A 144,179-nucleotide genomic window follows, 5' to 3' on the forward strand; every position below is an offset into this window, starting at 1 on the left:
TCACTTAGCGACTTCCAACTCATTTTACACCTAATTTCAAACTCTTATGAAACTCTTTCTCGTTGACACTCTCCCAAAACGATGAAAGGAAAAACATTTATCGCTTACTACATATTCGTTATTGATGCAATTTTGTCATATGATGACATGTTGGAGACCGTGGCTGTTTTTGAAGACAAATGTTGATGGTGTTAGGACAGCAACCAGCCACAAATTTACTTTGAGTTCCTTTATTCAAAGGAAACCGTTACCGGTTTCGAATCGTTGCGATTCATCATCAGACGGTTTACACGCTTTCTTTTTACATTTGGTGTGTTTTTATAGATTAATTGTCCTAAAATATAAATAAAACATAATTACAAACACGCCACACACAGATGGTTGCGTTGCAGATTTTCGTTGCATGTGACTTACGTGAAACGTCGGTTTCGAGTGTTTGTTTCCATAACGTTCATCCAATCGATGTAAATGCATTCACACTGCATCCTCGTCGTTGCACACGTAATAGTTCTCACTGTACACTTTAGATTTGTCGCTGAGATCATTCTAACCACGCACCACATGTTTTGGTACATACAAAGAGCTTACAAACATATGGGTGTCACAGATGCTATGCTATATCGTAACATTTGACGATGATGTCCTATGTTTGGAAAGAATCATATATTCTTTTACAAAACTGTAATGTCTTTTACATTAGTACAGAGATTTTTTTTAAAATCTGTTATTGCTAATTTAATTATAAAGTTATATATATATATATATATATATATATATATATATATATATATATATATATATAGAACTGTATAGGTAAAATAGTACATTATTTTATTATATTTGGCAGCATGAGAATTATAGTAACATATAAATTTTCCACTTGATCTGCAGATAGGTGTATTAATATTATTTGCTATGGAGGCTGGAAAGTAATTTTTGGAAATTTTTCAGGAAAGGGGTGTTAGCCAACTCTGTTTGTTCGTTAAGGATATAGTCTGGGGTGCTGTTTTTGTGTGTGTGTATTTCTAATTCTTCTAATATATTCACAGTGGCCCCTTTTTTTGTTAGATGTAAAATCTTTAAGTTGTCCTCAATGTTTCCCACTGAATGGTTTTCTTCAGCAATATGGGCTGCAAATGCTGATTTGTTCAAGTTACCAAGTCTTAGAGCGTCATTATGTTCTTTATATCTAATTTCAAAACTTCTGCCTGTCTGTCCAATGTTGAATTTTGGGCATGTATCACATTTGAGTTTGTATATTCCTGATTTACGGTAGGGACTCTTGGAGGTGTTTACATCATGGATCACTTTTTGTTGTAATTTATTATTTGTGGAAAAGCTTATTCTGATATTTTTCTTCTTTTTAAATAAGTTTGCTATTTGGTATGAAAGTGGGCCTATGTATGGGAGAGTAGCATATTTAGGTTTGGCTTCAGTGGCACACTGATTTGGCTTGAAGTGACTGCTGTGAGGTGGATCTGTGGGTTTTGTCTGCATTTTCTTGTGGAGTTTTTCTATTATTGTGGGTTTATATTCATTATTATGAGCAACTGTTTTAATTATCTTGATTTCATTTTGTTGGTCTGTGTCACTCATTGGTACTTTTTTAATTCGGTGTAGCATCGTTCTGAAATATGCCATTTTTTGTTGGCGGGGGTGGCAAGATGAGTTGCTAATACTTACATCTGTGGTGGTAGGTTTTCTGTAAATACTGAATTGATGTTTATTGTTACTATTGCAAATTTTCAGGTCAAGAAAGTTAATGCTTTTATTAGTTTCATGTTCAACTGTGAATTTAATATTTTTGTGCATTTTGCTAAGATCTCCTGCTAATGTATCTATTTCATTGCTTGTACCATCAAAAAGCAGTATTGTATCATCAACATATCTTCTGTAGTATATTATTTTGTTTGAGATGTGCTGGTTGGCAGAAAAGAATTTTTGTTCTATATGGTTGATGTAAATGTCAGCCAATATCCCAGCTAAGCTACTTCCCATTGCCAAACCCTCATGCTGTTGGTACAGTTTGTTGTTGAAGTTAAAGTAATTATGCTCTAGAATAAGTGAAAGTATTTCTATGAGTTCACAGATCTCTGCAACACTAATTTTCTTATATTTAAGCAGATTGTTTCTTATAATGTTAATAGTCTCTTTTACAGGGACGTTCGTGTACAGGTTGACTATGTCTAGTGATGCTAATTTAGCTGTTGGTGGGATGTGGATGTCTTTAATTAAGCTTATGAGTTCATGTGTGTTATGTATTGTGTAGTTATTTTCAAATGTATAGTATTTGGTAATGAGGTCTTTTAATTTAAGGCTTATGAAGTATGCAGGGCTGTTTCTGGAGTTAACAATCAGGTGAATGGGACAATTTTCTTTATGAACCTTTGGCTGTGCACGCAGTTTTGGTGCCGAGGGATTCATTGTTATGCAGTTACGTATTTCATATTTGTTCAGTAAAAAGTTACAGTTTTGTAGTAGCTTTCGGAGTTTAGTTTGGAATTTCACTGTAGTAATATTGTTGCTATGGAAAAATTGCAAGGTTTTCTCTACATATTCTCTTTCATGCATTATGATTAAAGAATTTCCTTTGTCAGCTTTTACTATGAGTGCTTTACTTTCAGACAGCTTGCTGTTAATATTTTTCAAATCTTGACATATTTTGGGAGTATTTTAAGTGACATCATATGACAAAATTGCATTAAGCTTACCTCGCCAGGTAATGAGAAATATACATGCTTTCAAGAAACATAAAATTAACCTAATGAAAACGTCTCTTAACATTAAATTCAACAAAGAGTGTATGTCACTTAAAATAGTCCCAAAATATGTCAAAGTCAAAATTAACTGCAAAACTAAAGCTGCCAGATTTGCTAAGCAAAAATGTGAAAATATATAGCTAAAAACAGAGATTAAAATGCAATACAAGAAAAAAGAACACTTAAACAATGTCATGTACAACTTGCATCTGCAGCTAGGACACAGCCTCTCACCTTTACAATTCTCGCACATCCTACAGCACGTAGACGATAAAGTAGACAAAGAACAAAAGATTATCCTATCCAAACACAAAAAGAAAATTGAAGCCTTAAAATCTATGAACAATCCAGAGTTTGATAATAACAAACAGCTAAGCCAACACAAATTTTTTGATAGAGTCATTAATACAACTGACATCCAATTTAGCAGCAGTGAACTCACTTTGTTAAATAAAGGTCTGAAACATAATATTGGAACAAATCTCAATAATCACAGTGTTAAAAACCTCATAGCCTGCACAAAACTTGCTTGTGACACAGCAAAACTAGACACATGTGAGAAAAATGCAGTTGCATACCAGACAAATAAACTGATAATGAAACAACTTCAAACAAATAATACCCGCAAAAACACTGAACTTAAAGATTTGAAAAATATTAACAGCAAGCTGTCTGAAAGTAAAGCAGTCATAGTAAAAGCTGACAAAGGAAATTCTTTAATCATAATGCATGAAAGAGAATATGTAGAGAAAACCTTGCAATTTTTCCATAGCAACAATATTACTGAAATAAAGACAGATCCTACAGTGAAATTCCAAACTAAACTCCGAAAGCTACTACAAAACTGTAACTTTTTACTGAACAAATATGAAACACGTAACTGCATAACAATGAATCCCTCAGCACCAAAACTGCGTGCACAGCCAAAGGTTCATAAAGAAAATTGTCCCATTTGCCCGATTGTTAACTCCAGAAACAGCCCTGCATACTTCATAAGCCGTAAATTAAAAGACCTCATTACCAAATACTATACATTTGAAAATAACTACACCATACATAACACACATGAACTCATAAGCTTAATTAAAGACATCCACATCCCACCAACAGCTAAATTAGCATCACTAGACATAGTCAACCTGTACACGAACATCCCTGTAAAAGAGACTATTAACATTATAAGAAACAATCTGCTTAAATATAAGAAAATTAGTGTTGCAGAGATCTGTGAACTCATAGAAATACTTTCACTTATTCTAGAGCATAATTACTTTAACTTCAACAACAAACTGTACCAACAACATGATGGTTTGGCAATGGGAAGTAGTTTAGCTGGGATATTGGCTGACATTTACATCAACCATATAGAACAAAAATTCTTTTCTGCCAACCAGCACATCTCAAACAAAATAATATACTGCAGAAGATATGTTGATGATACAATACTGCTTTTTGATGGTACAAGCAATGAAATAGATACATTAGCAGGAGATCTTAGCAAAATGCACAAAAATATTAAATTCACAGTTGAACATGAAACTAATAAAAGCATTAACTTTCTTGACCTGAAAATTTGCAATAGTAACAATAAACATCAATTCAGTACTTACAGAAAACCTACCACCACAGATGTAAGTAATAGCAACTCATCTTGCCACCCCCGCCAACAAAAAATGGCATATTTCAGAACGATGCTACACTGAATTAAAAAAGTACCAATGAGTGACACAGACCAACAAAATGAAATCAAGATAATTAAAACAGTTGCTCATAATAATGAATATAAACCCACAATAATAGAAAAACTCCACAAGAAAACGCAGACAAAACCCACAGATCCACCTCACAGCAGTCACTTCAAGCCAAATCAGTGTGCCACTGAAGCCAAACCTAAATATGCTACTCTCCCATACATAGGCCCACTTTCATACCAAATAGCAAACTTATTTAAAAAGAAGAAAAATATCAGAATCAGCTTTTCCACAAATAATAAATTACAACAAAAAGTGATCCATGATGTAAACACCTCCAAGAGTCCCTACCGTAAATCAGGAATATACAAACTCAAATGTGATACATGCCCAAAATTCAACATTGGACAGACAGGCAGAAGTTTTGAAATTAGATATAAAGAACATAATGACGCTCTAAGACTTGGTAACTTGAACAAATCAGCATTTGCAGCCCATATTGCTGAAGAAAACCATTCAGTGGGAAACATTGAGGACAACTTAAAGATTTTACATCTAACAGAAAAAGGGGCCACTATGAATATATTAGAAGAATTAGAAATACACACACACAAAAACAGCACCCCAGACTATATCCTTAACGAACAAACAGAGTTGGCTAACACCCCTTTCCTGAAAAATTTCCAAAAATTACTTTCCAGCCTCTATAGCAAATAATATTAATACACCTATCTGCAGATCAAGTGGAAAATTTATATGTTACTATAATTCTCATGCTGCCAAATATAATAAAATAATGTACTATTTTACCTATACAGTTCTATATATATATATATATATATATATATATATATATATATATATATATATATATAACTTTATAATTAAATTAGCAATAACAGATTTTAAAAAAAATCTCTGTACTAATGTAAAAGACATTACAGTTTTGTAAAAGAATATATGATTCTTTCCAAACATAGGACATCATCGTCAAATGTTACGATATAGCATAGCATCTGTGACACCCATATGTTTGTAAGCTGTTTGTATGTACCAAAACATGTGGTGCGTGGTTGGAATGATCTCAGCGACAAATCTAAAGTGTACAGTGAGAACTATTACGTGTGCAACGACGAGGATGCAGTGTGAATGCATTTACATCGATTGGATGAACGTTATGGAAACAAACACTCGAAACCGACGTTTCACGTAAGTCACATGCAACGAAAATCGGCAACGCAACCATCTGTGTGTGGCGTGTTTGTAATTATGTTTTATTTATATTTAGAACAAATAATCTATAAAAACACACCAAATGTAGAAAGAAAGCGTGTAAACCGTCTGATGATGAATCGCAACGATTCGAAACCGGTACGGTTTCCTTTGAATAAAGGAACTCAAAGTAAATTTGTGGCTGGTTGCTGTCCTAACACCATCAACATTCGTTATTGAGGCCTTAAAACTTCAGAATCAGAGATGACATCTTAATTTATTACTTCTTTATTACTGACTCTACTGCCACCACAGTTTGCAGACTGTATATATATATATATATATATATATATATATATATATATATATATATATCACTGAATGTACCTGCAAAATTGTATCATTTCATGAGACATAGTTCAGCAGATAATTGCGAGTCCCCTCCCGTCGGAGGTTCAAGTCCTCTCTCGGGCATGGGTGTGTGTGTTGTTCTTAGCATAAGTTAGTTTAAATAACAGCTCTGGAAACAACACATACGCCGGGAAAGCCTGCGATCACATATCACATCGTTTAAATTAGTTCAAGTAGTGTGTAAGTCTAGGGACCGATGACCGCAGCGTGTTTGGTCCCTTAGGAGTTCACACACACTTGAACGTTTTCAGCAAATATAACTTCATAAACATTGAAATGTGTGAAGAACTTGCTCTTGCTCAAAATGGAATGCAAATTACGCAGACTAAATTCATTCAGCGTTCCATAATCAGCGAGATTAGCAACATCCAACAAAGTGCAAGCATAATTTCAAACCTTTTCCAAAGTGTTTCTCGCGTATTTATTTAATATCAAATATTTAACTCATTATCTCATTTGTAATGTTATCAGACTTTTGAAGCTGTTTTAGACATCGGAATTCGATCTTTTAATGCAATGATCGTCAAATTTTTTCCCTCAAGCGCCAATACTGTCATTGTAGGGTTTAGGGAGGGGGTTGGGGGTGGTAAAGCGTCCTCTCAAAGAGAAATTCTATTTTCACCAAACCCAAATCATGGTTATTAAGAGAAGCTTATCACTTCCACATTTTTAATCTACATAAAGTCAGATATGACACCAAATAATTTTAAGTGAAGAAGAAAATAATTTATTGCAATTACATGAACTTTTTCTGAAGGCATTGTAATCGATCGTATATGGTAATAATCTCTGCCTCAGGTGCGGCGAATTATTAATGCCGGGAGCAGTATAAACTTCCTGCAAGAACTGGACGTTTCGTGCTACGGACGCATCTCTCTGGAGTAAGTAACCAAAGATGTATATTTGAGGACTTTGTGTGTGAAGCGATTACAGAGATTGGACGTGTTTTATGTTGGAGAGATTTTACTATTGTTGTGCTACGCTATTAACCTCCATTGTGGATGTTTAGTTAGTCGATGTTTAAACAAATTCAAGAAAAAAAGATGCATTCAAGGTGTGTATTTATCGATTTATAAAAGATTTGACAAACATTCTTCAGATATCACGTGACGTAGATCGATCGGAGATGCACTGTGGAATGATAATGCGGGTCTGCATCTTTTCACGGTCAATATTATTCGAGAAAATATCTAAGAACCAACAAAACTTTTCGTTGATAAAAAAGTTAGACAAATCAATCCATACGCATCATACAACATAGCACCTAATCGCGCAGAACGATCTTCGTAGCGAAATAAACATTTTAGAGATTTCAGGTGGAGCAGTTACGACGAGGAGTATCAGCGAGATCGACGTTCCAGGACATGTATCTAGCTCTCCTGTGGTATTTAAAACCAAAGACTTATATTCTTTAGCTTTTAAGAGACTGAAGCTAAAACCCAAATAAAACCACTGGAAATCATAACTAAAAATACAAAAAACAAATAAGAAGCAGAGAATTTTACTAAACAAAATTTCTTAAATAAATACACTAAAATATAATAAAATGGCGACCATGACAGGACGGCCAACAATTAAAATTGTTTTGATGTATTTCATAAATTTGTGCATGTACTTTGGTTCAAATGGTTCAAATGGCTCTGAGCACTATGGGACTTAACATCTGAGGTCATGAGTCCCCTAGAACTTAGAACTACTTAAACCTAACTAACCTAAGGACATCACACACATCCATGCCCGAGGCAGGATTCGAACCTGCGACCGTAGCGGTCGCGCGGTTCCAGACTGTAACGCCTAGAACCGCTCGCCCACTCTCGCCGGCTGTGCATGTACTAATGCATGTATTGTATGTCTGTTTCATGTAAAATATACATGGTGGAGTTCGGTCGTGTGAACTGAGCAGTCCCGATCCCCACCGCAGAACTTCACATCGCTGCAAGTTGGATAAGGCAAGCACACACAGCTATCATCAATCTCACCCCAATCTGGTCTTTTAAGCTGAATAGTCTCAATCTTTATAGAGTAATATACTTGTATATTTTCACTTCATTTCCGTATTTTGTTCAGAAGTAGTCATAGACACTTATTTGGTGCATTCTTTCCAGGAGGAATTTTTGTATGAGATAGTGTAATTAAGTGTGTGCAAACACATAAGTATTACGTGTTTTCTAATTTCGTTATGGTCAAAACTAGATCACAATTTAAAATGGATAAAGAGAAAGTGTTAGATATGCAGGAAATAGGTGAAAATACGAGCGTAGAGGAGATAGCAGCTTCGTATCAACAGGAGACAAATCCTATGGCTCAAATCTTATGACAACTAAGGCTTTTGTCAGTATCGGGACGACTATGTCAGGTGTGGTATAAGGAGTAACACAAAAGCAGGAAGACATGTCACAGAAGCAGAAATTAATTAAAATATAATAAAGCATACACACTGGCCACTTCTTCACACCTAAGCGGGTACTGTGGCTACTGCCATCGTGGCAAGGTTCCTGTGTTTGTTTTTCTAGGCATCTTCACGTCCTAAAATCTGAAGGAATACCAAAACGCTGCCACAGACTGTTTTGTGTGAGGTCAAATATAACTGAACAGAGACGGTTTTAAATAATGAAACACAGTTAATTCAAAAAAGTCAGAAAGACATAGATTGACAGATGATCGTTTTATGTATAAAAGGATTTAGAAGTCAGTTTCATCAGTTCTACTATGCGTGTTTTTTTGGAAGTAACTAACTCCTATTGAGGTGAACGCCTTGGCCACTTTTCCCGGCGAGTGGAGTGGTCACTTTTCCTGATTGGACACCGTGTCACCATTAGTGAACCACAGAAGAAATTATCAAACAGAAATAAATAAAAAAGAACATAGATTTGTAGTTCAAAAACGTTGTTTGAACATGATAGTGTAAAAAATTATTACTCTCCATTCAAGTGACTGACTTATCTTAAATCAGCCGACTCAAAAAGAAAAAAAGGTTTTCACTAAAAATTAACGGAGAAAGCTTCTTCTGTCAACGTCACTGAGCAATGACCATTAATTGGTAAACTACATACATTAGTATGTTACGTTAATTAATAACAGTACCTGCAATATGAGACACGATCACAAATGTTTGCTAAATGTTTTGAACGTCATTTTTCTTTTTCTCATTGCATTGTGTTATAAAAGCCTTAATTTGATTTCATACAACTTGCTATAAACAAGAATCTCGTTTGAAGACGACCGTCTCTGTTATGTGCACTCACGAATCCATGTTACTTCCTTTTGATATTTATACCATAATAGCTGATCGGCGGTAGTTGCGCCCGTTCGTAATTCGTTAGCAATAAAACATTCCTCCTCTCACTTCTATTAACTCTGCAGTAGCTCAAAATGGGTCTGTTCTCTATGTGACTTAACATCTGAGGTCATCATTCCCCTAGAACTTAGAACTACTTAAACCTAACTAACCTAACTAAGCACATCACTCACATCCATGCCCGAGGCAGGATTCGAATCTGCGACCGTAGCAGTCGCGCGGTTCCAGACTGAAGCGCCTAGAACCGCTCGGCCGGCTCTGCAGTAGCCGCGCTAGATACCCTCTGCCCCCGACGTAGCGGGAAATTCTTTTAGCTCGCGTCCGAATTCACCTACTTCAGTTAAAATTCAGCACATCTTAAAATATCACTATATCTCTATTTTTGTTTGTTAGTGAACAACAAGCACACGTTCTAAAGAATCTCTTAACGTTAGTTGACTTTTTTTAGGTTCAAATGGCTCTGAGCACTATGGGACTTAACATCTGTGGTCATCAGTCCCCTAGAACTTAGAACTACTTAAACCTAACTAACCTAAGGACATCACACACATCCATGCCCGAGGCAGGATTCGAACCTGCGACCGTAGCGGTCACGCGGTTCCAGACTGAAGCGCCTAGAACCGCACGGCCACACCGGCCGGCCTTTTTTTTTTTGGTTTTGCTGTAAGTTGCTAGAAGCGTGTTATGTATTATAATACACGGGTGAGAAACGCCGGCCGCACTTGATTCTGCTTTAAATAATCTAGGGTTTGCTGGTTATAAGCTAACAGCAGTGCTGAGTCGCTAACAACAAAAAGTAGTGCGCACTGTTAGAGTAGACGGAACCGTCTAAAATACAAACAGCTAGTTACAGGTCTGTTCTACACGCGTTAGCTGTGCTCACGCGGAAATGCAGCCCACTGCGCTACGCCAGAAACACAGAAGCATTATCTCAAGCAAGTGCTGTTGTGAAGGCATCAGCGGGTATTTCATTAGCAGAGAGGTTCCGAGGTCAATGACTGAAGGCGCAGCGACCGAGAAAAGAGAACAGCTAAACATCAGGGGCGGTGTGGTGTGAAGGCAAACAAGAGCGCGGGAACCGGTCTGAAGTGTGCCAGCATACAAAAACAGCAATGGAAGACTGGACGAGACGGAGAGAGCGACGTGCAAGTGAGACAGAGGTATGTAAACGGAATGCTCAAACAGAACAGAGCGCGAAAGGAGCAGAATGATGAAGAGGAAAACGAAGCGCTGTTTTATGTGTATGAACTACGTAGAAACGAAAATAAGGCCGCTGTAGAAAAGCTGAAGAAATATAACACTGAAGCATCAGGAAGTTCTTCTTCGGGAGAACTAGCCTTCGGGCTTCTGAGTGGCGAACCCAGGAACTGCTGCACTGAAGTAAGAAATTCGCGCAGCGTGTAGGAATAGATGGCTCTGAATTATCGATTATACGAGTACAACGTGTAGTTGACTATCTGAAAAAAGACAGTGAGGTGCTGGAGATTTAGAAAAATGGTGAGTCCTCGTGGGCCGCGGAGGAAAAGTGAAAAACCAAAACTCATTATGGAAAGCATAAGATAGACGGTGAATGTAATGCTGTAGAGAAAGTAAAGGAATAGCATCTTTGATCTTTAGTTTCTTGTAGGTGATATTCCTCTGTAATAACCAAATTCGGTGGGTAGTTTTACACTGTTTTAGAATTTCTACGTCAGTGCTGAGTTTCGATGACTTGTGTTTTGTTTTAATAGTATCCCCCTTGTCAACACGTGTTAGTGATCGTTAAATTTATTGTTATATTTATCCAGTATGCACTATACAATAATGTTGAAACTCAGCTACGCATTTTAACAGTCATGCTTTCATCTGTACGTATGTGTTTAAATCATCAGTGGAATATACTAGAACAAGGAAAGTAACAGTCATCAAATAAAGTCATTTGGACATAAAATCCTCGTTTTACTTTCAAATTTCCAGCCTGTATCCCTCTTTTCTGTTCAATCACACAGTCGCTCGTTCACCTGACGTCCTTCTTCAACATTGTCTCCGACCGCTCCGCTTTATGTCATACTCACTGACTTTTAATACAATTCTTTATTCAGTGAACATTTAATTGCTTATTAACCTTGTATGATCTCTGCTTCAATCCTTGCATTTATACCCAGCAAAACCCGATTTCAACAGTGACATTAGAACTGCTAAATAGTAGATTTTGATGTATTGTTTGTATGGGATCGTCTGATGTCAATTTCTTTACCGCTAAGCCGTCAGTTCTGTTGCTATCTTGCTCACATACGGTGAAATTTCTACGGCAGCATCCGTCGGTAAGCTCTCAAGCAGGCATTACGTTGGGAAAGCCTCTAACAGTAAGTATATTTCTTATGTGATTGTGTTCGTTGCTAATTATCGGTCTAGTAATCTTTTAATTCAGAATTCGGAAATACAGAAATACCAGACACTTAGGAATGAAATAAATAGGAAGCGCAGGGAAGCGAAGGTGGAATGAAGAAATCGAAAAAGAAATGAAGAGGTGACTGTCGAAAGACTGACTCAGCACATAGAAAAGTCAAAACAACCTTCGGTGACCAGAATGAAACTTTCTCTCTGCAGCGAAGTGTGCGCTGATACAGAACTTCCTGGCTGATTAAAACTGTGTGCCGGACCGAGACTCGAGCTCGGGACCTATGCCATTCAGGGGAAAGTTCTCTCGAGTTCGAGTCTCTCAGTTTTAATCTGCCAGGAAATTTCAACCCTCGGTGAAATTGGATGCAAGGGTGGTAACACAGAGAGTGAAATAGGAATTCCACTGTTAAATGCAGAGGAGAGCGCGGATAGGCGGAAAGAATACACTGAAGGCCTTTATGAGGAGGGAAGACTTGTCTAACGTGAAGAAAATCAAGAAGAATCAGGAGTATAGCAGAGATAAGGGGACCAGTGTTTGAATTTAAAAATGCTTTGAAATACTTAAGATCAAATAATAGAGAAGTGATAGATAACATTCCATCAGAATTTCTAAAATCACTGGGGAAAGTGGCACAAAACCACCATTCACGTTCGTGTGTAGAATGTATGACTCTGGCGATATACCATCTGATTTTTGGAAAAATGTCATCCACACAATTCATACGACTGCAAGAGCTGACAAGTGCGAGAATCCTCGAAGAATCAGTTTCACAGCTCATGTATCCAAGTTGCTGACAAGAACAATATAGAGAAGAATGGAAACGAAAACGAAGATTTGTTAGGTGACGATCAGTTTAGCTTCAGAAAAGGTAAAGGCACCAGAAAGGCAATTATGAGGTTGCGGTTGATAAACAAAACTAAAGAAAAATCAAGACATGTTCATAGGATTTGTCGATCTGGTTTAGAAATTCTGAGGAAAATAGGGGTAAGCTGTAGGGATAGACGGGTAATATACAACATGTACGGGAACTAAGAGGAAATAATAAGAATGGAAGACAAAGAACGAAGTACTCGGATTAAAAAGGGTGTAAGAGAGAGATGTAGCTTTTCGCCCTACTGTTCAATCTATACATCTAAGAAGCAATGACGGAAGTAAAAGAAAGGTTGAAGAGTTGAATTAAAATTCAAGGAGAAAGGATGTCAGTGGCTAAATTCACTGATGACATTGCTGTTCTCAATGAAAGTGAAGAAGAATTACAGGATCTGTTGAATGGAATGAACGGTCGAATGAGTAAAGAAGATAGATTGAGAGTAAATCGAAGAAAGACGAAAGTAATTAGAAATAACAGAAATGGGAAATGCAAGACAATTAACATCAGGATTGATGGGCATAATTCAGTGAAGTTAAGGAATTCTGCTTCCTAGGCAGCAAAGCAACCCATGGCAGACGGAGCAAGGGGAACATCTAAAGCAGGCTAGCGCTGACAATACGGGCATTCCTGGTCAAGGGCAAGGACATCAAAAGCAAGCTAGAATTGGAAAAAAGGGCGTTTCTGGTTAAGACCAGCCTCGTAGTATCAAAAATTCCCATTAACTTGAGGAAGAAATTTTTGAAAATGTACGTTTGCAGCACAGAATTCAATGGCAGTAAAACATGCACCATGGGAAAAACATAGCAGAAGAGAATCGAAGCATTTGAGATGTGGTGCTACAAACGAATGTTGAAAATTAGGTGGACTGATGAAATAAGGAATGAAGAGGTATTGCGCAGAATTGAAGAGGAAAGGAATATAATCGTATGGAAAGCACCACTTGTTAGCACTAGAGGGAGCTGTAGAGAGTGAAAACTGTAGAGGAAGACAGAGATTGGACTGCATCTAGCAAATAACTGAGGACGTAGGTTGCAAATGCTGCTCTGAGATGAAGAGGTTGGTACAGGAGAGGAATTTATGGCGGCCGTATCAAACCAGTTAGAAGACTAATGGTTTGATTCTATGTAGGTCTCCATTGTTATTATTTCCAATCACATAACATGGAGCGGAAAGTAATTGGCGGTATTAGATGGTTGCTCACTTCCCGAGTGTTCGTATTGCTGTATACCTAGTCAATAGAAATCTTATGTTGGTTCTTTTCTCAGAGTATGATGATGGTAAAACTTTAAGTAGTGAGACTAAAACACCAAATTTTCTTTTACTGACTTAATATCTAATGATACGATTAGTACTACTGGCCTAGGACAAAGTGAGCTATAGTAGTTCCCAGCATAACGATTAGACCTCAGAATCCTTATAGTACCATCTACAGCTTGCCTTTAGATACTCGTACACTGTGCCATGTAATCAAAATCTTTAATTGGCAGAGACCGTTAGTTACGCAAATTAGTTGCCAGTTATTTAGCAAACACTTCACATGAAACTACAGTGCGTCCCATGGAACACTGCCTCGTTTTTTAAATAGCAATACAAAAGTTATTGTTCCCATCACAGAAATTTCAGAGTTGTCTGTGAAAGAATAGTCGCTTAACAGCTTGCAGTATATTTGGTGAACTGAAGTAATATAGATTTTCCGGCGAGAAAATTGTCTACAAGGCATGTAATTAATATCTAACACTGGTTAAAACTAGAACGCTAAAACCGTTGTAAAATAAACAAAAAATCTGTTGTCTAGGATAAATAGAATGTGAAACATTAGACACGTTTAGGCAGGGTTGCCATAAGAGTGAAACTACTCTTATAGAGCAAAAAAAGCCACTAGGGGCTTGCCTTCTATGTTTTCTATTTTAAAATTTAGTGGCTAAAGCTTTATCGCTTGGTATTTATTTTATACGTGGCATGCCAATTAAATGTTTAATTTCTGATGATGGTATTCTTAGTAGTGACCAAACCTAGGTGAAAAAGACTTCATTTTTGCGACCGAGGGCTGTTATTGTTTTAATTTTATTTTGAAATATGTAATGTTTATATTTTGACTCTGTACCGTACAGTAGCTATAGTACGACCCTCCTTCCGATAGGTATAGAATGGACTCTATGCCAGGAGCTATCCAAAACACTTGACCCCTTATCTCTGTGATCAATAGAACCCGATATACGATTCCCTGGAAAATAGTACTTTCGCGCGCGGTTTTTTGGAACAGGGAAATCACAAAATTCTCACTGACCGCATAGTTTATTTTCTTTGTAGTGTTCTATTACCTTTAAATCTATGATGTTATGTACACTATGTGATCAAACGTATCCAGACAGCCCCAAAAAATACGTTTTACATATTAGGTGCATTGTGCTGTCAACTACTGCCAGGTACTCCATATCAGCGACCTCAGTAGTCATTAACCATAGTGAGAGAGCAGAATGGGACGCTCCGCGGAGCTCACAGACTTCGAACGTGGTCACGTGATTTGGTGTCACTTGTGTCATACGTCTGTAAGAGAGATTTCCATACCCCTAAACATCCTTAGGTCCACCGTTTCCGATGTGATAGTGAAGTGGAAACGTGAAGCGACACGTACAGCACAAAAGCGTACAAGCCGACCTCGCCTGTTGTCTGACAGAGACCGCCGACAGTTGAAGAGGGTCGTAATGTGTAATAGGCAGACATCTATCCAGACCATCCGACAGGAATTCCAAACGACATCAGGATCCACTGCAATTACTATGACAGTTAGGTGGGAGGTGAGATAACATGGATTTCATGGTCGAGCGGCTGATCATAAGCCATACATCACGCCGGTAAATGCCTCGCTTGGTGTAAGGAGCGTAAACATTGGACGACTGAACAGTGAAAAAAGGTTGTGTGGAGTGACAAATAACGGTACACAATGTGACCATCAGATGGGCGGGTGTGGGTATGGCAAATGCCCAGTGAGATACATCTGCCAGCCTGCGTAGTGCCAACAGTAAAATATGGAGGCGGTGGTGTTTGGTGTGGTCGAGTTTTTAATGGAAGGGGCTTGCACCCCTCGTTGTTTTGCGTGGCACTATCACAGCACAGGCCTACATTGATGTTTTAAGCACCTTCTTGCTTCCCACTATTGGTGAGCAATTCGGGTATGGCGATTGAAAATTACAACACGATCGAGCACCTGGGTCGGAGTGGTTACAGGACAATAACGCCCCCTGTAATGGACTGGCCTGCACAGAGTCCTGACCTGAATCCCATAGAACACCTTTGGGATGTTTTGGGACCCCGACTTCGTGCAAGGCCTCACCGACCGACATCGATACCTCTCCTCAGTGCAGCACTCTGTGAAGAATGGGCTGCCATTCCTCAAGAAACCTTCCAGCACCTGATTAGACGTATGCCTGATAGAGTGGAAGCTGTCATCAAGGCTAAGGGTGTGCCAACACCATACTGAATTCCAACATTACCGATGGAGGGCGCCACGAACTTGTAGGTCATTTTCAGTCAGCTGTCCGGACACTTTTCATCACATAGTGCACACACATATCACGTTCCAGTACATGTTTTTAGCGGAGCTTTGTATACAGTGTGGTCCATTGAACGTGATCGGGCCAAATATCTCACGAAATAAGGGTCAAACGAAAAAAACTACAAACAACGAAACTTGTCTAACTTGAAAAGGGAAACCAGTTGGTCCGCTAGACGGCGCTGCCATAGGTCAAACGGATATCAACTGCGTTTTTAAAAATAGGAACGCCCATTTTTATTACATATTCGTGTAGTACGTAAAGAAATATGAATGTTTTAGTTGCACCACTTTTTTCGCTTTGTGATAGGTGGCGCTGTAATAGTCACAAACATATGGCTCACAATTTTAGATGAACAGTTGGTAACAGGTAAGTTTTTTAAATTAAAATACAGAACGTAGGTACGTTTGAACATTTTATTTCGGTTGTTCCCATGTGATACACGTAGCTTTGTGAACATATCTTTTCTGAGAACGCCTGCTGTTACAGCGTTATTACCTGTAAATACTACATTAATGCAATAAAAGCTCAAAATGATGTCCGTCAACCTCAGTGCATTTGGAAATACTTGTAACGACATTCCTCTTAACAGCGAGAAGTTCGCCTTCCCTAATGTTCGCACAAGCATTAACAATGCGCTGACGCATGGTCAAAATGGTTCAAATGGCTCTGAGCACTATGGGACTCAACTGCTGTGGTCATCAGTCCCCTAGAACTTAGAACTACTTAAACCTAACTAACCTAAAGACATCACACACATCCATGCCCGAGACAGGATTCGAAACTGCGACCGCAGCAGTCGCACGGTTCCGGACTGCACGGCTGACGCATGTTGTCAGGCGGTGTCGGTGGATCACGATAGCAAATATCCTTCAACTTTCCCCACAGAAATAAATCCGGGGACGTCAGATCCGGTGAACGTGCAGGCCATGGTATGGTGCTTCGACGACCGCTCCAGCTGTTATTAAATATGGTTGCCAATACCGCTTCAACCGCACGCGAGCTATGTGCCGGACATCCATCATATTGGAAGTACATCGCCATTGTGTCATGCAGTGAAACATCTTGTAGTAACATCGGTAGAACATTATGTAGGGAATAAGCATAGATTGTAATCGATAAAATGGGGGCCAATTATCCTTCCTCCCATAATGCCGCAGCATACATTAACCTGCCAAGGTCGCTGATGTTCCACTTGTCGCAGCCATCGTGGATTTTCCGTTGCCCAGTAGCGCATATTATGCTGGTTTACGTTACCGCTGTTAGTGAATGACGCTTCGTCGCTAAATAGAACGCGTGCAAAAAATCTGTCATCGTCCCGTAATTTCTCTTGTACCCAGTGGCAGAACGTTTTTGAGATTCCCGATTATCGCGCAATTTGTCTGCTACTGATGTGCGGATTAGCCGCGACAGCAGCTAAAACACCTACTTGGGCATCATCATTTGTTGCAGGTCGTGGTTGACGTTTCACATGTGGCTGAACACTTCCTGTTTCCTTAAATAACGTAACTATCCGGCCAACGGTCCGGACACTTGGATGAGGTCGCCAAGGACACAGAGCAGCATACATAGCACACGCCCGTTGGGCATTTCGATCACAATAGCCGTACATCAACACGATATCGATTTTTTCCGCAATTGGTAAACGGTCCATTTTAACACGGGTAATGTATCACGAAGCAAATACCGTCCGCATTGGCAGAATGTTACGTGATACGACGTACTTATACGTTTGTGACTATTACAACGCCATCTATCACAAAGCGACAAAAGTGGTCCAACTATAACATTCATATTTCTTTACGTACTAGACGAATATGTAAAAAAAATGGGGCTTCCTATTTTAAAAAACGCAGTTGATATCCGTTTGACCTATGGCAGCGCCATCTAGCGGGCCAACCATAGCACCATCTGGTTTCCCCCTTAAAGATAGACGAGTTTCGTTCTTTGAGTTTTTTCGTTTGATGCTTATTTCGTGAGATATTTGGGCTGGTCACTATCAGTGGACCACCCTGTATAAATTAGTTCTTTCCTGACGCAGGTTTCAGGTTCACATCAAAAGAATGGAACTGAAAATTGTTTTGGACCGATTCAGGCTTTACTGTCGATGCGTCAGTATATGTGTCTGTGAAAGAAATTATTTCAAGTCATTCCATGAACAAAATGTGTACTCTTGTTCACAGCAATACGGTTTAAAGCTAGTACTGTGACCTCAATCGTTACGTGATTTAAACCGATGTAAAATCAGAACAGCAATAGATAAAAAATAAGACGAATTGAAATGACGGGGAGTGGTAAACTGTTATTATTGAATGTGTGTCCCGAGCATTTCATGACATTTGTATAACAAAAAATAATAGGTAACCGACGACTTTGTGGTTTACAGTTTGACTACTATGTACAGATCGACCGTAAAAACAATTTTTGACGAATAAAATGGAGCATGTATCAGTCGAAGCACCAGAGAAGTGATCGAAAAACCGTGTCACCTACCAAAATACTGAACAGTGTGAAATGTGGCTGGTGGCATAACCGGCAACACATTCAGTGTGCTGGGGATCCTTGTGTGTATAATATTAATAACTATGGCACCTAAGACAGTGTAAAGATGGTACGGGAGAAAGGAATATTACCAGAACCTCTTAACATTATGTAGACTATAAAAATTACACTGCAAGACCTCTTGGTGAACAATTCACGTAGCCTACATAGTTCCTGGTATTCTGTTTTGCAAGGTTCTAGCGTTGAGAAGTCCACTACCAGTATCTTGGACCCTCATTGCAGGCAATGACAGGATATATGTGCATGGAAAGAAAAGGAAAGAAAAAGTGTCTGTCATACTGAAAACACTAGTCCTTAACGAGAGTACTGTTTCGATAATATGTAAAAGCACAATTTCAAAGCTGTATAATTACTAACATTTTGTGATTCTCAGCCCTGATGGGTTTTCTCCGTTTTGGAACGTGTGAAACATGGTTTTAAGGAAGATATATCAATTACTGTTTAAAATCTCGTCGTTTTGGAGGTCTTTAAAATGAACTAATCGGGTGCTCGATATCGTAGCAAGAAAGAGGCCGTGGCGTGCTCGGAAACGAACCTGGCATTCGGATGGAATGTCTAATGATAAGTCAAGATGGAGATTTTAACCGTTGTCTTCTGGAAATCGAGCCCAAACCATAAATGGATCACTTCTGCTCTATGTCATGTAGCTTTGTGCGCTCAACTATGTAACAACATAACATATACAGAATACATTCCATCGTTAAGTAGTGGTCGTGTTGCTCCCATGTTGAGTTACTGTAATCATCCGTATACTGACAAGTGCTTATGCTGTAAACTACTGTCAGTTCCACTTTGATTATGGCATCAGCTGCCAGGGTACACCACGCCGCTTCTTTGCGGTAATATACAGTGCACTAGCCAACAGAATTTTGGTAATGCTGAAAAGACGATTCATCCCAATAATCCAGACAACGCCCTGAGAAGATGTTACAAAATTTAAAAACCTGCCCTCATTATTTTTTACTGTAGAATGTTGTTGTTGTTGTTGTGGTCTTCAGTCCTGAGACTGGTTTGATGCAGCTCTCCATGCTTCCCTATCCTGTGCAAACTTCTTCTTCTAACAGTAACTACTGCAACCTACATCCTTCTGAATCTGCTTAGTGTATTCATCTCTTGGTCTCCCTCTACGATTTTTACCCTCCACGCTGTCCTCCAATACTAAATTGATGATCCCTTGATGCCTCAGAACGTGTCCTACCAACCGATCTCTTCTTCTAGTCAAGTTCTGCCACAAATGTCTCTTCTTCCCAATCCTATTCAATACCTCCTCATTAGTTATGTGATCTACCCATCTAATCTTCAGCATTCTTCTGTAGCACCACATTTCAAAAGCTTCTATTCTCTTCTTGTCCAAACTATTTATCGTCCATGTTTCACTTCCATACATGGCTACAAATACTTTCAGAAAAGACTTCCTGACACTTAAATCTATACTCTATGTTAACAAATTTCTCTTCTTCAGAAACGCTTTCCTTACCATTGCCAGTCTACATTTTATGTCCTCTCTACTTCGATCATCATCAGTTATTTTCCTCCCCAAATAGCAAAACTCCTTTACTACTTTAAGTGTCTCATTTCCTAATCTAATTCCCTCAGCATGACCCGATTTAATTTTACTACATTCCATTATCCTCGTTTTGCTTTTGTTGATGTTCATCTTATATCCCCGTTTCAAGACACTGACCATTCCGTTCAACTGCTCTTCCACGTCCTTTGCTGTCTCTGACAGAATTACAATGTCATCGGCGAACCTCAAAGTTTTTATTTCTTCTCCATGGATTTTAATACCTATCCCGAATTTTGTTTTTGGTTTCCTTTACTGCTTGCTCGATATGCAGATTGAATAACATCGGGGAGAGGCTACAACCCTGTCTCACTCCCTTCCCAACCACTGCTTCTCTTTCTTACCCCTCGACTCTTATAACTGCCATCTGGTTCTGTACAAATTGTAAATAGCCTTTCGCTCCCTGTATTTTACCCCTGCCACATTCAGAAATTGAAAGAGAGTATTCCAGTCCACATTGTTAAAAGCTTTCTCTACAAATGCTAGAAATGTAGGTTTGCCTTTCCTTAATCTAGCTTCTAGGATAAGTCGTAGGGTCAGTATTGCCTCACATGTTCCAATATTTCTACGAAATCCAAACTGATCTTCCCCGAGGTCGGCTTCTACTAGTTTTTCCATTCGTCTGTAAAGAATTCGCATTAGTATTTTGTAGCTGTGACTTATTAAACTGATAGTTCGGTAATTTTCGCATCTGTCAACACCTGCTTTCTTTGGCATTGGAAATATTATATTCTTCTTGAAGTTTGAGGGAATTTCGCCTGTCTCATACATCTTGCTCACCAGACGGTAGAGTTTTGTCAGGACTGGCTCTCCCAAGGCTGTCAGTAGTTCTAATGGAATGTTGTCTACTCCTAGGGGACTTGTTTCGACTCAGGTCTTTCAGTGCTCTGTCAAACTCTTCACGCAGTATCATATCTCCCATTTCATCTTCATCTACATCCTCTTCCATTTCCGTAATATTGTCCTCAAGTACATCGCCCTTGTCTAGACCCTCTATATACTCCTTCCACCTTTCTGCTTTCCCTTCTTTGCTTAGAACTGGGTATCCATCTGAGCTCTTGATATTCATACAAGTGGTTCTCTTTTCTCCAAAGGTCTCTTTAATTTTCCTGTAGGCAGTATCTATCTTACCCCTGGTGAGACAAGCCTCTATATCCTTACATTTGTCCTCTAGCCATCCCTGCTTAGCCATTTTGCACTTCCTGTCGATCTCATTTTTGAAACATTTGTATTCCCTTTTGCCTGCTTCATTTACTGCATTTTTATATTTTCTCCTTTCATCAGTTAAGTTCAACATTTCTTCTGTTACCCAAGGATTTCTATTAGCCCTCGTCTTTTTACCTACTTGATCGTCTGCTGCCTTCACTACTTCATCCCTCAGAGCTACCCATTCTTCTTCTACTGTATTTCATTCCCCCATTCCTGTCAGTTGTTCCCTTATGCTCTCCCTGAAACTCTCTATCACCACTGGTTTAGTCAGTTTATCCAGGTCCCATCTCTTTAAATTAGCACCTTTTTGTAGTTTCTTCAGTTTTAATCTACAGTTCATAACCAATAGATTGTGGTCAGCGTCCACATCTGCCCCTGGAAATGTCTTACAATTTAAAACCTGGTTCCTAAATCTCTGTCTTACCATTATATAATCTATCTGAAACCTTCTAGTATCTCCAGGGTTGTTCCATGTATACAACCTTCTTTTATGATTCTTGAACCAAGTGTTAGCTATGATTAAGTTGTGCTCTGTGCAAAATTCTACCAGACGGCTTCCTCTTTCATTTCTTCCCCCCAAATCCATATTCACCTTCTATGTTTCCTTCTCTCCCTTTTCCTACATTCGAATTCCAGTCACCCATGACTATTAAATTTTCGTCTCCCTTCACTATCTGAATAATTTCTTTTATTTCATCATACATTTCTTATATTTCTTCATCATCTGCAGAGCTAGTTGGTATATAAACTTGTATTACTGTGGTAGGCGTGGGCTTCGTGTCTATTGTGGCCACAATAATGCGTTCACTCTGCTGTTTGTAGTAGCTTACCCGCACTCCTATTTTTTTTTATTCATTATTAAATCTACTCCTGCATTACCCCTATTTGATTTTGTATTTATAACCCTGTATTCGCCTGACCAAAAGTCTTGTTCCTCCTGCCACGGAACTTCACTAATTCCCACTATATCTAACTTTAACCTATCCATTTCCCTTTTTAAATTTTCTAACCTACCTGCCCGATTAAGGGATCTGACATTCCACGCTCCGATCCGTAGAACGCCAGTTTTCTTTCTCCTGATAACGACGTCTTCCTGAGTAGTCCCCGCCAGGAGATCCGAATGGGGGACTATTTTACCTTCGGAATATTTTACCTAAGAGGACGCCATCATCATTTAACCATACAGTAAAGCTGCATGCCCTCGGGAAAAAGTACGGCCGTAGTTTCCCCTTGCTTTCAGCAGTTCGCAGTAGCAGCACAGAAAGGCCGTTTTGGTTAGTGTTACAAGGCCAGATCAGTCAATCATCCAGACTGTTGCCCCTGCAACTACTGAAAAGGCTGCTGCCCCTCTTCAGGAACCACACGTTTGTCTGGCCTCTGAACAGATACCCCTCCGTTGTGGTTGCACCTACGGTACGGCTATCTGTATCGCTGAGGCACGCAAGCCTCTCCACCAACGGCAAGGTACATGGTTCATCGGGGGGGGGGGGGGGGGCTGTAGAATGTATCCAGATTAAACTACTTACTTATAACTAACATATGTTTCTAATTTGCTTGTCGCCAAATATATTCATCTCACTGTTTTAGGCATCTTCAGTGGCATAAAACAGATATTGTATTATTGCTGTCATCTTCTGCTCCTCACTTTACGCAGATAAACACGGTCTTCACATAAAAGAACCGTAAATATGTATTTCGAATGATGTTATTATTATAATATGCACTTGGAGTTAATGGAGTTAATCAAATCAATTCCATGATACAGAAGAATGCTACTAATTATGACTATGTACACCCCACCAGGGTAGCCGAGAGCATTAATGCGCTGCTTCCTGGACTCGGAAGTCCCATAGTGTTCAGAGTCATTTGAACCTGGAATCGGGTAGGCGCGCTGCCCCAGATCAAATGCGCTAGGCGGATTAGCGACGAGGGTCGGTATGCTGGCCAGCCTGGATGTGGTTTTTAGGCAGTTTTCCACATCCTGATAGGTGAATACCGGGCTGCTCCCCATGGTCCGCCTCAGTCACACAACTCACGGATATGTGCAAACATTCTCAGTATTTCATAGCTTACACTGCACGCATACAGCTATACACTGCTTATGTCCGATGGGGTTCAGGGTGGCGGCAGGAATGGCACCCTGCCACCCTCTGCCAGTAACACTGCCAAATCCGTCCTAACACGGTTGACCCCGCATTGAAGCGGGACAGGGGCCGAAAGAAAGAAAAAATACATGAAGGATCTGAATTCTGCTAGTGTTGTGGCAATTTTTATATGTACACCACTGAAGACGGCTGAAATCGTAGTTGAAGCAGCTGTAACTAAAAAAATCTTTATCATATACATGTAGAACAATTAAATTTACAAGAAAAACAGTTATGTGGGGAATCTCTCTCTTTCTCCCCCCTCTCTCTTTCTCTGTATCCCCGTCTCTTTTATTTTGTTTTCAGTGGAAAGTGAGGAAGGACGCAATATTCAGGGAAAGAATAGTAAACAATAACTACACCACCAAGACAACATACAGATACTATTTTATAAGAAGATATAAAAATTGAAATTGGTCATTTATATCTACCTGGCTTGTACACTGCCAACATACAGTGAAAAGTGAACATTATGTAGCCATGTGCAGTACATCATTGTCTGAAAACGTTGTTTTATACTAGCGAAAACTTTATAATTGTTTTTATTATGTGTGTTCACAATAATACTCAGCACAGTCACCCCATAATCACAAGGATCAGAGAAAGACAACAAGTGTCTCTGTCAGTCTTAATTCGCAGTGTCCCTGCTGTACTGAGGCACAGGTCTTTCCTGCTTTAATGGCACTGAAGAGGGAAACCTTTAGTAGGTGCATGTGCCAGACGTCAGTGAGCTCCTTGGCCTGACAGGAAGTTCCTGATGAGCCTGTTGACTTCCTCTGGGTTTTCCTGCTGCACGAAGTGTCCAGCCTCCTTGACGATGGCGGTGGGGACTCCTATCTGGTCCCTGGCGTGAGACAGGAACTCGAAGGAGAGCGCGAACTCCTTCTCGCCGAACAGGAAGAGTCCGGGGGGCAGCGGCTTGCCTCTCGGCGGTGACGGCTGGTGCCACGGCGCCTCCATAAAGGCCCGGTAGTAGTTGATGGGCGGCGTCAGCGCTCCTGAAAGTCACAGACAGTAACAGCACAGTACTGCACACAGCGTCACCGATAGGCGACGCTACGAGGATGACAAGTGTGTTCGAAGATAACTGGCCGAATCAAAAGCGATCCATACGTTCAGTGAATCCGTTAAGTAGTGGAAAATCTCATTAAAGTTGTGAATTTTAAAATTTTCCCGGCGAATTGACTGTTCAAACAAATTTCGGGCTTGCAGCCGGTCGTCGTTCAATACTTCGCACGATATTTCAACTGGGCACCTGTCAGTCATCTTCAGGTGAGCCGTCGCAGACTGGCGAAAACGTCCTCCGTTCCGCAATATACCTATAGCGTATTGTAACTATTCTGCGCATGCGTCGAAAACTTGATAGTTGAACCACACTGCCCGCCGGCAGCGCCCTCGCTGGTGGAATAGCGGAACTCAGTCGCCCTCTGCGTTGCTGTTTGCCACGGCCGTCGACGCACTCTGTCGCCTTCGATTTGAGCAAATCGTGGAGATGATGGGATTCTGTGCACTGTCCAGCTGGTAGCCGCTGTCACGGTTTAACAAATCTCCCGCCAGTCGTATTTCTACGGATTATTTAATAATGGAGTCCCAGAAAGACGTTGCTGTGGACAAAATCATTGTTTTCTCATACTCCCCAGTAGAAATACTATGTTCAGCAACAGCGGACTTGCTTGGCTGTAAAAGGCGGGTGTAACGTTGATGTTCAGTGCAGCGTTCTTTCACGGTGCCTGTGGTTTGAGCTATGTAAGCCATACCACATTGGCACGGTATCTTGTAAATTCCGGCCTTTCGTGGTAACAGATTGTCCTTAACTGATCCCAAAAGGTCCGCAATCTTCGATGGTGGGCGGAAAACCACTTTTACCTGAAATTTTCGGAGGATTCTTGCTATTTTAAACGAAGTGTTGCCAACGAAAGGAAGAAAAGCTTCTTAAATGGCTCAAATAGCTCTGAGCACTATGGGACTCAACTTCTGAGGTCATTAGTCCCCTAGAACTTAGAACTAGTTAAACCTAACTAACCTAAGGACATCACAAACATCCATGCCCGAGGCAGGATTCGAACCTGCGACCGTAGCGGTCTTGCGGTTCCAGACTGCAGCGCCTTTAACCGCACGGCCACTTCGGCCGGCAAAAGCTTCTTACTTTTAACTGTTAGTGCCCTGTTAATCTGCCGGATGGAATACCCATTTTCGCTGAATACTGTCTTTAGATGGGCGAGTTCTTCAGGTAAGCTATCTAGATCTGAGACAGTATTTCTACTGGACATTCAATGGAGTATGAGAAAACAATGATTTTGTCCACAGCAACGTCTTTCTGGGACTCAATTATTAAAGAATCCGTAGAAATACGACTGGCGGAAAATATGTTAAACCGTGACAGCGGCTACCAGCTGGACAATGCACGGAATCCCATCATCTCCACGATTTGCTCAAATCGAAGACGACAGAGTGCGTCGACGACCGTGGCAAACAGCAACGCAGAGGGCGACTGAGTTCCGCTATTCCACCAGCGAGGGCGCTGCCGGAGGGCAGTGTGCTTCAACTATCAAGTTTTCGACGCATGCGCAGAATAGTTGCAGTACGCTATATATTGCGGAACGGAGGACGTTATCGCCAGTGTGCGACGGCTCACCTGAAGAAGACTGGCAGGTGCCCAGTTGAAATATCGTGCGAAGTATTGAACGACGACCGGCTGCAAGCCCGAAATTTGTTTGAACACTTATTAAAGTTCCTGATTCAACGGTCGTACTAATGCAAAAATGACTGATATCCATGTGCTGGGGAACGGAGAAGGGAGAGGAACTTAAGAAACAAAGAAAGACACTCAGTACTGACCAAGCGACTAATCTTAGGAGACAGACTGTAGAAAGGCAAATCTACTTTGTACGAGGTTCGCCCAGGAAGTAATGCACCACATTTTTTTTCTTCAACAGTTCGTTATTGAACATAGTGAGAATTACACACACGAAAGAATGCTGTTTATCTACACACACTATTTTTAAATGTAATCTCCATGTCGATCGTTGTGGCCGAGCGGTTCTAGGCGCTTCAGTCCGGAACTGCGCTGCTGCTACGATCGCAGGTTCGAATCCTGCCTCGGGTATGGATGTGTGTGATGTCCTTAGGTTAGTTAGGTTTGTGTAGTTCTAAATCTAGGGGACTGATGACCTCAGATGTTAAGTCCCATAGTGCTTAGAGCCATTTGAACCATTTTTGTAATCTCCATCCCGTTCTACGGCCTTCATCCAGCTCAAAACAAGGGCGTGTATGCCCTGTCGGTGCCAATCTTCGTCCTGGTGGCGGAGCCAGTGCTTCGCCGTGTAAATCACCTCCTCATTGTCCTCAAAATGTCTTCCAGGAATGGAAAACTTTGAACATAGCTGCTAAGGTTCAGTGACCGTGTCAGAATTATATTAGAACAAATTAGCCCTCAGTGACAAATATTAAGTCAAAATTGACCAGGTTTCGACGCTGCTATGGGCTTCGTCTTCAGAATTAAACTAACTGCTCTAAAACATATTAGGTGTATAATACATTAATAAAATTAAAGTTTGTACTGACTGGAAAGAGATGCAGTACTTACAAGTCACATTTTAAAAAATCTAAGCCGGAAAGACGACGTCATGAATAGTTGTAAATAAGATGGCGAGCCGCTAAGGGCTGATCGTACTTGAGTGAACAAGGATTGCAACATGACTCTTGTAAATCATATAGACACCAGGTTCCTTTTACAGGGTTGAGTTCACAGTGGCACCGTAAAGGCACGCCATGAACAGAGGTTGTCCGATAACAAGGCCGACAGCTTGGTCACAATGTGCCCGATCTCCTCCGTCAGTTTTTGGCGGGATCAAGTTAGGATAGAATGTGTTCTATGTATGAAGTAGGTTAGGTTTTTACCGCCAAGGGTGGGAGGGGTACCAGGACGTCTCTGCGCTTAGACTCTTGTTGTAACCCTTGTTCACTCAAGTACGATCAGCCCTTAGCGACTCGACATCTTATTTACAACTATTCATGACGTCGCCTTTGCGGCTTAGATTTTTTTTAAATGTGACTTGTAAGTACTGCATCTCTTTGCAGTCAGTACAAACTTTAATTTTATTAATGTATTATATACCTGATAATGTTTCAGAACAGTTAGTTTAATTCTGAAGACGACGCTCATAGATGCGTCGAAACCTGGTCAATTTTGACTTAATATTTGTGACCGAGGGCTTATTTGTTCTAATATAATTCCAGGAATGGTATCCTTCAATGGCGTAAGCAGTGGTAGCCCGAAGGGGCTAGGTGAGGGCTGTAGGGTGGACGAGGTAACGGTGTCCAACCCTGTTTTGCGATGTGTTCAGCAGTCCTCAGGCTTGTGTGGGGACGAGCGTTATCGTGTTGCAGCAAAACATCTCCTGGGTTACTGTGGCGCCGAAGTCGCCAGAATCGCGTAATGAGTTTTGTTAATGTGTTGACATATGCTTCTGAATTAATGGTGCCGCATTTTGCCATCACATCAATGAGAATCACACCTTCACAGCCCCAGAACAACGTGATCATGGCCTTACCGGTGGAAGCAATTCCTTTGAATTGTTTCTTCTGTAGGGTCGACTGTCGTTTTGTTTCGGGCTCAAAATGGTAAACCCACGTTTATCACCCGTCACAATCTGGGACAAGAAGGCCTTCCTCTCAGCTTCAAAACTTTGCAACAAATCAAGACAAATGTTTTTTTTCTGTGCGATATGTGATTCACCGTTAGACACCGCGGGACCCATCTTGCACACACTTTTGAATATCCAAGAGTGCGGATAATTGTATCCACATTTCCTTTGCTGACTGAGAGATGCAGCGTCAACTGCCGAGTCTTAATGCGTCTGTCCCCGCGAATGACATCAGCTCGCTGCAATATGTCAGCTGTGGTCTCCCCGAACGCTGCAAATCGTGGTACGCCGAACCGCCTTCTGATGAAGCACCCACTGTAGGACCATGGTCATAATGCACTCAAAACTACAAAGAACACCGTTATGACCACGTCGGAGACTTGCAACGTATCGAGAGCATTTCGCAGGTGCCCAGCGAGTGACTGTACTTCTGTCGACAGCAGATGGTCCATAGACTTTGTAAAAGCGTTTGTGAATATTTCCCAAAGTTTCTTTCTCTGCAGTGAGAAATTCAATGACGGCACGTTGCTTGTAACACACATCACCTACAGACGCCATTTTGAAACTGTCCTGAAGCTACACTATCTGTCGGAATCGACAGAAACTTGGCGCGCTTACTCAGGGGACTTCAGATAATACATAAGTAACGTTTCGCATTCGTAGCATTGTTTACGGCTGGGGAAAAAAAGGCTGTGCGTTACTTTAAGGGCAACCTTCGTAGTACATGTTGATAGCTTTTGACAACGTTGACTGGAATACACTCTTTGAAATTATGAAGGTAGCATAGATAAAATACAAAGAGCGAAAAGTTATCTACAACTTTTACAGACATTTATTTATTTCTCAAGTCAAGACCTGCTGCCTGTTATTATAGAACAGGTCGTAAATTATACAGACACCAGGTTCCTATTACATGGTTGATTTCACAGTGGCACCGTAAAGTTCGTCAGACGCCATGAGCAGAGGTTGTCCGATAACTTCGGCCGACAGTTTGGTCACAGTGTGCCCGATCTCCTTCGTCAGTTTTTGGCGGGATCAAGTAGGTTAAGTTAGGATAGAATCTGTTCTATGTGTGGAGGAGGTTAGGTTTTAACTGCCAAGGGTGGGTGGGAGGGGTACCGGGACGCTTCTGCGCTTTGGGAAGAATACTGCAATGCTGTTTGCCATTAAAAAGACGCTGTATGCATTTGAATGAGCTATATCTGTCTCGAAAAGAACATGGCGAGTGCTTCACACAGTCCTCGGTTACTGGAATTAGCAGACAATATTTACGAATATACGAGAGGAAGGGAGAAAAGTTGTATTACACGCTCCATGTGATTCATGGTGACCTTGAAAAACAAGATTACAAACACTTCATGTAACAGAATCACTGCCTTACTGGCATACAAGCCCAGTAAGTAGTAATAATAATTTGTAAACAATACCCACATACCATAACTCAAAAAGATTCACTACAGTATCTTTAAACATAAGATACTCTAGCATTCTCATTTTAGCAAATTATTTTTTGAGGCTATAATTTACGCCTAAAATTTCCGGTAAAGGTTTTGCTTACTTGTGGCTTCCAATAAACCTACAATTTCAGTCCATAGATTCCGAACTGTATCTCCGTTATGATATTTTTGATTCTTTGGATGCCACAAACTCTTCTGTAACTAAGACTGTCAGTTTCTCACAGAGCATATTTCGTATCGTGTCGGCCGATATGACCTAAGGAAACAAACTGATGTGAATTTCAGCGATTGTCGTCCGAAGTCTGCACGTTCGGGCTATGAGGTCGCCTAAATTGTGACCGCACATGTACTGATTTGATATCGTCAGCCGTCTTCGCACTTTATCGGTCGTCAGCAGAATCCATCGATATCGGTGCCACTGTGAGCATTGCTTAAGAGGCGAAGTACAAAAAACGGAACAGTAATCGAGATGGGAGGAAGATAAGGTCGTAGCTACTCCCCAATTAAGCAAGCAGTAAAGGAAACCGAGGAGAAATTTGGAAAGGGAATTAAAGATTACGGAGACGAACTACAAACTTTGAAATTTGTCGATGGCACTGTAATTCTTTCAGAGACGGCAGGGGCTTGGAAGAGTAGCTGGAAGGAATCGATAGCGTCTTGAAAACATGAACATCAACAACGGCAACTCTAGGATAACGGATTGTAGTTGAAGTGATGATGAGGGAATTAGATTAGGAAATTAAACATTAAAAATAGTTGGTGAGTTCTGCTATTTAGGCAGCAAAATAAATGACTGCGCCAAAAATATAAAGCGTGTAAAACGCAGACTGGCAATCGCAAGAAAAGCATTTCTCAAAAACATAGCTACAGTCGCAGGTTCGAATCTTGCCTCGGGCATGGATGTGTGTGATGTCCTTAGGTTACTTAGGTTTAGTAGTTCTAAGTTCTAATAATTCTAAGTTCTAATAATTCCAATCCCGAAGAAAGCAGGTGTTGACAGATGTGAAAATTACCGAACTATCAGTTTAATAAGTCACAGCTGCAAAATACTAACGCGAATTCTTTACAGACGAATGGAAAAACTGGTAGATCACTTTGGACTCCGTAGAAATACTGGAACACGTGAGGCAATACTAACCCTACAACTTATCTTAGAAGAAAGATTAAGGAAAGGCAAACCTACGTTTCTAGCATTTTTAGACTTAGAGAAAGCTTTTGACGATGTTGATTGGAATACTCCCTTTCATATTCTGAAGGTGGCAGGGTTAAAATACAGGGAGCGAAAGGATATTTACAATTTGTACAGAAACCAGATGGCAGTTATAAGAGTCGAGGGGCACGAAAGGGAAGCAGTGGTTGGGAATGGAGTGAGACAGGATTGTAGCCTCTCCCCAATGTTATTCAATCTGTATACTGAGCAAGCAGTGAAGGAAGCAAAAGAAAAATTCTGAGTAGGAATAAAAACCCATGGAGAAGAAATAAAAACTTTGAGGTTCGCCGATGGCATTGTAATTCTGTCAGAGACAGCAAAGGACTTGGAAGAGCAGCTGAACGGAATGGACAGTGTCTTGAAAGGAGGATACAAGATGAACATCAACAAAAGCAAAACGAGGATAATGGAATGTAGTCGAATTAAGTCGGGTGATGCTGAGGGAATTAGATTAGGAAATGATACGCTTAAAGTAGTAATGGAGTTTTGCTATTTGCAGATTAGATGGGTAGATCACATAACTAATGAGGAGGTATTGAATAGAATTGGGGAGAAGAGGAGTTTGTGGCACAACTTGACTAGAAGAAGGGATCGCTTGGTAGGACATGTTCTGAGGCATCAGGGGATGACCAGTTTAGTATTCGAGGGCAGCGTGGAGGGTAAAAATCGTAGAGGGAGACCAAGAGATGAATACACTAAGCAGATTCAGAAGGATGTGGGTTGCAGTAGGTACTGGGAGATGAATAAGCTTGCACAGGATAGAGTAGCATGGAGAGCTGCATCAAACCAGTCTCAGGACTGAAGACCACAACAACACCAAGTTCTAGCGGACTGATGACCTCAGATGTTAAATGCCATAGTGCTCAGAGCCGTTTGAACCATTTTTTCAAAAAGATAAATTTGTTGACACTGAATATAAATTTAAATACAAGAATGTCTTTTCTGTAGGTGCTTGTATGGAGTCTAGCCTCGTACAGAAGTGAAACTAGGACGATAAACAGTGCAGAAGAGAAGAGAGTAGAAATTTACCAAATGTGGTGCTACAGGAGAGTGCTGACGGTTAGATAGGTAGATCGAAAATGACTGACAAGGGGGTACTGACTCAGAATGAATAAAAAAAGAAATTTATGGCACTAACAACTCCGTCCGAACAAACTCGGATGGCCCAACGGTACCGACTGAAGTGCCATTCTCAGCCGGTAGGCTCCGCTGGATGTAGATATGGAGTGGCACATGGTCAGCACATGGCTCATCCGCCCATTGTCAGTCAAGTAGATCCTCAATTGGCCTCGCAAGGGCTGAGTGCATCCCGCTAGCCAACAGCGGTAGGCAGATCCAGACGGTCACCAGTCCAAGTTCTAGCCTAGCCCGACATCGCTTAGCTTCTGTAATCTGACAGGAACGGGCGTTACTACTGCGTCAAGGCTGTTGAAAATTTATGGCGCTCATTGAATGAAAGCAGAGATTGGTTGGTAGGATACGTCTTGAGGTACCAAGGAATAATCAATTTGGTAATGACAGAAACGCGAGAGATAAAAACTGTAGACAGACATAAAGGCCTGAGTACAGAAAGGAGGCCCACATGGATGTAGGTTGTGACGGTTATGCAAAGAAGAAGACCCTCGTACAGAATAGACTCAAGGGGAGAGCTGCATCAATCCACTCTTCGAACTGAATAAAACAACATAATGATGCACAATAGAAAAGAAACGAGACCTGTAGTGATATCCATATCGAATATGTGGAAGACATAGGGCCCTTTTCTAGTCAACAGTTTGTCGTAGGTCACAATGGAACATACATCTACATTTTCGTCTGCATCTACACTCTGCAAACCACTGTGAAGTGCATGGCAGAGGGTACTTCCTATTGCATAGGTTTGATATTCGTCCAGTTCATGTATGGAGCGCACGAAGGATGACTGCTTAAAGACCAGTGTGCGCTGTGTATTTAGTACAGCGTGACCTTCGCAGTCCCTACGTAGAAGAGTGTAGTACATTATGAGATTCCTCACTGAACACTGGTTCTTGAAGGTTTCTAAGTAGGCTTAATCGGCATATCTGGGACCTACCGATTTACTTTTTCAAGCTTTTCCGCCATGTTCTTCCGTAACTCAAACAAACTTGTGATCATTTTTGATGCCCTTCTGTATGTACGTTCAATATCCCCTGTTAGCTGTATCTGACACAGGTTCCATAAAATTGATCAATATTCAAAGACGGGTATCACAGATGAGTTGTATGCAACCTTTTTCGCAGATTATTTTTCCGGTTTTCTACTACTGAAATGAAGTCTCCAACCTGCTTTACTTACGTCTGGTTCTTTGGCATTATTCCATTTAATAGTCCTACAACTCGTTATATCTGGTTGTTTCTACTGGTTTATTAATTCAAACTGTGACTCTCTGATGTTATATTAAAAGGATACTATGTTTTTGCATTTTGTGAGGTGCAAAATAATACATTTATTGAACATTTAAATCCAGTTGCCAGTCTTTGCACCAGTTTGAAGTATTATCAAGATCTGACTATGTGTGTAATTTTTCAGGCTGTACTTCATTATCGATAACTACATAAGCATCAAACCGTATGAGGTTACTACTTTAATTAACATACAATTTAAACAGCATTCATTTCATCACACTTCGATAGTGCACGCCTGAAGTCCTTTCTCCATCTGTTGATGAGTCTCCATCTCTTGATGAGTCTCCATAACATGCTGGCCCCTCTCTACCAACAAATCTTCAAATAAGAAACAGGGCGTTCCAATCTTTAAGTGGGGCATTAAGGCGAAACTGCATCCCTATCTCACTGCTTAGCAAACCTCGTGTTCCGTGATATACTCGGTTAATTCGAACATACGCCATTTCAGTATCGAATAAATCCAATAAATGATGCGCCAAACGAATATATATTTTAAATTAGAAAGCATCGTTAATGATATTTCGTGTTATTCTTGCCTCAGGGAATGACGTTGCTAGCAAATATCTTTTATAATTCCTTAGTTATGATGTCCCGAATTTTGACGTTAAGGACAGGTGTGGCGCAAAGAGATTTAATGATGTTGAATTGCGAGACTAACTGTCATACCTCTGATTTTCCATATATTTATCTGGTTTACCGTATCAATTACGTCCAGTTGAAAACAAAAATGAATCATCCAATGCAGTTATATGGGAAATGGGACCTGAAAAAATTCTTTTCTAAAGATTATGTATATTTTGTTGCACTGAATACAATTTTTGCTTTCAACGATTGCACGTATCACTTAAAAGGAAGAGATGTATGTGGTAGAAGCTTTTTGTGGTGCATTGAAATACGACAAACCTTGATGTTATGCGAATAAGAAATTGTGAATAAAAGTGTATTGAGGTTCTCAGAAAAAATAAAAGGGCGGAGAAAGCCGGGAAAGAAATCAGACTGGCAAGAAAAATAATTTGGGCCAAATAATTATGGATAGGGCATGTTTTATAGCGTGTATTTCAATATAATGTTATTTCATAAATTTTTCTTTAAATGCTTTTGTGCGCGAGTTAATTTTTACTTATTTAACGTGCCTTTTCTCATATTTTACTTATCAGAATTATATAAAATTTCAGATTAGTTCATGTTGCTGCCATATGTCATGCGGCGAAAGAGTTTTGTGAGATTTGACACCGCTAAGAGAAAAAGAAAAAAATTGAAGGTGAGCAGTATCTATTAAAAACGTGATTCTAAAATCATAAAATCAGAATTACTTGAAGAATATTGGTAACAATTTTGTTTAATTGCGTTATGTCTAGGAATTTTTCTGACTAAATCATAAGGGCCACCCTTCTCTTGTTAATTCCTTTTCACAGAAGGTACATACAGCAATTCAACGTTCAGAAGCTTAATATTTTGAACTGAATTGTTATTGTTAATTAAGTTCTTATCTTTGTAATATTTGAATGAAGTTCTACAAAAAGTTGTAAGAAAATTTGTGAGATAATTAATCGTAAATGTACTGGAACAGTCATGTTTAGAACTAGATAAATGCCCCCTTAAGTGGTACATTCATCACAGTGTATATTTGGCTTGTATTTCTACACACTCTTGCTAAATATATTTTGTTCCAAACAACCTATATATTTCATACCGCTTTAATTAACGTTTCTAGCGTTTTTTCGATGTTCGTTTTTTTGTAATTTGCAAATGGATGCATGTGACAACATAATGAAGTGCTTGCATTCATATATCAGGTTTTTGTTTTATTTAATCTCCTTCCCAGATTTTACTGATAAGGCGGGGCCACGCCGTTTGTATCACAGATTTACTTAACATTTTGTACACCTTTAGTAGGCAACCAAAACAACATAATGAGCAAGTAGTAAGGTGCAGTACTCGGGCAATTCTGAGAAAATCGCAAGAGAAGTTTTGCGCGTCTGTTGTGTAATGGATGTATCTGTGCCTGGGTGCCCGATGTCAGAGTTCATTGTGGGCAAGTGGTTAGCGTTCGAGCAACGTTAGGACGACAGTGTATGAGGGGACGGTTCGATCCCTGCTATACATTTTTTCATCACTGGTCTTATTATTTAGTTTATATGACATTTGAGAGGTGTTATATAATAAAAGAAACCACGTGTATTTCCATGAAGTTTTAGTGAATTTCATGTTATTTGACTACTATTTTTAATTATTAGAACAAACATACACTACTGGCATTAAAATTGCTACACCACGAAGATGACGTGCTACAGACGCGAAATTTAACCGACAGGAAGAAGATGTGATATGCAAATGATTAGCTTTTCAGAGCATTCACACAAGGTTGGCGCCCGTGGCGACACCTAAAACGTGCTGATATGAGGAAAGTTTCCAACCGATTTCTCATACACAAACAGCAGTTGCCGGTCGGAGTGTCCGAGCGGTTAAAGGCGCTACAGTCTGGAACCGCACGACCGCTACGGTCGCAGGTTCGAATCCTGCCTCGGGCATGGATGTGTGTGATGTCCTTAGGTTAGTTAGGTTTAAGTAGTTCTAAGTTCTAGGGGACTTATGACCACAGCAGTTGAGTCCCATAGTGCTCAGAGCCATTTGAACCATTTGAACAGCAGTTGACCAGCGTTGCCTGATGAAACGTTGTTGTGGTGCCTCGTGTAAGGAGGAGAAATGCGTACCATCACGTTTCCGACTTTGATAAAGGTCAGATTGTAGCCTATCGCGATTGCTGTTTATCGTATCGCGACATTGCTGCTCATGTTGGTCGAGATCCAATGACTGTTAGCAGAATATGGAATCGGTGGGTTCAGGAGGGTAATACGGAACGTCGTGCTGGAAACCAATGGTCTCGTATCACTAGCAGTCGAGATGACAAGCATTTTATCCGCATGGCTGTAACGGATCGTGCAGCGCCGTCTCCGTCCCTGAGTCAACAGATGGGGACGTTTGCAAGACAACAACCATCTGCACGAACAGTTCGATGACGTTTGCAGCAGCAGGGACTTTCAGCTGGAGAGCATGGCTGCGGTTACCCTTGACGCTGCATCACAGACAGGAACGCCTGCGATGGTGTACTCAACGACGAACCTGGGTGCACGAATGGCAAAACGTCATTTTTTTCGGATGAATCCAGGTTCTGTTTACAGCATCGTGATGGTCGCATCCGTGTTTGGCGACATCGCGGTGAACGCACATTGGAAGCGTTTATTCGTCATAGCCATACTGGCGTATCACCCGGCGTGATGGTATGGGGTGGCATTGGTTACACGTGTCGGTCACCTCTTGTTCGCATTGACGGCACTTTGAACAGTGGACGTTACATTTCAGATGTGTTACGACCCGTGGCTCTACCCTTCATTCGATCCCTGCGAAACCCTACATTTCAGCAGGATAATGCACGACCGCATGTGGCAGGTCCTGTACGAGCCTTCCGGTATACAGAAAATGTTCGACTGCTGCCCTGGCCAGCACATTCTCCAGATATCACCAATTGAAAACGTCCGGTCAGTGGTGGACGAGCAACTGGCTCGTCACAATACGCCAGTCACTACTCTTGATGAACTGTGGTATCGTGTTGAAGCTGCATGGCCAGCTGTACCTGTACCAGCTATCCAAGCTCTGTTTGATTCAATGCCCATGCGTGTCGAGGCCATTATGACGGCCAGAGGTGGTTGTTCTGGGTACTGATTTCTCAGGACCTATGCACCCAAATCGCGTGAAAATGTAATCACATGTCAGTTCTAGTATAACATATTTGTCCCATGAATACCCGTTTATCATCTGCATTTCTTCTTGGTGTAGGAATTTTAATTGCCAGTAGTGTATTTATAACTATCGAGAACTAAATGAAGCAACGCACAGAATTTTCCTGGAAATGTATGCCTGTCGTGATTTGCGAAGTCCCTTATACATGCCACCTGTTCGGATACCCGGAACTACTTTGCACCTCGACTCTGCGAGCTGCTGACAGGGAGGCAGGCCTCATTTGGCAGCCAACCTGCGTAGCGCTGAGATGCTGCTAATTTGGCAAGAACGAATGGCCTAGTTGCAAATTTTTTGATTATCAATGACTTTACACTTGTACTACATAAATGAAGGTTTGAGCGAGAATCGAACCGTCGCCTCATACACGTTCGTCTTAAGAGACTCGAACGCTATCCACCTTCCCTGCATTAATTCTAACGTCTGGCACATACGCCCAGATACATCCGTTACATAACATAAGCGTAAAACTTCTCTTACGATTTTCTTGGAACTGCCAGAGTAGTGCACCTTACTACTTCCACGTTATGTTGTTTTAATGGCCTACTAAAGGTGTACAAAGTTTTAAGTCAGTTGTGATCCAAACGTTGTGGCCTTCCCTTGAGAGACAATTCTGTTGCTGGGCCATTGCTGTACGGACCTTATGGTCATAGTTTGACTTCTTACACACCCCAAGAAACCCGAAAACCCAAATAAGAACGTCATTATAATTTAAAGAAGGGAACAGTGTTATCCTGACAGGTACGACAACTTTGACAATAATAGAACACCTTAAAGTTTTGATGAACACCAATGTCAATAATTACTGAGTATGCCATGATATAAAGGTAGAAAGAAAGAAAGGTTATTTTTAATTAGCTATCAAAAATCTCAGTAATAACTGCAAATCAGTACCACGAAAGTTAAGTCCAAAGTAATATGTCGGTCAAAGATAACATTTATTGTGAAAGAGAGTTGTAAACGCGGCGAAAAGGAAATTCAATGCGTCTACAATGGTCGATCATGGAAATGTTAGTCGCTTGCTATCTTGCTTGCTATCAAGTCGAGAGAGAGCACCGTCTGTTATACTACTACAAACGGAACGGTACGAGATTGTTTCTATTTAAAAAAAGTAATATTGTGTGGTAGAGATGTTCTCAGTTATTCTGACTTGAGAACTTGAACTGATCTTCTGATAGTGTACGATGAGTTAATGAACTTTAATTATTGGAGATATTATTGTTGGACTCCACCTTCATCAAAGTGAACAGCTACAACGAGGAATGGACATAGTATCGAAGACTTCAATACCTGATTAGCCTGGAGTAGGAAACAAATACGAACACACGAAGATAATACAAATACGCCGATTGTAAAAGTTGTCGTAATTGTCACGATCACCGAATTGAAAAAAATTGTAATTAATCTGATCCATCGGCGTGTGTGTGGTGTAATGATTATAAACTAATTGTTATGAAAGAACAATAAAATTGTTCGTCAGTAATGGAAATCTCACGTCTTGGCTCCATCAGTAATTGAACTGTGTGATAGTTGATGATCAAAATTAATTAACTGTGCGCATTTTAATTGAAAGAGTGACTTGGTGAACATTGAGCACTGAAAGGAATGTTTTGCCGAAATAATATCACGACGCACGAAAGCAAGATGGCATTATAGATTGTCTATGGATTTGCGTCGTGTCGCAGTGAATATTTCTGCCTAGCAACGAAACAACTACTGATACTGAACCGCAAATGTATTTTTCCTCGCTTCAGTGGTGTGAAACGACGCCGGTGATGAATGATTAACTCAATACTGCAATAACTAACTAATCGGACATAGCAAATCATCATAAAACCATAACAGACAATTAAAATCAGCAGTTCGCATCGCTAAGAAGACAGTGCGGACTTGCAAACGGACTTTAATACATTACGCGAGGAACAATTTTCTTTAGAGATTTTCAGGTGCTGTTCCACGTTATCCGACGGGGACATCCATCACTGCGCGTCGCGTCTCCATTCCACCGACCGAGCTATAGCAGTAGCGGCTCAACATCAACAGCGAAAACAAAAGGGGAGAGGGGACGTCACAGTTCCTATGAGCATTAAGGGGAAAAATGTAACAAGCATTAAAAATAAAATATTCTGTTACACACGGTGTGGAAACAATTCTAGCGGGCTCTTTTTCGATATGAGAGTTTTCTACGTATAGAGAATTGGCCATAACAGTGACCTTCAGTTAAACTACGAGAAATTAGCCAGTCCAAAACTATGATCTGAATCCAGCCCTGTATCTTTAGGAAGAGCCTCAACGATGTTCCTCAGCAGTATTAGATTACTTCGACCTTCTCGTCTGTGAGTAGCTGTTGCACCCTATGTCCATAATTATTTGCAGGATGTGCTACAGATGTTACTCTCAACAGCTACAAACCGTTTATAGAAAAGCTGCAAATACGGTTGAAGGTAGCTCCAAATACAAGTGTCTGTCCAAACTAAGTGGATAGTCATCAAAGAAAGAACACACTTTGATAGCGCCGGCAGTGAAACAGAAATTGCTAGATCCGTGTAGTGGTTAGTAGATACAAAGGGTGTTTCAGATAAAGTGTTTTTCTCTGTAATCTGCAATGTAGCAAGTGAAAGAAATATTTATTTAAATAGGTAAAAGAAATGTTACTTTTTCTGGAGAGTTATGAACACGGTTATTTAATTACGTTCTAGAGAGATACAGCACGAGTTATAATTTTTTTAAACAGAACATATTTTTTTCAATCACGTAACTGATGTGTTCAAGCCAACTACGTAAAAAAAAAAAAAATGGTTCAAATGGCTCTGAGTACTATGGGACTTAACAGCTGAGGTCATCATTCCCCTAGAACTTAGAACTTCTTAAACCTAACTAACCTAAGGACATCACACACATCCATGCCCGAGGCAGCATTCGAACCTGCGACCGTAGCGGTCACGCGGTTCCTGACTGTAGCGCCTAGAACCGATCGGCCACTCTGGCCGGCCAACTACGTAAAAATCAGTTTTAGTTTGAGACCTAGAAACATTTAAACGTCGCAACAAAGATGTTTTTCGCTTCGTGACAACTTCAGAACTCGTCCGTAGGTTGCTTAGAAGGTGCACTAAATTGTGTATACACGAAAATGGGTTTGAACACCAAACTTAAATGAACAAACCGCCACAACATCCACCTGATCAGCGCCAATTAGAGCGTGTTGCATCTGCCCCTATAACTTTCAACGCTTCTAGCTTAGTAACTGAAAGAGATAAAATTTTGAAATAAATTGATTTGTACATATTTATTTTAAATAAATGGACTATGTTATAGAAAAAATAACATTTTATATAAAAAATTATAGCTCGTTGCTGTAGCTCTTAGGAAAATAACCAAGTAAACTATGTTCTCAACTCCGCAGAAATTTTCTTTCATTTACCTGTCTAAAAATACATTCCTCTCCCCCATTATTCTGTTAGTCAGAGAGCAAAATCCCTTACCAGAAACTCCCTGTATATTGGGTGCCGTTTACGTAAAGCAGACCATCATTCTGTAACAATTCCAATAACCCTTGGAAATTTTAACAAAGAGCTAAGCGTAGAAATAAATAAAAGTTAAATCCAACTTGTTCACTTATTACTACAATCTGATTACTTTTAAAGTGCTTGGTCATGAACCAGTATATTGAAATGACGTTTATAATAACTAAAACTAATAATTACGTAACGTAAAAAACAATTGTCTTCAGCCTACAAAATTCCAAGTAATTTTAGAAGCGAAATGACAAATATGTCAAGTTACCTGGCTTTCCAAAAGTATATTTATATGCTTCAATTTCTTCTTTTTTTATTGGAACCTTCCCGTACATGCGAAAAATCATATCAAACATGCCGAAGTCATCCAGGCGTAGAGCTAATTCAGGAAGAAACGGCAGTTGATAGAAAAACACATACCTGTAACGAAAGGAGTCTTTGCTATAGTAAAATCTCTTGTCATTTAATGATTTTTCTGATGTTTTACATTAAGTTAAACCATTAAGACTGACACCTACCAAGATTTTAAGAACTGATCCTTGTCCGAAAATACCATATTCGACCAAGCATCTGGGAACGGAGCGTCGAGGATGATGTAGTTGTTCAGCATGTGGTAGTATTTAAACACAAAAGCCCAGCCAACCACGCCTCCCCAGTCGTGTGCGACGAGGGTGAACTTTTCTCGCCCTGAAACAAAGCCACAATTACATCAGTACTGGCCGAAGTACCTTTGCCTCCGAACGTGGTACATCCCACTGTGAGCTTCACGCTGCACGCGACTAGCTAGCAGAAAACTAACTGGCATCTTACCTTGCTGACGCACAGTTTGTGCTGAAACCGACCATTGGCATGACGCAGAAACCGCGAGAGGTATCCCAGGCCTTAGCAATCTCAACACGCATGGCAGACGAGTGGGCGTCAACTCACCATCAGGTCTTAAACATTCAGATTTCCCCGAGTCGACTAAGGCCAAAGTCGGAATGTTTCTCTTGATGGTCAGGGCATGACTGATATCCTGTTTTTCTGTCATCAATGTTCTGACTGGTTTTAGTCGGCTCCCCAACAGTTCCTCTTGTGTCACTGGTCAATCCGAAATAGAGCTCGTTTTATACCAACCCAGTCGTCTATGAGACATTGTTACATTATCTTCCTTGTTTCTTGCCTGGAGCCAAGAATCTCTATCTGGATGTGAAACTACGACTATTTCGTAACTTACATAAAGTAGAAACTAAATTTTGAAATATTTTCCATTTATCAATTCAACCTGATCAGATTAGGACCTTCGGAACTTCTCTTACACTGAAGCAGGGTTATTCACATAGAGTACTTACACACCACGGTTACTAAAGAAATGACAGTAATGTTAATGAACAGCAGTAAGATGAAATTAACAGAACAAAAGTGACTGCAGTAGAAGCAGAAAAAACCACATTCGTCACGCCTGTCTTTAGCTCAGAAAGGGGCGAATAGTGCTGCTCCCAATAACGTTCGTTATTTACTCGATAGTATTAAATGACTGACTGATAGCAAAGCTAAATTTAAAAGCAATTCCTTCTAGACAATTCCTATTCCACTGATGAATTTTTATACAGAACTTGTTTCCAGGGCCTTTCTTGACTCTGCAGCAGGGAGTGCGTTGCCTTGAACGCTTGAATTGTGTGCCGGATTGGGACTCGATCCCGGAACCTATGTTTTCGCGGGCAAATTCTCTACTTGCTGAGGTACTATTCACGAAGTTTACAAAGTAGAGGGTCTGGCGGAAGTAAGACTATGGAGGCGGGTTGTGCCTGGATAGCTCATCCCCAGTAACTCCGCACCCTCCCCCCCCCCTCCCCTGAAAAATGTGTTACGGACAGAATTAATACTAAAGAGGTAATAAATTAAAACCTCACGCCTAATACTACACGAACAGCGAAAATCTAAGCGTTAAACCTCGTTTTCCTTTCGTCATTTTGCTGAGGCATATACTTTGTGGTTTACACTAGCACTACGTATACAAAGCGCAAACAGGTTGCTTGTCGTAATATACACTTGATTAGAAAGCTCTGATCGTGAATGACAAAATTCGATCTTGCCGCCAGAATGAAATTGTCTGTACTTGTATTATTTATCAAAGTACATAGGATTTCGAGTACAAAACACGCTTGGGACTACCGTCATATCTTAATGGTTCTGTAGCAATTAAAAGATATTCGCTGATTATGGGTACTACTGATAATCAAAGTACGTATATGATTTTTCTACAACATTACAAAACAAACAAGGTGCTACTGCGGATCCAGCTTACAGTTTAAAGTGCACTTGAGGGATTTGAATAGTTCGTTTCTGTCATTTTCTCCTGATAATGCTCCGTCTACGCTGACTGTATTATTTGCCAAAAAATTTGGCTGATTCTGAGATTAAGGTCATCTGTACATATAACGACCCTCCATGCTAGAGAATAAAATTTATTTTGCAGTACAAAACATATGTTGTCTTCTGCTGATAATGCTATGTCTGGGTCGTTCATATCATTTGTCAACAAACTGGTCTTAGCTTGGCTAAAAAACAGATATTAAAGCCATCCATACATTATAACAGGTGCAGCAAGTCGCTTCATGCATCGCTATGTTACAGGAAAAGTGTCACAAACTACTCAACAATTCACATTCAAGTGCTTGGTATAGGGTTCACAGATGTCTCTCGACCATTCCACTCTTGATCAATTCACAACTCAACAATTCACATTCAAGTGCTTGGTATAGGGTTCACAGATGTCTCTCGAACATTCCACTCTTGAACAGCATGTGGGGAGGAAATGAACAAGTTAATCTCTGTGTGAGATCTGATTTCTCTTATTCTATTAAGGTGGCCATTTCTCCCAGTGTATGAGGGAGTAAAATATTTCTATACACAGCCGTAAGTCTCATGGTAAGCTGTAATCACGTATGCACACTAAGACCAAAGAACACATTATAATAACTGAATCTGATCTTTTTTTATTCCACCATCCCGACACAAATTAGGCAAGTCATTGGCATGAATCACTTAGAACTGAAGTGATATTTTACAGTTAATACTGATTGCACTAGCATTTAAGAGAACGGATCACTTCTATTTTTGCCGGCCGCTGGTGGCCGAGCGGTTCTGGCGCTACAGACTGGAACCGCGTGACCGCTACGGTCGCAGGTTCGAATCCTGCCTCGGGCATGGATGTGTGTGTTGTCCTTAGGTTAGTTAGGTTTAAGTAGTTCCAAGTTCTAGGGGACTTATGACCTCAGCAGTTGAGTCCCATAGTGCTCAGAGCCATTTTTGAACTTCTATTTTTAAACACATTGCGTTATATTTATTTAAGTTCAGGGTCAACTGAAAGTCCTTCACCGTCTGATATAATCTTGCAGTGTTATTTACTGCAGACATTAACAACGCTATAACAACCCTTTGACACAAAATTGGGGCTACGTCTACCGATTTCATCCAGTTTTATTTCGCCATGATGTATAGGGAGCTCAAGCATGAATTAGACATGTACACTTGCAGTTTTAAACAAGACAGAAGTTCGTCTTAATTCGACTAAAACTGACATCATCATTGTAGAACCCCCCCACACTAGGATAAAAAAAGTGTATATCTTGCAGTATAAAACTTTGTCGTCTTCTGCTAACAATGCTACTTCGAATTTGCCTGCATTTTTTTTCAAACGCCCGTTTTAGCTCGCCTAAAAACCGAGAGGTAAGTGTACAAATGTAATTTAGGTGTACTGCACATGAAATATGTCGAAATCCGTAGGTTATTAATAAAATTACACGTGAAAATTGTTAAAACCAATTCATCAAGTCATCCTACTGTATTTCTGTTTTGCTTGCCTTAGGTACGTGCTTATACACAATAAGACAAATTACAACTGTCTACAGCAGAAGAGAAAATGGTAGATAAAGTGACTAGTTTTATCGTATAGTTCAGCCAGAGTAAAAATGAGTGTATTAAAGAGCAAAATCCTTCTCTGCCATCCCTGATTGCTCCTAAAGTAGCTCTGCACTGTGCTGTCACCTTACAGGAAAATGTACTAATTGGTACTGGTCCGTGGATGTGACACTAATTGTAAGCAATGTATAATTATTACTATACAGTCGACAATTGACGTGAGGATGTAGTCTTAATGGGACTAATTAAATCTGTGCTACACATCTAAGCCTAGTGGAACTGTTTTAATTGGCAACTCTGCAGCTCAGTATTACTTACTGACGTCATGTTTTGTAGTACCCGATTCTTTAATATTAGGTGTGCTGAATAAATATGAACTTCACGAGAATTACGCTTGAGTGTAATCAAAGCCATAACCTCCCTGATTACATGCAGTGCGCGACGACGATGCCATCAATAACAAGAACGTTAATTGTTCGTCATTTGTTTATGATACCGCATGTGCTGGCTGTCAGAATGCTGCACAATGAAGCGTCTCCACCATCTAGAGTTAAGCCGGGCGTTGTCAGACGATGTGTAGCTGTAGCGCTTAGCACAGGCGACTGCAGCACAGTGCGAGGGATGATGATGATGATGATGATGTTTCGGATTGTGGGGCGCTCAACTGCGTGGTTATCAGCGCCCGTACAAATTCCCAACATTTACGCAGTCCAATCACGCCACTTTCATGAATGATGATGAAACGATGAGGACAACACGAACACCCAGTCATCTCGAGGCTGGTGAAAATGCCTGACCCGCCGGGAATCGAACCCGGGACCCTGTGCTCGGGAACACAGTGTGAGGGAAGGCGCAGCCATCGCAGCGGCAGGCATGATGCGTGGTGCAGCATTTAACAACCTTCCTACTATTCCTGGCAGTGTAGAACTACAGGGTGATTCAAAAAGAATACCACAACTTTAAAAATGTGTATTTAATGAAAGAAACATAATATAACCTTCTGTTATACATCATTACAAAGAGTATTTAAAAAGGTTTTTTTTTTCACTCAAAAACAAGTTCAGAGATGTTCAATATGGCCCCCTCCAGACACACGAGCAATATCAACCCGATACTCCAACTCGTTCCACACTCTCTGTAGCATATCAGGCGTAACAGTTTGGATAGCTGCTGTTATTTCTCGTTTCAAATCATCAATGGTGGCTGGGAGAGGTGGCCGAAACACCATATCCTTAACATACCCCCATAAGAAAAAATCGCAGGGGGTAAGATCAGGGCTTCTTGGAGGCCAGTGATGAAGTGCTCTGTCACGGGCTGCCTGGCGGCTGATCCATCGCCTCGGGTAGTTGACGTTCAGGTAGTTACGGACAGATAAGTGCCAATGTGGTGGCGCTCCATCCTGCTGAAATATGAATTGTTGTGCTTCTTGTTCGAGCTGAGGGAACAGCCAATTCTCTAACATCTCCAGATACTGTAGTCCAGTTACAGTAGCACCTTCGAAGAAAAAGGGACCAAAAACTTTATTGGCTGAAATGGCACAGAAAACGTTCACCTTAGGCGAGTCACGTTCATACTGAGTTGTTTCCCGCGGATTCTCAGTGCCCCATATACAGACATTGTGACGGTTGACTTTCCCGTTAGTGTGAAAAGTTGATTCATCACTAAACACAATCTTTGAAACGAAAGATTCATCTGTTTCCATTTGAGCAAGGATAAAATCACAGAAATCGATTCTTTTAATCTTATCAGCTGCAGACAGTGCTTGAACCAATTTCAGACGATAAGGTTTCATAACTAACCTTTTTCGTAGGACTCTCCATACAGTTGATTGTGGAATTTGCAGCTCTCTGCTAGCTCTGCGAGTCGATTTTCCTGGGCTGCGAACAAATGCTTGCTGGATGCGTGCTACATTTTCATCACTCGTTCTCGGCCGTCCAGAACTTTTCCCTTTGCACAAACACCCATTCTCTGTAAACTGTTTATACCAACGTTTAATACACCACCTATCAGGAGGTTTAACACCATACTTTGTTCGAAATGCACGCTGAACAACTGTCGTCGATTCACTTCTGCCGTACTCAATAACACAATTAGCTTTCTGTTGAGCGGCCGCCATCTTAGCATCAACTGACGCTGACGCCTAGTCAACAGCGCCTCAAGCGAACAAATGTACAACTAAATGAAACTTTATAGCTCCCTTAATTCGCCGACAGATAGTGCTTAGCTCTGCCTTTTGTCGTTGCAGAGTTTCAAATTCCTAAAGTTGTGGTATTCTTTTTGAATCACCCTGTATATTCCATTCATTCCAGAAGTCACATTATGCACTCTTCAGTTACGTGGGACAGCATTTCCAACGTCTGCTGCTTTTGGTACATAAATGGATGTGACCATTCTTGCACATGGAGAAAAATGTACAGTATTATCCTTCTTGTATGTGGCACTGTTATGATCAACTGGGAGTGTGGAGAGAAGGTCTGAAGTCATTTCTTGTACTCCCTACGCATCTAGGCAGAAGTTTGGCGGGCGTCTCGCTGTAGAGTCAGGTCTGGTAGCATATGGCACACTGTTACTGCAAAAGTCTGGGGAAAACTGTCACAGCAGACATCTTTGCATGGGGTCAGGCTGGCAGACATGTAAGGATATTATCGCGGCAGCTGTCTGAGGGAGAATGTCGTGGATAAGGAGGCTGGCGGCAGACCGCAATTGGGTTCTAACCTCGTAAGACATGGACACAACATCTGCAATCTACAGCAGTCGGTGCGATCTCACAAGATCATTGTAATAACGTAATTGTAAGAACTCTTTCCATGTCTTGTGCGACCTGGAGCATATTTATAACTTGCTGACGATTAAGTGCTGCTACATACATGCCCTTAAAAGTGTTATTTGTTAGATGGCATTAAAATGTTCTTAAATGCTTGAATTACTATACCAAGCAACATGCTACTGTTCAAAACACGTCAAAGAAGCTATCTCACAATTTTAAGCTCGGATTTTTCGAAAAATTTGCATGTATTTTTACACTGGACTATCTCCACTGAAACATTATACAGTCATGTGTTGGTGGATCTATACACAAATCATGAAGATAGCCATCTTGGATTGTGAAGTCATAAAGTTCGCCATCTTGGGTTTCATCTTGCTGATCCTCTGAACTTCTACCATCCATGGATTTATATGTTGGGGCAATCTGGCAACCATGCAGCCAAGCCTCGTATCCACAACCAACAGGGTCTTTTTTTCTTTTTAGTAATCACACTTCTTACTAATCTGATGCGGACCATCACGAATTCTTCTCGTGTAGCAACCGCTATGTCTCAGTGTAGCGCCGTGCGGAGTGGATGTGTGGTTGGAGGCGCCATGTGACGGATTGCGCGGCCCCTCCCGCCGGAGGTTCGAGTCCTCCCTGGGGCATGGGTGTGTGTGTCGTTCTTAGCATAAGTCAGTTTAAGTTAGTTTAAGTAGTGTGTAAGTCTAGGGACTGATGATCTCAGCAGTTTGGTCTCTTAGGAATTCACACATTTGAACATTCAGTGTAGCACTTACAACCTAAGTCCTCAATTATTTGAGGGATGCATTCCAATTTCTGTCTTCCTCTACAGTTTTATGGTTCAAATGGCTCTGAGCACTGGTCATCAGTCCCCTAGAACTTAGAACTACTTAAACCTAACTAACCTAAGGACATCACACACATCCATGCCCGAGGCAGGATTCGAACCTGCAACAGTAACGGTCGCGCGGTTCCAGACTAAAGCGCCTAGAACCGCTCGGCCACACCGGCCGAATTACAGTTTTATGCTCTACAACTCTCTCTAGTACAATGGAAATTATTCTATGTTGTCTTAACAGATGTCTTATCATCTGTCCCTTCTTCTTGTCAGTGTTTTCCAAAACACTACTTTCCTCCCCGGTTCTGTGGAGAACATCCTTATTCCTTCCCCTTTCAGTGTACCTAATTTTCAACATTCGTCTGAAGCACCATATCTCAAATACTTTGATCCTCTAGTGTTCCAGTTTTCCTATAGTCCATGTTTTACTACTATACAATACTGTGTTCCAAACGTACATTCCCAGCAATTTTTTCCTCAAATTAAGATCTTGCCCAGGAATGCCCTTTTGCCCGTGCTAGTCTGCTTTTTACGTCCTCCTTTCTGCGTCCATCATCGGTTATTTTACAGCTTAGGTGGCAGAAGTGCTTAACTTTGTCTTATTCAAGATCCCCAATTCTGATGTCAAATTTTGCACTGTTAAGATCTGAACTATTTCTCATTATTTTCGTCTTTCTTTGATATACTCCCAGTCCATATTCTGTACACTTTAGACTGTTCGCTCCCGTCAACAAGCCCTGTAATCCTTCATTACTTTCACTGAGGATAGCAACGTCATCAGTGAATCTATTCATTGATATCCTTCCATCTTGAACTTTAATCCCACTCTTGAATCTTTCTTCTGTTCCCATATTTCGTACATCGATGTATGAGTGTACAGTGAAAGCGAAAGAATACATCCCTGTCTTACACGCTTTTTAATCCGGGCACTTCGTTTTTGGTCTTCTTCTCTTACTTTCCCCTTTGGTTCTTGTATGTGCTGTATATTATTCGTCGTTTCCTGTATCTTACCCCCACTTTTCTCAGAATTTCGATCATCTTGCATAATTTTACATTTTCGAACGCGTTTTCCAGGTCGACAAGTCTTAAGAACGTGCCTGATTTTTCCTTAGTGTTCTTCGATTATTAACCGCAACATCAGAACTGTCTCTCTGATGTCTTTGCTAAAGGCAAACTAATCATGATCTAACAGATTCTCAGTTTTCTGTTCGATTCTCTTGTATATTATTCTTGTCAGCGACTTGTATGCATGAGATGTTAAGCTGATTGTGGGATAATACTCGCACTTGTCGGCTCTTGTTATCTTCATAATTGTGTGGATGATGTTTTTCCGGAAGTCTCATAGTACATAGCCAGTTTCATACATGTTACACACCAGCGTGAATGGTCATTTTGTTGACACTTCACTCAATGATTTTAGAAACCCCGGTGGAATATTATCTATCCTTTGTACCTAATTTGATATTAAGTCGATCAAAGCTCTTTTAAATACTGACCCTAATACCGTATCCCTTGTCTCTCCCTGTCGGCTCATGTTTCTTCTTCTATCGCTTCTTCAGACAAGCCCTCCCCTACGTAGAGGCCTTCAGTGTGCCCTTTCGAGCTATTCGCCCTCTCCTCTGCATTTAACAGTGGAGTTACCACTGCGCTGTTAATGTTACCACCCCTGGTTATAATTTCACCAAAGGTTTTTTGACATTTCTGTATGCAGGGTCAGTCCTTTCAACAATCATTTGTCTTTCGTTTTCCATTCAGCCATTTCGTCTTAGCTTTCCTGCACTTCTTATTTACTTGATTCCTAAGGGACATGTATATCTGTATTCCTGAATTTTTCTGTAGTTGTACTTCTTTCTTTCGTCAATCACTTCTTCTGTTACCAATGGTTTCATTGCAGATAACTTCCTTGTACATATGTTTTTATTTCCAGCTTTTGTGACTGTCTTTTTGCAGATGTCCATTCCTTTGCAACTGAACAGCCTACTTAGTTTTTCATTATTGGGGTGTGTAGAGTCTCTGAGAAATTCATGTGTATCGCTTCATTCCTTAGTACTTCCGTATCCCACTTCTTTGCGCATTAATTATTCCTGAATGATTTTTTAAACAACAGCCTACTCTTTATCATTACTAAATTGTTATAAGAATCTATATCTGCTACCATGTAATCTTAAAATACAAAATCTGAATTTGGAATCACTGCATGATCATAACGTAATCTAACTGGATGAAACCTAACGGGTACCCCGTCACGTATCTCCCGGCCTTTTCCAAGTATATCTCCTCCTCTTGCGATTCTTGAACAGAGTATTCGCTGTTACTACTTGAAATTTGTCGTAGAACTCAATTAGTCTTTCTTCTCTCTTATTTCTACTGTGAAGCCCACATTCTCCCGTAGCCCTTTGTTGTTCTCCTTCCCCAACAACCGCATTCCAGTTCCCCATGACTATTAGATTTTCATCTCCTTACGTACTGCATTACTCGTTAGTATATCCCTATAGTTTTTCTATCTCTTCTTCTTCTTCTTCTTGCGACTATTGTTGTCGATTCTGATGACAAATGCCTTATAGTATGCTGTGTATCCTGGTTCTGTGCTGGGCGATTAATATGATAAATATTTCTTAGATCCTTCAGAAACTAAATGCCGCTTTATTTACCATTAGAACAGTATCTGAAATAAGTGACATTTCAACACGAAAAGTAGTATACTTCGCATATTTTCATACGCTTATGTCACATGGTATTATTTTTTGGGGTAATTCTTCTGATTCAAAAAGGGTATTTTTGGCTCAAAAACGGGCTGTTCGAGCTATGTATGGTGTAAGTTCGAAAACCTCTTGTCGACCCCTATTCAATAGTCTGGGAATTTTGACATTGCCCTCACAGTATGTATTTTCTTTAATGTCGTTTGTTGTTAGTAATATTAGCTTATTCCCAAGAGTTAGCAGCTTTCACTCAGTTAATACTAGGCAGAAATCAAATCTGCATGTGGAATGCACTTCCTTGACTCTTGTGCAGAAAGGAGTGCAGTATTCTGCTGCATCCATTTTCAATAAGCTACCACAAGAACTCAAAAACCTTAACAGTAGCCCAAACACTTTTAAGTCTAAACTGAAGAGTTTCCTCATGGCTCACTCCTTCTATTCTGTCGAGGAACTCCTAGAAGAGCTAAAAAATTAAGCAAATTCCAGTGTTACATTCTTGATTTTCTTTATTTAAACTAACGACTTGTCGCCTGAATATGTTTCTTATAATTCATTTCATTCTGTTTCTACAATCTTGTTATAATTTCATGTATTGACTCGTTCCATGACCATGGAGACTTCTCCTAAATGTGGTCCCACAGAACAATAAATAAATAAATAAATCAATGTGATAATGAAATACGTTGTTTGAAGCATTATTTAGTGCTATCCTGGTAAGGCAAAGGCTTAAAGTCTGTACTTAGAATTAAAGACACAAGACGACACAAAAGTAAGAGAGACAATTTGTGACGGCACGGCTTTGGAATAAAAAGCACTCCCGACGCTTACCTAGAGCTTGCACGAGGTTCTTTATATCCTCGACAAGCAGGTCGATCTTATAGTTTTGTTTACCCTCTGGCTTGTCGGAGTCTCCAAACCCTCTCATATCCATTGCAACTGTCCTGTTAGAGAAGAATACGGGGAGATTAGTGAAGGAGAAAACAACCAAAATCAAAGTTGTAGAGTAAAATTACAGAACAAAATTGCTTTGACTATTATCTCACAATATTGGTTAAGTATTTCACAATGGGAAGAAAATTATATTTCTTGAGATTGTCGTATTTATATACATTTACAAGTAAATATACACACCCAAGACCACAGTACAGCGCATGGTGGTGGATAAATAGTACTGATATTATCGACTTTCTTTTCTATTGGCATACTGTATGGGTCATCATGTGTTTCATATTATTCTCATGCTTGCTACGCCAGGTACACGACAGTGGCAGCACAATGGTCGCACAGTCTTCTTCAAATACAGGTTCACAAAATTTAGCCAGCAGGTCTTCCGGAGGACTGCATCGTCTTTTTTTGAAGCATTTCCTCTTCGCTAATACTGATTTTGCGTTATCGTCCCATTTTATATAACTTACCAGTATCACGTCTAAACCCTTATATCATGTGAAGTGCTCGAGACGTTCACCACTAATCTTGTAATCAGATACTGTCGGGTTCTTCCTCTTTGTTGTAGGCACTAGCTTAACGGTGTCCAAATTGGATGAGAACTGCCACTGATAACTGTCGAAATTTTATCCGCGGCTGTCTCCAGTTACTTGCAATCGTCCAACGACTGCTTTCCTATATATAACACCTTCGCCAGCGAACATTTAATAGTGTCGTTGATCCTTCCGAAAAATCGTTTGCGTATATTTAAGAATTTAGAGGTCCTATTACGTTTCCTTGAGGCGTACCCAATGTCATTTTAGTTTCTGAGGAACATTTGCTGTCCAGAGTAACGTACTGGGTTTCATTACGTAAATGTTCCTCGAGCAAATGAGACATTTACGAAGATACTCCACATGAGCGTATAGGTGCGATGAAGTGTCGAAGGCCTACCAGAAATCTAAGAAGATGGAATCCATCTGTTCACCTACGTGTCTTCTTCGGAAGGTATTGTTTACCAATACAGGAAACAATGTTTCGCAAGAGTGGTTTTACCTAAACCCTTGCTGATTGCTTGAGGGATGCTGGTTTACCTTCCAGAATTCTGTAACAGACTGAAGTCTGCGATACTGCTCTGTAATTCTGTGCTCCGATTTTTCACCCTTTTTGTAAACAGGGGTGACTTGTCCTCTTTTCCAGTCACTAAGAGCCGCAGGGAATTCTCAGTGAGCTGGAAAGAGAGCTGTTTCCGTGGCATATTCAACGTAAAATTTTACTGAAATCCCGTCGAGGCCTTGTGCTTTGTTCGCTTTAAGTGGTGTGAATGACTTTTTAATACGATTCAAATTCAGTGGAATATCTGATGCAATACGTATTAATGAGGAAATCGATATAACAATTTTTGCATTGCTTCCTGTCTAATTAGTCTAAACTAAGGAATTTCAGGAAGAGTTATTTAGAGGTAACTTTGTGTCACGGTTACAGTGTCTGTCGATAAGTGCAATGGCTGTTCGGGATATTTCTGTTCTGTATCATAGATAAAGACACGTACAGCTGATCTTAAGATAGTCGTGAAGTATCCCCCCAGTATAGTCAGGTAACATATACTACTGACACTGTACCACACAATTTTCTACACTTTTATTGTATCGAGAATAAATAGGGTAATTTTTAACGGAAACTTTTACAGTAACAAGAAAATTCAATTCCAGTTCGTGCCCATACAAACTCCACTGATCTTGAACTGATAAGACTGACAAACGTTTCTGAAATTTAAAAAGTTTTTCATAAACGACTCAGGAACGACTCTGCAGAAAAATCCACCTATGGTGTCATAGTGATATTTTCGCCTTACCAGTAGTCTCTCGAGAATTCCTTAATCTGATGTCTCCATGAGTACCAAAACTCTGGGTAGCCGTGGACGAATAACATCAGTGGGTGCGATTTATCTCCTTTCTCAACGTAATGTATTTTCACGTCCTGCAAAAGAAGATACATATCAGCGTAAGAGAGCATCACGGAACAAAGTAGAATTATTAGGAGTTTTACATGTCTCGATCTGGGACGCAAGACAAAGATATTCATAGCGTATTGTGTATTAAGTATTGGTGGGAAATGTTTATACCAACTTGTAAGGGACAACGCAATAAGAAAGGATAGTATGCTCAATATTTGTAGCATATATGTGACACCGTCGGTCACGAAATATTCATGAAGGGCGTTATAGAATCGTAATTGTCGTTTGGATCCAGGATGATAGATCTATATTGAATCATTTGAAGACAATGGAACCCTATTTCTAAGTACCAACATTCTTGTTACCGTCAACCGGGTATACTTCGATAGAGTTTCAGATTCAACTGTGATTATCATGACTGTTTCTTTTAACTTCTGAGATAGTTATGTTAGTGAACATTGGGGCTAGTGTGAAAGGATTACACAGTAATTGGTGCAATACATTTTCTAAAATTCAGAGCAAGTAATAAAAAAATTATGTGTGGTCAAAGTTAGCATAGATTTGGGGATACATTGACTGGGCTATACTTTCACCACAAGTGTCAACTACTTGTTGTGTACATAGTTCCGCGTAGTCAGCGCATACACAACTTTCCCAATAAAGCTCGCCCCGCTACGCACAACAGCACAGGCGCAGCGCTCATCCGTCTCCGCACTACGAGATGGCGCTGTCTTAGAGACGGACCAAAATTTGCCTCCGCCGATCCAGGTATTAATATGTAACACAGCCAATGGGATTGCTGCTAACGTAGAACCCTTTCTCCTTGCGGATCACACCCGCACAGTGATACCTGAACGCTCGAGGTATTATAACGAGTGTACAGACCTCCGATTAGTCAGTCTGCACCAGTCTGCATTAGTCTGCATTTGTCTGTACCAGGCTATAGTCAAGTTTCAGTCTGCGCCTAATAAGATTATCATATTCCTGTACATAGCCATGAAGAGAAATGTATAGGCTCTTTGTCTAGTATCGGAGATATGTGAGAATAAGATTAACATACCAAGACCAAAGGAACTTCAGATTGTCAATTGTAAATAGCATCCAGAACCAAATTAAGTTATTTTTGTAATTGTTATTATTTTAATAAATGTGTGTGAAAATTAATGAAGTTCTGTTTAAAGTTGGTCACCATCAATCTGCTATTCTAAGCGTGCAAGTGGCATTTCTATCGTCTGACCTAACGGCAGAAGATAAACATGCCACGATAAGACCACGAGACATATTGCTGACACTCGCCTACTTCGTTAGAGCGACAAGTCAAATAATCTGATGGTGTGTGTACCGAAGGTCTTACAGTATGCACACCACACTACTATTCCATTTGTGATTAATACTTCAAAAGCGCAATGAAACTTTGACCACCCAGAAACGAATACAGTGACGTAAAATTTTCTTAAGTGCTCTATTGAGCCTCATAAAAGCTTTCGCCACAATTGTCAACACCATTCCATTTCTGTGAATATTTAAAAAACACAATGAAACTTTGAGCATCCAGAAATACATACATTGATTTAAAAAATTTTTAAGTTCTCCATTAAGCCCCATAAAAGAAAAAAAAAACCTATACAGTACATAACTCAAATAGTATGACCCGTTATCAGAATTATAAGTATAATGAAAGATACTAGTATGGAGTACCACACACATAGCTCCGATTTTAGTTGAACATAATATCTTCAGTTTCATCCATCTTAAACCTAAATCCTCGATTCAAAACATACGGTGCAGTTAGAACTAAGGTTAACCATGCTGTACTTACTGAGTCAACATCTGGTAGTTGTGGACCAAACAAACATCATTCCTTGTTTCTGGAGATATTTGACATTATATGTTATATTTGTAACACAACAGCTTGCAGTTTGAGCAATATATGACTGACATTTGTTCTTCTTAGCTGTAGGCACGTTAACTCTTACCGACGGTTAATGTTTGTATTCCTTAATTCCACACTGTCATTGGCATCAACACTGTTTAATAAGCTGTGTATCTGTAATCCTGGGTAACAATGGCCAGTGGTCAAAGTAACCCCAAAACAGAAAAATCACGCAGATCACCACATAAATCGTAATACAGTGGCAGATATATGCATGCGAGCAAATAACTAATCAGTGGTCTGTTTTCAGAATTAATCTAGTAACATACTTGATATTGAAAACACCGAAGGCTTTGCAGTTAAATGATATCGGTGCATTTTGCACACCCAGGTTTTAATAGACTCTTTTGTGTACAACTTTAAGTCGTAACAGGTTCGCCAACTTTCGCGCCGTCTAGAGTATATTGATGGAACTTTACCACCAAACTTAAACACCCAAATGAGAGCCACAAGAGAGCTGTAAAACCTCTGGTGTATGAGTGGTCAAAGTGTCCACGGTGGACAAAGTACGCCCTGTTTACGGTACTCTACTTTACAAATGAAAATAATTGAAATCTGCTTTCGCAGGACAGAACGGATCAGGTTATAGTTGTGGAAAGGGACCAAAATCAGTTACTGTTTGTTGCACAAAACACACAAACTTTATTTTCCTAAAAACTCTTAATCACACATATCCTTAAAGGGATCCAAAACAAGATGGCTGAAAGCCCGAACACAAGTTATTAAAATTGCTTTAAGGAGACAAGCCGCTGAAGGCCTTTCCTAAAAAAAAAAATACGTAAATACTTGCATAGAGCAAAAATTTCTTAAAAAATTAGTTTAAACAAAGAATCTTTACAATTTTCATTTAAGGCGGCTGAAGGCCTTTTCTTAAAAAAAAATGTTTTCACGTAAACGCTCGGTTGAAGACCATATACTGAACGTTGAACAACTCAAGGCTTAAGGCCTGGATGACAAAGATTTCAAATGGAACCAAATCTCCTTTTTAAAATTAGTTTTAAACAAATCAATCTTGAAAGCTCTGTTTAAGTCGGCTGAAGGCCTTATTTTAAAATTAAACCAACTAAATTAATAGGCAGCTGAAGGCCTCACACAGCACTTGAGACAAAAAAATCACAATCTAAACACTATAGAACAGTGGTACTCAGAAGTGATCCAAGGGTCGGCCTGAGGAGGTGGCTCTAACATAAGTTTAGGTGAGACAGGCAGCCAAGAATAAGATTAAGTAATCAGATGGTAACCCGACCCACGGACGGCCAGAGGACCGAACAACAACCTAATCAATTCCCTTCCGCCGACCAATGGCACGAAAACGGAAAACATCAGCCGAGAACGAAGATACCCGCAGAACTAATGGGCGTCTAAAAACAGCCAAGACACAATAACCACTCAAAAATATGAACAACACTAAAGGCTGTCGAAGTACACGCGGTAAAGGACAGCATCAACACGGCGAGGAAAAACACACTGCGGAAAACTACGCTAATGACCCCGCCGCGGAGACTTCCTCGCTGCTCTGTCCCAACCGACCAACTGCCTACTCCAGTACGCAGACTGTATTAACGTAACTGCTCAGTCGAAATTACACAAGCTAGACACAGTTCCACGAAAACATTTCCACAAGAACTCGAACAATCGTAAAAGCATTCACTGTGGAACAACAAGGGCGAATGACAAGTCGACACACACAGAGAAGCCGAAGCGGTCGGCGACTAAATATAAGTCGTCTGATGAGACGATCGACCGAAAGACCAACCAAGGTCGTCCCCACTCAAGTCATGTGTGTCAGCAACGGTCGGGCGAGTCTTGGCTGTCCGGACCTGACTGCAGATCCAAGCCGACTCAACTCCATGTCCGTTGGGAACTCGGAGACACGGCGACCCGCGCACACTGGCTCGGACCCAACCATGCAGAGATACCGGCTTGCCCATTGTCCACCCGACATCTCTGCACAAGGAAGGAACCGATCCGCGTCCGGCAAGATGACCAACTGACGAGGCCCAGAAACGGTCAGAAGACCAAATACACGTCGCCCGATGAGACGACCGACCGAACGACCAACCAACGATCGTTCCCGCTCCAGTCTCCTTCCGTCGGACAGTACCTGTGTGTCGCCAGCGGTCGGCGAGCACTGGCTGTCCGCACCCCATTGGTGCTCCGTCCCGACTCACCTCCCGACACACGACGAGCCGGAAATACTAGCGGTCCCCTCAAAGATAATACGACAGAGCTCTTATCGATACGTGCTGCTGCTGCCACTCACAGGCAGGCAAGCCAGCAAATTGGTGACGCCAGTAAATCGAATAAGAAACGAGGCGACAGTTCCGTAAAGACAAGCTGTCCAGCAAGAAACGGCATGAACACGAGCCGCGCATGGCCCAATAATTGCATTTACCGTTCTTATTCTAGGAATCCTCACAGGACTTGTGCGACGTGTACTGCAGTCTACCTAGTACAGACATTCTTCACTTGGAAAAGGCATGACAAAGTTTCTTATGATATTTTGAGGTTTATTTCTGCCCTTCTCCATTCTTCCTTTGTCACATATATGAAAAAGAGTATATTTTGAATGATGCTTATTTTATGAATGTGTGGTTCTGGTTTAATAAATTTGCTCCAAACGACGGTATGTGACCTTGGTGGTCCAGTGGGTAGAGCACTAGACTCCAGCCCTGGAGGTCCCCGGTTCAAACTCGGGTCGGGGGCGGGCATTTTACCTCTTTCCACTCCCTGCAGTGCGGCCTCGGGTCCATTCAGCCTGCTATCAAAATGAATTTCGGGGATGTTTTCCTGGGGAAAACAGAGCCGGGAGAGGCACCCGCCACTCGTCCGTCTCCTAGTGCCACGGCGAATAGAAGGGCTGCAGTCTAGCTGATACTCTGCTATCGCACTTGCACCACAGACCTTACCTTTACCTTTCTCAAATATACGTAAAAATGGGAGGGTCGTAACAGGCACCTTTCACATAGCAGCCCACGTCCGCAACCTTTAACATGCGGCGCTAGGCGTCATTTAACAGCGTCGCACGCTGCCGGGAAGATAGGCAAATAAGCTGCCATCCCAGTTGAAAAAAATGGTTCAAATGGCTCTGAGCACTATGGGACTCAACATCTTAGGTCATAAGTCCCCTAGAACTTAGAACTACTTAAATCCAACTAACCTAAGGACATCACATACAACCATGCCCGAGGCAGGATTCGAACCTGCGACCGTAGCAGCCCCGCGGTTCCGGACTGCAGCGCCAGAACCGCATGGCCACCGCTGCCATCCCAGTTGACATGGTATTAAGTCTCAAGGCGACCTTCTTCAATTTCTCTGTGACATCAAGGTAAATAGAGAGGTGGGGTTGACGTTTCCTAATATTTATTTGCAAACAAGAAAACTGCTCGAAATTACGCCTCCCTGCTTCAACGCACGCCATGCTCTCTTTCAAACATCTCTGACAAAGTGGGGATTGCAGCAGAGGCTACCATAAATCGCGCTGTCAGATCTTCATCCGTCTCGATAGGTGTTTCATAAAAAATAGACTTCAGGTGTTCCCAGACGTAAAAAACAAGGGATGCCAAGTGAGGGGAACGTATGCCTCCATATCACCGCGCCCTATCCAGTTCTTACCAAAGATCTAATCCAAATGATTTCGCATCGCATGTATATCTCGCGAAGAGACCATGATGACAAAATCAGAGAGATTAGAGCCCACACAGAAGCATACCGACAATCCTTCTTTCCGCGAACAATACGAGAGTGGAATAGAAGGGAGAACCGATAGAGGTACTCAGGGTACCCTCCGCCACACATCGTCAGGTGGCTTGCGGAGTATGGATGTGGATGTAGATGTAGATGTAGATGCAGCATCATCTTGGTACCATATGCACTGCCACACATTGAGTGGAACATGTTCCAGTAACCAAATGGTCCAAATGGCTCTGAGCACTATGGGACTTAACATCAATGGTCATCAGTCCCCTAGAACTTAGAACTACTTAAACCTAACTAACCTAAGGAAATCACACAACACCCAGCCATCACGAGGCAGAGAAAATCCCTGACCCCGCCGGGAATCGAACCCGGGAAACCGGGCGTCGGAAGCGAGAAAGCTACCGCACGACCACGAGCTGCGGACTGTTTGGGTTCAATCGTCCGGTGAGTATCTACGGACTAGTCAGATTACCGTCTACCAAACCAAACCCTGACGTTGACTGCGAAGCGCTCTTGGCGACCACCAACGAAGGTGGCGTGCGGATTTTTCCATGCTCTCGTTTGTTGACTGTGGCTGTTGAACACACCTACCCTTGTAAAGGATGTGTCATCCGTTAATAGTACAAAGTGTAGGAATTCAAGTGGAATGGCACACTTGTACAAAAACCGCCGGCGAAAGTCAACGTGGAAAATCATCTGAGTTCAGGCTGGAATTTTCTCAAGGTGATAAGCGTGCAAATCGTCTTCATTTGAATGGCTCACAACCTTTGCTACAGAAACACTCCGCGACCTTGTTGAGGGTGCGTTTTGCAGCAGTGCCAACTCGTCCTCGTCAAACTCTGGTGTAGGCACTGCGTACGTGGACGACCATGTCCGCCCGGCTTTCATAATTACATCACGAAAAAGTGCATCGGTTTTCGACGTAGACCTTAAATGCACATATGCCATTACGATACCTTGTCAGTGGCCAACTCACGCCAACTACACCTGTCTCTCTTATGGATCTATGGGTGGCAGTGAACTTGCATCGATCTGGAACTCGACAATTCTGAAACCGCTGAACGTACAACCGTTGAGTAGCGAGAGCATTTCCATCCGCCGCTCCGTAAACACAGTACATATCTGACCTTTCCTCTCAAGAACAGTGTTCCATTTCCCGTGCGCTCAGCACAGTACCAAACAAGTGTGTCTGCGTTTGTTGATACACTGACGCAGGGCGAACCAGACTCTGCAGTGTGCACAGGTGCCGCCCTCTAACCGACATCGTATCGAACAGGTATTTGCGCTGGCGAACATGTTCGAGTCCCAACAAATGCCGTAATAAACTCCGTGGTGTTCTCCTGCCCGCAATACCTGCTACCATTTGCCGGCCGCGGTGGTCTAGCGGTTCTGGTGCTGCAGTCCGGAACCGCGGGACTGCTACGGTCGCAGGTTCGAATCCTGCCTCGGGCATGGGTGTGTGTGATGTCCTTAGGTTAGTTAGGTTTAAGTAGTTCTAAGTTCTAGGGGACTTATGACCTAAGATGTTGAGTCCCATAGTGCTCAGAGCCATTTGAACCAATTTGAACCTGCTACCATTTCAAGTCGGTTGGCAGCACGGCTTACCTTCCCGGTGGGGCCGCGACGCTGTTAAATGACGCCTAGCGCCGAAAGCTAGGGGATGCGAATACCGGTTTTATATTAATTTTAGGAACATTTTCAAGAATTAACACAGCTGCATCTTACGCCATCTGCAAGAAACGATATCAGATTTTGTGATGCTGTAACCAAGATTCAGCGGTACCAGTACTCTTAGCATTGGTATTGTAAGCGTGAAGACCAATGTCTGTACAGTGGTTATAGTAACGCTGCGATTAGTATTTGAGTTAGCTGAAAACTGGTGAGATGAAATAACTCAATCACGTCCGTTTTCGGATCACAGCTTCTCCTTGAGCTGCCCTTCAAAACAGAGCTCCTCTACCGTTCTTGGTGTAGTCTTCTCGTAGTGGTAAATGTCTGCCAAAAAGCTTGTACAGATAAATTACTCACCCCCTTGAAACATATGTATGACAACGTGTATCCTTCGTAAGGCTTCAGTTCAGTGAGTAAGCGAGTTCAAGCGAGTCTACAGGCACGCCATATCCAATTGAAGCCATCATTGATCATTAGATCCAGTAGGTGTTGAAACTGCGGGAACGTTGATTGCTAAACTTCGCCTCATGATGTTCCATGGGTACGGCAGGAAAATTTTGCGAAAACGAAAAAAATGGTTCAAATGGCTTTAAGCACTATGGGACTTAACATCTGAGGTCATCAGTCCCCTAGAACTTAGAACTACTTAAACCTAACTAGCCTATGGACATCACACACATCCCTGCCCGAGGCAGGATTCGAACCTACGACTGTAGCAGCCGCGTGGTTCTGGACTGAAGCGCCTAGAACCGCTCGGTCACAACGGCCGGCTGCGAAAACCATGAAGCGAAAAATAAAGCGAAATTAGCAGTTTTGAACGAAATAAAGAGAAATCGTCGATTTTTGCGATATACGAAGAAATCAGCATTTCTTATGGTATATCGCGGAATTTGTCAATTCCTGTGTAGAAACAGTTACAAATCTGAGGACGCTACTTTACGAATATTCATAAATAATAGTTATTGACGGATGGATAAACACTGAAGTTGGGAAGAAAACAACAACGTCTTTGCCAAAAAGAAACACAAAATTTGTTAAAAAACACCGAATTTTTAAAAAAAGATAATAGCGAATTTGGCAGAAAACAATAACAATATGGAATGAAAAAGCAGCACCGTATTTGAAAAAAAAAGAACATCGAATTTGGAAAAAAAAGCACGGAATTTGGCAACACTGAATCTAGGAAAAGCAACACCAAATTTGTCAAAAACAACACCGAATTTTGCAAAAACAGAGCCGAATTTGTCAAAAAACAGTAACTCAGAATTCGGCCAAAAATTGAAAATCAGTATCTGGCAAAAAAAACCAGTAACTCTGCACTTGGCAAAAATAAAGGAAATCCAAATCTGTCAATAAGAGTAACTGCGGATTTTGGTAAAATAAAACAGTATCTCCGATTTTGGCAAAAACTGTAACTCCGAATCTGGCAAAAAGAGCAACTCAGAAACTGTAGTAAATTCAAATTCGGCAAAAAGAGTAACTCCGAATTCGGCAAAAACAGTAATTCCAAATGCGGCAGAAACAGTAGCACCGAATTTGGAAAAGATATTATCACCGAATTTTGCAAAGATATTAACACCGATTTTGGCAAAAATACAAGGCGTACAACTTTGCTTCCACCGTGTGCCGTTAGGTGGCGACAACGGTAAGTAGCGGTCGAAAGAAACAGATCGGAGACGTCATGCAGTTAGCTTGGACCTCGGTCAGCATAACCTCATTCAAACATTAGTCGATCTGTGTCTGCATCATAAAGTTGTTCTAGACTGAAAATGTCAGTTTACGAGCCTAATTCTCGTCATTTGCAGGAGGTGTTACTGTTTTGTTTCAGTATGAAGAAAACAGCGGCTGAGTCTCATCGAATGCTCTCAAGTACGTATGGTAAGGACGCTATTAGTGAAAGAACGTGTCGTGTCAAGAACAGTGATTTTGACGTCGTAGACCGGCATAAGGGTGGAAGAGAGAATGTTTTCGAAAATGCAGAATTGGAGACATTGCTGAGTGAAGACTCGCGTCAAACTCAAGAAATATTGACACGATTAGTGGGAGTGACACAGAAAGCCATCTCAAAACGTCTCAAGGCTATGGGCATGATTCAGAAAGAAGGAACTTGGGTCCCGTGTGAGCTGAAACCAAGAGACGTTGAACGGCGTTTGCGTGTTTGTGAACAGTTGCTTCAGAGGCAAAAACAGAAGGGATTTCTGCATCGCATTGTGACCAGGGACGAAAAATGGGTTCATTACGATAACCCTAAACGCAAAAAATCATGGCGTTATCCCAGCCATGCTTCCACGTCGACGGCCAAACCGAATATTCACGGCTCCAAGATTATTCTCTGCATTTGGTCGGACCAGGTCGGCGTCGTGTACTATGAGGTGTTAAAACCAAGTGAAACAATCACAGGTGCCCGTTATCTAACGCAGTTAATTCGTTTGAGCAGAGCAGCAATACAGCGAGAGGAACGGTAAGTGATTTTGCAGCACGACAACGCTCGACCCCACGTTGCAAAAGAGGTCAAAATGTACTTGGAAACGTTCAAATGGGAAGTCCTACTCCACCCGCTGTATTCTCCAGACCTTGTTCCATCAGGCTATCAGCTGTTTAGATCAATGGCGCAAGGCCTGGCTGACGAACACTTCCGATCTCATGAAGAAGTCACAAATTGGACCGATTCGTGGATCGCTTCAAAAGATGAACAATTTTTGCGTCGCGGGATTCGTACACTACCTGAAAGATGGGAGAAAGTAGTGGCCAACGATGGAAAATACTTTGAATAATACATGTGTAACCAATTTTTTTCATTAAACCCTCAAATGTTGGGGAAAAAAACGGCGAAAGCAAAGTTGTACACCTTGTATTAACATCTAGTTTGTCATTAAGCCTAATACCCCTACTTGGGGATAAATTAATATTGAATTTTGCAAGATGAAACATCAAATTTAGCAAAAAGTATCACCGAATTCGGCAAAAAATATCACCGAAAAATGGTTCAAATGGCTCTGAGCACTATGGGACTTAACTTCTGAGGTCATCAGTCCCCTAGAACTTAGAACTATTGAAACCTAACTAACCTAAGGACATCACACACATCCACGCCCGAGGAAGGATTCGAAAATGGACCGTAGCGGTCGTGCGGTTCCAGACTGTAGTGCCTAGAACCGCTTGGCCACTCCGGCCGGCTTCACCGAAATTGGCCATAAAATAAAACTGTTGTTTCCCATCACTGTCTATGGGATTAGGATGAGGTGATTTCGCTCGCCAGTCGAGGTGTGGTGCGGTGCTTGGGTGTCCGTCAGACAAGGACCGTAGGCCCCTATGCATGCAGCCCTGGAACCACGGCGTTTGGCCTCTTGGGAGACGAGTGTGCCCAAAGCGTTCTCATCAAGAAGACGTAAAATTAAGGGCATCACTTAGTCACTGAGAACATTTAAATAAATATTCTGGTTCGTATTCACGTTACTCTGAATGAGTGTGCCGACATCACAGTACTACCTGCGGCCTGAACTATACTCTCTGTATACTGCGGGTTAACCTCTCTCTGATTCGTCGGTCCAATCGACACCTTACATTACTGGCGCCACGTCTAACTTTATGATATGACTCCTGTCAGCTACTGTCCAGTGTATGTGTTGCAGCGCCCTTTGAAGATGTGCAGCTTTATGTACCGCCGTTAGCAATATCCTTCTGCGAGGTACTCCATTCCAAAAATCCACTGCGTGCAGTTCTGTTCGCAAAGTTCACCTGTAAACTGCATGAGGCAGACGTGACAGTGACAGCAGCAGTTATTGTCGGGTTTGAAATCGATTGTCATTGATTAGGCGTGGCATTCGCTTACAGTCTCTGCCAGCTACGATTTTTTTCTGTTACCCCGTGTTGGGTGGCTGTAAGTGACACGCTATTCCTTGTGTGCGCGTTGGAGAATCAGCGTTGATAAACCCACAAATCGTGCAACTTCATACATGTGTTCATGAGTACGTCAATACACGGTAGCTCGTATCAATCACTATGTCACGCTCTCATGTCGATCCATCTTAATGCACTGATTCAATTCAGACGACTGGCACAAACACATCAATTTACTGCCATGACTTGTGAGCGGTGGAGAACCTCATGTCAGCCTTGTAGCAGTTCTACACTAGCTACAGCGTTCTAAAGTGACCTGTTTCTTCTTTAACCCTATGACTACCATCGGGACATATGGGTCCCACGATACTTATCAGAGACCCGTTGGGGGTTTGCTGTGTGTTATTTCTATGTATCTGCGTCGTTAAGGGAAGCTTGCTAACGGTTTGCAGAATTCTTATAATTACAGATAACGCCTGTAGGTTGTGCAGTCCTCAAGTTTCAGTTACCATCGAATCCTGATTGTCGCATCGAATTAGTTCGCACCTGTAGATAGGCAGCTCAAGTCCCAATTGCAAAGCGGGCTGCCGTTGCTCCTTATCGGACATATCGTGTCAATAAACTGTATGCACGTACTGACCTTTCCCACATTAAAAATGGAGCACATGTAAAGCAATATGAGTTACACACTCGGACAGATGCTCTGTCAACTGACGTATGTCTGTTTTCTTTATGTCCAGTAGTTTTAGCGCGGTCCATCTTCTGAAACCCTGGAGGTACTTACGAAGAATCCTGTATATCCTATCCCTCACTGTTTTGGAAAATGAAACAGTGGCAAATATTCGTTTCGTATTGTTACTTCAGGCTGCGACACTGATTAAAATAACCATACATAACATCTTTGAACGTCAGAAACTTTGCAGTTCATATTTTGGACACCTGAAAAATGGGGACATGACGTAATCCAATCTCGTTCTTCTTAGCATCGCTCCTTCTACTTGCGTTGCCCTTCAAAACGGAGCAGCTTTATCGCTCTCGTTGCAGTTAACCTGGCAACATTTCCTTCTCACAGTGCCAAATGGCTGCCAAAAATCTACTCTAAATCAGTCTCTTCTATGATGGTACTTGTAACTGTGTAATACAACATTAGTACTTGATACAAAATTCCAATAAATATAGTGTAGAGATGCAGGGCATTTTTTGAATAAGAAATTTCAATTTAACATCAAGTTTTAAACAATTCCGTTTCATTTCAGTGTTTGCGTTCTAAAGGGACGATGGGACGTAAGGAATAAAGTGTTACAGTCTCCAAAATTAATATGGTCTTACTGTGAAAATATGGAGCTGCAGGGCTTTCGTTGTGTACAATGTGTACCATTGAAAATTTTTTAAATCTTTTCTAACCCTGCAAAACGTTGAAGTTCATGACGATATTTAAGAGCTTCTGTTAACTAAAAAAAAGCAGGATGCTTGTTGCTTCTTCTTTTTCCGGTTTCAAGGAAGTCGTTTCAATAGGCTTGCAAATAAAAGTTTACAGGCACATATGTGTGATTGTTGAAATTCGTTCCTTTGTCTTTTCGAATAACAAACTTGTTATTCGTAACCACTTACTCTCCACAGCACAAGACCTGCTTTGCAGGCTGTGTTTGTGTAGTACTGACACCCTGCTTTTGTGGACACCATGACTCATTGTTAAGAAATAGTGAGTGAATTTCATTTCTACAGATAACTATCGAATACAGTTCGCTCAATAAGACGAACTTTCTTGTCGCCACAAAGCTTTGTGCTAAAATTGGTGTATCAACACAACAACCGGTGTATATTTTCTTTCATTTCTATAAATGCTATGTTTTTGCTTTGTTTCTCATTTTAAAGCTCAGCAGCCGCGCGGTCTCGGGGGGCCATGTCACGGATTGCGCGACCCCTCCCGCCGGACGTTCGAGTCCTCCCTCGGGCATGGATGTGTGTGTAGGTGTGGGTGTGGGTGTGAGTGTGGTTGTGGGTGTTGTTCTTAGCATAAGTTAGTTTAAGTAGTGTGTAAGTCTAGGGGCCGATGACCTCAGCAGTTTAGTCCCTTACGAATTCACACACATTTTCACAGCTCAGCACAAAATCTAAGACTATTGCTGGATTAATCCACGGGTAATGGTGGTTTAGTTATTCCTAAGGCTTTCCTTTTTTGTGGTTTTCATTGAGAGAAAGTGTATGAATTTCTGGATGCTTGGTCCCTTGGAGGCTTTACGTAATTTCGCGATGAAATTTCCTCTGTTATAATAACTGGTTGGGCTCCCGACAGCAATTTTTCTTTTCCGCGTATTTAGAGACTGTGAACGTCAACAATGCTTTTAGAGACTAATATTGTTGTAGGGTATTACTAATGTACTTCCCGGAATTGAAACAGAAGCAAGTAGATTTCAATGTCCCTGGCTACCACTATTCTTATGACAAGACTCCGTCTGCGAAACACTGATTGGTGAAAACCCATATCCATTTCTTCACTTTCATTTGTCAGTAGTAATGTGTGTCTATAGCACAGAGCTGGCCGATGTGGCCGTGCGGTTCTAGGCGCTTCAGCCTGGAACCGCGAGACCGCTACGGTCGCAGGTTCGAATCCTGCCTCTGGCATGGATGTATGTGATGTCCTTAGGTTAGTTAGGTTTAAGTAGTTCTAAGTTCTAGGGGACTGATGACCATAGATGTTAAGTCCCATAGTGCTCAGAGCCATTTTTTTTATAGCACAGGTCAATAATCATTACTACCAGTAAAACTTTTGTCTGCATTAATGCTGAACCATGATAAATCTCTGTTTATCTGGTAATGTTTTGTATTTAAAATTTACAGCATTGTCCTTTCAAGCTTCTTAAATGACTACCATTCCAATTGTATACATATTTTATGGCAAATAGTTGTGAGTCGTAGTAAGTAAATTTTCACACTGTTAATATGTGGTCTTTAGTAGCTGAAAAATTACCTTCATCTATTCCTCAAATTAAATTTTTTTCATTTTAATTGATGTACAGATGGTCATCTGATACCTATATAAACTGTAGTCGAAACGAGCTGTGTTGGGAGAATATTTCTACAGCCGCGTAATTCCTGATATCTCTGTCAGTTGACACAGATAAATGTGAGATAGCGACTCATACTTTGATATCAACTAGAGGACGTCGTCGAGCTCGAGAGTTCTTACATACTTAGTCACAAATGTGTGAAGTCCACCAGCGCATAGGCTCACCTCTACTCACGCAATATTCACACATGATGTCTGTATTGAATCAAGGATGAACCAGACTTATAGCTGGTGTTTTGCTTATATAAATGCAGATAAACAAAAATTTAAAATATCTGATGCATCTCCTTTGTTATTAATCAGTTCTTGTTATCAGAGACCGAAAATCTAATTTCACTGTGGAATCTCGAGGTACTGACTCCGAAAGAAATTTTTTCGGGTATTAACGACGTGGTCTTTGAGTATGATGTTGGTTTTGTTATTGTTAGTGAAAGAAAACCGGTTGACAACTTTCTTTCTAGGGACTGACTTTTTTCATTCTCTCGTTTCCAAGGAAAAGGTGCAACAGTTCTTAAAACAATTGTCACACTCAATCTAGTCACTCCGAGATGCGACGAATCTATCTACGAAAGGGAATATGAATGGATCAGAAAATGGACAATGTGACCTATGAAAGCATACGTCATGTGCGGTGTTTGCTTGCACTGCTAGCAGCTGGTAATTATTCTGACTAGTTCTGTGACAACTGGCAAGTATTGTAATTCGAATATTTGAATGAATACCACAGCAAATTTTTCCATTCCTAATAACAACTGACGTGTAGTGGGCTAGGTTACGAAATAGCATTTCCGATTACACGAATTTTATTCTCCTGACAGCGGATGGAAGCTGCAGGGCCTGGGAATGAAATGAGGCAAAATGATGACTACTAGAAAGTTTGCACTATGTATTTTCGGATCACTGTTCTCTGGCATCTAGTAAGAGACTTTCGTAATTTGAAGTGACCAGTGAATGTGCAGTGCAAGTTTTCGAATTTATCCTATGCTGAGAGCGAAAAGACCGTCTGTCATCAGGAAATATGAAAGAATACGACAAGCACTGTGAATAACTTTCAACGAATATCACATTCAGAAGCAAGTTTCTTTAACCGTCAAGCAATCGAATGATCAAAAACAGCAATGTATTTCAAATGTTTACAATAAAACAGTGCACTTTCTCAATAAAACATAACACTTATAGTAAATTTCTTTTCTACAAGTTATAGCACACTTAGGGCGAAAGAAAGAAAAATATTGATTCTTATAGGTACTTCTCTGGAAAATGGCCACCAAAAGAGGATATTAAAGCAAATTGTTTCAGTAGACTGATACTTAGATTTTCGGTACTGCTCTTTCGGAGTTGTCGCCCAGGCAGAAAGAAGAAAAGCATTGGAAATAAAGTTATTGTGTCTGTGGTTCAAGGCTTCTATCGCCCAATTTCACTTCTGAAAGTTTCTTGCCAATATCGCAGATTATTTATTCAAGCGGCTCCATATCTGACCGCGCAGGTCTGAGAGCACTCTCTTCCAGAAATATCTGAAGGAATCAGCGGCAGCAGAGCCCCGAAGCTCTGCACGAGAAGTAAAGGGACGCTGACTGCTATACGAAGTAACTATCGGTTGCTGCCGGAACAGTGTGTGACTTCAGCGTTCTTCAACCTTTATACAAATGTTGTCGACAACCGTATCTATTGCGATTATTTTCTGTTTACTTGCGTCCATAGTTGTGCAATATTTTAGAAAAGACTGAATTTACCGCCAGCACCTACATCAGTGCTCTTCAAACAACTGTAAAGTACTATTACGGTTTCTTCCCGTTCCATTCACGTATGGAGCGCCGGAAGAATGGTCGTTTAAATACCTCTGTCCTCACGATCCCTGTTTGAGCCATACATCGGGGTTTGTTGTATATTCGTAGAGCCATCAATTAAAGGCGGTTCTTGAAAAACTTTGTAAGTAGGTTTTTTCGGGATAGTTTAAGTCTGAGTCCAGAGTCTGCCTGTTCAGTTTTTTCAGGATCTCTGTGACACTCTCGCACGGGTCAAACACACCTGTGACTGATCACTGCATACGTTCGCTATCCACTATTAGTCCTATTTGGTACGGGTCGCATGCAGTTGAGCAATATTCTAGAATGTATTGCACGAATGATTTGTATGCACTCTCTTTCGTAGACTGATTGCATTTTCCCATAATTCTACCAATAAACGGGAGTCTACCACCTGTTTTACCTGGACTGTTTCTTCAGCCTATTATGCCATTATCACGTGATAGCTTATTATGAAGTGCGTCAATGTCAATGCATATGGTTCCTTTTAAGAGGACGCTGATCTAGTGTCAAACACGCTTATACACTGCATGTTTGTAAAGACAGGCTTCTTCTTAGTTTACATAACGTAAGTTAAAAGAGATGTGGGGTGTGGTATGTACAGAAAGGAATGCAAATGTTAAATTCAGTATAGCCTATAGTAAATTTATGTCAATATTTGAGAGTAACTTTACTAAAATGTTATCCAGAACGTCTATTAAAAATAGGCAAGCAATGGATAACGAAAACAACTGAAATTTCATGTAAGAGGGAGAGGGAAATTTAAATAGAGGCCAGAATAAGCCACGGTCCAACGTTACTTGCTTTCAGCAAAAAATAGTGTAATGTTTAAGCAAAGAGATTCAAATGTCCATAATACGCACGTCCAGACGAAAAATGAATAGCTTCTTCATGTGTGGATCCACAGACCGACGCAGTTTCTAAATGATGAATTCACTAAAAAACACAGTAGGCTGCCAAATTCTATTATGCAAGATGATCTATTTTGCACCGTTTATATATTATAGGACATTACTGGAAAGCCGGCCGAAGTGGCCGTGCGGTTAAAGGCGCTGCAGTCTGGAACCGCAAGACCGCTACGGTCGCAGGTTCGAATCCTGCCTCGGACATGGATGTTTGTGATGTCCTTAGGTTAGTTAGGTTTAACTAGTCCTAATTTCTAGGGGACTAATGACCTCAGCAGTTGAGTTCCATAGTGCTCAGAGCCATTTGAACCATTTTGAACCATTACTGGAAAGTTGCCGCCTGTGACCATTTTCAAATATATTTGTGTGGGTGCGTCGGCGATGTTTGCGTCATATTTAAAACCTGTCTAGTGCTACATGCGAACAAACACTTGTTTGCTTCCCTGCACATACGCGAAAACTCTACATATATGGTCTTGCATGTCGACTGCTTAAAAGCACTCACTTTATAACCCACAAATAAACAAAATACTCTTAAGAACCGACTGCCAAGTTGTTGTCGAATGCATTTGTTGTGTATCACAGTGTGGTTTACCGTTGAAATTCAGAGAGCGTACATGTCTGGAAGGGTCAGTTAATCTTCTCTACACATATCTCGCCAAAAGACCTTGAAATTAAAATTTGAGCGACTCAGTTTCTCTCGGTGGCTTACTGACACTCGTTCTTCACATGCAGCATTCAGGACTGGGACAGAAAATGGTGGAAGTGACAGTGGTATGCAAAGTACCCTCCGCCTTACCCCATAAGGTGGCTTGCGGAGGATAAATGTAGATGGTAGAGACACTCGTCCGAACAACGAGCATTGGTTCCCTTAGAGGAGACATCCACACGACATTGTCTTTTACCAAACCCTATCGATTCCTTCAGGGAACATGCAGTATTGGTTCTGAGCATGCTAGACGAGGAAGGCGTGGTGGGAGAACATCGGATTTTGGGGATGCCGTGATAGAGTGATGCGCCTTCAACCAGTGCGTGTTCTGCGGTATGAGCTAAGGGCACACGCAGCATATCCGTTTGTTAGATATTTCAGCAATAAATTCTATACGCGTACCACTTTAGGTCTGAGCACTAGGACAACCCAATTTTGAGTCAAGCTTGGAATCACTGTCGCGATTTCTGGAGTGAAATTCTGCTAATGACGTCTTTTAGGTGTGTGTGTTATTCACAGACGATGGTTATTTTAACAGAACTCAGTCACCTGAGAAGGCTGAGAGGTCTCACTGAGATTGCTGTTAGATCTCTCCAGTAATGATTTTCGATGAACATTTGGGTGGGAAAAGTTGGTATTCATTTTACAGGACATGAACTTCTGACAGCACGGTTAAATTAAGTGATCATCAGTTTCCAAATGGGGCACTTATGAAGCTTCCGGGTCCCAGTAGGGGAACCACAGATATCATCGGACGCCTAAGCTTTTTAGAATTTATTATATTTTTTTGAAAACCTTATTGCAAAATTCTTTAAAATAAACAATACTATGAGAAAGTTGCGTAATAAACTTACAAAACTCGAGGTCATATGCGTATACATTCACTAATTTTGTATATTTTTCTAATCTTTGCATTCTGGTCGTTTAAATTTGTGGAGTGTTATATCGAACACGAAACTGCAATGCATTAAAAGTTTTAGTTTCAAACTGTTTTAATTGGATCGCAAATGGTTGTGTAGTTGAACTTGTCCGTCAGCTCACCTAGTTTGTCAAAGAAGCTGTCGACTTGTTCCTTGCAAAAACCTGCTCCTCGCTGCAGACTCTTGGGTTCATCTGTCTCCAGCCGTAAGTCTTCATATTTTTTCATAAAGTCACAGTAAGTCTTTACCTACTTTCATTTTTGTTTTATTGAACCAATGTTTTATTTTCAGTTGCTCAGTACATTAGGTTACAGAACTCGTACGTTACTCAAAGGTACAAACTGGCTTTCTAATTTTTAACGTGGTCATATATCACTGTTGCTTGTTCATCACTGAATTTGCTCGGAAAAAACGTATTTCCTAAAACAGGTTTGATGACAATATCTTTATTTTCCCGTAAATCTTTAAAGTCTTTTACAGCTGTTGCGTCGATATGAATATTTATCACTCGGTTCTTTCATTCTCATTTCAAAAAGTCTGACTTTTTTTTACGGATTCCTTCATATTTATTTCATTCCATTTATGTCCTGTCTTCTCCAACTTCGCCTTTTAAAGAAAAAAAAGTAAAAAAAAAAGGTGCTATCTGTTTTGGCCGGTACAACCCAAAATTGCTTTGTTCGATATAATTCGAACGTACTGCTGTGCTAGTGTAACATACTCTTTGATATCAGTTCGGTTAGACGTTGTCACAGCCTACTGTATGGAGAATAATATCAGTTTATCGAAATTTATTTATTTACCCGTGTCAGTAGCTTCAACACCATATATAACAACAAACGATGGATAAACCTGAAACTACAAACTGTTTATGAACAAACATGTAGTATGTAATATTATAGGCTTAACACTTTAGACCAAAAGGTGACAATGTACAGCGCATTTAGGGTTGCCTCCATTAGCTCCTCAACAATGCAGGTATTTGGGTATAGTTCGCATATCATAAAGAGGGTCGCAGTGTGTCCTCATACACCGGTGCTGCGCGACAGCACCAGTTGGTCTCATAGACCGCATCTATTCGGGTTGCTTCCGGCTCTTGCAACTCCGGAACATACTCTGGTCAAGGTCTCCATGTGTTCCACTCCTCTGCGTGTCCTAGGGGAAGTTCTTCAAAAATGGTTCAAATGGCTCTGAGCACTATGGGACAACATCTGAGGTCATCAGTCCCCTAGAACTTAGAACTACTTAAACCTAACTAACCTAAGGACATCACACACATCCATGCCCGAGGCAGGATTCGAACCTGCGAGCGTAGCGGTCGCGCGGTTCCAGACTGAAGCGCCTAGAGCCGCTCGGTCACACCGGCCGGCGGAAGTTCTTCCCTTCTAATCTCGGAGATGGGTTTTTTCTTGCCTCGTTTCTACTCTTGTTTGTTGCGGTGCTTAGTGAGATTTTCTTTTGTGTGCTCCACATCGTTTTAAATCTGCGGCGGGCTGGTTGGTATCCAGAAAGATGGTGGCCGATATACATTCCATTTCGCGTCTGATGCTAAGGGGAGCCATACCGCCTAGGTAGTGAAGCTTATCGCCGGCCGCGGTGGTCTAGCGGTTCTAGGCGCTCAGTCAGGAACCGCGCGACTGCTACGGTTGCAAGTTCGAATCCTGCCTCGGGCATGGATGTGTGTGATGTCCTTAGGTTAGTTAGGTTTAAGTAGTTCTAAGTTCTAGGGGACTTATGACCACAGATGTTGAGTCCCATAGTGCTCAGAGCCCAGAGTGAAGCTTATCGGTGTTGATCTCAAACAGCCTGTTATGATACGGCATGATTCATTGAGTGGTATGTTCACTTGTTTGGCATGGCTGAAGTTACACCACGCAGGACATGCATACTCCGTAACCGAGTAGCACAAAAATTGGAGTTCTCACTGTCTTGAGTTACGCACGGCATAAAGTGCTTGCTATTTTTTACACAATGTTGCATTTGTAGCAGTTAATGTGACACCCAAGTATTTTGGGGTTGCGCAACGCTCTAGCTGTATCGCTACGTGTAGTGTCTTTGACACCTGGCTGTTATTCAGGTAAAAAGCACAGGTATGAGTATCGAGGGATTTCGTTCGTGTTGGTTTTCCTTGTAGTAGACAACCAGTTGGTTCATGAGCTTCTGATTATCGATGTGTCAAAGTTGAGTGCTTGAGCTGTGAATCACAGTCATCGGTGTATATAAACCTTTGTATGCCTTGTGGGAGTGGCTGGTCATCGATGTAGATATTGAAAAGGAACAGAGACAGCACGCTAGCTAGCCTGCGAGAGGCGCCTCTTTTGTGTTTTCCACCGGCTTCATTGCCCTTGAAAATCGACAAAGAATCTTCTGTTTTGGAGGAGATCTCCAATCGTTTGAGTCATGCTATAATCTTAGTGCGTACGCTTTTAAAAATAGCAGTCCTACGTTGACTGTGTCGTAAGGATTTAATAAGTCTATAAAAACAGTCCCGGTGACTTTTCTTTCCTCGAACCCATCCTCGATGTGTTGCATTAATTGCAGTACATGCGATGTGCAACATTTGCCTTTTCTGAAACCATCTTGTTGTGGGATCAAAGGAGACTTCATACTTCTGACAGCCTGCTGAGTACCATTCTTTCGCAAATTTTATAAATATGGCGTAGTAATGAAATGTTATTTGCATGTAAACAAAATAAAACACTCGAAAGTTAACTTTGTGCACAGTAAAACTCACAAGGAACTGATACATTGTTGTCTCTCCGAAGCAAAACGATGTGCGTGGTCTTCTTCCTCCATAGTTGACAGTACAGTGGTGTTACAGGTGCTGTCACTAGTGGTAGATTTTTGATACACTTCTTGCCCGAAACCATTCGCTGTTCAGTACTACCTGATTTTTCCGTAACACTTGCTGTGTGAAGGAAGAACATGACATTTTAGTGCTGATGCAGCACAACTTTGAGGAACACTGGATAGGTGTGGCAGTGTCTGCTGCATGACCATCGCGGTCGCCTGTTTTTGTTTCTTTGATGATTGCTTTGGCAGCTTCTCGAGAGTGTGGCGTGCATTTCTCCAACACTAACTAGAGCTGTGTTGATTGTCTTAATTAGTGGTGCGTTTCATTACGTCAAACAGAATCCTTGCGTGCTCGACACAGTTTGACATTCGTTGCTTTCGAAGGTATCCTGTATGTCTTATTTATGGACTATTCAGTCACTTCTTGGTGGAACAAATCCATATTTATGGCTGAATAACAAGTAAACTGTTTTTGTTCTACTGATTTTTGCTTATTTCTGACTAGTTTTCAGAAGCAAAGATACAATGCACTTTCACAGAATGATGTGCACTGAATTTGTTTTTTACTCTGTAAATTACACTTTATACGCAACGGTCAACATTAAACACAGTGCATCGTGTATTTTAGTCGTATACTGTGGTTAATATTGTCCTTTGAGTAAACTGTAACTTACAATGTAAAACAAGTTTGCTGCATAACGTAAATGTCTGGTGCTCAATTGGACAGTTTTCAACCAATGTCACGATCTCACAAACTAAAGCACATCACCGAATAACCTGTAATACTGTAATATTGTGTAGTTCAATTATCTATTGCGTTTAATATTGACCATTCCGTAAAGTGCAATTTACAATGTTAAAAAACAAGTTTGGTGCACATCACTCTGTAGAAGTGGATTGTATTTTTGCTTAAAATGTTTGGTTATGGGTACCTAAGAACAAGAGCCCTTTGTAGACGATAGTCAGTTGTTTCCAGAGGATGGTCCAGAAAGCGGAAAACCAGTTAGAAATAAACAAAAGTTAGTAAACGAAAAACAGTTTACTTGTTATTCAACCTTAAGCATCCAATTTGTAACAAGACTCAGAGCAGGCATTTTAACACCTGCTGTAAATTTGCTGGAGCATCGCTTTAAAACGTAGTTTTCTATATAAGTGTTGTTATCCAGTCTAAGGGTCGTCTCATACACGGAATGCATCAAGGACGAAAAGAGGATGTAGTCACTGAAAAAAGAAAAACTGATTCTCTGTGCTTGACCTGCAGTCCCAAAAGACGGTTCCTGAGATGCTAAATTACCAAATATTCCAGATTCGTAAATGGATTACTCTTGACATAAGCCAATAACTTTAAAAAAGTGGAAAAACATGATTATTTACGTCCTCTGACTAACGAAAATTCTGTTTAGACTCGGGAGAAGTATTGCACAACCTTCATGTACATGTAATACAGTCTAGTCTCAAGAGCAGATTTTAAAAGACAGTGAGGGTAGCAAAATAAAATACAGGGCTTAAAAAAAAAAAAAAGGTGTCACATATTCCTACAAGAGGTAATCAAAACTAGAAGAAAAGTTCCTATAATGATAATCCGAAAATCAGTAAATAAACTGCTGAGATATGAGCCAATCTGTCCTCTCATTGCCGTCTGTCTGCTACGTAGACGTATACAACATCTTACGCATTGTTGCGTGTGCTTTCGTCGAATCCTGACGAATTCTTCCGAATTTCTCCACAGTGTGTCATACACTTTTTCAAATTCACGTGGCTCAAATTAGGATTCCGCTACATATGTTGGTCACACGCTACTGTAACGTTTCATATTGTCGGTGGGTTGGCCGTACACGAATGTCTTTAAATGCTCCCATTGCGAGAAATCAACGGATTCGTGTCCTCTTCACGGCGAGACCATTCTACCGGACCTCCTCGATTAATCCGTTGCCCAGGAAACGTTGCGGTGAGGTAGTGTCGCAAGATCCTTAGAAAAAAAGAGTGGTATCCTGTGGTGCATAAGCCACAGTCCTTGTCTTCCTGCAAGAGGAACGTTCTCCAGAAGCGCTGGCAATTCATCGCGTAGTAATCGGCGATACACAGCACCCGTTAATCTGTTTGGTAAACAACATGGCCCTGTGAGTCTATCGCCGGTAATTCCTGTCCATACATTGATACTGAAGTGATGCTTATGACTCACCTACATGACTGCTCCAAGATTTGCACCTGCCCTTATGTACGTAATGTGGTAACTGACTATGCCATCTACTGTGACGGCCTACACTACCGAATACTACACATTACTCGTCATATGTAAAACAGCCCATAACTCAACAGGTACAATTTTAAGAACTTTTCTCCTAGTTTCGACTAAATATTACCTCCTCTAGGAATATGTGGCACTTCTTTTTAACATGCTTGTGTTCCACTGCAGAACATAGAAGACAGGATGACTTGCCTAGAAGGCTAACGGACATGACTGTGGTTTATGCAGTTTCTGTGGCATCCATTCTGTGCATACCGTGACATATGACAGAACACTGTCTCTTAACGCGTACTTCAACCTCATTTCCTCGAAGGGCCGCTAGCGATAACGTAGGAACTGAATCTATTAACAGCGGACTTTGGACTACTTATCATTATGGGTGACTCACTGCTCACCAAAGTGCTCTTCAGACCTAGTTCAGAAGCCCAGTTCTGTAAGCTTTTCTTTATGATGACATATGCTTGAATAACACCTTTGGACTCCGGGTTAGCAGGTACAGCATATCCCGCCAAGACTTACAAAACTTTTTCACTCTGAGGCGGAGTGTGCGCTGATACGAAACTTTCTGGCAGATTAAAACTGTGTGCCGGACCAGGACTTGAACCCGGGAGCTTTTATTTTCGTGAACAGTTACTCTACCAATATGAACAAAGAAAGTGGATTTCTCACACAGTTTACTGTCACGAAAAAGAGACAAGAAATTTAAATCTATGTAAGTACTTATAACGCTGTTTACCATATGATGCTGTATGTACAAAAGTCAGATAACTTAGAGAGAACTGATGGTGAAAAAGATTTTTCATAGTTTTATAAGCAAAGTAGGTCAACATCCGATGTAACAGAATACTTTAAATAATGAACCAACACAAAAGTAAACGTTAGAAATAAAGAACTTCATTTGTGTTAAATGAATATCACAGAAGTCATGTTTCGGTTCTAAATATTTTTTGTTTCTCTAAAAAAAGTTCTACTGCTGTCTTAACAAAATCGATGCGCGAAGCATACACCATCTACGACTGTCATAACTTAGCAAAAGTTCTTGCCGAAAAAACCGAGGAAATTGTGGTTCTATTTGTTTATTTGCTATTTTTTAGTCCTTTGTCTAGATAGAAGAACAGACAAAATGTTGCACATGAATCGTCATGAATATAGCACATAATATTTTAACATAACTTCAAATGTGTTAGTGTACCTAAGCTTTATGTTGTTATGTTTAAGGGAAAAAAATCTACAAAAAATACCTACATAAAAAAACAGAAAAAAATTCCCTAAGCGGGTCTAAGGCTTCCATGCAGTCACTTGCTGACCAGTCTGGTGTGGGAATAGAAGATAGTTTAAGGAAAGCCGAAGTTTTAAATTTCGTGTTTACGAAATCGTTAACACAAGAGAATCGTACAAACACACCGTCGTTTGACCGTCGCACAGACTCCCATGTGGAGGTTATAGTAAAAAGCATCACTGGCATAAAGAAACAACTCAAAGAGTTGAAAGTGAATAAGTCGCCTGGTCCTGATGAACTCCCAATTAAGTTTTGCAAAGAGTGTTCTACGGCACTGAAACCTTACTTAGCTTGCATTTATTGCGAATCTCTCGCCCAGCACGAAGTTCAAAGTACTGGAAAAAAGTGCAGGCGACTCCTGTATATAAAAAAGGTAAAAGAACGTAGCAGCAAAATTACAGACAAATATCCTTAACATAGATTTGCTGCACAATTCTTGAATATAGTCTCAGTTGGAATGTAATAAATTTCCTTGAGGCGAAAAGTTTCTGGCTGCGAATCAGCGCCTTTAGAAAGCATCGCTTGTGCGAAACTCAACCTGCCCTTTTCTCACATGATGTCCTGCGAGCCATGGATGAAAGGCAGCAGGCAAATTCCATATTCTTAGACTTCTGAAAAGCACTTGACACTGTTCCCCACTGCATACTACTAACGTAGGTACGGGCAAAAGGAATAGGTTCCCAGATATGTGCGTGGCTCGAAGACTTCTTAAGTAACTGAACCCAGTATGTTGTCTTCGATTGCGAGTGTTCATCAGAGGCAAGGGTAACGTCAGGAGTGCTCTAGGGAAGTCTGATAGGACTCTGGCTGTTTGCTGATGATGCTGTGGTGTACGGGGAGGTGTCGAAGTTGAGTGGCTGTAGGAAGATACAAGATGACTCAGCAAAATTTTTAGTTGGCGTGATGAATGGCAGTGTGGATGTGTTGTGTTGTGGTGTAAAGTGACATAACGAAAGATGGCACGTAATTTGTCTCTGTCGGATCCATGATGGGACCGAAAGTGTCTTCATATGATATACTGCTTCACACCCTAACTAGAAATTCTTCTTTCTAATGGAGATATCAAACTGATAAAAATAAAAAAGTTACGTATTTTCCTGTACAGCTCACCGATTTTCATGTTCTGTAATAATTTACGTAGGTATTGGGTGTGATGAAAAAACACAAGTGGTGCAGTGCTTTATTACTTAAATCATTATCGATACGCTTTCTTGCTTTAAAAAAAAATCATGTGTGATGGATGAAATTAAGACAGCAAACTGTCTGATATAGTTAACCAGTTTTGCTGAACCTAACGTTAATTTGGTTCTACATATATTGAAGAAGAGATATGCCTCCATTTAAAGCATTTGTAGTTTTACAGAAAGATTTTGACGGTAGGAGGGATAAAATAAAAGGAGTGGAATTTATATGAAACCTGAACGCTTACTGCAGCAATAGGAGTCGAAGTACATGAAAGCGGAACAGTAGATGAAAAAGGAGGGAGGCAGGTTTGCAGCGTATCCTCAATGTTATTCAGGCTGTGCATTAATCAAGCAGAAAAGCAAACCAGGGAGAAATGCAGAAAGGGAATTAAATGTAGCGGAGACTAAATTACAAGTTTAGGGTTTGCCAATGACTATGTAATTTTGTCAGACACGGCAAAGGACTTGCAAGGACAGTTGAACGGAATGTATGATGTGCAGGGAAGAGATCATATGATAAACATTAACAAAAGTAAAATAAGAATGATGGATGTAGTCAAATTAAATCAGGAGAGGCTGAAGGAATTAGATTAGGGAATAAGACACTAAAAGTAGTAGATGAGTTTTGCTATTTGAGCTGCTAGATAACTGATGATGGTACAAGCAGAGAGGGTATAAAGTGCAGACCGGCAGTAACAAGAAAGGCATCTTTGAAAAGAAAAAGGTAAATTTATTAATATCGAATATAAATGTGTTAGGAAATATTTTCTCCAGCTATTTGTCTGGAATGTACGGAAATGAAACGTGGACAGTAAACACTTCAGACACGAAGAGAACAGAAGCTTTTGAAATGTAGCGATGCAAAAGAATGTAGCTGATTTAATGATCGATGAAATAACTTATGGGAGTGTACTGAATGACCTGAGAGAAAGAAAGAAAAATTTATGGCAGAACTTGGCTAAAAGAAAGGATTAGTTGATAGGACACGTCCTGAAGGAGACAAGGCTTGAATACAGCAAGCAGGTTCAAATGAATGTAGGTTGCAGCAGTTATGTAGAGATGAAGAAGGAAGGGAGATTGGGGTTTAACGTCCCGTAGAAAACTAGGTCATTAAAGACGAGGCACAAGCTGGGATTGGTTTGTTAGAGAGGGAGCAGGAAATCAGCCGTGTGCTTTCAAAAACATACCAGCATTATCCTGAAAGTGATTTGGGGAAATCAGGGAAAACCTAAATCTGGACTATCAGATGTGGATTTGAACCGTCGTCCTGTCGAATGTCGAGATGAATAGGCTTACACAGGATACATTAGAGTGGAGAGCTGCATCAAACCAGTCTTCGGACTGAAGATCACACTCCACATATGGAGCATGAATTAAACCGCAGCCAGCGTATTTAGTTTCTCGCTATAGTCTTATGCGATGCTTATGCAACGGTGGTTATGTTCTCTAGAATTTCTTACTGCTATGATTACAATTAGTCTCCCGTGAATAAGTTTTGAGAAACTTTGCGACAGTCTTGTACTGCACGGCTCTTGATTGAATTGACTCTCTTCAGATTAAATTTAGATCTAGACTCAACACTTCATTGACGAAAAGAACTATAAGCAACCCATTACATGTACTTGTTGCAATCTTTCTATGAGGATTTGAACCCTGTAAGTGTTCTCCATTTCAAAGCATATTCGTTACCGGATGAGCTACTAGCATACCTACAGGTTGGTCAGAAACATACTGAAAAGATTGTAAGGGTGCTGCAGGGTAGATAGTGCTGAGAAATCATTGTTAAGGAAACTATTCGATACGTTGCGCCGCTTCCGAGTTAATTAGCCCACGCGTTAGCCGATCAGGACGTTACACGCGCAAATTCAAGCACCCCGTCATTGTCGGTGACGCCAAAGGTGTTCTTCGTTTGGTTTTCTAAAAACGAACAGCGGAGCAATACAAAAATTAGACATGGGACGGTAGTAAGGATCGAATCGAAGACAAAGGCTGAGCAATCTCGTACTATAAGAACAGCTGGCACTAGTTACCTGTATACCCGGCGGTCAGCTTGAATTTGCGAGCGCATCCGCCAGATTGGCTATCTTTATTACGACTAATTAACTCGGAAACGATGCAACGTATCGAATTTATTTCTTAACAACTGTCTCTCAGCACAACGCACCCTGCAACAGACTTACGAGCTTTTCACATTGGCCCGCATCTCGTGGTCGTGCGGTAGCGTTCTCGCTTCCCACGCCCGGGTTCCCGGGTTCGATTCCGGGCGGGGTCAGGGATTTTCTCTGCCTCGTGATGGCTGGGTGTTGTGTGCTGTCCTTAGGTTAGTTAGGTTTAAGTAGTTCTAAGTTCTAAGGGGACTTATGACCACAGCAGTTGAGTCCCATAGTGCTCAGAGCCATTTTTTTCACATTGTTTCTTCTTATACAGGGTGTCCCAGGAGGAACTGTCTGTAGTCGCGGATATGACAGGAACGATCATTCGAAGCAAAAACGTTTAGAAAACATTGACACTAAAATGCACACCTTAAGAGCTATGAACACATCTTTATCTTCGCCACGGCGAAACACGTCTCTTCTACAGAACAAGTGCTAGTTGCTCTTAACGCATGCATTTTAGAGGTCATCATTACTATACTTTTTTGCTTCGGATGAGTGTTCCTATTATATACCTGAATATTGACCATTCCTCTTGAGACAACCTATGTTTAAGTTGCTGCCATCGTCATAAGAAATTAGTACTCACTATTAAACATTGTAGTCATTCTTAGTCGTTCTTAAATTCTACAGTAAATAGCGATGATAGCTATGCATACTGAGATCTGTTATACGTGCAGTGTGACAGTCTCCAAACTTTTTTGATGCTTCATTTGCCTTGGCCTCAGCTGGCGTAAGCAGAATGATGCGCCAGCGACCCTGAACTAACCTTCTGTCCATGAAAAGCGAAGGTGCAATACCTTGTAAGCGTAGGCTTCCGCGGCCGTTGTCTTCTTCAATAAGATTCTTCAGGGTATCAGACCGCATCGTCATAATTTAAAATGCGCCAACGTTTCGGCCAGCGTTGCAGCTAGCCTTCATCAGGCCCTGATGAAGGCTAGCTGCAACGCTGGCCGAAACGTTGGCGCATTTTAAATTATGACGATGCGGTCTGATACCCTGAAGAATCTTATTGAAGTGCAATACCTTCTTTAAGTTTTTGTTGTTGTCAAAACAGTTTGTTATGATGTTCCCTTACGCTCTGTCAAGAAGCATGGGACTTCATTTCCAGTAGTATGTACCACAACCTTAATTTTTATCAAACAACACAGAACTTGGGTTATATGAAACATTTAATCATTTACTACCTTTGCATTTCGTCCTTGCAGCTGACAGCATTATGCTATGGAGGCATAAATTATTTCCTCCACACTGCAGACGTCTACACTACAAAACATCCTTCCTCTACTTCTGACATACCGTCTAAAGTTGTCCAGAAGAGCCGAGTATACTGTTTCTATTTGTACTGATATCGGTACTTGACTCTCTTCTCTTTTCCTTTACAGTTGGTGCTGTTGATTCCTATCTCTGCCATGAGTAGTGATTCGTCAGAGGTATTACACAGTAGTGCTTAAATTGAAAGTATCAGAAGTTTTCGTTGTGGTAAACAATGTACCTATCTATTATTTGGTCAGCAAGGAGTTGTTTCGATGCCCGATTTAAATCTGGAATCTCTCTGCACTTCCTCATAGAATGAATGGGTGTGGTCCTGGCAAAGGTGATCAGCCCATCTGTGTGAAAACATCAAATTTGTCAGTCCTCTTGTTCCTTTCTGAAAGGAAAAGAACATGTGCTGGCATCAGGTTCCATTCTCTGTCTTTCTTTCACTCCACACTCTTCCAAATCAACATGAAGACAGCGCCACATTACATAATGTCTTTTCGTGGCCATATGATAGGAATCGGCACTTATCAATTCATAACATTTTGTCGAGATAACAGCATATCACATGTATATCTTGTCCGCGACAGCAATATGGAATTCCTATATCGTCTCCAATGATCATAACTGACATAGATAGTGCATTAATTAAGAGCTGGACTTTTATTCACAGTAGTAACAGAAGTAAATGTAAATTTGTTTTTCCACAGTTTCGTGAGAATATTTCAAGCTAATGTGGTGCTAGTTCACAAAGAAAAGCTGCAGCCGGTTTCTTCATTCATCCTGGTCGATCTGAGCTTGTGCTTCGTATATAGTGACTTCGCTGTGTAGCGACTGTCAGACCTTAACTCGGAGGCATATCTGCTTCCATGAGGTGTATAAGTTGATTTTACCTCGTGTAGCGGTAGAACAATTTACAGTGGCTCTGAGTTTTGGAGAATACGGTTCATATCCTGAACATGCCATTATCATTTACGTATTCTGTGCTTTTCCAATGACACTGTACTCGATAGCTCAGATGATTTCTTCAGTAAGCAGCAAACTCACTCGAGACGAGAATGCTTTCATGAGCAGTTGTCTTGGCGGTTGGGGAAAAATCTGAGTTGTGTGGTCATGATCCATGAAAGTCTTTTGTTTGTGATGTTTCATCCAGAGCTGCGTTGGGCATCATCATAGGTGCTCCTTGTTGGGCTGAGTGTGGTCAGTTGGCAAGATAGCAGAAACAGGAGCACCTCTGAAGATGTCCAACACAGCTCTGAACAAAACTTCGGGAGCAAAAGAGTTTCATAGACCACGACCATACTGTCCAGAAGTTCCATAAGCAGTAGTGCTCAACCGTTGATCTCTTAATTAGGAATGTTGCGGTTACGTTTTCTATCATTGCTTGGTTCACTTGACGCAAATTCATCTTTGTTCATTTACGCTTGTTTGTCTGTTGTGTAGCCTTTCTCCTTTTCTCTTTTTCTATATTTGAAGTTAGTGTCAAATTTTCAGCAGCCACTAGATTGACTGGATGTTAAATTATAACTCTCGTCCCTCCTCCTTTGTCTGACCATTGCACTCCATTTTTCATATTCTGTGTTTTGATTGTCTCCAATTCATGGATGCGACCACATAACTGTCAAGATAATGCTTTGAGCTTCCGCCCATCCGAGTTTATCGTCAAGTGATAATTGATTAGCGTGAGACTTTGTATCAAATAGTTCAAATGATTGTAAAGAGGAAGAAAGCTGCAATTTGGCGTACCTTGAGTTGAGCATAGCGATGCTCCCCGAGGGCGGGGTCGCTGAGTACAGCCGGCGGCGTCGGCCGCTTGGCCACCCTCCAGAAGAGGTTGGTGGGGTTCTTCAGCCAGCGCCAGACATTGCGCGCCAGGAAGAGCGCGCCGTACACGCAGGCGGTGAGCAAGGTGGCTACCCTGGTCAGCAGCGTGACGAAGTCCATCGCGGCGACTGAGGAAGACGGCGCAACGGGCCCTAGTGCCGGCTGTTATTGCCGCTCGGCGCAGTGGCAGCTGACACACGCGGCGCGTCGGGCTGCGCTCGGCCAAGGTCGCGCGCCTCAGCCAATGGCGAGCCGGCGGCCCGTGACGTAGCAGCGCGCCGTGGAGCAAAGGTAACGTCTGGAGGGCGAGCGGACGTGTTCGCCTCTGCCGCACACAGGAGATTAGTGACCGTGCACATTTTGTGGCTGGTTGTGCTGACGAAACTTTTATTATGTGGTGAAATGTCTTTAACGGGAGAAGCGGAATGTTGCAATCTATCCTCTTTCAGACACGCACTTCCACTCGCAAACTTCGCAAGCCATCGTGCGCTACATTGCGGAGAGCACAGAGGGACTCGTTGGTTTCAGTACTGGGGAAGACTACGAATCTGTTATCAGTGTGGTCAGATTATCAAGTGCCGCCGAGTTCTACCGACTTCCTTGTCTTGTCCACTTACGTCTCAAAATACGTGTATTTGGCAGTCGTATCTTACGTACACGTAACGAAAACCTTCAAAATGGACCTCAGTAAGCTGGAAAGATTAGACCAGTGGTTCCCAATCTGGATGTAACTACCCCTTGACGGGTAAAATGAAATTTTCTGAGGGGTAAAAAGTGAACTATTCGATTCTGTTTCAATCACAGAACTAAATTATTTTCAAATGGCTCTGCGCAGTACGGGACTTAACTTCTGAGGTCATCAGTCCCCTAGAACTTAGAACTACTTTAACCTAACTAAGCTAAGGACATCACACAAATCCACGCTCGCGGCAGGATTCGAACCTGCGACCGTAGCGGTCGCGCGGTTCCATACTGTAGCGCCTAGAAACGGTCGGCCACTCCGGCCGGCTAAATTATTTTTTTTTGCAAAAGATCAATACTATTATCACTATTTTTAAGACTAATACTGTTTGTTAATAAGTTATCAATAGTTACTTCTTCTCAATTAGTAGCATTAATGCGATGGAGCTTACAGGTTCCTCACACAGTCCACTCACTACACACACACACACATGTTTTTTCCCATACATCACTCGAGATAAAAGTGATACATATACATAAAAAATTCTAAATATCACAAGAAAATGTTTTCTCCAAGTTTAGACAGTGCCTACAGTAGTCCAGGAATTGCTACATTACTCGCTTCGAAAGAGATAAATCAATTAATTGACGGCACGACACAGCAGTAACTACACAAGCAGTAACTACATAAATGCTATACACAGTATTATTATTATTATTTTGTTATTACTATTACTATTAGTGGCTGTGGTCTGACTCAAAGGATTAACAGCCTGAAGTCTTCCAATTTTTGTCAGTTCAAAGGTAAGGAATGCAGCAATCAAGTGATTTACAAACAGTAAGTATAGTTCTCACATTTTAACCTGGTTGCGGCAGTGGAGAAGAGTAATGGAGGTGAAGTATGTGTTGTAACAGGTGTCTACCATCGCTGTTGATAGTTAACTTTCTTACCTGAGGAGTAGCACTTGCGATGCACCACTAATTCCTTCATCAGTCATTCCAAAACCCTCGTACACATACACAAACTAAATACCATCCATCTTTCATCATTTTAAAAATAAAAGTTTTCCAAGAAAAGTTCTTCATTCCCTTTAATCAGGAACTTCATTTGTTTATTTAATATGTAATTTAATTTTTTTTTAAAACTTAGGTTGTGTATAGTTTTGGTTATTTTGAATTAATTTGTTGTGATTTGAGCATACAATAAATGATTTATATTAATATATTACATTTAATTAAATGTTTAGTTAGATGCTAAGGTTGTGATAATGTAGGGGAGTTGGGGGGAGGGCAACAGATGGTGGAAGGGGGGGCGGGGAGAAGGCAGGGGTACTAGCTTACGTCTAATTGCTCTCAGTGGTAATTTTGTAAGAAAGGCTGGGAACCACTGGACAAAACTATTGGAGGGAAATAACGCAGCTATTAGAAAGTGAAATGCACTATTTAAAAAAGAAAATGATGACTTTATTGGAATCTTTTGGCCGGGAACGACAAAGAGAAACAAAGAAAACTGGTAGTGCAGTTTTCCTAAAAGACATGATATTTTCGAAAATTTTAGAGCCTACACAATTCACTAACAATTCGAAATCTGCAGCTTTCGTCGACGAAGTAATTATGTAATAGCCCATGTTCGAACTGAGCTTTCCGGTCAGACAGTAATTTTGTCCCACCTACCGCTTTCTGCTTTTTAAAAGAGAGGGCGCCCACCAGCGTCGTTATCTGGTCGCGAATGCATCTGCCTTCGGCTTCCTAACCACAGTAAACGGAGCTAATGTCTGATCTGAAAGCTGAATTCGAATGTGGGATATTATATAATTTTCCCCCTAACGAAAGCCACAGATTTCGAATTGTTATTGAATTGTATAGGCACTATAGCTTCCAAACTTTTAAAGAGCTGTGCGTGCAGTAGAAAGTTAATAGTTGCTCCCAGTTTTGTTTGTTTCTCTTTGTCGTTCACGGTGAAAAGATGCGATTAATGACACCATTTTCTTTTTCACATCATCCGTACCACTTTCTAATCGCTAAGTTATTTGCTTCTAAGCGTCTAGTCTTTCCAGTTTGACAGGTTTTGCTCTTTAATTTAACAGCCAACTAATGCACTTCAAACTGTAAATTCCAGAGTTTCTACTGATGCTCCGGTTAAATTAAACAGCGAAACCAGTCAATAAAACATACTAAGTGCGACTTGTGGCTGTCCTGAAACGCTCAGATGCACATCCTTTCTAGAGACATAACAAATCGCTACTCAACTAACGAACATTCAACCTGGCGTCCACACGGACAGGGATCCCTACGTCAAGGAACACCCAACACTCTGTTGTTACCGCAGACCGAACCGCAATCAAGGCTAACCGCTTCGTTGGCTCCGGTTTGCTGTCCGTACGCACTAAGAAAATCTCGACCGACAAAACTGGTGGCTGTCGTTCGTTGGCCTTGTGTATACGCGCCCTTATCAAGCGAAGGCCGTTATCATGCAAGGAATTTGTTACAGCTGAAAGTAACGAAACATATTTTGTAGCCTTATTTCACATAGTCGTTCGTGAAATTCTCGCTAGGTGGTGGCACTTATTTTACCGTATTCTACTGAACTCTAGAGAGACCTTGGCAAACTAAGAATGGCATTACTACTGTGGACAGAATTACAAATGCTAGAAACAGAAACAAAAAAGACAAAAAATGTATCTTTATCCCTACCAAAACAATAAAATTAAACTTTGATGATAAACCAAAGCATAATAACAGATGAAGAGACAGGGATTCGAGATTTACGGTTGCAGCAGAACGTGAAACTCATGTGGAAGTTGGAGTGACTGTTCCAGGCTCAGTTAACTGAGGCTTCTGGAAGCCCTTAACAGTTGTACTCCGTGGAAGCTACGCTTCCAAATCCCTGCTACAAGTAGCTGAGCAGTGTTTCAATACGCAACATTAGGACTGGCTATTATGTCTGGAAAACTTCACTTGATATCAACAGTTCTAAAACCTCTATCATTGTATAAATCAACTTGGAAAATGTTCGAAATGCTTCCCGACAATTTAAATTCTGCAATACGTGACAGCCACAAATACCAACGTTAGCCACTCCATCTCACATTGCATCTGTCGTAAAGAGAGAAGAAAATTATTTGCCTCCGTTAGGCAGGACCCGTGCTTTGGGGTCATTTCTGTGGTTCAAATGGTTCAAATGGCTCTGAGCACTATGGGACTTAACTTCTAAGGTCATCAGTCCCCTAGAACTTAAAACTACTACCTAAGGACATCACACACATCCATGCCCGAGGCAGGATTCGAACCTGCGACCGTAGCGGTCGCGCTGTTCCAGACTGTAGCGCCTAGAACCGCTTTTCTGCGGAGGGCGCACTTTTATGACAGGAGAAATAAAGGAAGTGGGGAGAGGAATAGTGAGGGAGGAGGTGGGAGGGGAAGAAGAAGAAGAAAAACGATTGGTGGGGACTAAAATAGGGAGGGGGAGGAGACGTATAAAAGATAATCATGGGGAGACTCGGATTGCACTGTGTTGAGCAACGGTTCCATACGATCTGATACAGAGACGCTCATTTCTTGTCTCAGGATATTATACGGGGGCACTTTCGTTGTTCCAAGTAAGCCAACGCAACAAAGACGTAGACAGAGTATGATGTTTTAGTTACTGGTCGGCACTGTATCACTGGAAGAGGAATCCCGTTATTATTGCAAAGAATGAGAAATTGTGCAGTCTATTGCTCCATCTTTTATTTGTGTCATAAAAAAATAATTATTGAGTTTTGTATCTTTTACTTCATTGCAAAGTCGTGTTGTTCCTACTAATCGAATAAACACGCTAAACAGCGGTGAAGACTGAGGGGATGTCGTCAGATGGAAGGGGAGGGGAGGTGGAGGTGTGTCGCAAATTCGAAGTTCGCCCCGAGCGTCAGTTACCCTCATTACGCCAGAAACTCCGTGTTTCTGTATCGCTTCAAGGGAAGTTCACACTTGTCACTAATTTAGTAATGTGACCGGTAGTTTAGTAAATTAACTCGTGTGGGCAACGTTATTAGGTCAAGTAGTTTAGTAAAATGGTTTACTGAGACCGTTCCAGTAATCGGGAAAATATCCCATGGGTTCTACATCTACATCTGCATGCATGTTCTGGAAGCCACTATACGGTGCAGGGCGGGGGGTACATCGTTACAATATTATCGCTTTATTTTTTTCTATTTCATCGTGAATTCAGCAAGTGAATGATGACTTTCTTTATGCTTTTATACACGCCTTAATCTCTGTTATGCTCATGATAAATACAGGCCTTAGCGTAGAAATGTCGGGAACACAATCAGCTGTTTGAGAGAGTCGGTGGATTGTGCAGAGGAATGTGTGTTTCTACGAAGCTTCATCTTCTTTTCTGTTGATATAATGCACAGAAGCTGTTGTGTCCTTGGCTGTAAATCTAATTGTTACGAACAAAATAGGTGCCTGTTTTTCCTTTTCCTTCTGATGAAGGAAAAAGGAAGATGTGGATAAATAATTCCGAGAGAAACTCTAGTTGTTACAAATAACACAGGAATTTGCATCTTACATTTTCCTGTAGCTCAAATTATTCGGGAAATCAGAGCACCTCGAACTGATGATAACTAGTTATTATTATTATTATTATTTATATTCTATTGTCGTCATTGGACCACTCTTCTCAGTTATACAAAGGTTTGTATAGGATGTTGTTATTCAGTAACATAATACAGTTCAATAATAATTCAATAAGACAATTCATTAGTGAAGTGGTTATATAGGGATTTTTGTAACTTATTATTATATGAAGGGTGTTTTGCTCTTCTGTCTGCCGAATACTTCGTCATTCTTCCAGATATTTTCTTTCTTTCTTTGTCTGAGATCACTCTTCCTGTAGTTCTTTCATTGATCTTCGTTTGTAGCCTCGTTTGTGTGACTTGCAGTATCGTGGTTTTCTCTGTTTTGTTTTTTAAGTCATCTACTGTAATTAGGAGTTCTGTTATATCTTCCTTACTTTCTGTGACCCATTTAATGTTGCTCTTGCTATTCCAAAATGTTTCCATTATTCCCTTTCTAATTCTGTTTCCTCGTGTTCTCATCAGAAATTCAAATAATGAGATACGTTTCTTCCTGATCGTGCTCATTACTGGTTACGGTGATTGACAGTCGCCTTGTCTTAGGCTTGCTTTTATAAGGTATGGTTCAGAAACTTCTCCTCTGAACTTCACTTCCGATTTGGTGTTGGTTACAGTGAGTGCTACTAATTTAATTCGTTTTGGATGGAGTGCCCGATTTCTTAAAATTTTTAGTACCGAAGGTCATACAGACAGTCATATGCCTTCTTAAAATCTCCAAATGTTATTGAGAGAGGGTTGTTTTGTTTCAAGTAGTATGTCATAACAAGTTTTAATGATCTTCTCAGTACAACTTCTCCATCGTCTGAAACCTCTCTTGTGATTATTAGTAGCTTACAAAATACAGTATTTTACTGGAGCCAACAAGCACGGGTACTGATACTGAAGATAGGCGTATTCTTTTTTGGGTACTGCTATATTAGTAGTCTCTTGTAAAATGGATTTACAGAGTGATCCCGTTCCACACTTTTTCCTAATTTACTTAAGTATTTATCCTCTTTGGTGACGTCAGGAAGGACATTCAGCCACCAGCTGTCACTAACATTGCCAAAAACCGTATAACGATGCCGGCTCGGTGGGGAAACGATGGAAGATAAGGACGAAGAAGGATCGATGATGTAGTACTCTGACGAGCACCTTTCGGAAATCTAGGGAGATTATCTGCTCAAATGGACGAAGCAAACAAGTTATTTAATGCGAGTAGCTCTTTTTTTCTGGAGCTGTGCCCAACAGAAGCTTGTTTTCTTACAGTAAGTTCGTAAAGTGTGAACTTAGAATAAGGGCTAAGTTTCTACAAGAGGCGAAAATCAGCCCAACTCGCCTACCACCTACCAGGGATGTAGTCTGGACTCGATGTTCTACAGCCTGTGCATGGAGCAAGCAGTAAAGTGAACCAAGGAGAAACTTTGTTGTGGTATTACGGTTCTAAGAGAAGAAAAAAAAAAAGAAGTTTTAGGTCTGCCGACGACATTGTAATTCTGCCAGAAATGACAAAGGACTCGGTAGTGCAGTTGAATGAAACAGGTAGTGTCTTGAAAAGAGGTTATAAGATAGTAGTAGTAGGGTAGTGGGGTCACCATCGCAATTTTGACATAAATTGATATGCAAATTGATTAAACTGATCAATTAATCATCCTCCACCCCAGACCCTGCGTGACGTCATGTGTTTTTCTCAGATTGCACGAGTTCCTCAGCCCCCTCTCCCTCCCCACCTTCCTCCTTCTCCAACCTACCTATCGGCTGGAATTCCGAATTTTGGCGGGAATTTGGAATTTTGGCGGAAATTTCGAATTTTATCAGGAATTTCGAATTTTGATGGAAATTTCTTTGTCCCAGGGCTATGCTGACGTCTCACCTCACCTCCCACCCAGGAACTGGAGGGAAATTATAATTGGCTGTACCATTTCCAGGACTCGAACCCTGGTTCTCCTGGACGGAAAGCCCAGTTGAACCCTCCCATACCACAATTATACCACCAGAGACGCTTGACATTGGCAGCAGCCAATAGGAACGCAGCATTTGATCGTAACGGGGATATGAAGCGGACCCAGCAACTCTGCAGTCTCAGTTGCAGTCAGTCACTCGGAATGAAGCGCCAGTCGAAATCGTCCAGCGCCGTCCAGCCACAGCAGCAACAGAATAGGAAGATGCCACAGAAGAGTAAGGAACCCCTGCTTAATGTCTGTGTTTAATGAAGTGTGAGGGGATTTCTACTTCTATCATCGCTTGTAACGGTTTTTCTTCTTTGCTCATCAACGGATGCGACCGCCTCCAGCTTGTCGGTCTCTGTAGCAGCGACATGTGCCATCCCATCGGGACCCGCAGCAGTGGCAGCATCCTGGGATCCTGTCGTGCATCTGGTCAGCTTGATGGAGCAGGACAATCAGTTGTTATTGTTGGTTGAAGACACCCAGCCAGTCCCTGACTCGCTGAACTGCACCGGGGCTCCTAATCAGCATGACGCAGGTCGGTACTGACCATCTAACGCGGCATCGTAGAATATTCCAGCGATACTGCATGGACAAAGTGAGGCTGTAGTGGATGAGAAGATACCAATTAAGCCCTGTGCACCACTATTCTTCTTTTCAATGTGCAATTTAACAGCTAGTGGTTCGAAACGTTTACATTTTGGCATAGAAGCAGCCACAGACAGAGAGTGGCGTATTGTGATAGAGATCGAGAATGCAGCTAAAAGTATTAAAGTGCAGTTTACGGAGGTAAATGGGATGAACTGTGTAGTGCAAAAGCGTACATCAAGCAGCAATTGGCTGCCGAGTATCATCCGAGCCGTCCTCCTCCGAACATTTACTGAGCTGCTCTAACTCTATCCATCACAACCGTGTACAATGACTATGCACTCCACGTGAAATCAGTTGACACATCCATTTATCTATAGCACTCCACCATTCAAAAGTTTTTCGATCTACAGATGGTGCTATCCATTGTGTTGGAAAGACTGAACAGATGGCGGCCTTGTGTTAAAGTTGTGTATAGAGACATTGCAGAGTATGAACAGCGTGCATAAAGATGACTTCGAACAGCGGGTCAGTACGGTGCCGGCTAAAACTAATGCACTGCCAATAAGTTTGAGAGAAATACATGGTAAATTCTGCGCTTACAAGAAGGTTTTGTATTCTATATTCTGTACTGGCGTTTAGATAAAGAAAGAACCAGTTCATGTAATGCACCCTGTGCATGATTACTGAATTAAAAAAAGTATAAAACCATGCATGTGTTTTTTATTTCTTACTTCTTATTATATAGCAAGTACTAAAGCTATTGTGGCCGAGCGGTTCTAGGCGCTACAGTCTGGAGCCACGCGACCGCTACGGTCGCAGGTTCGAATCCGGCCTCGGGCACGGATGTGTGTGATGTCTTTAGGTTAGTTAGGTTTAAGTAGTTCTAAGTTCTAGGGGACTGATGACCTCAGAAGTTAAGTCCCATAGAGCTCAGAGGCATTTGAACCATTTTGAACTAAAGCTATTGCCCCAATATTTTCACTGGAAACATGCAACAACAGGAAATTATGTCATTTAACTAAATTCTCCGTAAAAGCCCATTACACGCCAGTACCTGAAAAGGTCGGTGTCATGGAAGGGCATAGTGTTCACTATTTTCTATAAAAACCATTTGCACGACAGTGCCTGACGTAGTAGGTATCATGGCAGGGTTGGGTGAAGCATGAAGACTTTGTTGTAAGCGACTGCAGCTGTGACGGTGTGCACGAAGACCGGAAGAAGATGAATGGCGTAGCTCTTCCCGACAAAATACGTTCAATAATTGTAGGTACATCCAACTGCAGAAAGACAAATGTTCTCATGTCATTACTAACACATCCGGATGGAGTCCGCTTTGAGCTTGTATGTGTATTTTTAAAAACACTTTCAGCCCAAATACCAACTATCACATGAGATATTGCTGGGTGTAGATGTTGTGGCATGCATGACATTCAGTGAGAGCAGTGATATCCCTCCACCAGAAAAAGTAGAGCCAAACACAGTGTTCATATTTGAAAATGTAGCTGTGAAAAACCAAGATCAAATTAGGCGTTATTTCTGTTTCGGTCGCCATATGGCTGTTAATGTATTTTATCTGAGTAAGACACATTCCAGAATCCCAGAACAACTGCTGAGGGATAATGCAAACCTAATTATAACATTCAGACACGACAATCTGAATTTAAAACACATTTACCAATCTCCTGAAGGAACCAACAGCTCATTCAATGATTCTGTAGATAAAACAAGAAAACTGAACGATGGCAGGTATAGACGAACTTCCAGGAGTTCCTATGTATGTAGTCATGCAAAGAGGTGAGTACATCAGAATACGCATCACCATAGACAAATTCGCATGCTTGCTGGGAGCTCAGTTTGATAGGATGGGTGCGCATAGACAAAACATTCGCTTATATGTGGACGCGAAAATTCAAACTCTCGAATATAAAGTTGGAGGTGTATGCAAGGAACTAGAGACGTATTGACAACCCCTTCTGATACTGAACAATACACTAAATGTTCGAGTTAATGCAATCGAGAAGAAAGTAAACGGCTTAACTGAAGGAGGAATAGTTGTTATTGAGAACGGGACATTTTACGGTGGGTTAACGCAATTGGAAAGAAAATAGGCAACTTAACTGAAGGGAAAATAGCTGTTACCGAGAAGGGGGAGCAGCATAAGAAGAAGGGGAACGGATATATAAAACCTCACGCTGCACAGAAGTCCGATTAGTATACACCGAAATGTCGACTAAGCATCAAGTCATCGAGGCATGGAAGGCCGTTCGCGAGAAGTTACGGTTGCTGAGGTTAAGACATTTGAAGAGGCAGCAGACACTGCGAGAAACCTTTAAACCAGTTACTGAATCGTTCGATGAACTCGCAACGAGATTCCGTAGCGACGACGATGACGTTATTGCAAATTTCTTTAACCATCACAGCGACGTGAGGACAGACAAAACATTCAGTTTCAGTGGTGAGAAACCATACATGTTGGGCACACAACGTATAACTTTGAAAAAACAATACAGATTGGCGATAAACAGTTTCAAAGAACATCCGATCTACTGAACCATATTTTCTTAAGACTCACAAAAATTGTAAATTATTCGCCTAAAGATATAGGAAATATATCGTGAAATATTGCTGCTATCTGACCTGCATAAGAATGAACAAAGTCGAAGCAATGTGAAATGCAAATCCATTATAAAACCCATTTTGGATGGTGAAAAAATAGCAATGGTGATGGTATTGACATTCAACATAAAAGAGTGACCAATCGACTCCCGCAGTATATATATATTACGACCAACTCAGTAAGCTAGTAGACCCGCTACGACTGCTCATGGCATCAGCTGCCACTGGTAATACAACTCATTCGAATGAAGTTGTTTCAATAATTCCTGAGCTTAGAGAGAGAGAGGCATCATCGAATAAGTATGGAGACTGTAGTTCGAGCACTACACAAATCAGCACGGAAAACATAGCCTCGTATGTTATGATTAAAGGTTTGGACGACCTGTAGCAGGCGGATCTTGTCGACATGAGGGAATATTCACGTGTGAATAACGGATTAAAATATGTTTTAACGGTCATTGATACTTATTCTAAATATGCCTGGGCATTATCCGTGAAAGTTAAAACGCTGCTCGGGGTAGCAGCGCGGTCTAGGTCTTCTTGTCACGGTCCGCGCGGCTTCTTCCGTCGGAGGTTCGAATCCTCCCTCGGGCATGGGTGTGTGTGTTGTCTGTAGCGTAAGTTAGTTTAGGTTAGATTAAGTAGTGCGTAAGCTTAGGGACTGATGGCCTTAGCGTTTGGTCGCATAAGGCCTTACCACAAATTACCAAATAAAGCGAAAGCGGGGAAGGAAGTCGCGCATGTGTTTGATGGATTGCTGCAGACAGGTACGAATCGAAGACTAGACAACCTTCAAACAGATCATGGCGGCGAGTTCTACCATAGATATTTCAAGACTGTGATGGAGCGGTATGGAATACATCACTACTCGACGTTCACCAACCTGAAGACGAGTATCGTGGAACCAAACACCACACAATAAAAAATGAGACCAATCGACGTTCGTGATAATAGATTTCTAGATACAGTATACAAACTTATTAAACAGTTGTTTAATGTAGGTGATTTAGTACGTATTTCGAAACATAAGACAACATTTGAGAAGTCATTCATGCCAAACTGGTCAACCGATATATTCACAGTTTCCAAATTGCTGAGAACGAATCCTAGAACCTACCTCTTAAAGGACAGCAGTGGTACTGAAACTGCAGGATGCTTTTACACACGAGTTACAGAAGAGCGCGGAACCGGATGTGTATGTATCTCGTGGAGAGGGTCATACTGTGTCGAGGGAATAGAGCGTTAATTAAATGGCTTGGTTTTCCCGCATCACAAAACAGCTGGATCAACGCTGACGGTTTGTGATATAACAGGGAGTGCAGACCACAAGCACCTCAGTAGCATAACATGCATGATAGGAGACGCATTAGAGGGGGACGCGGTATTCTCGACAAACTACCAGTCGAATTACACATTCCTGGATATAACTACTGTGGATATAATCGACTGGCACGCGTCTATCGACGAAACATGTATGGAACACGGCATCGTTTACGCTGTCGTCACACCACCGATCAATTTGAGCTGATAAAGATACGGCAGTATGTACGAGAAAGGGGCTTGGTTATAAAGAAGATCAGCCAAGTTATGAGCGCTGCACTTAGGGCGTTAAGGAAGAAGATGAAAACCAAATGGTGCATGAAAAACAAAGCTCTCAGGAGGAACTGCAGGAGGCACGAAGACATAACCGCATGATGGAGGCAGCAGCCATCGCAAAAGCGCTATACTTGAAACCATACAAGAAAGGACTAGGTATCTTCGTAAAAAAGAGAGAAAAAAAGCCCCCTAGTAGTCGTACCAGACAGGCGCTTACAAATACAGGTCTGTTTAGCTTTGTTACAGAGAAATTCAACATTCCGAGGTGTGTTTATGCGGAACACATTACAGAAGACTATGCAGAAATCAGGAGAATGCGGAAATGTGAATCTGAATCTAGTGGGAGGAGAAACATATGTTAAAAAAAAAAGAAATACAAATGACGTCTACTACTTCTACTCATTCGGCAACCTGCAACGCCCAGAGGAATTACAACGATACTTCACAGGCAGAGGACAGGTGTTCTACAATTTTCGACGCTACCAGGACTTTAGTACATTCCTGTGTGGTCATCAATGCACTATATTCCTCCTGACGTTTGCGAATGATATATAAGACCGGGTATTAAGCACCCATTCATCAGTCGATGTTTAGATGCAATGTCGTAGACTCTGACATTAAAAGAACGGTCATCTGTACTACGTACGAATTACTTCCCACCAACTGATTTAAGCGTTGGGGATTGGAGCATCGCGTTGATTGGACTGGAAACATACAACACCATCCCAAATATCACAGGGGCTAACAACAAACTGCATCTGGAAGTTAATGGTAAAAACCAAACTGTAGAAACTGAACCTGGTGCATACGATATTGACGATTTAAACGAAGTTTTAAAACTGTCTGGAAAAGGGTTTGAGCTCTGTGGAAACATCAGTACACCTAAACCTGAAACAGGGATGGTGAATGCATCAACTGACTTTAAGCAGAAAGGTAGAATATGCCCACTACTGTGTTTCACAAAGGGACAGGTTTTGAAGATGGATCCCAATAAATTTTACAAATCTGATCAGAGAGTGCATATTCTCCCTGTCAATACAATCCATGTTGAGTGTAAGATTGCATCGAACTCATACCTCAACGATAGATTGGTTCATTCAATTTACGAATTCTTCCCATCAGTTGGAACAGGGTATACGATTGTTGAGACTCCTCCACCGCTATATACCTTCCAGTGACAGTTCAGACATTGGACTATCTGGAGCTGCGTATTGTGGATCAGAATAACCAACTTGTTGACTTTCGTGGTGAGAAAATCATTGTACGAATACATCTACGACAAGATGGGCGTAAAGTATAGAACCAGTGCACACAGCGCACAGCACAGAACTCTGCAGCAGAACCACAAGGTGATAACACGTGCGAACTACGAGTTTCTTAAATCAGTAGGCTCGAAACCTGTTAATGGTGTCGTTGCTGAATATATCTCAGCCAGTGGAAAATGATGAGCGAATCATACTCCAGGAATACTTTTCGCTTAAACCTTAGCTTCAACGACACTTGACAAGAAAGATGAAATTAGGATTGTAATCCAGCACCAAGACAATTTAACTCTTCCGTGCAAGAGTTTCATGTATTTGGATGGATCCTGTAAGAAAAAGGATGGTAGTCATCACGTAATGCTTTGGCATTCCTATTTCAGGAAATACGTTATGAACTTAAGGGGGTAGAGATTGATCGTACACGTAATGTTGGCATAGCATCAACCCTTAAAACATATATCTCATCATGACCCTCGGATTTGTATGGCTTAGAAAATGCAGGATGGTTCGTAGACGAGCCTGTGGGAAGAGCAGCAGAAGAGTACCGCCGATTTACTGCTTGCATACCTATAAAAATGCTTATGGGATACTTTGAGGACATGCAGCGAATTATTATGAATGCTAACAGGAGCTTCTTCTGGTACGGAGTGCAATGGATAGCAACTCATACATTCAAGGAGCTCCAGAAGAGAGTCAGATCATCATCAGTAAAATTATATGGAAAATGCCGCACATCACAGTGGCAGACAAGGAGCGTTTGAAGCTTTTAAAACTTCTAAATACCGGTACATGTCTGCCATTGACTTTCCGCTCTTGGGAAGTTTTTGAGTATCCAGTGCTACCGACAGCGAGCAGATAAACATGGGCTATTAAAACCTCAGTGTAGATGGAAACACACAAGATTCATCATATTTGCATTCGAGAGTAATAGAAGGGGGAATTTAGCAAATGATTCCGCCGTATCGGACAACTGTAATTTTACTAATACCTGAGTGTACTTGAATTCGGAATTCTATATGTATGGCATTTTACTGCTACAGTAGGATCAGAATATATACAGGTATTGAAGAGGAAGGATGCCTACTCCCACTGAAATTCAAGGAGCTGGCACCAATCATCGTGATTGACTGTTCTAAGCAGAATGAGATAATTAAATCAGGATCAATGTATGTACGAATCGAATTCGAATTCTTATCAAATTTCCCAGAACATACTGCAGCGTATGCTCTCGTCCTGCATGACCATGTGATTGCTGGTGTTGTACGGATTGCTGTGTAAATGACCAAGTGCTGTGACATGCACAGGGCATTTCCCAATGACAGCTTGCAGTGTGAACGTCGTTGCCGACATTCAAGGTTTGATGTGATGAGTGTAGACAATTCATGTTGAAAGATGTTGCACTCATAGCACACAGAAATTGATGGTACAATAGAGACATTCTCAAAAATTTCAAATGTGTGTGAAATCTTATGGGACTTAACTGCTAAGGTCTAGAGACATTCTCAGCAAGAATTGCATCACCGAGGCCTTTCAAGGACGCGAGCTGTGCTAAAACACGGAGGAGTGCAAGGTGGTCAACACGTTTCTTTCATGGACTCTACTGGGACGATCCTGGTATATCTTATAAAGAAACGATGAGGTCACTTCGAATATTCAATCATCCTGAGACCATCATCTACGTCAAAGGCGAGGAGAAGATCACATGAAAGGACAGAATCTTTAAGTTTGCATCTATTCAAGACCTGGAATACTACGGGTGTCCTTCTATCCATAAGCTCAAGACGAAGATGATATGTGAAAATAGTGTTGTGTCTACTTATGGAAATGTAAAATTGCTTTTAAGTTGGATTAATGAAAATATATGAATTATTTACCTCATATTCTGTGTTTTTCTTTTTTTCTACCTACGTAGCTTCTGCTTAGATAGTATGTACCTTTGCCCAGATCCTATGTATGTGGCTTTCTTCAAGCACAGGAGATATAATTTCAGTTATGTTTGCTACATGTCTTTGGAAGCGGACACAATCATGGACCACCTGTTCCCAAAAACCTATACATGCAGCACGATAGATGAAATCCCATACAATCATTACACATATTTTGTTTTCCTCCATCTTAAACAACACCTCCCTCATGTTTTAAACTAACATCTTATGCATCTTTCATAATCTTTATATACTTTTATAAGGGTACGATTTTGTGAAATAACAGCAAAGACATATGGTAACGAATAACAATTTTGTATTCAGACATAAATACAATATTAATGCAGTTTTACAACCATAAATCTTGTTCTTTTTACAATACACTGCTTTTAAATTGACAATTCTTGTTACAGTTGGAAAATTTTTTATTCATAGTTCTTGGATTTTAAAAATAATACTACTGATTGAATTTTTTTTTGTACTTTTCATGGCAGTACCGTTTACAGCTGTTGCAGAGGTATAGTTTCTCTTACATTATTACTAGTGAAATTCTACCCAGACAGAAGACTTAATTTACACTTTTAACTGGGTGGCTCCAAACATTTTCCACCTCAAGCAGCTGAAATAATTAAATAGTACAGTGAAGCTGATGGCTCATCCCAAACAGATGCACTAAAATGACCTGAGTGGAACTCACACGAAAAACTATTATGAGTTGGATAGCTAACGGTAGGTGAAACTTAAAAACTAGTCTATTTACAGATGCACTCGTACAGCCACACACCCACACATGAAGTGCAAAAGCGAGAAATAAAGCAAACTATTTCTTACCTTAATTTACGATTTTTTAACTTTTTTGATGATTCTGATTCAATTTTTTTAACCTTTTGTATAAACACAACGCGCATTTTTAATTTTTATAATATTTTTTCAGCACACACTGCTTATATATCCGTGCCTAGATACTATGCTACTTATTTAGGAAAAAGAAAGAAACAGAATATATTTACACACAGGTGTACACATTAACACAGACGTCCACGCTTTTCCTACTCACAAGCAGACACACATAAGCACTCATACATTCAGGCACATCATACATCACACATACAATATTTAAACTATGATAAAAGAGCCGTTGATGTTTTTAGGGCAGCAATCAGCCACAAATTTACTTTGAGTTCCTTTATTCAAAGGAAACCGTTACCGGTTTCGAATCGTTGCGATTCATCATCAGACGGATTTACACGCTTTCTTTCTACATTTGGTGTGTTTTTATAGATAAATTGTCCTAAAATATAAATAAAACATAATTACAAACACGCCACACACAGATGGTTACGTTGCAGATTTTCGTTGCATGTGACTTACGTGAAACGTCGGCTTCGAGTGATTGTTTCTATAACGTTCATCCAATCGATGTAAATGCATTTCACCTGCATCTTCGTTGTTGCACACGTAATAGTTCTCACTGTACACTTTAGATTTGTCGCTGAGATCATTTCAACCACGCACCACATGCATTTTAATCTCTGTTTTTAGCCATATATTTTCACATTTTTGCTTCGCCCGATTGTTAACTCAAGAAACAGCCCTGCATACTTCATAAGCCGTAAATTAAAAGACATCATTACCAAATACTATACATTTGAAAATAACTACACCATACATAACACACATGAACTCATAAGCTTAATTAAAGACATCCACATCCCACCAACAGCTAAATTAGCATCACTAGACATAGTCAACCTGTACACGAACATCCCTGTAAAAGAGACTATTAACATTGTAAGAAACAATCTGCTTAAATACAAGAAAATTAGTGTTGCAGAGATCTGTGAACTCATAGAAATACTTTCACTTATTCTAGAGCATAATTACTTTAGCTTCAACAACAAACTGTACCAACAACATGATGGTTTGGCAATGGGAAGTAGCTTAGCTGGGATATTGGCTGACATTTACATCAACCATATAGAACAAAAATTCTTTTCTGCCAACCAGCACATCTCAAACAAAATAATATACTACAGAAGATATGTTGATGATACAATACTGCTTTTTGATGGTACAAGCAATGAAATAGATACATTAGCAGCAGATCTTAGCAAAATGCACAAAAATATTAAATTCACAGTTGAACATGAAACTAATAAAAGCATTAACTTTCTTGACCTGAAAGTTTGCAATAGTAACAATAAACATCAATTCAGTATTTACAGAAAACCTACAACCACAGATGTCAGTATTAGCAACTCATCTCGCCACCTCCGCCAACAAAAAATGGCATATTTCAGAACGATGCTACACCGAATTAAAAAAGTACCAATGAGTGACACAGACCAACAAAATGAAATCAATATAATTAAAACAGTTGCTCATAATAATGAATATAAACCCACAATAATAGAAAAACTCCACAAAAAAATGCAGACAAAACCCACAGATCCACTTCACAGCAGTCAATTCAAGCCAAATCAGTGTGCCACTGAAGTCAAACCTAAATATGCTACTCTCCCATACATAGGCCCACTTTCATACCAAATAGCAAACTTATTTAAAAAGAAGAAAAATATCAGAATCAGCTTTTCCACAAATAATAAATTACAACAAAAATTGATCCATGATGCAAACACCTCCAAGAGCCCCTACCGGAAATCAGGAATATACAAACTCAAATGTAATACATGCCCAAAATTCTACATTGGACAGACAGGCAGAAGCTTTGAAATTAGATATAAAGAACATATTGACGCTCTGAGACTTGGTAACTTGAACAAATCAGCATTTGCAGCCCATATTGCTGAAGAAAACCATTCAGTAGGTAACATTGAGGACAACTTAAAGATTTTACATCTAACAGGAAAAGGGGCCACTATGAATATATTAGAAGAATTAGAAATACACACACACAAAAACACCACCCCAGACTATATCCTTAACGAACAAACAGAGTTGGCTAACACCCCTTTCCTGAAAAATTTCCAAAAATTACTTTCCAGCCTCCAAAGCAAATAATATTATTACACCTATCTGCAGATCAAGTAGAAAATTGATATGTTACTATAATTCTCATGCTGCCAAATGTAATAAAATAATGTACTATTTTACCTATACAGCTCTAAATATATATAAAAAACTTTATAATTAAATTAGCAATAACAGATTAAAAAAAAAAAACTTTCAATCTCTGTGTACTAATGTAAAAGACATTACAGTTTTGTAAAAGAATATACGATCCTTTCCAAACATACGACATCATCATCAAATGTTACGATATATCATAGCATCTGTGACACCCATATGTTTGTAAGCTCTTTGTATGTACCAAAACATGGGGTGCGTGGTTGAAATGATCTCAGCGACAAATCTAAAGTGTACAGTGAGAACTATTACGTGTGCAACAACGAAGATGCAGGTGAAATGCATTTACATCGATTGGATGAACGTTATAGAAACAATCACTCGAAGCCGACGTTTCACGTAAGTCACATGCAACGAAAATCTGCAACGTAACCATCTGTGTGTGGCGTGTTTGTAATTATGTTTTATTTATATTTTAGGACAATTTATCTATAAAAACACACCAAATGTAGAAAGAAAGCGTGTAAATCCGTCTGATGATGAATCGCAACGATTCGAAACCGGTAACGGTTTCCTTTGAATAAAGGAACTCAAAGTAAATTTGTGGCTGGTTGCTGCCCTAAAAACAACAACATTTGTCTTCAAAAACAGCCACGGTCTCCAACATGTCATCATATGACAAAATTGCATAAAAGAGCCGTACTACACACATCAAAAAAGTTGCACATCACCCCGGTTCCCAGAACTCCTGAAGATAGACGTTGCCTGTGGATATTGTATCACAGACGCAGTCCCTTTGACTGTTCAGAGATGTCACTAAACCCACCCAAAGATGTAAATAAACATGCATGAACTGCGCCTATTAGACGATGGGGGTCCGACAGCCGATCAGTTCCAGTCATTCCACCAGGAAGGAGCTATACGGTTCGTGTTGTCTGTAGTTCCACCATGCTTAGACGATCAATACCACGATTCGATCGCGTCCCCATTGTTACTTCGTGCCAGGAAGGGCTCTCAATAAGGGAAGTGTCCAGGCATCTAGGAGTGAACCAAAGCGATGTTGTTTGGACATAGGGGAGATACAGAGAGACAGGAACTGTTGATGACATGCCTCGCTTAGGTTGCCCAAGGGCTACTACTGCAGTGGATGACCGCTACCTACGAATTATGGCTCGGAGTGTAAGTAGGCTGTTTAGGTTTTTTTATTGGTAACGCCACCTCTGTATGAAAATCACTGGCTGTGCTGTGTGCAGTCTGTGGCTGCTTTGCATTGTTGTAATACTCGCCATTGTAGTGTTAGGCAGCTGGCTGTGAACAGCGCGTAGCGTTGCGCAGTGGGAGGTGAGCCGCCAGCAGTGGTGGATGTGGGGAGAGAGATGGCGGAGTTTTGAAATTTGTCATGAACTGCTATATTTATAAATGATGATATCAAGGTAAATACATTGTTTGTTCTCTATTAATATCTTTCATTTGCTAACTATCCCTATCAGTAGTTAGTGCCTTCCATAGTTTGAATCTTTTATTTAGCTGGCAGTAGCGGCGCTTGCTGTATTGCAGTAGTGGGAGTAACCAAGATTTTTGTGAGGTAAGTGATTTGTGAAAAGTACAGGTTAATGTTAGTCAGGGCCATTCTCTTGTAGAGATTATTGAAAGTCAGATTGCGTTGCGCTAAAAATATTGTGCGTCAGTTTAAGCACAGTCCTGTAAAATTGTTCAAAAGGGGACGTTGCATATGTCGACCCTTAGCCTAGGATACCTCACTGGAATCTTCTGATTTTTTTTCTTGTAGTTTGTGTAATTAGTGTAGATTTTGTTTATTGCTAGCGCGTAATTGTAGAGAGAATCTCCTTTGTAGTTGCAGTCTTTCATTGTACAGTAAAACAGGTGTGGCATGCATGTAGATTTGCACCAAGTATTTCGCAGCTGCAATCAACTAGATATTATTTTCAGTGTTATGTTAATGTGTTCTCTTATTTTTGCTCTTCGAAGTAAACTGAGAAATGACAGTGAAAACGAAAGCAGTGTGTTAGCGCCACCGAGTAATGAATTAACTGATGTTCAAAGTAGTAATTTGGTAATTGTGCATAGGGAAATGGAGCGGGCGGCAAACAATGGCGTAGGCAGTGAAACAATTAGTGAAGAGGGAAGCATTATCGATCGATCGGTCGGTAACAGCTCGCCTCAGGAATCGGGAATGACAGGACACAATTTTGCAAATATTGTAGACTCAGGTTTTGGGTTCTCACCGTTTTCTCAAATGAGTCAAGACACATTTTCCGCTTGTCAAAATGTGAATGTTGCCGGTGCAAATTCACTGCTGAAAAGCACTGAGGAACATGTTCCAGACACCAGTGCATTGTTATTACAATTAATACAACAAATGGGACAAACACAACAAAAGCTTCAAAAGTTAGACACAATGGAACAAAATCTTCGAAAGTTAGACACACTGGAACAAAATCAGAGACAAACACAGCAACAGTTAGACGCAATGGAACAAAATCTTCAAAAGTTAGACTCATTGGAGCAAACTCTTGAACAAACACGTGAGGATTTAACTACTGAGTTACATCACATTGAATCGAAATGTCGAAAAGTCTGTAATGACGTAAAAACACAAATTTGTGAGCATTTCCAACCTATTTTTTCGCGTCATGAAAATGCACTACAGAATCACGAAGCAGCCATAAAAGAACTGCAAACTACTGTTCATGAAAATCATGAGACCTTGCAAGCTAAATTTGACTCAGTTGCATCTACCGATTCGGCTACGCAACTTGCAAAAACTCAGGAAAACTTGAAGGACACAGTAGATTCGATTTCAACACAAATGGACACTCTGAAACTTGGTTCAGAAAAACACACTGAGGAAATGTGTTCACTATCGGAGAAAGTAGCCGAACTTTCGGATCAGCTAAATAATTTATCTACGAAGGTAGATGATAATCTGAATGACACAAAACCGGTAGTCTTTAATGACACAGAAGAGAGTGAACAAATTAGGAAACTGAAACAAAAACTGAATCAAATTAATACGCAACACCAAAGAGAAATCCGTGAAGTACAAGATCAGCTGACGCAGGTAATACAAGAATTACATATTTCAGAGGACACTCGCGCTCCAGTACAGGAAGGGGGACATAGAAATACGGAACAGCCACAAAATAATAACACAGCGCATTTCGGAAATTATGAAAGAAATTGGCAAGGCACACCGAATTTTGAGATGGAACGGCCGACACGACCTAACAATGACCGATATGCGACTCGCCGACATGATGACTTTGACTATAAGCTGTTCATTACTACACGTAAATTCAAAACGTTTAAGAATTCTGCCAACGATATTCATCCACAAGCGTGGCTCCATCAATTCTCTCATTGTTTTCCTCCCAACTGGTCATTGGAGCACAGGTTAGAATTTATGTGTGGCTACTTGGAGAATGAACCAGCTGTAAGAATGCGATCGGTCATTCACGATTGTCACAGTGAAGGAGATCTTTATCATGCCTTCCTCTCAGCATATTGGTCTCAAGCCACACAAGACCGAGTAAAACATAGCATCATAATGATGAAACGTTTCGAACAATCTGAATTTTCCAGTATTATGAAATATTTTGAAGACATGTTGCATAAGAATCAGTATCTTTCAAACCCATACAGCCCCTCAGAACTCATCCGAATTTGCTTAATCAAATTACCTGAACATTTACGGCATATTATTTTAGCAGGACGTTGCAAAGACGACATTGAAGCTTTTCAGGGACTGTTACAAGAACTGGAAATTGACACTGACAGTCGCGGGATGCGAAAACAGGAAAACAATCACTACAGGTCACATCCGTCGCAATTCCGCGATGAAAGAAATAATAACTGGACACGACAAGGCTATTCTCACAACACAAATCGTGACCAAAAAAGACACCACCCATATGACAACCGTTGGCAGAATAATAGGTACAGAGAAAGATCGCACTTCCATAGTAATGAATATGATAGAGATTACCATAGAAACAGACAATATTGGAACCAAAACAATTATTATCAAGGGAGACAGAATAACTTCAGACGCAACAGTTGGGCGCACAGTTACGATTCAGGGAGAAATTCTCCACCACGTGACGGACAAGGAAGAAACTACGGAACCTACCGACATGACGACAGACGATATATTCGTAACGACAGACCTGAATTACATCAGAACTGGCGGGATTTAAACAGGGCAGGGCCTTCTCGTCAGAGTGAATTTGTAGAAGTTAGGTCTCCTAATCCCAATAACGGCGCGCGCCAACAAAGAGACAGATAATGACTCGCACAGCAGGCAGCCGCGTGCGCCCGCTGGCTCCGAGAAAAATAACATAAGACGCTAGCCTTGAGAAAAATTTTAGCATTCTTTACCGATGTATAAAACATGACAATTGCATTCAAGTTCAAACTCTAAGTACTATGAAGAGTAAAGGATTGCACCACACTTCACATGTAAAACCGGTTATTGAAAGATAATCTGCTTTTAACTTTGTCTTTGTCATAAAACTTTTCACTTCACATTTCTAGTATGCTTTGTCAGACTTAAGAAACTGTTAACATGCAACAATGTTTGAAGTTAAACATCCAGTCAAGAACCAAGAGAACTTATTTAAACAGAAATTACGAATGCATTGTTATAGTGAACAGACGACACAGTGTTGTATTTGTACATTCTTGCTTGTTAGTTGCACGATTACGTAACGACTATCAGGCTTACATACTTAGGACACATACTGGTACTGCTAATGAGATTTTAATGCAACATTTTGGTTGACTTGAAATTACATTCTGGATTTAAAGTACTTTCTGTGAGATACAAGATGAGACAGTGGTTAGTTTATGTGACAGCTACACGATTTTATCACGACGCTACTAATGAGTGACAATTTAGAATGTTGCTTTTGCGATGTATCTGTTTTATATCCGCACAGCTTTCTGAATTCTTCTGGAAAGAAAAACATGTTTTAGTAGTAACGCTTGTGGTATAACAACAATGAGACAGCCTTTTTCGTGGTACAACAATACGTTACAGTACAGTACTTTCTTCATCACAACAATAAGCGTAATAACTACGATATCTATACACAAAGCATTTCACTTTTGTTTATCATGAGGTAAGTACATTAACTTCTGCAGAACTTAGCTTTCGGAGGACGATAAATACGAGACTTCCACAGAGATTATCTTACAACATGACGCACAGTTTAGCGCTACAGTACACGTATTTGAGTGATTAATTTCGCACTTAAAACATTTTTTTAAAGATATTTGAAGTGCAATGATACAAGGGTTTTCCGTGATACATTTCATTCCATTGCTGTAATCTGTACCACCTGAGGGTATAATTACATTAATCCTCAGGGGGGTACACGCTTACTTTGTGTACCATGTGTTTGGCGAGCACAAGGAGCCCTAGCTAATATGGTATTTGCTTATACAACTTTACACATCGGTACCATATTTCTCTAACACATAAATTACACAGCTATCTGATTATTTGACAGAGAAACAAACATTCTTTTTACTACGTCAGTGACAGATGTTTACGTAATTACACAGTTGGATAACTTCACACTTACGAAATTGTATGTTGTTTGTACTTTGTGAACTGTTCATATTTTTTCAGAACCATTGTGATACTATGAGAGCTTTGAATGATGTATTTGGTATGGGATCATGATTTTTAAAGTACGTTTGTGGTAGATGACACTATTGAAATGAGCAGAGAATTTTTTTTAGGTTTTGAAATTATTGGAGGAAGCTACGACGATTTTGAGATTTGACTGAGGTGTTATGATGTTATTTTTATGACGACGATGTGTATCATGCTGTTGCAGTATGTTTATGATCAATAAGATGATGCTATATAAGGAATGTGATTACGTGTTTATATGTATATGAATAATGAATAGAAGGTAGGGACTCTGACTGGTGAAAAAGGACGTTGTAAACCGAGAATCGTACTTTAAGAGTTATGAAATGTGTGTAAATGCGTGAATGTATCACAATGCTGGCGAAAATTTCTTGGACACTGTTATATTCATACGATTTTGTTTCTACAGATTTGTAACGCAAATTCTTGACCTATGAAATTTTTATATGAGACTGTCACTGTAGCGAAAACTGCTGTCGTAAATATTTCGGTATGAAAGGTAAGTGACCGTGAAGTAATTCGTTGTGAGCGGCCAGGTGTGTCAGACGCCTGGAGAAAAAGCCATTATTGCGAGCCCTTTTCAGCGGCACAGGTAGAAAAAAAAAGGGAGGCCATTATCCTCGCTATTGACGTTCCTTTGTAGAGAGCATCGCAAAAACGACACGGTCGAACTTGAAAACATATGTTGACACTGTGGAGCTCTTAATTTATGATATTTACAGGAATGCCTAATGAAATGACGAGAAATATTTTTACATCTGCACACCTGATTATGACAAGCGTCTTTCTACGAGAGTTGAGAGAATGTCTACTAACTTATGAAATGTCACATGACTATTGAATGATATTTTTATGCTTTGGTTTGTGTAATTGCTTATTTCATTTGATATCTAGTTTCTAGCTGCACTGCAGCATTGGTTAAAATAAAATTTTATAGATGTACTAATATAAATATTTTCTGTCTACAGATCGAGTAAATAATAATTTTTTCAAAAAAAATGAGGGAGCACAAAAAGACATTTACCTTCACAGGAACTGCAATCATAGTTTTCTTTTCAAGTACTTGTTAATTTCTTTTGTAGAATAAATTGTGATGCATCACTCTAGTGTTAAGATGTGACATAGGTATTAGACATGGCCATTTTTAGTGTAATACTTTTTCTGCTTGAACTTTGTCATGTTTAGGTATAAGTTATGCTGTTTGCCAGGCATAGTGCTACTGAATTTTAATTTGTGTTACTCTGCTAAGCCAGATTTATTTTTCTTGTTTGCTGCACATTGCCTTATATTAGTCGTAATATTGCAATTGCTTCGCTAATTTCTAAAATGCTGCTTCCTTTGCAAATCTGCACTTTTTTGTCATTGCTGTTTGCGTTAATTGTTTTATGTGCTGCTGCATTGCCTCGTCCCTTAGTTTAGCATCTGAGCTCAGTAGATTTAAGTTAGCTTAAGAGGGGATAGACTATATACGAAACTAGTTGTGATGAATGGAAAGAAATGCATTGAAGGTATATGAAAACGTTTTGGGCCAAAATGAGTATTGTACAATGATCCGTAATTATTTTGAAAGAAATATGAACAGAGTAGAGAAAGCAGGTATTGATAGGACTTTTTGGAAATAATGAGGAACGAAGGGAGATCTCCGAGAAGTAAAGAAAGTTTTGTTTGCAACATACTGCAGTAAAACGAACCCTGTCCTTTCCATTGTGTTATCCCCCTATATGTTTGTGTACCCTTGTGTATTTGTTTTCTTCCTGTCTCTGTGTACTGTTTCATAGAACTTTTTTCTCTTCTAATACTAAGTTACATTCACTATGATGAGGAATACTGTTATCCTCAAATACAATTGGCATTAATAATATGTTATTTACTTTGCAAAGATGTTTAGACATTATTTATTCTGTTTTGTGTTAATGCTCATGTGTGAAGTTGATGTTTCGAAAGTTATTCTGATCTTTTATGTATGTACTCTTGTCATAATTCCTGTAACACTGACGTATATGTCTATTTTTATTCTTTTATAAAGCCCATATTACTACAAATGTTATCTGTATTGTTATGTTCTTTAATGATGTATTTTGTACCTTTGTAATTGTATTCTTATGTTATAAAATTGTAATTGACACCAGTTCATCAAATTAAGTAACTTGTAAGTTACATTTCACTGCACACGTTTCTGTTGGTCATACACTCCTGGAAATTGAAATAAGAACACCGTGAATTCATTGTCCCAGGAAGGGGAAACTTTATTGACACATTCCTGGGGTCAGATACATCACATGATCACACTGACAGAACCACAGGCACATAGACACAGGCAACAGAGCATGCACAATGTCGGCACTAGTACAGTGTATATCCACCTTTCACAGCAATGCAGGCTGCTATTCTCCCATGGAGACGATCGTAGAGATGCTGGATGTAGTCCTGTGGAACGGCTTGCCATGCCATTTCCACCTGGCGCCTCAGTTGGACCAGCGTTCGTGCTGGACGTGCAGACCGCGTGAGACGACGCTTCATCCAGTCCCAAACATGCTCAATGGGGGACAGATCCGGAGATCTTGCTGGCCAGGGTAGTTGACTTACACCTTCTAGAGCACGTTGGGTGGCACGGGATACATGCGGACGTGCATTGTCCTGTTGGAACAGCAGGTTCCCTTGCCGGTCTAGGAATGGTAGAACGATGGGTTCGATGACGGTTTGGATGTACCGTGCACTATTCAGTGTCCCCTCGACGATCACCAGTGGTGTACGGCCAGTGTAGGAGATCGCTCCCCACACCATGATGCCGGGTGTTGGCCCTGTGTGCCTCGGTCGTATGTAGTCCTGATTGTGGCGCTCACCTGCACGGCGCCAAACACGCATACGACCATCATTGGCACCAAGGCAGAAGCGACTCTCATCGCTGAAGACGACACGTCTCCATTCGTCCCTCCATTCACGCCTGTCGCGACACCACTGGAGGCGGGCTGCACGATGTTGGGGCGTGAGCGGAAGACGGCCTAACGGTGTGCGGGACCGTAGCCCAGCTTCATGGAGACGGTTGCGAATGGTCCTCGCCGATACCCCAGGAGCAACAGTGTCCCTAATTTGCTGGGAAGTGGCGGTGCGGTCCCCTACGGCACTGCGTAGGATCCTACAGTCTTGGCGTGCATCCGTGCGTCGCTGCGGTCCGGTCCCAGGTCGACGGGCACGTGCACCTTCCGCCGACCACTGGCGACAACATCGATGTACTGTGGAGACCTCACGCCCCACGTGTTGAGCAATTCGGCGGTACGTCCACCCGGCCTCCCGCATGCCCACTATACGCCCTCGCTCAAAGTCCGTCAACTGCACATACGGTTCACGTCCACGCTGTCGCGGCATGCTACCAGTGTTAAAGACTGCGATGGAGCTCCGTATGCCAGGGCAAACTGGCTGACACTGACGGCGGCGGTGCACAAATGCTGCGCAGCTAGCGCCATTCGACGGCCAACATCGCGGTTCCTGGTGTGTCCGCTGTGCCGTGCGTTTGATCATTGCTTGTACAGCCCTCTCGCAGTGTCCGGAGCAAGTATGATGGGTCTGACACACCGGTGTCAATGTGTTCTTTTTTCCATTTCCAGGAGTGTAATATATGGACAATATGTGAGAAGTAGGGACTGTTAGTGTTTGCGCGTGTGTTAATAATTCAGAAAGGGACTGGATAACAGCATTGCTGGTTCTAAGGACATTTCAAACAAATTTTTTTTGTGAGTGGACAAGTGGTGGTTTATGGACTTGCTATATTATCCGCAAGACTCTTCAATGGGGATTGTGCACCTACACAGTCACAACGGATGGCTGCTGGCCATCTCTACAAGGACTACAGTGGGTCTGCATCTTTGATGATCCATCAATACCATTATTTCTACAAGGACTGCAGTGGGTCTGCACCTCTGGTGGCCCACCAATACCGTAATCTCTACCAGGACTACAGTGGGTCTGCTCTGTGATGACCTACCCACCAATACTCTTCAAAACTTCGACTGACTCCGCTGTGGGTTTGCTCTGTTGTGGCCCATTACCTGTCAGCATGTCAAGAATCAGCACCGTCTTTCCGTTGGAAGGACAACGCTACTTCTAGAAGACTGCATGGAAATCCACTACTTCCGCGTGCATTTTCTTTTACTGCTCAGACTTTGAGAAAAACACTGCAATATGATGAATGATCAGGACTATCTTTATGGACTGTGAGAAAATTTTAGCTTTTGACCAACATTGTATCAATAAGTGTGTGCATTTGATATCTTTGTTATTGTAATTATGAAAAATTTCTTCAAATCTGTATTGGCCACTGTCCAACACAATTTGTAAAATTTTTGTGGGGAGCATGGGGGCTATGTAAGTAGGCTGTTTAGGTTTTTTTATTGGTAACGCCACCTCTGTATGAAAATCACTGGCTGTGCTGTGTGCAGTCTGTGGCTGCTTTGCATTGTTGTAATACTCGCCATTGTAGTGTTAGGCAGCTGGCTGTGAACAGCGCGTAGCGTTGCGCAGTGGGAGGTGAGCCGCCAGCAGTGGTGGATGTGGGGAGAGAGATGGCGGAGTTTTGAAATTTGTCATGAACTGTGGGAGTAACCAAGATTTTTGTGAGGTAAGTGATTTGTGAAAAGTACAGGTTAATGTTAGTCAGGGCCATTCTCTTGTAGAGATTATTGAAAGTCAGATTGCGTTGCGCTAAAAATATTGTGCGTCAGTTTAAGCACAGTCCTGTAAAATTGTTCAAAAGGGGACGTTGCAGGAGGAACCCTGACAGCAGCGCCACCATGTTGAATAAGCTTTTCGTGCAGTCTCAGAATGTCGTTTTACGACTCAAACTGTACGCAATAGGCTGCATGATGCGTAACTTCACTCCTGACGTCGATGGCGAGATCCATCTTTGCAACCACGACACCATGCAGCGCGATACAGATGGGTCCAACAACATGCCGAATGGACCGCTCAGGACTGGCATCACGTTCTCTTCACTGATGAGTATCGCATATGCCTTCAACCAGACAATCGTCAGAGACGTTGTAACACCCATATCGCTTAGAAATAGGTTTATACTATGTAACCATGTGTCTGTGCTTATGAAGTGTTTGTTTTTTGTTAATTAAGGTCACTGATTTGTGACAAGAAATTTAAAGTTTGCAATGTATGTATGGTCAAAATTAAATGATGTTTAAAATAATGAAATTTTATAATATATGTATGTTCATAAAGACAAATTTGTATATTGGAAGCTGGTCCATGCTAAGGGAACTCGTATTGTGAAATGTAAAAGCTGTAGGGAAGCCCTTCCGCAACAGAAGTGGCTTGGCGCAAGGGAAGAGGTGGTTTTGGCGGTCGAACTGGGCGGCTCCTTGGAGAGAATGGCACGCAGTCAGTGTCTAGCCGTTGCACGGTATACATCGACAGTGCCAATGGAGGCATTTGGAAGCCGTTTTGCATGGAATTTTGCCTCGGATGTGGATTGGGCTATTGCATGGTGCTCTTGGCAGTAGGGAATTGCTCTAATACGATGCATATCCGTTGCCAAGAAGAAATAATAAAGAGCATTCAACATCAGGAGCCGTGTGTACAGTTAGCCGCCACGTCGCTTGCCACCACTACTTCGCCACTGGTCCACCAACTTTAGGTACACAGATATGTATTCTAGCATGGACCATATAATTTATGTGAGTGATTTTCAATCATAATCCAAGTGTTATAAACCTGTGTTTGAACCCAAACGTTATCCTAATCATGAACCGATGCACGATCCCATCCTAAGTGTGCAGAAAACAGATTCAGATTATCCTGTTTCTAAGAAGCTAGTGATTTTTTTCTGTGTATGAAATGTGCAAAAATTCAATGCCAGGGTGTGTAAATGTCACTGTCCAAAATACATGCTTCACAGGTGATGAAAAAGGCACATAAACTTATTAGAACGTAATTTAGCGTTGATTGCCATCATGAACTATTTTTTTTTTTAGGTTAATCGATCTCAGTGTTGAGTAAATTGCTTTAAAGGATGAAAACATAAATTATTCCAAGTGGGGCTAATCATTAATTTTGGTTGAATTGAACTTTGCTTCTGAAATAATCATAGAGTTGCCTATTGAGACAGTACCAGTTTATGGGTGCCCACCATATTCTTTTCATATTAGAAAGATATTTGGAATATAATCACTACTAATGAAATCTGACACTTTTCTATAAATGGGAGTATAAAACGTGTATTCATAGTATTATTTAAATTTTTTGTGGTATTTATACGTCAGTTAAATCAGAAATCTTTTTATGCCCAACTTTAGTTCAGTGTTTCCTTCAGTAACATCTCAGTACTGAATCATGTAATATAGTGATTGTAACTGTTATTATAAGAGTGGGGCACTATTTTACTTTCTATGATTACTGGTTGGTGCATTAATGGTAACTACTGCTACCCACAACTTACATCGCCCTGTATTAGTGTGTATCCAATGTGCTATTCAAAAGGAATCTTAATGAAAGTCACTTATACAACTCATATTCAATTTTCTTAAACATAATGTTTCAAATTAATATGCCTAATTAGTCTGGCGACCGTTTATTGTTTCATTTGTATGAACTTTTCTACTTTCCTTAACCCCAAAGTAAAGTATGTTTAGTTTTCTATTAATTGCAATATATACAAAATTACTGTCCGATACCCTTTTTCCATTAGACAAACACGTGGTCAAAATTCAAAATCCTCACAGAGAGTAACACTAGTTTTGTGTCATGACAGAAAAGATAGTGACGAATAACGAAGTATGACTAGTGTTATAATGTGTTTGGAGGCAACCCAGTCAGGGTGAACACGTTAGTCACACTGTCCAGTGAGTGCTGCGAGGTGGAGGTTCTCTGCTGTATTGGGGTGGCATTAAGTGGGGCCGATACACGCCACTGGTGGTCATGGAAGGCGCCATAACGGCTGTATGGTTCATGAAAGCCATCCTCCGACCGAAAGTGCAACCATATCGGCAGCATATTGGCGAGGCATTCGTCTTCATGGACAACAAATCGCGCCCCCATCGTGCAATCATTGTGAATGACTTCGTTCAGGATAACGACATCGCTCGACTAGGAGTGGCCAGCATGTTCTCCAGACATGAACCCTATTGGACATGCCTGGGATAGACTGGAAAGGGCTGTTTATGGACGACGTGACCCACCAACCACTCTAAGTGATCTATGACGAATCGTGGTTGAGGAGTGGGGCAATCTGGACCAACAGTGCCTCGATGAAATTGTGGATAGGATGCCACGACAAATACAGGCATGCATCAATGCAAGAGAACGTGATTCTTGGTATTAAAGGTACTGGTGTGTACAGCAATATGGACCACCACCTCTGAAGGTCTCACTGTAAGGTGGTACAACATGCAATGTGTGGTTTTCCTGAGCAATAAAAAGGGAGGACATGATGTTTATGTTGATCTCTGTTCCAATTTTCTCTACAGGTTCTGGAACTTTTGCAGACAAGGTGATGCAAAACTTTTTTTGATGTGTGTATTAGGTATAAGCTCTCATTCAGCCAGTCACTCATTCACTGTCTCTCATTCACACTGTTGGAGTCCTCCACCCCCTCTTGCACTTCAAGTAAATAGTGTGACTATGGGAGGGTTTCAATCCTGTCATCACAAATGGCTCTTTTATCATCATGAGGTGACAATCCGACTTTAGATTGCACCACAGCATACATCTCATAACCTCCTAGTTTGCTGTACCAAACACGGAGCACCATGAACGCTACCATACAGGCACTGCAAGTGGTCTTCGACTGTGAGGACACATGATGCCACACGCCGCAAAGCCTTAGCCCACCTCTGGGTGGCTCTATCTATTGTACGATATGCATCTATTTTGGATCTTAGCTCCACAAACTCCACAAACTCCACACTCGGCAATCCATCCGCCTCATCTTTCATTGAGCCAATAACCTTTTGTTCTGAGGAACAATGCTGTAAAGATTATTGGCTGCAATTCTCGATGTGTCGAATTCATTACTGCGACAACTGATTACTTCATATGGATTGCAGTTCTTCACCCAATAGATGAAGCTAACTGTATCCATATAAAGTAACTTTGGCGCCACGAAACGTGTTGTAGCAAACTAATAGTGGAAGCAGTGCATGTGGAGTTTGGAGATGTCCAGTATACATATACCCAAATAGATTGGTTTCGTAAACTCTACTGAAGCCTTCGACATCTCCACAGCAACAAAGTTCTCACTGAAAATAGTGACCCACTTGAAATTTGGTCTTGCGATGTTGTTTCTTACGTCCCAGCGCCCACTCCATTCGGCCCTATTCAAAATATCGCGTTCATTTCTTACATTCTGAATGGTTTTACCGAAAATTGACTTATTCATCAACCTGTAAAAATCTTTTTCAAAATCACTAGCCGCACCCCCCCCTCTTTCCAGTATTTAATTAAATATACTCCTTGATCCAGGAGGACTGGTTGAAGGAGATAGCCTGGATGACTGAACATAGCTCCATCCCTAAGCTGAGACACTGCTGGAAATTATGATGATAAATTACATACATCTGCTTGTGTCTAACAGCGGTCATCAGTTTAGGGATAGTGCTTCCTTGCAGAACTTGGTACACTGGACATAACGGAAAATCGCTTGTCCTTTCATGCAAAGTAACACGGTATATGAGGTCTGCCTCCACCACATACCCTACATCAGAATCAGCTGCCAGACCCAATATTTTTCCACATAATCCCTCTAATTAGTTTTCTGGCGCCCATGGAAACCGACCAACTGGCAGTGGCTGCATCATGGCGTTCCTGTATAACTTATCCACTTCCAAATGTATAATATAACTTGAATCGAGGGATGTGTTGAACCCAGCACCCATGCGTGGATTATTTGCCTTGGCGTGTCTGTGGACACACTGGAAAAGTCCTCCACCAATCCCGCACTCAAAGAAAAGAAACATATTGGCATTAGTCAGAAGTTCGAAGGTGCGCCTCGTTTAGTTGAGCATTGCATCCTAGGACAACCCAGGTACCGTGTAATAAAAGGCAGGGTTCACAGAGTATGTAGTCATTCATACACTGGAAATTTTCAAAAACATTTGCAAGGAAGCGCATGTCAGTGTCCATGTGTAGTCTTGGGTATGCACCGAAATTTGGAATGTTGAATCCCGCCAGATGGCATGCTCATAATCTGCAATAGTTATGGCATCGCCTGTGAGAGTACTGGTAAATGCAGATATGTCGGGTACCCTGGTATCATCGAGTTTCACCTTGCCATCCAGATACTCATAAGGTAAAACTCCTTTCCTAGCCACAAGCTGATACTTTTCCTTACCTAGGTATGCAGATCGGGTGATATGCATATGCTCCTGAGGTAGAGTTTCAGCGAGTTTCTGGAGTGGCTCGTGCATAAAACGTGGCGTGTCAAGGAAGTAGAGAGTAGTTTTTGGTGTCATTCGTTTGGAGAATGAAATGTACTTACCAACACTCTCAGGCAGGACACTGACCTGAATTTTTTCCCAACCGAAATTAACCAATTGCTCAACTAGAAAGTGAGCACACCCACTTAAGTTATGGAAGAAAACGGATATGTGTCGTGGTAATTGATACTTCAAATAGCATGCATCGTGAGCTGCACTGCAGAACTTCCCTGTAAGACAACAATGATCTCTATGTGGAGTTTCGGCTTCTCTATCTAATTGCAGCCCACAAATATGATAGTTAATTGCATCATTGTATAATTTTTTATCCTCCTCCAATCTGGTCATGGGGATGTTGGTGTTGTAAAGCCTATCAACATCCCACGAGAGTTTTTCAAGTGCAGTGAAAGACCAAAGCGTGCATTATTCCCCATGTAAGATTCATAGCGGTTAACACTTGACTCATACGATCATGGAAGTTGGTATACCGCCGCATACGGTACGTGTCTTGGCGTGAAGGTGAGATGTGAGGCTATGGGGTTCCCTTCACAGCAGGTGATAGGGGCAAGGAGACATTCAAAGTCTGCGTATACAACAAACGGACATCGTTCCTGGTGGTGAGCATTCTTGAATTTAATGAACTTGTTTTCTTCTGTAGGCATAACAATGTGTACCAGTTCCTTGGATTCACAGTCTGTCCGATATCTTTTAAATATTTTTCTTCTGAAAAGTTATTTAGGCACCTGAAGTAAATCTGTTTCTTATCTTTATGCTTCGAGAGTTGGCTGCAAAGGAGGCAGGAGATGTCTTTGATCCATATATTATGCTGATTATCACCTTCAGAGAAGAGCAGCATGTTTACATGAAGATCAGGCTCACCTGCATGTTTCGAAAAATGGAGTGGTCCAAACATAGTATGCTGTCCTGCTCATCTGGCTTGCTTTTGTGCTTCTTCTTCAGGCCATAAACGTGAACCGATATTCCAGGATTTTGTGCCTCAAATTTTGGTATATGCTGAATCTTTCCTCGATACCATCAAAATTATAACCTCCAAGGATTTTATTCTTTCGTACATTATATGTTATTGTGCCTTCGGGTTGTATCTGTAATTGTAATTTCTCTCATAAGCCAGAATTGACTGTGCAGATGAAGCATTATTCTTTTCATTTTGAACGTTAAGGCGAGCCTGCTTCTTCTTAATATCCTCAGGGAGTTTGATATAACTGGACCCTTCATTTAAAGGATCATAGACATGAGATGTCGAGGTGTGGTATTTGGCTGAGTGCTTTAGCTGACCCTCTTACTTCCATCTTGGAAAGCTGGGTCAGTATAGCACCCAATGAAACTACTCAGCGATTGATGTACTCTGAGATATAACGCCATTATCACCCCAGATGTAGTGCAAGGTTTTCTCCTCAGCAGCACACTGCTGTTTAGGTGGGTGAGTCAACTCGCAGCAGAGCACTGCATTCAATTTAATGGCATTATATCTTGGATCGTCTAGGGCTTCCAGGAGCTCTGCCTCTAGCACCCGGAGGCGCGCTGACTGGGTCACGATACACCTTAGCCATATTCTCAGTTCTAGTAACGAGATACACCCCTCAAAGCCCTAGAAACTGTCGAGTATTCTAGAGGGGTCATGACGCCACTAATCTGATGTCCTTCGCTATCAGGATAGGATAGAGCACCACCGCTACCTACAGGTTCATTATTATTATTAATACTACAGCCAGGAGATGACTGCATCCACCCGGTGGATGAGGGCACTGGGAAGGAGGCGCCTTCAAGGGGGGTGGGGGTATGCACCAAGGCACACATACCTTTGGTGGCTGGTGAGGGCGAGCAGCCGGAGCGTGAGTAGGAGGAGGTGGTGGCTGTGACCTGTGGGAGCACCCAGGCTGCGGCGAGGGCGCTCGTTGATGGTGCTGAGTATTTGAGCTTTCACCATCGTCATCCTGGGGGCTTGGGAGATTGTTGCTCAGACTGAACCACCCACAGATGCCAGAGGGTATGCGCTGTTGGGCGGGGGGCTGGCACTGCAGCAGCCACGGTTGCCTCTCGTGCGCCAACGAGTGGTGCTTTGCGTGGCAGTGCACACTGCTCGAGTGTGTGTTTGACACCTGCCCCCACAACCACCGCTCTAGGTGGACATGCCACGGCAAGCTCTTGTTGTGGCAGTGTTGTGTCACCTCTGTAACATACGAATTACGGAAAATAAATAAGCACAATGCTCAAGAATTTTTTAATATATGCTACACTACTGGCCATTAAAATTGCTACACCACGAAGATGACATGCTACAGCCACGAAATTTAACCGACAGAAAGAAGATGCTGTGATATGCAAATGATTAGCGTTTCAGAGCATTCACACAAGGTTGGCGCCCGTGGCGGAACCTACAACATGCTGACATGAGGAAAGTTTCCAACTGTTTTCTCATACACAAACAGCAGTTGATCGGCGTTGCCTGGTGAAACGTTGTTGTGATGCCTCGTGTAAGGAGGAGAAATGCGTACCATCACGTTTCCGACTTTGATAAAGGTCGGATTGTAGACTGTAGCGATTCCGGTTTATCGTGTCGAGACATTGCTGCTCGCGTTGGTCGAGATCCAATGACTGTTAGCAGAATATGGAATTGGTGGGTTCAGGTGGGTAATGAGGAACGCCGTGCTGGATCCCAACGGCCTCGTATCACTAGCAGTCGAGATGACACGCAACTTATCGGCATGGCTGTAACGGATCGTGCAGCCACGGCTCGATCCCTGATTCAACAGATGGGGACGTTTGCAAGACAACAACCATCTGCACGAACAGTTCGACGACGTTTGCAGCAGCATGGACTATCGGCTCGGAGACCATGGCTGCGGTTACCCTTGACGCTGCATCACAGACAGGAGAACCTGCGATGGTGTACTCAACGACGAACCTGGGTGCACGAATGGCAAAACGTCATTTTTTCGGATGAATCCAGGTTCTGTTTACAGCATCACAATGGTGGCATCCGTGTTTGGCGACATCGCGGTGAACGCACATTGGAAGCGTGTATTCGTAATCGCCATACTGTCGTGTCACCCGGCGTGATGGTATGGGGTGCCATCGGTTACACGTCTCGGTCACCTCTTGTTCGCAATGACGGCACTTTGAACAGTGGACGTTACGTTTCAGATGTGTTACGACTCGTGGCTCTACCTTTCATTCGATCCCTGCGAAACCCTACATAATGCACGACCGCATGTTGTAGGTCCTGTACGGGCCTTTCTGGATACAGAAAATGTTCGACTGCTGCCCTGGCCAGCACATTCTCCAGATCTCTCACCAATTGAAAACGTCTGGTCAATGGTGGCCGAGCAACTAGCTCGTCAAAATACGCAAGTCACTACTCTTGATGAACTGTGGTATCGTCTTAAAGCTGCATGGGCAGCTGTACCTGTACACGCCAACCAAGCTCTGTTTGATACAATGCCCAGGCGTATCAAGGCCGTTATTACGGCCAGAGGTGGATTTACTGGTTACTGATTTCTCAGGATCTATGCACCCATATTGCGTGAAAATGTAATCACATGTCAGTTCTAGTATAATATATTTGTCCAATGAATACCCGTTTATCATCTGAATTTCTTCTTGGTGTAGCAATTTTAATGGCCAGTAGTGTATAAACAAACAATGATAGTTAAGTATGTCAGCATTCCAGCATATAATTAATATTTATATGCTTTAATCATGACTATCACATTATAATCACTTTTCACACTCTGGGTCCCAGGATTGGGCGGTTCAGTCGATCTTTCTGGTAATTCTCCCACCAGTCAAATATATCCATTTCCTGTTCCAGGAGGGAGAGATAGCACCGCCTTTAAGAGGCCACCATGTCACGTTCCCACACAAGCATATCACTCTCGCCGGAATTTTTGTTGTTGTGGAGCCATCAATCCACCGCACAGAAGTTGTCTACAACAAGATATTGATTATTAGCACCAAGAACAAAAAATTAGTACTGAATTTGACTGCAGCGAGATATTAATTATACAGAACTACAAAAAATTTAAATAAATAAGTAAAAAGTTCATACCAGATGGAAGTGATGACTCCCGGTCATCATTATCGACACAGGCGCCTACTAGAATCTCATTTTCCTCTTGACATGTAGCAATATCTACAACGATGACTAATACATACCTCACACAACTGTAGGTGATTTTCAGACTCCAGCAGCAGCTCAATGTCCATCAAGTCCTGCTCTAATGCTGCAATAGCGAGATCAAAAGTTTTATAAACGCTTATTACGATCTGAATACATCAAGAGCTGTTTTGGGAACATGTGTACTATCACACAGAATTGGGAGACCTACTTACATGATGATAGCACAAACTCTTCCACTTGATGAGGACTTTCAGCTTCCAGCTGCTGCTTCTCTACCGCTAGAACAACAGTAGACATATTATAAGCGCTTGTTACGATTTGAACACTTTAAGAGATGTTTTCTGAACATATAAACTATCACATACAGAATTTTGAGATGTACTTCCATGATGGCAGTGAGAGATTGCAGGGCAGTCTCACTTGTGATACGGTGTCATAGTGCTTAATGTTCATAGGAAAGGCGATGTTTATTACTTGGTTGCTATATCTGATACGATCTGACTTCATTCATAGGATACAATGGTTTTCAGTAGTCACCGCTCTTGCTTGAGTGGTCTAGTGAAGGCATAGCGGTAGGCTTTACCTGCGTTCGAAGGAAGATGGTGCCGAGTTAATTGACTGCAGTAAAAGCGTACGGCAGCTGAGGGTCGAGGGGAGCTTTTCTTCTCTGGTACCTTGTGAAAACGTTTTCTGACAGCCAAGCCCATCGGTCTCATTGTGCAGACACATTGGGTGGCGCCGGTTGGTCGACGAACACATCCAGGCAGGCTGACTAGCGCCGAGGAGTCGCTGCAGCTATGAGAAGAGCATTGTAAGATCTGATGGCCGGCAATAAAGCAGAGGATGGACCCTTGTTAGGTAGAAAGCGGATGAGACAGATGTGCGTTTCTGCGAATTTCCGTGGGACAGGGCAGTGGCATCCAGGTGTCCAGACTCTGCTACAAAACATGTTTGTGAAGGCAAAAGACTTTTAGCAAGCTAATGGCCGTTAATTGGAAAGTTTGAAATGCACGCAACAGGAGATACAACAATCTTTCTGTGGAGGACTGTGGTTTAATCCAGGTCATGCTTTTAGCAAAGACATGGCATAAACACGTGGGAAAGAGGGCGCGAATCTGAAGCTCATTTCCTTTTCTCTCAATTAATTTTTAAACTCGATGGTTGGTCAAATTTGTGTATGCAGAGCATGGGGGCGGTCTCCCAGCTTCGAATGCCGAGCTCCAGCTCCTGATTGGCTTGTGCTGAAGTGGGTGTAGTCTAAGCATGCAAATGTGGTAAGCTACTGAGCTGTGGGGGAAAGCTGTAGAGACGGAGAAGATCTCCCTCTTGTATTGGCACTTCGCTAGTAAAGAATAGTAGGTCTTTACCTAGATGGCGAGACTTGTGTCCTTTGCTAGTGTGCCACCTAGAGCCTGTGCCTGTCACCATCTGAACCATCAGAGGTACGGCTTCTTGCATCACGCACACAACGAGATTTGCATGGGTGTACTTATTTGCTTTGAGTTTGGCCGTCTAAATGTTTGACGTATTCCGTCACACATAGTCATGTCACGAAGTCAAGTTGGTTTGGCAGACCAGAGAACAGGTCCACCTGCACACCGGAATTTACCAAGGTTTCAGTGGCTTATATGGAGGTATTTGTGTTCCGAATCAGCCGAACACGAGATTGCGTACGTGCATATTTATGGGTGTGCGCCATTACTAACAGATTTCCGGTGTCTGTGACAGCAGTCGGTGAGTGTCGTGCTGTGCCGCCCTCACCTGCAGATGGGTAAAGAATTCGCTGCTACTGCCTAGGGCTCCAATATATGCTTCTCAGCACCTTGTTATTTGGAACCATATGTTTCTTTATGGAATAGTCGAGTATAGATGCTTGATAATAGCGTAGTTTTTGGGCAATACCACGGGTTCACATTTATGAAGTCAGATAAGGCGATTAGTTCTGGTTAGTGTGGTGTGTTCATCCCCAGTTGATCACTTTGTTAACTATAGACCGCGTATTATTCAAAGTGTTTGTCAAATAAAAATGTTTGTACGGCGTTTCTTTACCCATCTTTTGTCATGTGAGTTTAAGAAAGGATATATCTACCGTTATTTAGACCACAACTCCTCCCAGTGCCCTGATTAACGTTGCCTTTGCTGTTCTATTAAAGTCTTGATTGCAACTGAGAGTCGGAAGCTTGCAATTGGTGGACCGCTGCCAGTATCTAGGTCCTTGGCACTTGTGTGATGCTGTCATTTAGCGTTCTTGCCAAACAGGTCCACATTATATTGAAATAAAAAAGAAAAATATTGTCCGGTAGTATGTTGTAGATACTTTTTTGTCTGATTGTGTTGTTTATGTATTCATTTATTGGTGCATTTACAGTGCATTTGTGCCAGTGCCATCCGTTTCACATGTCGACCGTTTTCCCGTTGTTGCTAACGGTGTTGTTGTATTATTTTTATGGTGTTTACTATTGTATTTTTTTGTATTTGGTTGTTTGTTGATTCTGGATCTCGTGTACTATTGTTGTAGTCTCAGACTGCATACTGCTTTGCTAATTTTTTAGACTTCATTGTATTGTACTGTGTATATCTTGCGAGTTATTTAATACGGTTGTCCACGCGTTCCACGGATATTTAAAGTTTGTTGTTGATAGAAAATTTGGATGATAACGAGAAATAGGGCACAGAAACAAGAAGACTGGGAGCGGGAAATAAACTGTTGTAAGTAGGCTGTTTAGGTTTTTTTATTGGTAACGCCATCTCAGTAGGAAAATCACTGGCTGTGCTGTGTGCAGTCTGTGGCTGCTTTGCATTGTTTTAATACTCGCCATTGTAGTGTTAGGCAGCTGGCTGTGAACAGCGCGTAGCGTTGCGCAGTTGGAGGTGAGCCGCCAGCAGTGGTGGATGTGGGGAGAGAGATGGCGGAGTTTTGGAATTTGTCATGAACTGCTATATATATATATATAAGATGATATCAAGGTAAATACATTGTTTGTTCTCTATTAATATCTTTCATTTGCTAACTATCCCTATCAGTAGTTAGTGCCTTCCATAGTTTGAATCTTTTATTTAGCTGGCAGTAGTGGCGCTTGCTCTATTGCAGTAGTGGGAGTAACCAAGATTTTTGTGAGGTAAGTGATTTGTGAAAAGTACAGGTTAATGTTAGTCAGGGCCATTCTCTTGTAGAGATTATTGAAAGTCAGATTGCGTTGCGCTAAAAATATTGTGTGTCAGTTTAAGCACAGTCCTGTAAAATGGTTCAAAGGGGACGTTTCACTGTACTTCATGGAGGAAGAGCGCAATGAAACGGTGGAGGCACGGTTTGAACGTAGGGAGGAGTTACTATTGAACGGTGTTAGCAACAACGATGTGCAGCAAGGAAATCAGGGAGACGAAAGCGATATGGTTCATGTTGAGGGGATGGACAGTGTGAGATCGCGTGTGATAGAAGATGTGAGCGTACCACAACATATCGAAGCAGAGGTGATTATTAGAAATCTGGACAGAGAATACAGGGAGGTATCAGAACGCATTGATGCGGAAGCAACACAGCAGAAATCAAGTATGAGTTCGGTCGATCACAATACTGAGGAAAAGAAAAGGACTTTAGTATGGTGGCATTTTTAATGGGAATGGAGAAGGAAATGGATGGACTAAAGGGAATGGAGGCTGGACTAAAAGAAATGGAGGGGAAAATAAATAGACTAAAAGGAATGGAGGAGAAAATTAATGAGTTAATACGAGATAATAACGAGACAAAGACGAACATAAAAAATATCGGTGCTCAGTAGGTCAGATGCGAGAGGGATACAAGTCGTGGGCAAATAAACTCTACGGAAACCTACGTAAAATAAACACCAAAGCAATCAAAACTTTAAAGATTGCACATGATGCTAATAAGACGGCAGAGGGTGCCAGGGCAGTAGCAAATTCCGCAAGGAGAGTGGCAGCTGAAGCATTGAAAATGAGTAAACGCAAAGAACTGCAAGGACGAGAGGCAGTGATCAATTTGAAGCGTGGAAAAGCGTAGCAGCGCATCGACACGAAAATACGTGAAGCCACGGATCTTCATGCGACAGCGGCCATGGACGAATTAGAGTCTGAACTGCGCAAATTAGGGACTGATACGGACGTGACAACTACAACTCCAGTGAGCGAGACTGAAGAGGTCCGGACTCTTCTTTCGTTCCAATCTCAACAGGAAGCTATCAGCATGCCTATGGAGAAGAAATTGAAGGAGGCGCTAAGGAAACAATTTCAAATACGGCCAAGCTCGAACGTAATACGATCGGAAACAACTTCGGACGGGAAGGATAACAGCATACCGTTAGCAGCTTACAGAGGACATGGTGGGGTGAACGTTGCATTTTCTCGAAGCCTTGAAGGCAGCACAAATAAGGGGACGTCGAACGAGGACATCCAAAAGACTGATATTTTCCGTAGGACGGAAGTTGTCGACGAAACGTCATTTGATTTTCAACTCATCTTACAAGTCCGAAAATTCGAAATTTTTCGAAATGAATTTATACTCACCCACGCACTTGGATATCGCAATTTGACATCGGCTTACCTCCAAATTGGCCTTTAAGATACAAATTAGACTTTATTTGCGGACACTTGCAAGGGTCGCATGCGGAAAAAATGCTCGGAATATCAGCGACGCGTAAGAGTTATCAGGACTTCAAGGACAGTTTCCTCAATTTCTACTGGTCCAAGCAGACGCAAGAGCGCATGAAGAACGAGATGATTGTTGGCAAAGATTTCGAGAGTTCAGGCTACAAATGCCCAGTCAAGTTTCTTGATGCAATGATTGGCAAGAACCAGGATCTTGACGTACCATGCACTACGGGTGAAATAATACGTCACTGTTACACAAAACCTCCGTCAGCATATCAACAGGTATCAGCTTGCAGGTGTAATGTGGAGCTCAGTACGTTCCGTAACACCCTTTACGAATCAGAGTACGTATTCCGAGCAGAGAATATCAGGGAACACAAAAGAAACTCTGAGAGATACGTCGCAGGCCCTATGTCGCGTTCGCAACATAGAAATTATGATAATAGGAACGGAAATTACGAAATGGAACGCCTTACGGAAACCATTCACGGTCGGGAAGTTGAACAACTAAGAGACTGGAATGGGAACCGCAATAGTTATGTACTAAGCTACAGAAACTGAATTGGAAAGAGGAATGAAGGCTACGGACCACCAAACAACAGATGGCGAAACCATGGATCCGGTTTCATTGACAATGGAAGATGTGAGCGAATGAACAACGGAGGAAAAGGAAATGGAGGTCAGGCTGAGGAAATTGAGGTTCAGGGATCGAACCAAGGACGAGGGGCACGAATAAATGACAACCAATGTCAATGGCTAGTTGAAAATGCGGAAGAGGCACAAAATGCATCTGAAACTGAACTCGGACCAAGTGTCATCAAAGGCATCAGGTACGACGATCTTGAAGAAACTTCGCTGGAAGTTTCCTATTCTGAACAAGTCACAGATAGTTGAATGGTCGGTGACAGCCGAACATAAGCACAGTAGCATAAGTTTTGTTTAGTCATAATAGTGTAAAAGACAACAATCATTTATTTAGATTTTTTTGTGATTCACTACCGCAATTAGCATAGGAACTTCTCCCATTACTGCTAGTCGTAAGACTTAGGCATTGTTAGAATTTCAGTGTACAAATATTTCTGCGTAACATATATCAAGTTTGTAGATGTACAGATGGTCATCCCAGAGCTGACTAATTACAGTTGTTGAGAGTAGAAACGTGTACGACTGATACAAGTGAATATTATTGGTTAAAACAGTTGTTTATATTATTAAGGTTAAAATATAAATTTCCGATTTCACTACGAAAATTTCGCGTGAATTAATATGTTCTCATAGCAGTTTTGCAATTTGCACGGAACGACAGAATCAGATGTCACAACAACGATAGAATTTTATGTCTTCTAGTCCGAAACAAGTGCACGAGTATTGGGGACGGAATTCTTCTCGTAACATCTTGGAGTTCAGCTGCAATCAAATGTCTTCTGTTTATTGCGTGTGCATTACAGTAAACGCCCTTGTACTATCCGAAATACAATTCGTAGCACAGTGTGTGAGAGGGGCATTGGTGAGATTAGTTTGCGAGAGCCATGGAGGTTTTTTGCAGGATGGTCGTGTATTGTTCACGCGAGAGGTGTGTTGACATTCTTGTGTGTTTTCCTCGTGGTTTGTGAGCATTGCCCAGCACAGTGTGTCTTAGCTGTGGGCTGATTACTGTCATTGCCAGTGGCGCGATGCATTTATGGTGTGTTTTTCGTCTAGGGATGTCGCCTTTGGTGCGATGTTTCTCGCGAATGGGATATTTTATTCGAGTGTGGCTACACAGATAAGCTATCACGTCTTTGTGACTGTTGTTCACTGTGGGTATTCGCTTGTGATATTCGCATGTGGTCTTCTGCACAATTGTGCTATGATATTCGTGTGGGCTTTCGTGAGTGTTTCGCAAGCACCTGAATGGTAGATCTTGGACGATAGTTTGTACTATGTGGCGTGAGCACGGAATGTGCGAGTGACTTTGGTATGTTTTTGCAGAGTGAGCGAGGCACACCATCAGTTTGTGAGAAACACAGAAGAAATGTAGCTTTGCAGTGAAATGTCGCTAATATCTTGTGCGATTTTTTATGTATGCTTCAGCAGCTGGAGTGGAAAATTTGTACACCAACCTGGGAAATATTTGTGTCAGTTTCAGCAAAAAAGAGAATTTAGCAGCAGTTGTTTTGTCCACATAGCACAGAGAACAGATTGGTGAGGTTGGCACTCATCGAGATTCACGCGATACAACAGCGTAAGTATCACCATAACGACTACGTAATGGGGGAAGCAATCGCTAATACCTTCAGTAGTTCACATATCTTCTATAGTAGTTGCGTTGCATGAAGTTTTAGACTTAGATGGTGTGAGAGTGACTAAAGTGAATGTGAAGTCTAAGCTGGCTTAGTACTTTGAGTTGCATGAAAGGTTCTCGGAAATTAACACTACACTATCTTACATTACAACATCATGATCTCACCACTACTTAAGCTTATAAAGATTTAGACACAGAATAAATATTTGGACACAGAAAAACGCAGATGCGGACGTGCCACTGTGTGCCAGGAGCTGTCAACAACGGCTGGAGCCCTGGCGGCAGCAAGCGCTTTCGCCTCCGCTTCTGGCTTCCGAGGTCCCGTGGGACCTACCGCTGAATGGAAGAGTGAGCATGGCCAAAGTGGCGAAGCTGCGGAGCGCTGAATGTAGGTACTTATGTCTCTGGAGACACGGGACGACGAAGATGGCAATGGCAGGTGGTGATTCACCTCAAACCTGTTTCCATATGCTGCCCGTCTCATCCCATGAACGTCTTCGACAACGGCAACACATTGCTGACTTTAAGAACTTTCAGCATTGCAGCGCTTCAGCAATCTAAGTATCGAAATAATTATGAAAAATCCGCCTCGATTGCACAAACTACCTGGTGTTTACCTAGGTTTCAGCGTGGGTAACCACGCCTTCTTCAGAACAAATATAAAACAGCTTGCCTAAATAGGCATAGTCAAAGGCTAAAGTAACACCTACAGCGGCAAGACCCCATAAAAGATTTTTACAAATACGCGGTTCATATGTTCCAAGTTAATAATATTACTTATCTAAACCCTGTGTATGCTGCCTCGCCCCATCCAACGTACGATGGTCAGAGGCTCTCCACCGAATTGAGGCACCGCAGGCTGCTCACATGCGCGGCTAACGAAATCACTGCGCATGCGCGCGGCCAAGAAACGCTCTTCTTAGGCATGGGAGCGGGATTGCAAAGTTAACACAGATCTGGACCTAACTGATTGCCAACAGTTGTCGCACAAATAGCAAATTGAGCAAATGATAAAAGCGATGATGTGGGAATTAAGACGTATTTAATAGCAACGCGCGCCAAACTTTATGCACGGATGGTAATTCTTCACATTAAGTTGCATGACGTGGAAGTTGGTTGATGCACGTGCACGATGTTGATTGTTCACGGATGGTAACGGCGTCACCCCCCCCCCCCCCCCATTTTGGTGCGTTTTCCCTCCTACTGTGTTGAGGGTTTGGTTAGCCAAGAAGAACACCATTTGTATTTTCTTATTGCTGCGCGCTTTTAGGAGATATTTTATGTATCTCCGTTGGCTTCTATGTAATTATAAAATCATGGAGCCAAGGTATGTTATAAATCTTTAATGTCTTCTCATTACGGCCTGCTCGGGCGCTTACTATTATGGTGATGTAGCGACTATGGTTGTTTCTGCTACAGATATTATTAATGCGATTTTATTCGTTAACAATAACGTCCTTAGCATAGCTATCTTTTTAGTTTAGTTGTAATTTCTACCTAATTCTAGGGCCTCCATGTTAGCTTGTGGCTGATTTACCATCCGTGCACAAAGTTTGCCGTGCGTTGCTATTAAATATGTCTTAATTCCCGCATCATCGCTTTTATCATTTACTCAATTTGCTATTTGTGCGACAACTTTTGGCAATCACTTAGGTCCCGATCCGTGTTAACTTTGTAATCCCGCTCCCATGCATAAGAAGAGCGTTTCCTGGCCGCGCGCATGCGCAGTGATTTCGTTAGCCGCGCATGTGAGCAGCCTGCGGTGCCTCAGTTCGGTGGAGAGCCTGTGGCCATCGTACGTTGGCTGGGGCGAGGCAGCATACACAGGGTTGAGATAAGTAATATTATTGACTTGGTACATATGTACCATGTATTTGTAAAATTTTTTTGTGGGGTCTTGCCGCTGTAGTTGTTGATTTTAGCCTTTGACTATGCCTATATAGGCAAGCTGTTTTATATTTGTTCTGAAGACGGCGTGGTTACCCACGCTGAAACCTAGGTAAACACCAGGTAGTTTGTGCAATCGAGGCGGATTTTTCATAATTATTTACACTGCTGACGTCATCCAGGACAATCATTAATCAAGACGACAGTGATTGCTGCCCATATACAAGGAGGAAATCCTGCCACACCAAAGCTGCTGCCTGTACTCTACATGCTGGGTAAAAGTGGTAACCCATTTTGGTAAACTCATCCCCCATAACTGCCACATCTGAACTATTACATGACATGTGTAATGCTGTGTCTATTTGTATGACAACTGTAAATTAAAAAAAAAAAAAAGGGTCCCTGAAGACCTTTAAGAAGGGAACTATAGAAAGTATTTGTTGTTTTCAATTAATTCGTTTTATATGTGACTTACTGTTTTCATTTCTACAAGATTACATGTATATTTTTGTGTTTTCTTCCCAAGTTTTATTTTCTCTGAATGAACTCATGTATGTTGTTTTGTTGTGTTGACACATGTTTGTACTAATCGAACAGACTGACACATGTTAAAGAAATAAGCTAAACAGATGACACATGCCACATGAACACTAAGATTCTTTTGTATTGGGTGAATGTGAGAACATTTGTGATCGATGTTCTGTCAAGAAATGAATGCAGCCATGTGTATAATTGAACAGGGGTAGTTATTTTCTATGGGGCAGAGAATCCTCAAGTCAACAATATTATATTCTGGTTAGGGAAATAACTTCCTCTGGCCCTAATTTCAGGATGATTGAGTAGATAAATGTCAGCATGACCATATAACCGTTTAGTAATTGTCATCTAAGTCTGGGTGTACAAGAATATGACCCAATGGTACACCCATCACATTTCTGTTTCTTATTTTAATTTTGTAGGCATGCAGCAGAGAGTGTATGTATGACACCTGGTTGAATGTAGTAAAGACAGGGTATAACATTGTGCTGGGGTTGGTGGTGAACAAAGATTGATTAATGTTTTGCTTCTTTGATAACGACCCAACTAAAGGGTCACAATTTATTCTGTTCCATGTCACACTAACCAAATTTAAAGTGTGACACTCCCCAAGAATAAATCTGAGAGGAACACGGAGGTTGTGAGAGACTGCAGGGCACTCTCTCTTTTGATACACATGTTGCTTAATGTTCATAGGCAAGGTGATCTTTATTACTTGGTTCATTTCTTACGATCTGACTTCATTTATATGATGAAATGGTTGGCAGTAGTTAATGCTCTTGCTTGTGTGCTCTACTGAAGGCATAGTCGTAGGCTTACCTGCATTCGAAGGAAGGGGGTGCCGAGTTAATTGACGGCAGTAAAAGTGTATGGCAGTTGAGGGCTGAGAAGAGCTTTTTTCTTTTTTTTGTGGAACCTTGTGAAAATGTTTGCCGACAGCCAAGTCCCTATCTCGTTATGCATACACATTATGTGGCGCCGGTTGGTCGACGAGCACGTCCAGGTAGGCTGACTAGCGCCGAGGAGTTGCTGCAGCTATGAGAAGAGCATTGTATATCTGATGACCAGCAGTAAAGCAGAGGATGGCCCCTTGTTAGGTAGAAAGCGGATGAGACAGATGTGCGTTTCTGCGAATTTCCGTGGGACAGGGCAGTGGCATCCAGGTGTCCAGACTCTGCTACAAAACATGTTTGTGAAGGCAAAAGACTTTTAGCAAGCTAATGGCCGTTAATTGGAAAGTTTGAAATGCACGCAACAGGAGATACAGCGATCTTTTTATGGAGGGCTGTTATTTAATCCAAGTCATGCTTTTAGCAAAGACACGGTGTAAACGCTTGGGAAAGAGGGTGCGAAGCTGAATCTTTTTTACTTTTCTCCCAATCAACTTTTAAATTCGCTGGTTGGTCAAATCTGTGTATGTAGAGCAAGGGGGTGGTCTCCCAGCTTCGAATGCCGAGCTCCAGCTCCTGATTGGCTTGTGCTGAAGTGGGTGTAGTCTAAGCATGCAAATGTGATACGCTACCGAGCTGTGGAGGTAAACTGTACAGAAAGAAAAGATCTCACTCTTGTAATGGTGCTTCGCTAGTAAAGAATGGCAGGTCTTTACCTAGATGGTGAGACTTATGTCTTTTGCTAGTGTGCCACTTAGAGCCTGTGCCTGTCACCATCTGAACCATCAGAGGTACGGCTTCTTGCATCAAGCACACAACGAGTTTTGCATGGGTGTACTTATTTGTTTTGAGTCAGCTGTCTAATCGTTTGACATATTCCATCATGCATAGTCATGTCATATAGTCCAAATTGGTTTGGCAGACCAGCAAACAGGATCACTTGCACACCGGAATCGACCGGAGATTCAGAGGCTTATAGGGAAGTATCTACACTCCTGGAAATGAAAAAAAGAACACATTGACACCGGTGTGTCAGACCCACCATACTTGCTCCGGACACTGCGAGAGGGCTGTACAAGCAATGATCACAGACACGGCACAGCGGACACACCAGGAACCGCGGTGTTGGCCGTCGAATGGCGCTAGCTGCGCTGCATTTGTGCACCGCCGCCGTCAGTGTCAGCCAGTTTGCCGTGGCATACGGAGCTCCATCGCAGTCTTTAACACTGGTAGCATGCCGCGACAGCGTGGACGTGAACCGTATGTGCAGTTGACGGACTTTGAGCGAGGGCGTATAGTGGGCATGCGGGAGGCCGGGTGGACGTACCGCCGAATTGCTCAACACGTGGGGCGTGAGGTCTCCACAGTACATCGATGTTGTCGCCAGTGGTCGGCGGAAGGTGCACGTGCCCGTCGACCTGGGACCGGACCGCAGCGACGCACGGATGCACGCCAAGACCGTAGGATCCTACGCAGTGCCGTAGGGGACCGCACCGCCACTTCCCAGCAAATTAGGGACACTGTTGCTCCTGGGGTATCGGCGAGGACCATTCGCAACCGTCTCCATGAAGCTGGGCTACGGTCCCGCACACCGTTAGGCCGTCTTCCGCTCACGCCCCAACATCGTGCAGCCCGCCTCCAGTGGTGTCGCGACAGGCGTGAATGGAGGGACGAATGGAGACGTGTCGTCTTCAGCGATGAGAGTCGCTTCTGCCTTGGTGCCAATGATGGTCGTATGCGTGTTTGGCGCCGTGCAGGTGAGCGCCACAATCAGGACTGCATACGACCGAGGCACACAGGGCCAACACCCGGCATCATGGTGTGGGGAGCGATCTCCTACACTGGCCGTACACCACTGGTGATCGTCGAGGGGACACTGAATAGTGCACGGTACATCCAAACCGTCATCGAACCCATCGTTCTACCATTCCTAGACCGGCAAGGGAACTTGCTGTTCCAACAGTACAATGCACGTCCGCATGTATCCCGTGCCACCCAACGTGCTCTAGAAGGTGTAAGTCAACTACCCTGGCCAGCAAGATCTCCGGATCTGTCCCCCATTGAGCATGTTTGAGACTGGATGAAGCGTCGTCTCACGCGGTCTGCACGTCCAGCACGAACGCTGGTCCAACTGAGGCGCCAGGTGGAAATGGCATGGCAAGCCGTTCCACAGGACTACATCCAGCATCTCTACGATCGTCTCCATGGGAGAATAGCAGCCTGCATTGCTGCGAAAGGTGGATATACACCGTACTAGTGCCGACATTGTGCATGCTCTGTTGCCTGTGTCTATGTGCCTGTGGTTCTGTCAGTGTGATCATGTGATGTATCTGACCCCAGGAATGTGTCAATAAAGTTTCCCCTTCCTGGGACAATGAATTCACGTTGTTCTTATTTCAATTTCCAGGAGTGTATTTATTGTCCATGTTTCACTTCCATACGTGGCTACACTACACACAAATACTTTCAGAAACGACTTCCTGACACTTAAATCTATACTCGATGTTAACAAATTTCTCTTCTTCAGAAACGATTTCCTTGCCATTGCCAGTCTACATTTTATATCTTCTCTACTTCGACCATCGTCAGTTATTTTGCTCCCCAAATAGCAAAACTCCTTTACTACTTTAAGTGTCTCATTTCCTAATCTAATTCCCTCAGCATCATCCGACTTAATTTGACTACATTCCATTATCCTCGTTTTGCTTTTGTTGATGTTCATCTTATATCCTCCTTTCAAGACACTGTCCATTCCGTTCAACTGCTCTTCCAAGTCCTTTGCTGTCTCTGACACAATTACAATGTCATCAGCGAACCTCAAAGTTTTTATTTCTTCTCCATGGGTTTTAATACCTACTCCGAATTTTTCTTTTGTTTCCTTTACTGCTTGCTCAATATACGGATTGAATAACATCGGGGAGAGGCTACAACCCTGTCTCACTCCCTTCCCAACCACTGCTTCCCTTTCATGTCCCTCGACTCTTATAACTGCCATCTGGTTTCTGTATAAATTGCAAATAGCCTTTCGCTCCCTGTATTTTACCCTTGCCACCTTTAGAATTTGAAAGAGAGTATTCCAGTCAACATTGTCAAAAGCTTTCTCTAAGTCTACAAATGCTAGAAACGTAGGTTTGCCTTTCCTTAATCTAGATTCTAAGATAAGTCGTAGGGTCAGTATTGCAAAACCTATTCCAGCATTTCTACGGAATTCAAACTGATCTTCCCCAGGTCGGCTTCTACCAGTTTTTTCATTCGTCTGTAAAGAATTCGTGTTAGTATTTTGCAGCTGTGACTTATTAAACTGATAGTTCGGTAATTTTCACATCTGTCAGCACCTACTTTCTTTGGTATTGGAATTATTATATTCTTCTTGAAGTCTGTGGGTATTTCACCTGTCTCATACATCTTGCTCACTAGATGGTAGAGTTTTGTCAGGACTGGCTCTCCCAAGGCCATCAGTAGTTCTAATGGAATGTTGTATACTCTCGGGGCCTTGTTTCGACTCAGGTCTTTCATTGCTCTGTCAAACTCTTCACGCAGTATCTTATCTCCCATTTCATCTTCATCTACATCCTCTTCCATTTCCATAATATTGTCCTCAAGTACATCGCCCTTGTATAGACCCGCTATATACTCCTTCCACCTTTTTGCTTTCCTTTCTTTGCTGAGAACTGGGTTTCCATCTCCAAAGGTCTCTTTAACTTCCCTTTAGGCAGTATCGATCTTACCCCTAGTGAGATAAGCCTCTACAACCTTACATTTGTCCTCTAGCCATCCCTGCTTAGCCATTTTGCACTTCCTGTCGATCTCATTTTTGAGACATCTGTATTCCTTTTTGCCTGCTTCATTTACTGCTTTTTTATATTTTCTCCTTTCAACAATTAAATTCAATATTTCTTCTGTTACTCAAGGAGTTCTACTAGCCCTCGTCTTTTTACCTACTTCTTTGCTGCCTTCACTACTTCACCTCTCAGAGCTACCCATTCTTCTTCTACTGTACTTCTATCCCCCTTTCCTGTCAATCGTTCCCTTATGCTCTACCTGAAACTCTGTACAACCTCTGGTTTAGTCCGTTTCTCGAGGTCCCATCTCCTCAAATTCCCACCTTTTTGCAGTTTCTTCAGTTTTAATCCACAGTTCACAACCAATAGATTGTGGTCAGAGTCCACATCTGCCCCTGGAAATGTCTTACAATTTAGTACTTGGTTCCTAAATCTCTGTCTTACCATTATATACTCTATCTGATACCTTGTAGTATCTCCAGGATTCTTCCATGTATACAACCTTCTTTCATGATTCTTGAACCAAGTGTTAGCTACGATTAAGTTATGCTCTGTGCAAAATTCTACCAGGCGGTTTCCTCTTTCATTTCTTAGCCCCAATCTATATTCACCTATTATGTTTCCTTCTCTCCCTTTTCCTACTCTCGAATTCCAGTCACCCATGACTATTAAATTTTTCTCTCCCTTCACTACCTGAATAATTTCTCTTATCTCATCATACATTTCATCAATTTCTTCATCATATGCAGAGCTAGTTGGCATATAAACGTGTACTACTGTAGTAGGCGTGGGCTTCGTGTCTATCTTGGCCACAATAATGCGTTCACTATGCTGTTTGTAGTAGCTTACCCGCACTCCTATTTTTTTATTCATTACTAAACCTACTCCTGCATTACCCCTATTTGATTTTGTATGCTATAATAGAAGAAAAAAGATATTATAACCACTTGTTATGAAAATGTACCTCGAAAAATCTGAATACTTTGGTATGAAATTTTATAACTGTCGCAATTTGTACTCATAATTAATTTTATAAACACTTACATGGCAACTGACCCATATTTGGCCGTTTCCCACCACCACTACCACTGGCATATTGTTGGCTGACCGTTTCATGTTGCAGGAATCACACTGACACAACTAGGAGCTGTCAAAGAGTGATGATGATTGTGGTGAGGGTTGGGCTTAATATATCTTCAGACTCCATACTCTATTTTGTAGAGGACCAATAGGAACTCAGAGTGTCAAACCAGCAAGTTATAACTTACATTCGGTTTTCTTCAAGCAGGCTTGGTGCAGCTGTTTGAGGAAAATGTCGCAACTGTGGGGGGAGGAAAAAAAATTATGAGACAAACAGACTTTGTTTGCTTGCAAGTGGCTGGAATATTGGGTGCAGCTGCTAGCTTTAGAAAAACACTCTTTGTTTGTTCTGTAGGAAAGATAGCTTGATATTTCTGACATCAGCTGCACCCTTCAAAATACATGTTGGTGTTAGTCAGGGTATAGCTGTCGTGTGAGGATGCTAACCTTGCTTTTTTATTTTTGGGTCAGGCAGTTGCTGTGGGAGGGAAAAAATAATGTGAAACAAGTAGAGGTCCCTTTCCGAAAACATTCTTTGTTTGTCAGAAAGTGGATGGAAAATTGTACACACCAGCCATTTTTAGAAAAATACCCTATGTTTAGTCTGAGAAAGACATTTAGAAGGGGCAGTCTCCCTCCCTGCCATTGACACCTTGCACACAAAATAGCGCAATTAGGCTAGGAGTGTATGACCGGAAATCACGTGACCGGAAGTGCAGTCATCTTGGATCTTTAGAGTGTAAAGGAAGGCTTGACAGCAGCAATTGATCAGTCTCCCGCAGTAGTTGAAAGTGTCCACATGGATTCCTTCAAAGTGCTGAACATCCCTCAGCTATTAGGGAGGAGGACAAGCCCAATGGATAAATGCTTCGGTTTGTGGTTATTAAGACAGAACCTGGGTATTCTGACTACTGACATTGGCAACATAAATTACACCAAAAATAGTTCACTAGTTAACGAGAAGAATTTGAATGTGCTTACACCTATTACAGAACCATTTTGCGATAATATTATGGTGATTTAATTCTGTGACCAAGTGGACTGTCAAGAACACTTAGAAAGAGGACGGTATGTAATGTTAAAGAAGGAGATTGCATGGGGCTTAATTAAAAAGAAAGGACTAATATTAATAAATAAATGCAATAATTTTAGTAGCTGTGTGACCGGTTACGAAGTCTCGCAACCGGTTGGCCCTGACTAGTATTTGCACGCAATCTGACTGCATAAAATAAAAATAAATTTCAATTAACACAATTGATAATTAAGTCCCCTGCAACTATAAAAACTACGATACAACACAGCACAAGTGTAACTGTTCTGTGTGTGGTAGTGTGACTCAATGTACATGCATCTGGCTCGGTTCTTTCTCAATACGAGAAAATATTTTAAACACCATTTACAATGAACTAATTGAAAAACCAGAAATACTATAATTGCACATAGAAACCAGAGTTACAAGTCTAATAAATGAACATGAGCCAGATGCTTTGTTGACTATACCTGTGAGTAAGAGGGATTGTCATTAAAGAAAACTAATACCTTTTTACCTCGTTATATATTGACGAAAATTTCCATTACACCAGCTTCATAAATCAAAAGCCCATCTCCTTTCTCAAATATATTCTGACAATTGCAACTTCTTCCATCTATACATTACACCAACCGAACAGCGTCTACTCTGTCGCCCATCAGAACAACAACTGCCCTCGACATCCTCTGAACTACTACTGCCCAGTGGAGGCGGCAGAATAATAATCTGAGCACAATCTCTGCCGCTGTGACTCAGTGTAGCCACATTTCAAGATGTGTGGCTCATTTAACTATTATCTACGTAGTAAATTCTCCAATTTCGTCACTGCAAGATACGGTGTCAATGTGAAGCTGCCTTTTCCCCTACATGGGAACGACGGTGTCACAGCAAGAGGGATACGGGAAAAAACCGGCAAGGAAGCATCGGAAACTATTTCGAAGAAATATAAAAATCCTGTAATTATACCATATAAAGTAGAATTATCTGACGTTAAAATGGATTTTCTAATGGAAGAGTTCCCTGGAATATTACAATACCTACGTGAAGACGACTATTACCTTTTGGATTTGGACATAACGCAAGATTTCACCAGAAGTTTTAACAAAATGGAGATGTGCGACTGCTTAATATCAACCCAGGACTTCTGCATGGAAGGAGATCACCAGGGCAGCAGCAGTGTGACTCTGGACAACGATAAGACAGTTGTAATAGACTGTCTAACGTGAGTAATCTACATGCGTAGAGTAAAAATGTATAATAAATTTATATGCCAGATCACAAGTCCAGGAGTGAACAAAGATATTGGTAACCATATTATAGATTTTATAAAGAGTACAGACATCCGACTATGAGAAAATTTTAGGTCTTCCTTGGCTAAACAGCATGGCATTACCAGGTTGGAGGCTACAATATGCAACTACAGAATGGATCGTGTATTCGACCTTGCGCACGACTTTATACATGTATTAGACACCAATAAACAGTATTTACAATGTGCTCCAGTTTACTCTGTGCCACTTGTTCCCATGTGGCGTCAATTAACGGATAACGAAAAGAATAACTGTTATGTTGTGTTTAATAGCGTTCTGCAGTTTGCGTACTGGGGTAATAAGAATACCTGAAAATTGACAGGTGTACAAGTAAGGCTTCCAGATACTCCAGACAGAGGAAAGCTAATCAGCTATGTTCTGTCTGCATACAGTTTTAATTATCTACATGTAAACTATGTGGAGACTCTCAACTCTGACTCGAATAAAGACAATATAAGTATTATACAGAAGTGTTATGTTAAAACAGGAGAAACTTATTTTTCTCAGTCTAGAACACTGTTCTCCAGAGCGGAATTAGGACTAAAAAAATGGCTCTGAGCACTATGGGACTCAACTGCTGAGGTCATTAGTCCCCTAGAACTTAGAACTAGTTAAACCTAACTAACCTAAGGACATCACAAACATCCATGCCCGAGGCAGGATTCGAACCTGCGACCGTAGCGGTCTTGCGGTTCCAGACTGCAGCGCCTTTAACCGCACGGCCACTTCGGCCGGCGGAATTAGGACTGGTTGACACGAGCAACGTTATTCCACAAGTCCAAAGAAAAAGAATAAATGTATCAAACAGACTTCAACGATTTCCCATTAGAGAAATTACACCTTTAAGTACAGATAATGTGTTATGTGCACGGAAAAGAAAACTGGAAACAGAAGAGACCGAAGTATAGAAAAGAAAACTAGAGTATACAGAGAAGACAACTGATATAAAGAAAGAATATAAGCTGCAAATTGAAAAGTAAGAGGCTATAGCGGATGTGCAGGCCACGTTTACATATGGCTTTAAACACAGTGTATGAAGAAATCTAGCTACGACTGGGGAATACAAGATAATAGCGTTTACTGTAAAGAGTAGTGGTAAGTGGTCATATGTTGGAATACTGGCCGAAAACGACGGACTGGAGCATGTTCACTATATTAAAGGACACAGGAAAAATCTGTTTATCAAACTCCATTCCTCCTTAGAGCTGCTTAAAAAGGATGGATACATTATATCGAAATGTGGTGGGCTCAATGTCATACACTTAGCAACAGTACAGCCGTTTTCAGAGCTTAAAACCAACGGAATAACAACCTTTAATGGCAATTAGTTTGCAAAAGTTGTAAGCTTAAAGTTCTACACCGAAATACCGCACGAATGTGCAGCAGGAGAACTTGCAGCTTACACCCAGGAGAATGTGGAGTGTTACAACAGTGTCATGCAGGAAATAAGAGGAAATGTTAAAGTCCCCAAATGCTCTCATCTAGATCTGCCAGAAGAAACAGAACTATTTACTAAAGCCATAAAAGAGGTAGTTTACAGGAAAAAAATTAGATATATACTGGAGTTCGGAAACATACCTTCTCTGAATTTGTCAGATTACTGGCGGGAGAAAGAAAAAGATGATTCAGATGTGGATTTAAGTTATAAGTTAAAAATTAAATAGGACATTATTAAAGCTACACCTACCAAAAATAAGGCAAGAGTTGTTTTCTGTACATAAATGTAGATGCAAAGTTAATAAAGATTTGTTATCAGAAAATTAGCTTGACTTATTCGCTAACCTACAAAACTTCGTAATACATTTCCTATATACAATGATATATGTGCATGTATTTTGGTTGTGGAAAGTGGGTAGTTGGATGACCTTGAAAAGTAGTTGAAACTAGGTAGTTGAAAGTATTGTGACCTCCTTTTCGTACCTATATGAGTGTTTGTGCACAGCATTATCTCAGCTGTTTAAGTGTTGTGAGTGTGTTTGCAGATTATGTAAGGCGTCCAGATTTTATAGATCTTACATGCGCTCAGTCCATAACGACAGTACGATACAGTACGAAATCCTCAGAAAACTATATTATCAACAAAAAGAAATTGCAGTAATCTCATGTTCCGAAAACCAACAAAACAATATCTACCAATATAAGGACAGGGCCATGCATAATAAGTTAAAGTGAAACACATTTTGAAGGCGAACTGAGCAGGTGGATAATGGCATTGGAAAACACCACTTAACAAGAGAACGCCAAGCTTCAGCACAGAAAGGGACAAGGCCAAAACAACACATTATTCCTTTTAACGTACATACGGCCGGGACCGAGGGTAAGTCGCAGCATGGCTTTAACAGGGTTAGTGATGACCTGGCAAGAGAAATAAAAATTCACCTCAAATGAGATGTCAGTTGGCTGAAGCCATACTGGGTGACACAAACGCGACATGGTGGGGAGATCTCCGTTATATAGAAGCATTTTGAGAACTAAAACTTTCTAAATCTCTCTCATCTTGTGGTGGACTACACAAGTGTGTGGAAAATAGAGAGGGCATTGAGAGCTTTGCATCAGCGAAGTTTGGACGATATGCTTCACATATCGTGGCGACAGATAGCAAAGAAATTGTGCACATTGCTCCAACCATTAGCGAGTGTGCAGTAGTCATTATTTCGACTAGGGAAACATTAACGTTCTATGGAATGCAGCAAAATTGAGACTGAGTGAATTCAGCCAAGGCCGGAGTAGGGAATTAGCGTTTCAGATCCAGCACAGAGACAACGCCGTTGCAGATCCCGATTGGTAAAGTACCATCGCGCATTAGGCCACAGTAAATGTTGAGTAGAGATTTTACTCACTCCAACATGTGTACGCTCTGACCATTGAATATCAAAAGCTAGGACACTAAATTAGCCTCACATTGAGTATGTGATATTTTTTCATGGTTTAAAAGGTAAAATTATTCTCCACCAACTTAGTTCATTGACCAGCTACGATATCGTAGAAGGAAATATAATAGATGAAATTTTTTGATCACTCTTGCCTGTGATAACATTTTCATTTGTAGAGATAATGATTTAATAATCGCCAATTCAATATGTCCAAGAGTTAAATATTTTGGTATTGAGTGTTGAAAGTAATTGAACATGAGTGTTGTGTATCACTTGACCCCTTAAAGCACAGTTAATAAATTAAATGTAGAATGAAAAGGGTAACAGCTGTTTTGTCTTTCTAGAATAGATCCCAAATTTTCACTTTTATTAATTCATGAATTCTAGTTACGTGACAGTAGCATTTATAATTAATTTGTTGCAATTTACACATAATATTAGCTACCTTACAGGGCCAGATTCATATTTATATAGAATGACTATTTAACACTCTGGTCTTGAGAAGACACTTCAGATGTTTTATGCATTTGTACGCTTATCTTATAAATGTCGACGTCTTCAAGGATGCAAAATTACAGTATTCTGATGGATTGAGGGTTTGTTTTTGATAGGTATAACATACATAATCCTCCCAAACAATACGCTGACGCAAATTGGAAAAAAATGTAAATGTAAATGTGACTCAACTGTGTAGGAAGTGTAGACAGAATTGTATTCATGTATTTCTTATTTTCTGGCGCAATACGTCGTTGAACTGGGTTGTGTTGAGTTCTGTCTCAACTCCGGTAACCAAAAGACTATAAAATACGAGAACACGTTGAATAGAGGACCGTGGATAATATTCTGGGGTGGAATCAAGGATTATTATCAGATGTTAACGCGTAGTCAGGTTCGAAAATTGCGAACAGCAACGCTTGGAAGAACGCTCAAAAATGGCAGAAAATAATAGATTGAGACTAAGAGAAGTCATGGAAGATCTTGATAGGATCGAGTCGGACATGCAACAGGTAGATCAGCGTGAACAACACAAGACAGAATACGTAGAAATACGGAATGAGACCGAAAATGCAACACATGATGTTCAATATGGTCCAAAGAATGGAGATGAGAACGGGGTTGCTAATGAATCAGACGCTGAGTCTGTAGATAGTGATTTGCAACATATTGAACCAAACGTAATCATATTGAGTCAGGCTTGCAGTTGCATGAAGGAATGAGTCTTAGTTCTCCTACACTAGGTTCGGAAGTGAAGGAAACGGTTCACGAAAAACGAG

The 144,179-nt window shown here is 41.3% G+C and overlaps 1 protein-coding gene across 1 annotated transcript; it reads right to left on the bottom strand.

Annotated features, from left to right (window-relative positions):
• Nucleotides 1–24,059: 24,059 nt before the first annotated feature.
• LOC126199168 (epoxide hydrolase 4-like) lies at nt 24,060–85,274 on the bottom strand. Its single transcript, XM_049935928.1, has 6 exons — nt 85,011–85,274; nt 53,697–53,821; nt 51,746–51,858; nt 41,226–41,394; nt 40,976–41,127; nt 24,060–24,656 (listed from the first exon to the last, which is right to left on the bottom strand). Exons 1-6 carry the CDS (start codon nt 85,206–85,208, stop codon nt 24,382–24,384), a joined length of 1,032 nt encoding a protein of 343 aa, XP_049791885.1. The 5' UTR covers nt 85,209–85,274; the 3' UTR covers nt 24,060–24,381.
• Between the last annotated feature and the right edge of the window lie 58,905 nt (nt 85,275–144,179).

The sequence above is a fragment of the Schistocerca nitens genome, chromosome 8 (assembly GCF_023898315.1).
Source record: "Schistocerca nitens isolate TAMUIC-IGC-003100 chromosome 8, iqSchNite1.1, whole genome shotgun sequence".
In the NCBI taxonomy this organism is placed as follows: Eukaryota; Metazoa; Arthropoda; class Insecta; order Orthoptera; family Acrididae; genus Schistocerca; species Schistocerca nitens.

What these genes read in the sequence shown, in the direction of transcription:
- LOC126199168 (XM_049935928.1), bottom strand. Translation starts at nt 85,208, where the DNA reads ATGGACTTCGTCACGCTGCTGACCAGGGTAGCCACCTTGCTCACCGCC. An exon ending in ATCGCTATGCTCAACTCAAG is followed by an intron (nt 53,822 to 85,010) that starts GTACGCCAAATT and finishes CTTCTTTTGCAG; the next exon opens with GACGTGAAAATACATTACGT. An exon ending in GAATTCTCGAGAGACTACTG is followed by an intron (nt 51,859 to 53,696) that starts GTAAGGCGAAAA and finishes CTTCTCTAACAG; the next exon opens with GACAGTTGCAATGGATATGA.